Consider the following 144,179-nt stretch of genomic DNA (forward strand, 5'->3'; position numbering starts at 1 on the left):
AATGGATACATGTATATGTATGGCCAAACTCCTTTACTGTCCACATGAAATTATCACAACAGTGTTAATCTGCTATGAATCATGAGTGATAGTCACTCAGTCATGTCCGCCAGGCTCCTCTGTCCATGGAATTCTCCAGGCAAGAATACTGGAGTAGGTTTTCTTTCCCTTCTCCAAAGGGTTTTCCTGACCCAGAGATTGAAGCTTGGTCTCCTGCACTGAAGAAAAATTCTTTACTGTCTGAGCCTGGAGGGAAGCCCATAATCTGCTATACTTCAATGTAAAATAAAAAGTTAAAAAAAAAAGGGTGTTCTGAATTTTTAAAAATTCAAAGGATTTTCTCTTCCTCTTTATGTTTTCTCTTTTACATTCCTTCCTCTTAACTTTTGAGGATACTGTAGTTCCATTTTTTTAAGCAAAATAATTTCAAGGAGAGCTGGAATGAAAGATCACTTATGTTTTAATGGCTCTGCCTGTCAACAACTGACTTTCTGTTAATAGGCAAGCATGCTGTCTTTTCATACACAGGGGAGTACAAAACACATTTCATGATTGGTATACTCTTGAGTCCATCCCATTTACTGATTGTCAAAGTTAGAGATGCTGACAAGTGTAGACAGAGGTGCCGACTTTTTTCATACACTTTTTCTTTGAACTATAAAGGAAAACTGTGATATCAGGGTACTAGAGCAAAAAGATTCTTACTTGCTTTTCTTTATAGCACATTTTTTGATCCAGAACAATTATCTTTCACTACAGAATTATAGAAAAAGTTGCCATGGTAAATAAATTCTCTGTTAATTGCTTAAAGGTCAGGACCTGAAAATCAATTAATTTTAGGCCAGTGCTAGTTTAATATGATTTGTATACTTGAGCCTAAGAAAGCCTTTACTGAAGCTTATGTGGGTAGGAAAAGCCCTGCAGGGAAATGATAATAGGAATATGTTGTGCTTAACACTGTATGTCCACTCTTGTTTATTCAAGCAAGGTTATAATCCTTATTGACCATTTTCTTTAAGCAAAAGAGTAATGAGAATGACACTTTGGGGAAACCATATAAAATGTCACCACATTTCTTTCTAATGGGGGAAGAAAAGTTTAACAGTTCAAATTTTTAGTCCTTAGGGTTTTCACTTTGAAATTTCCTTTTCGCTATTTTAATTCCATTAACCCTAGCTGAAATATTTTTTTTCTCTCCAAACTCTGTATTTAAGACTTTAAAAATATGAACAATGGTGGACTGACAGAGCAACTCTGCTCCCTACTACTTGTGCCTTAATACTAAAGAAATGTGCAGTGGGATTGTGTGGACTTGATGAGAGAGAAAGACCAACAGGCAGCTGAGCTATTCTCCCCTCGTGGAGGTGCCCAGGAAGGAAAACAAAGGGAGAGCTCTTCACTCAACCGTCAAGGAGAAGGTGCCCCCCTGCCCTTTTGCTATTTTGGCTCTGTGTTTATTTAGTCTCTGGGGTCCCAGGGAAGGCGATTTGGTTTCAGCCTCACACGGGGAGCCACACAGGCTGCCAGCCCACTTGGGGGTTTTGCACAGTGTCATTGCATGTTGGATGCATGGATGGTGTCCAAAGGCAGAAATGAGCTAATACATTTTATTATAGGATGTTGCTTTGAAAAAGTGGTTATTCCTCATGGTTCTCTGTCGAGACAGTACAGTGTGTGAAAAGCGGAAAGTTTCAGGGGAAGTGGAGAGGATCAACACCTGCTGAATCAGATACTAGGACTGCGTAATCCTGGGAACATTTTCCACGGGCTTTTTCACAGGGTGAGTTCGTGTTCTTGGAAGGGCTAATGGAGAGGGCTCTGTGGCTGTATATTCTTTATGTTTTTATTTTTAGAATTCAAAATGTATTTTAGGACTTAAAACTCATATGAATAAAATGCATTATTATGTCATCTTCCTAATCTGGAGAAGTTTAAGGTTAATCTCCAGATTAAGAAGATGATATAATGAGATTCCTTTTCAAAATATTTATTTATAAAGGGGGAATTGGGAGTCGAGGTGTGGATGAGGTAACGTTTTTAGCTGTGATGGTTCAAATTGGTTGGTTCCAGCGCCTTTCTTGATTGTTCAAAGAAAATGGAAATGGGCTGTGACTTTTCCTTTAAAAGTAAGGTTTCTTTAGTTCTTCAAAAATGTGATGGGAAAAGGCCTGCATTTTGTTTCTGATTGGTGGTGTGACTACCGAGATTAAAGATTCTTTGCGGGGGCAGGAAACTGCATTGTCACTGAGATAGATGAAAGGCAGAACTTGTGGGACAGAAGGCTACCCCTGGGGATGTCACAATGGGGACCATACCTGCAGAAGGTCCAAGCACGCTAGAGCTGTCAGGGAACTTGGCTGGCAAGCTAGTGGGTTAGCAAGGTTTCCGTGGTCCCTGTGGTTTCCAGCTGGCCTTGGGACTGTCCCAAGTGGTCAGGTACCTGGCTGTGGGATGATGAGTGCTCGTATATAGTGGACCTGAGTGTGAGAGCCTAATGGAAGAGTGTGGGAGCCTAATGGAAGAGTGTGGGAGTGTGGACTTAAGAGGAGATCAAACCAGTCCATCCTAAAAGAAATTAACCCTGAACATTCATTGGAAGGACTGATGCTGGAACTGAAGCTCCAATACTTTGGCCACCTGATGCGAAGAGCCAACTCATTGAAAAAGACTCTGTTCCTGGGAAAGATTGAGGGCAGGAGGAGAAGAGGGTGACTGAGGTTGAGATGTTTGGATGGCATCACCTACACAATGAGTTTCAGCAAACTCCGGGAGACAGTGAAGGACAGGGAAGCCTGGTGTGCTGCATCCATGGGGTCACGAAGAGTCAGAGATGACTGAGCAACTGAAAAACAAGAAAAGGGAGCTTCCTGGCCAGGGCCTCAAATCTCAGTCAAGACAGAGTTAAAACCACCATAACAAAGCCCCCTAAAACCCCAATGCTATAAGAGAAGACAGACTTCATGTAGTAAAATGGTTTAGATATTTGTGTTAATTAAAAAACAAATAGGTTACATCCAATGTCTAGGTTCTGCCTATGCATACACTGGACTCTTGCCAGCACCATATAAATGACCAAGTAAAAATGCCTGGGTGTAGGTGGCAAGAACAAAACAGAATACCCCACTTTCACATCTTTACTTCCTTCTGTCTTTGGATTTATTTTTATTTTAATTTTCCAGTTTGGAATGGAAGGGAAGGTGGAAGGCTATGTTGTGGGGAGTATGTGTGTATGTGTATGTGTGTGTGCGTTTATGTCAGGGTAGGTAACTTTGAAATCATGGTATTGCTGCTGAGTTAGAGACAGAGAGACTCTGTTCTCCTCCAGAACATCCTTTTTCTGATGTGGCTGTGGGGCTGAATTAGCCCTCTAGTTTAGTATGAGGGAGAAATCCCTGAAAACCTAAGGAGTGACCTACAAGCAAATAGGCTGCATATTTACGATCAGTTGAAAAAAAAAAATGAAAACGGGTTTTTCTCCTCTGTTTCTGGGGTCCTGCTTGGGGCTTTAGTTGAGTCTGTTCTTGGACATGTGCACTGGCTCTGGGTGAGACTCAGAGGACAACTATGTGGTCTGGGGTGACAGAAAGAAAGAAAGTGAAGTCGCCCAGTTGTGTCCTGCTCTTTGTGACCCCATCATCTATAGCCTACCAGGCTCCTCCATCCATATGATTTTCCAGGCAAGAGTACTGGAGTGGGTTGCTATTTCCTTCTCCAGGGGATCTTCCCGATCCAGGGATCGAACCCAGGTTTCCTGTATTGCAAGCAGACATTTTACTGCCTGAGCCATCAGGAAGGGCCTGGGGGTAGATACTTGATTTCCAACAAAGGTTCCGCATGTTCAATCAGACCCATGCACTGCATTGCAAATGCCCTGTTATTAATAAGAAGGGAGAGCCCAGACAATTGCCTGGCCTTCAGTTGCCTCCCAATTGAAGGCAACCATACTTTCTTGGACTGTCATAAAACAGAAAGCAATCTAATGGGGAAGCCTTGAACTAGTGTAGTCCTGAGTGATCTTCACCAGCCTGTTAAATCTGATTCTGTAAAGAAAATATGTTCCTGTAAGGGTCCTATAGGGCCCTACCGCTTGAACTCAGGCCCAGACAAGCTGCCTTACCCTGAGGCCAATCCTTGCACTTGGTTAAAGATTCCCCAGGGTTTGTATGAAAGAAAGGCTGATTGGACAACTCCAGGTTTGACTTCATTTTACTTCTCCAAATGGATTCTCAATTTAGTTCAGGGACTAGATGGTCTTTACTCTGGTAGTGAGGTATTTAGTTGGACCTCAATCACTGACTGAGTTATTGTAGGAAATGGCCTTGAGTAGAGCTTCATTCCAAGGGGTATACATAATTTTCAGTAATGACAATTACATTTGTATGTTCCATCCCTTTGAATCTTGAAATTGAAACCAATTTGTAAACAAATAGTAAAAGCAGCATGTTTGGCCTTTTCTCAAACTTACTTATGGGGCTTTATTGACTGCCTGAGAGTACATTCAGGATCTTTAAAAATTATTTGTTATTCGTACAGATGGACTTAATAAGTACAATTTATTGTCTAGATACAGAAAATAAAGAAAAATTAGAACAAAATAATGCCCTCTGGAAATGTTTCACAGGAACCATTGAAATCTTTGCCAGAAATTCAGAGTGATGCTAATTGGCATACTTACTCATCTGTGACTATGAAATAGAACGTCAGCAGTGGAATTCCAGAGAAGTTATTGGAGGATTTTCCTGATTTAAACCTGGAGCAAGGGGAGAAGAATATAGAGAGCAGACATTTCATCGATAGGGAAGCTGGAAGCGAATTCTGCCTTATGGGGATTCAGTGATAAACTGGATCTGGATGGAATACAGGGACTACAGGTGGTCTACCCAAATGGTACCACACACTTCCTGTGCACAATTTTATATCCCCTAAGCCTCACCTCACAGTCTAAATGTGACTGTGGTAACCAGTTCTGGACTGGTTTTGAGCAAATCATGCAAATAGAACGGGAAAAAGTGGAAACAGTGCCCGATTTTATTTTCTTGGGCTCCAAAATCACTGAGGACAGTGACTGCAGCCTTGAAATTAAAAGATGCTTCAGGTGAGTTCAGCTCAGTTGCTCAGTCATATCTGACTCTTTGCGATCCCATGGACTGCAGCACGCCAGGCCTCCCTGTCCATCACCAACTCTCGGAGTTTACTCAAACTCATGTCCATTGAGTCAGTGATGCCATCCAACCATCTCATCCTCTGTCGTCCCTTTCTCCTCCTGCCTTCAATCTTTCCCAGCATCAGTGTCTTTTCCAATGAGTCAGTTCTTTGCATCAGGTGGCCAAAGTATTGAAGTTTCAGATTCAGCATCAGTCCTTCCAAAGAATAATCAGGACTGATTTTCTTTAGGGTGGACTGGTTTGATCTCCTGGCAGTCCAAGAGACTCTCAAGAGTCTTCTCCAGCACCACAGTTCAAAAGCATCAATTCTTCAGCACTCAGTTTTCTTTATAGTCCAATTCTCACATCCATACATGACTACTGGAAAAACCATAGCTTTGACTAGACTAGACTAGACTTTTGTTGCTTTTCTGGAAGAAAAGCTACGACAAACCTAGATAGCATATTAAAAAGCAGAGACATCACTTTTTATGTCCATATAGTCAAATCTATCTTTTTTTTTCAGTCATCATGTATAGATGGGAGAGTTGGACCATAAAGAAGGCTGAGCACCAGAGAATTGATGCTTTTGGACTGTGATGCTGGAGAAGACTCTTCTGAATCCCTCAGACTGGAAGGAGATCAAACCAGTCACCAGGGAAGCCTGAATTTCTCCAGAGAGATGAAGAAACTTTCTCAGAGAGAAATTTGCTTACCTTCTAGGGTTTTAAAGCACTTTCTTTTCTTTGCTGAGGCGGGCAGCAACCAGATATAAGCTATATGTCTCCTAATTTCAAGGATCCTCTCCTATGGTGAAAAGCCTGCTGCTTGCATAGGTGAACGTCTGGTCCCCACCAAGTTGCTCCATGGGCAGCAGAAGCAAGATGCTGCTCTGGCTGCTCTTCTTGTTGCTAGTGATAATGGTCTGTTTTCTGACCCAGAGATCTGACGTATCTGTCACGACACACACACACACACACACACAGAGATAACTATGGCAGGCTAACTTGTAAGCCTGTAAGTAAGCTAAAATATCTGACCTTTTGTAGTTTTGGACTCAACATACCTCTCAAAATGAAAGGTGAAATCTACTTTATACGAGGCCATAGGGGCACACGTGTTGGCTGCCTGCCCAGCACCCATTCCTCCCCTTCACAACAGCATTTTATTTTGGAGAACTACCCACCCCTATTGCACAGCAGCTGCACAGTGTTTTTGGTGTGTGTGTTTGGGAATTGACTCCATCTCAGGCTCCAGAGTGAATCCTCACAGACCCAAGCAAATCTGCCTCATATGATACAGTTGCCATGAAGATTGGCTCAGTAACCCGTCCTTGACTTCATTTCGTGTTATTTACCTGAATTGTGTTGTTACTTGAGATTGATTGGGCCGAGCAGAGTGGAGTAAGTGAGATAAAGGGCATCTATTCTAAGGTAGGATGAAGAGAAAATCTCTTTATCCCAATTGTGTGGGATACAGAAGCGCAGCCTGGAGCTGCTGTAACCGTTTGTAAACATGGAGAAGAATTAGGCTAAACTGTTAATAGAAGATTGTGAAAGAAGTAGAGAAAAATGGAGCCTGCACCCTGATTAAACCATGCCTGAATTCCCTTTCAGTTTTCAAGTTATGTAAGTATTAATACATAAAATTTTGTATTGTTTATGTCAATTGGAACTGAATTTTCTAATATGTGTAATAAAAATATACCTTACTGTTAAAGGGGGTAAGAGAGGAAGGGAGAGAGGAGGCCAATACTCACTCGATCTCTCAGTAGATGTATATTAATCTACCTGTCTAAAATTCCTACCCTCAGAGATATTCCTTTGTGTTAAACTATTGAACTAGTCTAGTATCATATAACAAAAATTTCTGCTATGATAGAAATATTCTGTATTTGGGCTGCCCAATATGGTAGATGTTAGGGAAACATTGCTAGTGACATTGAGGAAGTGAATCTTAAATTTCACTTAATTTCAATTAATTCAAATTTAAATAGCAGCATGCAGTTAGTAGCTATCATATTGATCAGGGAAAATATACATTCCAATGTTGAAAGGCAAAGTACCTAGAAAAAGAATAAGATGGCCTCATCATTTAAAATAACTTATTAAATAACTTATTTAAAAATAACATATTAAATAACTTATTAAAAGCTTTTTCTTGGTTTGGTGTATTTGATAATTTGACTTATATTTTTTTTGGAATTGGGTCATATTGGAGAGGCCAAGAATAGGGAAACACTTTTACATTTCCTCCCAATCAGAAAACTCACCCTTCAAGGATCCACTATTCTGTGAAATTACTTAAAAAAAAAAAAAGAAAGAAATAGTTGCCAATTTTTCCTGATATGGGCAGTGTATTTTCTTAGAGTTTAGTTTCACACCAATGGGAATATAAACAAGAGTGGTATAAATAAATATATCAGGAATTCCTCACAAACGCAGTAAATGATGTGTTCCAGATGTGTGGATTTTGAAACCAGATTATATTGCATCAATGAATCTAATCAAGAAATAAAAGGAGAGTCCTATCAATTTCTTTCCCTCTTTCTCACTTCCTTTCCTTTCCCCCCTTCTTTTCCTTCCCTATCTGTTTTAGTCTGTTGGGGCTGCCATTAAAAATACCGCAGATGGGAGGTGGTATCCAAGATTCAAGTGTTCTCCAGCTTGGCTTTTCCTGAGGGGGCTCTCCTTGCCTTGCAGGGCTCCACCATCTTGCTGTGTCCTCACTTTTCTAACAATGGTGAGCACATCTCTGGTGTCTCTTCCTCTTCTTATGAGGATACCATTTCCATTGGATTAGGGTCCCATCCTTTTAACAGTTTTAACTTTAATTTCCTCTGTAAAGGCTCAATCTGTAAATATTAGGGGTTAGTGCTCCAGCATATGAATTTCTGTTAAACAAAATTCAGTATGTAAGCCTATCTTCCTTTCTTCCATAGATGTTTGTTAAGGACCTACATAGTGAAGGGCATTGAGGTCACACTAAGAACAAGGAAGCTATAGTCTTTGTCCTAACAAAACCCTAGTTTCTCTGTGTGGAAGAGAGATACAATCTAACAAGCAATCTAGCTAGAAATGTCCTATAAGTTTTTAGTTCAGTTCAGTCACCCAGTTGTGTCTGACTCTTTGTGACCCCATGAACCACAGCACACCAGGCCTCCCTGTCCATCACCAACTCCTGGAGTCCACCCAAACCCATGTCCTTTGAGTTGGTGGTGCCATCCAACCATCTCATCCTCTGTCGTCCCCTTCTCCTCCTGCCCTTGATCTTTCCTAGCATCAGTGTCTTTTCCAATGAGTCAGCTCTTCGCAAAAGGTGGCCAAAGTATTGGAATTTCAGCTTTAGCATCAGTCCTTCCAATGAACACCCAGGACTGATCTCCTTTAGGATGGACTTGTTGGATCTCCTTGCAGTCCAAGGGACTCTCAAGAGTCTTCTCCAATGCCACAGTTCAAAGCATCAGTTCTTCGGTGGTCAGCTTTCTTTATAGTCCAACTCTCACATCCATACATGACCACTGGAAAAACCATAGCCTTGACTAGATGGACCTTTGTGGACAAAGTAATGTCTCTGCTTTTTAATATGCTGTCTAGGTTGGTTCTCAAGAGAGAAACATATGATGAAAGCACATGAGAGGGGCATCTAAACCTGTCAGGTGGACATGAGGGGAGGCTTTTGGGAGTAAGTGAACCTAGATGAGGAGAAGGCAATGGCACCCCACTCCAGTACTCCTGCCTGGAAAATCCCATGGACGGAGGAGCCTGGTACGCTGCAGTCCATGGGGTTGCTACGAGTCGGATACGACTGAGTGACTTCACTTTCACTTTTCACTTTCATGCATTGGAGAAGGAAATGGCAACCAACTCCAGTGTTCTTGTCTGGAGAATCCCAGGGATGGAGGAGCCTGGTGGGCTGCCATCTATGGGGTCGCACCAAGTCTAACACGACTGAAGTAACTTAGCAGCAGAACCTAGATGATATCAGAAGAAAGAGTAGGAATAAGCCCAAGAACATTGGATGAGGATGCCAGAGGGAACAGAAGGGTGAAGACATCGAGATGGGGTACAACTCAGTGAGAAAAGAGCATGGTGACAAACAGAGGAGACAGAATGTGTAGAATTTATCAGTTGCTTAGATGGTTTAGGGAGGTATAAGGGGATGGGTGATAGCCAGGCCAGTCTTTACTCCCAGTAATTCCAGGGAAGGGAAGGAGGGAGGAAGACAGAGTCCATGCCAGTCACATCATGTCATTTGAAGGCTTCTATGTTAGTAACTTGGTGCTGTTTCTCCTTCATGCTTCTCTTCTATATTCAGGGACTGGAATTTTGGAAACTACATTTTCCACATTTCCTGTCAGCAAGGTTCCTATTTAAACTGTGTTGATGAGAATCATGTATATTAGACTTGGGAGTTAGGGAGAAGCCAATGCAGCATTTCAAGGTATAGTTTTGTGTCCTGGGAGTGACCTGTTTCTTTGCTGTAGGTAGCTGAGATCATCAGTGCAGTCTCTCTGCAACTACTATACTGCCTGTGATTCCCCACAGTTTTTGATGTCTCTAATTCCCCCAATTAAATCCCTTCCTGCTCAAAATACCTAAAATAATTCTTGTCTTTTTTTTTTTAATTCTTGTCTTCTTGATCATACTCTTGACTTATGATATAGCCATTGGGCTGAGCACGGCATATCAGATGCTAGAACTTAGTTCTAACAGTACTCTGAGACACATTCAGAACCAGCTCCATTATTCCTCATACCCAAATTTGGCTCAGTTAAACCCCCAAATTCAAACATCCTTGTCAAACATTATCACACAGACTCCTTCACACCTACTTAGCCATCATCAAATTGAATCCAATTTCCTTTCTTTTCCTTTCTCTTAAACCTGTGCGTGTATCTTCTGGAACACTCCATCTCTGTTTATCAGTCTCACTGCATCTTCAACATCTCCGAATGCTCTTTCTACCTCCTCACTAAATTAACAGTCTGGCTGTCCTTGAAGACACCGATTTCCCTGGAGCGATGAATCTCAGGGCCAGGAAGTAGGGCAATGTTTTCCAAGGACCCCAGACTGTTTCCAGATAATTTCTCCTAGTTCATTTGGAGTAATTACACTTGTTGATACCAGGCCCCATCTTCTTACTGCAGGTCTACAATTATAGTCACTTGGCTGCATGAGCCATTCAACTCTTTCCTCTCTTGAATATTTTGCTTGTGATGTTTCTACCCAGGGTTGTTTGAAATTCATCACATATAAAATATTTAGAAAAATGGCACAGAGTAAGTTCTCAATGAATATTATCGTCATCATCCTCTTGTTTCCCTGCTTGCACCAGAACAAGTAAATACTGCTGGAAAAAACCACACAGCTGGGTTTATTGATTTCTCTTTGAATTCATGATTTCATCCCTGAGGTTGGCCCTCAACCCTGCCCAGTCATCAGTATTGTTCTTTATTAAACTTACTTTCCCATTCAAGGAGATGACATTAACATTTTCTTCTTTTTTTCCTATCCCACCCCACACCCATTCACTCTAATTCTCAGTTGATGATCTCAGTTCACACTTAATTATTATACAGACCCTGTAAGATAATACGGATGAATTTAGAAATTTTCTCATCTTCCTTCTGCCACATCATTTCTTTTTAATGCTTCTGCCCCTCTCTTTTTTCTTCCCATTTTCATTGGGGAAGTGGCCCGTCTTTAATCATAGTCAGTCCTTCTACGTGTTCTTTGCATCCTTTCCCCACCCTCTTTTATGATCCTGCTTCTCCTGTTATCTGCTCTCCTACTGCCACCAACTTGAAAAAAAAAAAAATTAGTAACAGAAAACTGCTTACACATATCCTCTTTCTGTTCCTGTTTGTGGTAAGACTTCTAAAGTAGCATTCTGCAGGCTCTGTCCCTACTTCCTGATCTCCCAGTCATGCTTAGTCCTGTGCAGTCTGCACTTGATCGCAACCTCTGCAGAGACCTAGAGTGCTTCTGATGAGGTCAGTATCTCCATGCAGCCCAATTCAAGTGGCCCTGCTTGGTCCTCATGTTTATCAGCCTCACAATAGCATTCAGCCCTGCTGAATTGTTCAAGTACCCCTCTTCTTGAAGAATTTCTCTATTTTGCCTTAAGTGACTCCATAGCTCCTTGGTTTCATTCAAAGTTCTACTCTTTTCATTCCAACCTGGGGCATATTTCTGAACTATTCTTTAAAGCCTTATTCTTACATTATCTCAAGTTTGTGAACCCTAGTGTAAAGTGGAGAATAGGAGTGTGACTGAGGAGCCATATAGATGCATACACATCCTGGCTCTACCATTACCTAGCATGTGACCTTGGGCAGATTAACTTTTCTGTATCTCAGCTTCTTCATTCATATCATTAAGATGAAAGTGTTTTAGTTATATGATTATTGTGAGGGTTATATTAACAGTGTGAAACTTGTACTAAGTACTCAGTAAATGTTAGTTGTTACTATATGCTGAAAACTCTCAGATTTGTATCTCTAAATGAGACCTTAGATTCATATTCAGCTGCCTATTTAAGAACTCCACATGGACGACTATTAGGATCTCCAGATTAGCATGTTGGAAAGAGAATGCAAGGCTAGTTGGATCCCCAAATTAACAATTAATTGTCCCAAACAGACTTCAGAATTCCTGATTAACCACCAAACCTGTTCCTCAGTGTTAACTCTCCCACTCAATGGCATTATATTTATTTATTCAGTAAAAATTATTTTTGAATGATTAATATCTGAAATTAGGAAATTGAGCTATAGGTAGAAAAAATTAAAACCATTGTAGTGTTTCTTGGATTAGATAAAGATACCATCAACTAAAAGCACCTTGTTGAACTTTGATGATACAAAAATCCACTCTGTGGGTATGTATGTGCATGTTGTCATTGTGTGTGTGTGTGTGTGTGTGTGTGGTGTGTTTGCTAGCTTAAAGTTAGGAGGAAAGCAACATGTATCCTAGAAATAGAAGATCTGTTCCCATGACTTATATTCTACAGGAATATTTTTACTTAATCTGGACAGTTAAAACACAGTACATACAGAATCACACATATCTTTTAAGCATGTATGAAACAGCCATAAACTATCAAAGTAATCTATAAGTGTCTGTCATATCATAATGATTACATTTGACACTTGTTCCATTTCTAGTATTTTTTTCAGGAGTTTTATAACATTTTCTCTTAAGTGGTGATTGATTTTCTGCAAAATCAGTTTTGCCATTCATACTTTTTTTTATCATATGGACTTTAAAAAATTAAATATATTTATTTATTTTAATTGAAGAACAATCCCTTCCCAACTCTGTGGTGGCCCTTGCCACACATCAACATGAATTAGCCATAGGCACACATGTGTCCCCCTCTATCCTGAATCCCCCTCCCACCTCCCCCCTCACCCCATCCCTCTGGGTTGTTCCAGAGCACCAGCTTTGAGTGTCCTGCTTCATGCATCAAACTTGCACTGGTCATCTATTTTACATATGGTAATATACATGTTTCAATGCTATTCTCTCAAATCATCCCACCCTCACTTTCTCCTGCATAGTCCAACAGTTTGTTCTTTACATCTATGTCTCTTTTGCTGCCTTGAATATAGGATCGTCTTTACTGTCTTTCTAAATTCCATATATATCTGTTAATATACGGTATTGGTGTTTCTCTTTCTGACTTACTTCATTCTGTATAATAGGCTCCAGTTTCATCCACTTCATTAGAACTGATTCAAATGCATTATTTTTTATAATTGAGTAATATTCCACTGTGTATAGATACCACAACTTACTTATCCATCCGTCTACCAAAGGACATTTAGGTTGCTTCCATGTCCTAGCTATTGTAAACAGTGCTGCAATGAACACTGGGGTACATGTATCTCTTTCAATTTTGGTTTTCTTGGTGTGTATACCTAGAAGTGGGATTTTACAGCTTTTCTTCACTTGCTTTCATAATAACTACAGATATAGATATACAAAATTCTTTATGTATTTTGTATATTATCAAAGGAAAGAAGTTTTGGGTTCACAAAGAAAATAACTACCTTGGACTTTCATGGTCTTATAGAGTCTCTGATCTTTTAGTGATCATTATAGACATGATGCAATATTATTTGTTAATAACATAGCAATCTGGAATAATCATATTCTAGATATTGAACTAAATGGTTTTTATGCATTTTGTCATTGAAGCATCAGAATAATTTTACCAATTAAGAGTATTATTAACTACAATGCCAAATGCAGAAAATCAAGCTAATTGATTTACTTTTCATTAAGGTCATAAAGCTAGTAAAGTACACAACCACCATCCAAGCCCATATCCTCCTATCTCCAAATCAGTGCTCTTTACCTTTAGCTTATTTAAACCTTTACATAGTGATGAAAAAGAAATGGTTTATTCAGTAGTGTGCCCTATTTATATATTTCCTTTCTTTCTATTTATAGATTGCCTTTTTTTCCAACTGATGAGTTCTTAATTTTTTTGAGATTTTCACATGAGCAACTTTATTAGTTTTTTTTTTTTTTTACACATTGGGCAGAAAACTTCATTACCTCATTCTCCATTATTTACCCAACTGTAAGATTCAACTTCCAAGTTCCAGCTAAGGGTTTATAAATCAGTTTTTGTTGTATTCACCATCTCTCTTAGTACTATGGTTTCATTGTACAATGATCATTTTGAAGTCTGCATTTATTGCAAAGGTAAGACTTTCCACATATTAGTTCCTTTAAAAATTTAGCTCAATTCCCAGATCATGTCCTTGGGCTGCCAACATGGCTCTGTGGCAACACTGAAAACTGATGATAAATAGGGAATGTTTAGATTGAGACTTGTGAAACTGGACTGAAGCACTTATCTCTAGATCCAATTTTTGGTGATGTATGTATTATGATTCCTGGCAAGGGAAAAGCAGTTTCTGGTGGATGGAAACCTTTCTCTGAAGTAGACGCTCATAGAAACTCCCTAGGGAGCAATGAAAAGAAAACACTGAATTCTCGGACTTTGTTATGAAGAATATAATAAGCAGTGTCTTCCATAGCAGCTTCACCAGTCATGCAGAAAATGTCTTCATAGGGCTGTTTCCACAATGTTGGCTTTCAATGGACAGTTAGGGAATCATTTTTACATTGTAGTGTGGAGGATATTCCCATAGGGAGCTGACATGATGAAGGCCAGGAAAGTAACTTTCTTATGACTAGACTGAGTCAGAAATAGGACTGAGGTTATCGAGCCAGGGTGATTTGCTAGAATACTTAGATTTTTTTTCCCTGTTAGTCTTAATTAGCTAATCAACATCCCATATCATTCTGTAGAAGCTCTTAACCAAATTAACATATTCAGTTAAAAAATCAAACAATGGATGAAATCCAGGAAAGGAGAAAAGCTGGGTAAGGAATTAATAAAGACAGCAGGAAAACTGATGCCTGTAACACACCAGCCTGAAGAGTGGGTAGAGGATAACTAAGAATTTGGCTCTAAGTTTCCTAGAGAGCAAAGAAAAATTGAAAGATAATTACAAGTGTCAGTGTCCATAATGAAGAAACCAACTTATGGGTAACATTGATATCTATGAGAAACACTGATACTTGTGATACTGATACTTGAGAGAGTTTTCTCCCAGAAGTATTCATAAACAGCCTAAAATTCCTAATGACATCATATTGAGGCAATTACATATTATAGTGTTTGAATATATCCTTTGGAGTAAAGCAAATACATAATTCAGTCTCATCTTTCAGTGAAAGCATTTCTGTTGCCAGAGTTGGGAGTGGGCACAAATAATTTGGCCCAGATATTTAGCTCTGAGATAATATGGTGTGTTTCAAGGGAAAAGTTAGACCAACTAGTTACAACATATGTGAATGGACTACATATTCTTAAGATCATAGGTATTCACTAATTAAAAATGATCTTTTGTTATTACAAAAGTAGTATATGGATATTGTAGAAATCAAATACAGATAAATAAGGGTAAGAAAAATAAGAAGCCTTTTTATCCCTCCCCAGAAAAGATGCTCAGGTTTTGCAAGAAAATCATATTATGCATAATGTTTTGTAAATTGCCTTTTCCAGATAAGTTTTTAGTTAAAATATTTACTTTTTCAAGTCAAAAAGTTTTATGTCTTTTAAAAATTAGTCCATATTCCATATTTCATTCCCCAACTTCCCCCAAATATCCTTTATATAACTGGTTTGTTGAAACAAGAATTCAACTGAGATTCATACATCGACTTTTATTATGTTATTTAAAATTTGTTCATCTAGAACAGTGCTTTTTATCATGACACTGAATTGCTGAGGAGACTGTGCTAGTTCTCCTACATAATATTTTGTCTTCCAGATTTATCTGGCTGTTGTTCTTTTATAGAAAACTTCCTATATTTCCTAATGAATTGAAATGAATTCCAGTCAAATAATTTTGGCTGGAATACACCATGAGTAGCATTACCTCTTGTTGTTCTACCTGGATGAGACATGTCCTTCTCGTTTTCGTTCTGCCTGGGGCTCAGTGGTAAAGAATCTGCCCGCCAACGCAGAAGATGTGGATTGGATCCCTGGGTAGAGAAGATTCCCCTGGAGAAGAAAATGGCAACCCATTCCAGTATTCTTGCTTGGGAAAGCCCATGGACAGAGAGAGCCTGGAGGGCTACAGTCCATGGGGTTGCAGAGTCGGTCATGACTTGGAGACGAGAACAACAACAATACTGTGTCCTTCACGGTGCATCAGATCAGGAAACACGTTTTATATGGTTGCCCTACGCTTAGCAGTGCTCAGACTGACCTGTAGGTTAGGGTGATGAAAGCCTGATTCCCTCTTGGCACAGATGTGTTTTCTCACTCAATTGTGTAAATAATCAGTAGATTATCACTATATAAAATACAGTTCTCCATCAACCATTTATCTAATGGTTTTAATGAAAATTGTAATTCTTAAATGAATTAGTTTTTTTTTTTATATAATTTGCTCTTTATTTACTGATATTCCTCCAGACCATAGAAGAATGGGCCCAGTTGGTCTTCTTAGGTGCCTTGAAGTACAGTTTCTATAGGAAAATCAGGATATCAACTTAACTCTTTCATTTTATTTTTTTTTTGAAAGGCAATTTTATTTATTTTTTAGAAATGAAACAAAGATGTATATTTTTAATGATAAAAGGTACAATTCACAAAGAATATAGGCATCATAAACTATTAGACACCTAACAACAAAGGTACACAAGGCAAAAACCAGAAGAAATATAAGGGAAAGAAAAACATATATAATCACAGTGAGATATATTAAGATTTCTCTGAGAATATTTTATCAAGTGCAGAAAAAATAATAATAGGAGCATCTTGAATGGTGTCATTAATAATTTATATATAATACATTCATATTTATATCAGTTTATACTTATCTTATATCCTACACAGATATATTAAAAATTTTGTATCTCATATGTTGTTATTAGATGGTGGAGTGTTCTGACAAGACATGGTCCACTGGAGAAGGGAATGGCAAAGCATTTCAGTATTCTTGTCTTGAAAACCTCACGAACAGTATGAAGAAGCAAAAAGATAGGACACTGAAAGATGAACTCAGGTTTGTAGGTGCCCAATATACTACTGGAGATCAGTGAAGAAAAAACTCCAGAAAGAATGAAGAGACGGAGCTGAAGGAAAAACAACACCCAGTTGGGATGTGATGGGTGATAGAAGTAAAGTCTGATGTTGAAAAGAACAATACTGCATAGGAACCAGGAATATTAGGTCCATGAATCAAGGCAAATTAGAAGTGATCAAACAGGAGGTGGCAAGAATGAACATCGACATTTTAGAATCAGTGAACTAAAGTGGCCTGGAATGGATGAATTTAACTCAGATGACCATTATATCTACTACTATGGGCAGGAATCCCTTAGAAGAAATGGATTGGCTCTCATAGTCAACAAAGAGTCTGAAATGCAGTACTTGGGGGCAATCTAAAAAACGACAGAATGATCTCTGTTCATTTCCAAAGCAAACCATTCAAAATCACAGTGATCCAAGCCTATTCCCTAACCAGTAATGATGAAGAAGCTGAAATTGAATGGTTCTATGAAGATCTAAAATATCTTCTAGAACTAACACCCCAAAAAAGATGTCCTTTTCATTATAGGGGACTGGAATGCAAAAGTAGGAAGTCAAGAGATACCTGGAGTAACAGGCAAGCAAGAACACAAAATGAAGCAGGTCAAAGGCTAACAGAGTTTTGCCAAGAGAACACATTGGTCATAGCAAACACCCTCTTTCAAACACAGAAGAAGATTCTACACATGGACATCACCAGCTTGTCAATACAGAAATCAGATTGATTATATTCTTTGCTGCCAAAGATGGAGAAGCTCTATAGAGTCAGCAAATACAAGACTGGGAGCTGACTGTGGCTCAGATCATGAACTCCTTATTGCCAAATTCAGATTTAAATTGAAGAAAGTAGGGAAAATCACTAGACCATTCAGGTATGAGTTAAATCAAATCCCTTATGATTATACAGTGGAAGTGAAAATAGATTCAAGGGATTAGATCTGATAGAATGCCTGAAGAACTATGGATGGAAGTTCGTGACATTGTACAGGAAGCAGTGATCAAAACCATCCACAAGAAAAAGAAATGAAAAAACCAAAATGGTTGTCTGGGGAGGCCTTAAAAATAGCTGAGAAAAGAAGAGAAGCTAAAGGCAAAGGAGAAAAGGAAAGATATTACCCATCTGAAAGCAGAGTTCCAAAGAACAGCAAGGAGAGATAAAATAGCCTTCCTTAGTGATCAATTCAAAGAAATAGAGGAAAACAATAGAATGGGAAAGACTAGAGATCTCTTCAAGAAAATTATAGATATCAAGAGAACATCTCATGCCAAGATGGGCATGATAAACAACAGAAATGATATGGACCTAACAGAAGGAGAAGGTATTAAGAAGAGGTGGCAAGAATACAGAGAAGACCTATACAAAAAAGATCTTCATGACCCAGATAATCACGATGGTGTGATCACTGACCTAGAGCCAGACATCCTGGTATGCAAAATCAAGTGGGACTTAGGAAGCATCACTACGAGCAAAGCTGGTGGAGGTGATGGAATTTTCAGTTGAGCTATTTCAAATCCTAAAAGATGATTCTGTGAAACTGCTGCACTCAATATGTCAGCAAATTCAGAAAACTGAGCAGTGGCCACAGGACTGGAAAAGGTCAGTTCTCATTCCAATCCCATAGAAGGGCAATGCCAAAGAATGTTCAAACTACTGTACAATTGTACTCATCTCACAACGCTAGCAAAGTAATGTTCAAAGTTCTCCAACCAGGCTTCAACAGTACAAGAACCATGTTCCAGATGTTCAAGCTGGATTTAGAAAAGGCAGAGGAACCAGAGATCAATTTGCCAACATCCGCTGGCTCATGGGAAAAGCAAGAGAGTTCCAGAAAAACATCTACTTCTGCTTTATTGACTAAGCCAACGCCTTTGACTGTATAGATCACAACAAACTGTGGAAAATTCTGAAAGAGATGGGAATGCCAGACCACCTGACCTACCTCCTGAGAAATATGTACACAGGTCAAGAAGCAACAGTTAGAACTGGACATGGAACAATGGACTGGTTCCAAATAGGAAAAGGAGTACGTCAAGGCTGTATATTGTCACCCTGCTTATTTAACTTATATAAGGAGTACATCATGAGAAATGCTGGGCTGGAAGAAGCACAAGCTGGAATCAAGATTGCCAGGAGAAATATCAATAACCTCAGATATGCAGATGACACCACCCTTATGGCAGAGGCAAAGAAGAACTAAAGAGCCTCTTGACAAAGTGAAAGAGGAGAGAGTGAAAAAGTTGGCTTAAAGTTCAACATTCAGAAAACAAAGATCATAGCATCCAGTCCCATCACTTCATGGCAAATAGATGGGGAAGCAAGGGAAACAGTGTAAGACTTTATTTTTCTGGGCTCCAAAATCACTGGAGATGGTGACTGTAACTGTGAAATTAAAAGATGCTTACTCCTTGGAAGGAAAGCTATGACCAACCTAGACAGCTTGTTAAAAAGCAGAGGCATTACTTTGCCAGTCAATGTCCTTCTAGTCAGTGCTATGGTTTTTCCAGTAGTCATGTATGGATGTGAGAGTTGGACTATAAAGAAAGCTGAGAGCTGAAGAATTGATACTTTTGAACTGTGGTGTTGGAGAAGACTCTTGAGAATCCCTTGGACTTCAAGGAGATCCAACCTGTCAATGGAAATCAGTCCTGAATATTCATTGGAAGGACTGATGCTGAAGCTGAAACTCCAATACTTTGGCCACCTGATATGAAGAACTGACTCATTGGAAAAAATCCTCATGCTGGGAAAGATTGATGGCAGGAGGAGAAGGGGATGACATAGGATGAGATGGTTGGATGGCATCACAGACTCTATGGACATGAGTTTGAGTAAGTTTTGGGAGTTGGTGATGGACAGGGAAGCCTGGCATGCTGCAGTCCATGGGGTCACAAAGAGTCAGACACGTTTAAGTGAATGAACTGAATGATGATATTTAGAAAACTGGCAAAAAGATAAACATTATTAAATTTCAAAAAGTAGAATTCTTTTTGTGATTCAGTTATACATATGCACATATATTATTTTTGAAATTATTTTCATTATCAGTTCAGTTCAGTCGCTCAGTCATGTGCGACTCTGCCACGCCATGAATTGCAGCATGTCAGGCCTCCCTGTCCATCACCAACTCCTGAAGTTAACCCAAACTCATGTCCATCGAGTCAGTGATGCCATCCAGCCATCTCATCCTCTGTCGTCCCCTTCTCCTCCTGCCCTCAATCCCTCCCAGCATCAGAGTCTTTTCCAATGAGTCAACTCTTTGCATGAGGTGGCCGAAGTATTGGAGTTTCAGCTTTAGCATCAATCCTTCCAAAGAACACCCAGGACTAATCTCCTTTAGAATGGACTGGTTGGATCTCCTTGCAGTCCAAGGGACTCTCAAGAGTCTTCTCCAACACCACAGTTCAAAAGCATCAATTCTTCAGCACTCAGCTTTCTTCACAGTCCAACTCTCACATCCATACATGACCACTGGAAAAACCATAGCCTTGACTAGACGGACCTTTGTTGGCAAAATAATGTCTGTGCTTTTGAATATGCTGTCTAGGTTGGTCATAACTTTCCTTCCAAGGAGTAAGCGTCTTTTAATTTCATGGCTGCAGTCACCATCTGCAGTGAGTTTGGAGCCCAAGAAAATAAAGTCTGACACTGTTTCCACTGTTTCTCCATCTATTTCCCATGAAGTGATGGGACCAGATGCCATGATCTTAGTTTTCTGAATGTTGAGCTTTAAGCCAATTTTTTCACTCTCCTCTTTCACTTTCGTCAAGAGGCTTTTGAGTTCCTCTTCACTTTCTGCCATAAGGGTGGTGTCATCTGCATATCTGAAGATATTGATATTTCTCCTGGCAATCTTGATTCCAGCTTGTGCTTCTTCCAGCCCAGCGTTTCTCACGATGTACTCCTTATATAAGTTAAATAAGCAGGGTGACAATATACAGCCTTGACGTACTCCTTTTCCTATTTGGAACCAGTCTGTTGTTCCATGTCCAGTTCTAACTGTTGCTTCCTGACCTGCCTATAGGTTTCTCAAGAGGCAGGTCAGGTGGTCATCTCTTTCAGACTTTTCCACAGTTTATTGTGATCCACACAGTCATAGGCTTTGGCATAGTCAATAAAGTAGAAAGACATGTTTTTCTGGAACTCTCTTGCTTTTTCGATGATCCAGCGGATGTTGGCAATTTGATCTCTTGTTCCTCTGCCTTTTCTAAAACCAGCTTGAACATCTGGAAGTTCACGGTTCACGTATTGCTGAAGCCTGGCTTGGAGAATTTTGAGCATTGCTTTACTAGCATGTGAGATGAGTGCAATTGTGCGGTAGTTTGAGCATTCTTTGTTATTGCCTTTCTTTGGTATTGGAAGTTATTACAAAATATTGACTAAAGTTCCTTGTGCTGTACAGCCAACCTTTGTTGCTTGTTGCAAATCTATTTTTTAAAAATAGAAATATAGCATTCTATTCATACTAAGTCACACAAGTGGAATGAAAATGTCATAAATATTTTAGTTAGGCAAAAATTTGAAAGTTTTCTAAAATATACATATTACGCATATTATTTACATATATGTATATGAAGCTTGTCTACTATGCTTGATAAAGTCTTGAGAAAGAACATTAAAAAAAAGGGACAGTAAATTGGAAAATTAAACTAAGTGAAATAGGATAATATGGCTGCTCATTAGAAGTGTATCTGGAGTTCTGATGGAAAAAAAGGAATACCTGGTCATTTGTATTTTTTAAAAATTTCCAAGATAATTCTGCTATGCAGGTGGAATTTAAAAAGTGATTACAGTTTTTCTATTAAATGGTAGTTCTGGTGACATGGGAATTCTATTATTTTTCTGTTGACCTATCATGATACAATGGTATTAAGTGAGCAATAATAATAATAGTGATAGATGCTTATCAGCTTTCACAATCAATAGCCAGACAAAATCCAAAAGGTAATTACAATTGCAAACCATATTGGGAACATGAGTAACCTAACAATATAAAATAATTACATATAATGGGGGGTGGTCACACAGAATGATACGGTAAGTGGAAGTGCATACATGCGCATGTTGTCGTCTGCTCAGTCAGTATCTATCTGTTGGTGCCTTTAATCTATTTACTTTTAAGGTAATTATCAATATGTATGATCTATCACTATTTTCTTTGTAGTTTTGGGTTTATTTTCTGTAGGTAGATCTTTTCCTTCTCTTGTTGCCTGCCTAGACAAGTTCCTTTAGCGTTTGTTGTAAAGCCAGTTTGGTGGGGCTGAGTTTTCTTAACTTTTGCTTGTCTGGAAATCTGTTGATCTCTCCATCAAATCTGAAGTACAGTCTTGCTGGGTAGAGTATTCTTGGTTGTAGTTTCTTCCTTTTCATCACTTTAAATATATCAAACCATTTTCTTCTGGCTTGTAGAGTTTCTGTTGAGAAATCAGCTGATAGCCTGATGGGAGTTCCCTTGTATGTTATTTGTCATTTTTCCCTTGTTACTTTTAATATTTTATCTCCGTCTTTTTGTCAGTTTGATTACTATGTGTCTTGGTGAGTTTCTCCTTGGGTTTATCCTGCATAGGACTCTGTGTGCTTCTTGGATTTGGTTAACTATTTCCTTTTCCATGCTAGGGAAGAAAGTTAGAAAACTTTCTAACACTTTTCAGGTATTATCTCTTCAAATATTTTCTCAGGACATTTGTCTCTCACTTCTTTCAGTTTAGTTCAGTTCAGTTCAGTCGCTCAGTCGTGTCTGACTCTTTGCGACCCCGTGAATCACAGTACACCAGGCCTCCCTGTCCATCACCAACTCCCGGAGTTCACTGAGACTCACGTCCAGTGAGTCAGTGATGCCATCCAGCCATCTCATCCTCTGGCATCCCCTTCTCCTCCTGCCCCCAATCCCTCCCAGCATCAGAGTCTTTTCCAGTGAGTCAACTCTTCGAATGATGTGGCCCTAGTACTGGACTTTCAGCTTTAGCATCATTCCTTCCAAAGAAATTCCAGGACTGATCTCCTTCAGAATGGACTGGTTGGATCTCCTTGCAGTCCAAGGGACTCTCAAGAGTCTTCTGCAACACCACAGTTCAAAAGCATCAATTCTTCGGCACTCAGCCTTCTTCACAGTCCAACTCTCACATCCATACATGACCACTGGAAAAACCATAGCCTTGACTAGACGGACCTTTGTTGGCAAAATAATGTCTCTGCTATTGAATATGCTATCTAGGTTGGTCATAACTTTCCTTCCAAGGAGTAAGCGTCTTTTAATTTCATGGCTGCAGTCACCATCTGTAGTGATTTTGGAGCCCAGAAAAATAAAGTCTGACACTGTTTCCACTGTTTTCCCATCTATTTCCCATGAAGTGATGGGACTGGATGCCATGATCTTCATTTTCTGAGTGTTGAGCTTTAAGCCAACTTTTTCACTCTCCTCTTTCACTTTCATCAAGAGGCTCTTTAGTTCCTCTTCACTTTCTGCCATAAGGGTGGTGTCATCTGCATATCTGAGGTTATTGATATTTCTCCTGGCAATCTTGATTCCAGCTTGTGTTTTTTCCAGTCCAGCGTTTCTCATGATGTACCCTGCATATAAGTTAAATAAGCAGGGTGACAATACACAGCCTTGACGTACTCCTTCTATTTATTTGGAACCAGTCTGTTGTTCCATGTCCAGTTCTAACTGTTGCTTCCTGGCCTGCATACAAATTTCTCAAGAGGCAGGTCAGGTGGTCTGAAAATTCTCTTTCAGACTTTTCCACAGTTTATTGTGATCCACACAGTTAAAACCTTTGGCATAGTCAATAAAGCTAAAATGCAAATGTTGCCCCAGAGGTCTCGTAGGTTGTCTTTATTTCTTTTCATTCTTTTTTCTATGTTCTATTCTGTGGCAGTGATTTCCACCATTCTTTCATCCAGGTCCTTTATCTGTTCTTCAGCCTCAGTTATTCTACTGTTAATTCCTTCTACTGTATTTTCACCTGTTTGTTTGTTTTTTAGTTCTTCTAGGTGTCTGGTAAACATTTCTTGCATCTTCTCAATCTTTGCCTCCATTTTTTTCCTGAGATCCTGAATCATATTCACTATCATTCTGAATTCTTCCTGAAAGGTTGCCTGTCTCCACTTCATTTAGTTGCTTTTCTGGGGCTTTATTTTGTTACTTTATCTGCTGCTGCTGCTGCTAAGTCGCTTAAGTCGTGTCCGACTCTGTGTGACCCCATAGACGGCAGCCCACGAGGCTCCCCCCATCCCTGAGATTCTCCAGGCAAGAATACTGGAGTGGGTTGCCATTGCCTTCTCCAGTGCAGGAAAGTGAAAAGTGAAAGCAAAGTCGCTGAGTCTTGTCCGACTCTTAGCGACCCCATGGACTGCAGCCCACCAGGCTCCTCCATCCATGGGATTTTCCAGGCAATAGTACTGGAGTGGGGTGCCATTGCCTTCTCCTACCTTATCTACGCCATAATTTTCTGCTTTTTCATGCTAGTTAACTGTCTGTAATGTGGTTTTTATTTCAGTTGCTATGATATTATAGTTCTTCTTGCTTCTTCTGTCTGCCTCTGATGGAGGGGGCTAAGAGTATTGTGTAAGCTTCCTGATGGAAGGGACTGGTGGTGGGAAAAACTGGATCTTGCTCTGGTGGGCAAGGCCTTCCTCAGTAAAGTTTTAATCTAATTATCTGCTGATTGTTGGGGTTGATCAGTCCCTGGTACTCCCTGGTAGTTTTTTGGCCTCAGGCGACCCAACCCTCAGGTCTACTGGCTCTATGGTCAGGTTAATGGTGATCTCCATGAGGGTTTACATCAAGGGGGACCTTCCCAGACTGCTGCTGCCAGTGTCCCCATCCCTGTGGTGAGTCCCTGGTGACACATGCCTCCACAGGAGATCTTCCAACACGAGGAGGAAGTTTTAGGTCAGTCTCCTGGTGAGTCTGGAGAAGGCAATGGCAACCCACTGTGGTACTCTTGCCCAGAAAATCCCATGGATGGAGGAGCCTGATAGGCTGCAGCCCATGGGGTCACTGAGAGTTGGAGATGACTGAACGACTTCACTTTCACTTTTCACTTTCATGCATTGGAGAAGGAAATAGCAACCCACTCCAGTGTTCTTGCCTGGAGAATCCCAGGGACAGGGGAGCCTGGTGGGCTGCCGTCTATGGGGTCGCACAGAGTTGGACACGACTGAAGTGACTTAGTAGCAGCAGCAGCATGGTGAGTCACTTCTCTTTCCTCTGAGTCTTGGTGCATGCAAGATTTTGTTTGTGCCCTCCACGACTGGAGTCTCTGTTTCCCCTTGTCCTCTGCAGATCTTGTAATCAAATCCCACTGGCCTTCAAGGCCAGATTCTGTGGGAACTCCCAGTGTCTTCTTTAGATCCCCAGGCTGGGAAGCCTGATGTGGGGTTCAGAACCTTCACAACAGTGAAAGAACTTCTTTGGTATTACCATTCTCCAGTCTGTGGGTCACCCACTTGGCGGGTATGGGATTTGATTTTATCGTGGTTGTGCCCCTCCTACAGTCTTGCTGTGGCTTCTTCTTTGTCTTTGGGCATGGAGTATTTTTTTTGGGGGGGGGGGTAGGTTCCAGCATCCTCCTGCCAATGGTTGTTCAGCAGCTAGTTGTGACTTTGGTGCTCTCGCAGGATGAGATGAGTGCACGTTCTTCTACTCTGCCATCTGAAACTGAAAAAAACAACTTTCAATTTAATTACTCATTTTCAAACTATGAAGTGAAGTGAAGTTGTTCAGTCGTGTCCAACTCTTTGCGACCCCATGGACTGTAGCCTACCAGGTTCCTCCGTCCACGGGATTTTCCAGGCAAGAGTGCTGGAGTGGGTTGCCATTTCCTTCTCTGGGGGATCTTCCGAACCCAGGGATTGAACCCAGGTCTCCAACATTGTAGGCAGACGCTTTACCATTAACTAAATAGACACCTTAGAGAATGACAAATGCTTTTTCTGGTGTCTTTATTTGAGCATGATTTTTTCTGGATTTTCCAGAGATCTATAATTTAATAGAATTATTATTCTTTCCGTTGTTCCAAGTTCACAGCATTAGCCAGTAGGAGTCCCTTCAAATTAGCTCTCATAACCTTATGACCAACCCCACTAACATTTGACAGCTTCTTGCTGTCTATCATCACACACATCACCTGTACTATCATCTGTACCATCCCTGCCCCAGTCTTGGAATCAACTATTTAAGTAGGAATAGTATTAAGGACTAAGACATGACATGAGTGCTACAATGGTAATATTTGCTGCTAAAGACTAAAAATATTTTTCTCAAATGTTTTTTAATAAGCACTGGCAGCTGAAATTTCAAGAATGTGTTCACTGGGATATACTCTGGTATAGTTAGAATGCTTGTTAAGGACAAATGTTTATTAACCACCAGCCTAAAAGTAGAATAAAGTCCTCTATGAAAAGTAAGAATGTTTTTTTTGTTGCCATTGTTATAATGAAGTCTTCTAAGTGACTCTTTACTTTTGAAAAAGTTCACTATTGAGATTTCGTGATTCCCAAATCTATGAAGAGATTAAAATACTGGCAGAATGTCACAGAATGTAAAAGGCATAAGTAAATAAAATGAGAAGGCTATAAATTCTTATAAGGGACAATTAAATCAGTATTCTTTAAAGAGAGTATCACTCTATATTGGCAACGTATTTCTTAAGATACAGCTTGATTTGGTAGTGAATATTTCAAATAAGCTTGTATTAGTATTTCCTGTGTGACTTTGTAATGGAAACATTAAACTAAAAAAGGGACCTTAAGACTTCCAAGAAACTCCAGATTTTTAAAGGTAGACATATTTTGAATGAATCTGACTGAATCTAATTTTGAAAGACAAGTGGATTCAGGAATGAGTCTCTCTATTCACATGACCCCTGGTCTGGAAAAATAGCTGTAAAGACAAAGCCAACTTAAAAAATCCTAGAATTTGTCCGAGAATCTATATTTAAGACATATATATGAAAGAAAACAAGCTAGAAATTAGTTTATGAGCATAAACGAACAGAAAAGAGTGAGATATCACTTTGAAGTATGAAACAAGTACTGAATGGTTAGGACATTAAGGTATAATTTTTGAAGTGCTTTACTTTCTATGTTCTAGTTTCAGTTAAACATTTTTTCTCAATTCTTTAATTTTTATGAACATAGTTATCAAATTCTCAATTCACTTAACCTTTCAAATCTTCAGGAAAAGAATCCCATGGAACAATTCCACAGGGAGCCAGACACATTTGCCCAGTCTTCTTGCCACGACCTCCCCAGCGTTTCTGCCTTTGCTACCCTGGGTGGGAAACTTGCCTGCTCATCCTTCAAGCCCAGGTGGGTTTATGACTCAGCGTCTCCCACCAGGGATCCTTATGATACTAAGTCCTGGAAGCTGTTCCTCTCAACTCTCTCTGCTTCTGAACGACTGTCACTCAGATTGATCTGTGACTCAGAGTCCTTCCAGGATTTTGGGTCACCAACTGTGAACAGGGTTGAAGAGAGAGTCAAGAAGAGCTGTCTTCATGTAGCTCTCCACATGGGGTCCTGTCTTGGGGCTGCTGGCCCCAGGGAGGAGAAGCTACACTCCACTGAAGATGGAGGGGAGGGAAGGCTGCTGTGGGTCCAGGATCACCAGCTTGTTGCATGAACAGATTACAAGCAACACGCTTACTTATGCACTTACTCATCAAGCTGCTGCCTGGCACTGAGCAGACGGGCAAACACCACACATCGTCCAAAAGGACAGTGGAGGCCATGCTTTCTGATTCATCTTCACCCCATAAACTGTCAATAAAAATGCTTATTTATTATTCTTCCAAATACAACTGATTTTTATCTATAATTATTTCTTTAAAGTAAGAAACAGTGAGTCAACTGAAGAAAGGGCTATGACCTTGAGCTAGGGAACTGTGACACTGAGCCGAGAAAAGGGGCCTGTGGGGATAAGCCTGGGCCTCGCAGGACTGGACCCGGTCAGTGAACCTTCTCCAGAAATGTTCTGCAGTGCTGCACACATTGCTCATTGATGGTCTCAAAGTCAGAGTTGTGATTTTCAATGATAGTGATTTTCAATAATGAGTTGTTTCTCTGGATCATAGCTCCCAAATAGTTCAATTTTCACTTTGTAGTTTTTAACTTGATAACTTTTTCTGTTCAAATCTCTTTAATTGATTTCACCCATATGTGGTATACAGTCAAAAGTGGAAATCGTTTTAGGTAATCTGTGGGGCAATATGACTCATGGGACTATCATGCTTTTTCATTGAAGCCTGTCCCCTAATAATCAGGAGGGTTTCCTAGTTCATACATGGTTGTCAATGCATGGCCTATCCTCCAACTATCTGAAATGGTTTGATCAGTTACAGGTTTCCTAAAAACTGCTTCTGCAATGGGTGATAGAGAGATGTTACCCAGACACACAAAGAACACCAATTTGATCATCTGCTAGCACACCCTCCCTCACTCCTAGAAGTAATAATTAAGATGCCTGAATGAATGACATCCTTGCCTTGCGTTAAAGTGAAATTAAAGGCAGCAAGTCTTCAGTTCCCAGCCAATTTAGTTATTATGTTTATCAGAGTTTAACAGCGTCTAAGAATAGGAGAATTGTGCCTAAGTTCAGTTTTCTTATGTGATATTTTTGTTAAGACACAGTTTTAAAATTTGTGAAAAATCTTATAATTTGAGGGCCTTAGTTATCAAATGGCCATATCTATAAGTTTGGCCAACAGATAGAAAACAGAACTCTTTCAATTCAGAAATTTCAACCACAATCATCATTGAATAATGTCTCCAGAACTTTTAATTTATCTTTGTATAAAGAAGCAGAATATAAAAATGTTTACATTTAATGCATGCTTTTTTTGGATTCTGTTTGAAATGAATCCTTTCCCTTTGCTTGAGCTTTAAATGTCTTAGACTTAAAGTGTATAGCTGTTTTCTAGTCTTCTATTGTCAGGGTAGGTTTTATATCATTTTTTTTTCTTTTCTGCTTTTGCATTTGTTTTGTGGCTTGTGATTGATGGGTAAATATTTCTTAGAAATTTGGGGGATAGAACCATGCAAATTATTTGGAATAGATATTAATTATTGTTCAAAGAAACCCACACTCCACTTCAGACTTCTGAGGTCTTCCCACCTTCAACCATGTTATTTCAGACATATGAGTTTCAATTCAAGACAGAATAAAGATAAGTAAAAGAAATAATTTATGGAAGTAAGAAATACTTTCTACTTAGTGTCTATGTTTTCCATCTGATAGAAGGACGTACATTAGAATACTTAACTATTAAATAAGAAATAACTTGCCCTTTGCATCAAATTGAATAACTACAGGTTCAAGTTAGATACTTTTTGCTAAATCTTATTCTCTTTGATTAAGGTCTCTTAACCACAGGTGTGTGTATATCTTTATTCACATTATATCTATATGTCTGTTATCTGTTACTATGGGCTGAAGATTAAAAACCATGTTATTAAACATCTTCAACCATAGAATTCCCTGACTTCTGAGTCTAGGAAGGAAAATAGGGACCTCCATTGTCCCAGGAAAGTGTTCACCTACTTTTAAAACTATTTTGCTACTCTCTGATACATGGGTGTCTTCATTTCAGCTTTTATGAAGCCCTTGGACCCAACTGTCTCCATGTTTTCTTTTGAAGCCATTCTCATGATTTACAAACCACATGTTCGTGCTGCAGGCAGGGTTGATGCATTGTCTTCATACCTTACATAGAAGCCTTGGTGTCAGTCACACCACAAAACCTCACGAGGATGAGGTCAGTTTGTTCTGAGTAGCACAGTGCTAGGAGAAACTTTTCATTATGTTCCCTACAGTTCTTTAAACAACTGAAACGTGGTTCATCCATAACTACTTCCTATGATTTAAAATGCTGAGGGTTTAACAAAAAAATTTACTGAATAGTACTGTCAGTTTAACAACCTCTTATGTCTACTTTGAGAATATTTACATTCCAGATGAGAAATTATATTAATAGAAAAGTTTTATTTTAAAAATATAAACTGCATGGAAACATATTAATGAAAATAAATAGATTTTTCTCCATGAAGTTAATGCTTTCTAAAAGTTTAAGGATTTAGATTTATCTATGCTTTATAATATTTTTAAATTCAGGTTTTCATAGCTAATTAAAAATAGAATTCAAATCACAGAATCTAAATCTCAGAGTATTAGATATTGCAATGTTTTGCTTTGGCAATTTTGCAATTATTACAATGTTATATAATAATAAAAGTCTTAGAAAATCTGGAAAAAATGTATCTGCTGCTGCTAAGTCACTTCAGTTGTGTCCGACCATGTTCGACCCCAAAGACGGCAGCCCACCAGGCTCCCCTGTCCCTGGGATTCTCCAGGCAAGAACACTGGAGTGGGTTGCCATGTCCTTCTCCAATGCATGAAAGTGAAAGTGAAAGTGAAGTCACTCAGTCGTGTCCGACTCTTAGCGACCCCATGGACTGCAGCCCACCAGGCTCCTCTGTCCATGGAATGTTCCAGGCAAGAGTACTGGAGTGGGGTGCCATTGCCTTCTCCAAAAAATGTATCTAAGGTGAGGTTAATAGAGATGAGCTTAATTTTCACAATGTGGTGAAGAATTGATAGAAATGCAAGTAAGGACATTAAAATCATAAGAAAGATTCATACAGTAATGCCTGACCTTAAATCTAACATTTGCAGATGTGTTTTATAAATTTTGGAAGAATTTTTAAAGAATACTCCAAACCAACCCAAAAGTCAACACTTTGTAAAGGATGATACAGTAATGTAAACATGTGATGGTCATCAACAATGAGTTTCTTAGAAGGTATTTGAAAAAATGCAAATTTGCAAAAAAAACTGACTTCCAAAATTATATCTTAAATTTAATTGGCTTTAAATATTAATATTACTATAAAGTATATACATATATTAATTAATTTAATAAAGAGTAAATTCTATGTCCCAGGTACTGTAACAGGCACTGGGGATATAAATTAGCATAATTGAGCTATGTTGGAAATGGATTTGTACAGCAATTAAAAGTAATTTTGGCTGTAGATAAGGAAAACTTGACTATTAGCACTTTAAATGAATAGTTTTCACTTCCTGAGGATTTTTGGAGTTAGGAGGCTGCTGACTTTGGGTCAATGGCACCGAATGGTAGAACTGTTCTTATGGTCATTTTTCATGCTTGTGAGTTTAAGGCATTGACATTGTGACTATTTTAAAAGGAGCTGTGCTAATAACATGTTTTCTTTCTATCAGGAAAACAAATGCTTTCTTAGATGTCACCTAGAAAAAGTCCATTTATTTATTATTGGTCAAAACTTGTCACATGCCCACTTTTAGCTTCAAAGGGAACTATAACTGAATATTTAGTTTTTCGACTTCTGTGATGGAGATGGATGGAATATCAAATTGGGTTAATTTGTCAATAAGGTCTACTGTAAGCCCTTTCCCACTTGAAAAGTAATGACATATATAATAAGGAATCCAACTATATTTTTCAGCACCTAGAGAGTGATATGACTGATAAACTTTCTATACTCTAGCAATTGTGGTATAGCAGGAAGAAGGGCTCTACTAGGAAGTTAGAATATACTTGTGAAGATAAAGTAGAAGTTACTGCAGTGAATTTCTGTGTATTTTTAAAGAGGGTAATTTTAACATGGAATAGCATAATAATATATATATATATTTTTTGTCTTTGACTTTGTGGGAGTTAAATACATATATTTTAAACATTTTTTTTAATCTTTTTCCAAAGTGCTTTCTATTCAAATAAACAGGAATTAGGTATTGTGTGTGTTATTTGCTCAGTCGGGTCTAATTCTTTGTGATCCTGTGGACTGCAGCCCACCAGGCTCCTCTGTCCATGGAATTTCTACAGGAGAGGAGTGGGTAGCCATTCCCTTCCCCAAGGGATCTTCCTGACGCAGAGATTGAATCTGGGTCTTTTGCATTGCAGGCAGATTCTTTACTGTTTGAACCACCAGGGAAGCCTCCCCTCTGCCCCCGCTGCAATTTTCAGATACTATAAAAATTCAGTTGTTGTTGAGGAGGAAACTGAGGCACACTGACCTCCCACTCCAGGCCTCTATGACCGTCCGAGGTCTAGCCTAAATCCTCCTGCTCTTTGGCTCCAATGGAATGCTCTGCATGCCGGCAGCCTTCTGCAGGGGAGGGTCTCAGAAACCCATCTGGGGGCCTGCGTCAGGAGTTAGGTATTGTTTTATCTTAACTATAAACATAAAGTTTTATAATGGCAGTTTATATTAGACAAGCTATTATTTAGAGAAGAATAATAAATTCTTGGTGAAGAAATTCAACAAGTTGAAGGCACTGGAGAGTGATCCAAAGCAGGCAGAAACAGGAATATAGACACTTGAAAAAGGAAACTGCACTGGATGAGTTTTACAGTTATGAATTTTCTTCCTGTGGGCCTTCTCCTTAAGCGTGACATGGAATGGCTGGGATTCAAGCACAAAGTTGCAGTCTTATTGGCTCAAGGAGTCAAAGAATGGAGTTCGATGACGCCAAGGTAGAAAATGAGTGAGGGGAAGCTTTCTGGAAAGGGAGATAATTGTGGTGGAGGCCCCAGAGCTGCCGACAAACTCTATGATCAGCCCTTGAACTGCACATACATGAGGGAATGCACCAGACCTGTCAGAATGGAAAACAGTAGAGATTTCAGTTGCTTATTGAAGGAGCCAGAGTTTGAAATTCAAGTCCAAAAAAGTTAACTGACTACTAGAACAAAAATCAACACTAAGAAAAAACTGACAGAATACAGGCTATCAAGATGCATAATTCATAATGATTAGCATGAATTTAAATGTAAAGAAACAGGAAAATATGACCCATAGACAAGATAGAAAGCAGCAAAGAGAAACCAACCCCAGGATGACTCAGATGTTTGAATTAATGAAAAAGTTTTTCTTTTTAACCTATTGTAAATATTTTCATGGGTTGGAACAAAAATATGTCATAATAAATGAACAGATGGGGAATCTCAGCAGAAAAATGGAAACTATAAAAGAAAACCAAATAAAAACTGTAAAACTGACAATGAAATATTTGAAATGAAAAATTTGAACTGGATGGGCTTAATACCAGATTGGAAATTAGAGAATGTGGAGAGAAAGCAATAGAACAGGGGGGAAACTAAGGGAAATAATCCAGCTCCCAAAATGTATTGCTTAAATCATAAGACTTGAGAGTTGACATTACTCTTTGATCCATGAATTGCAGAATAGATGGGTTAGCAGGCCTGAAAACGTTAATTCATTGTATATCTCTTGTATATCAGATCCCTTGGATGACCTGATACATTGTCAATGAGCAGTAATGTTTTGAAAGGAATCTTTCTCTGAGTATTAGTGCTCAATAATGAGCTTATTTTTTTTTAGATATACTTTATTTTATTTTTTAACTTTACAATATTGTATTGGTTTTGCCATATATCAACACGAATCCGCCACAGGTATACACGTGTTGTTCAGCAAACCATGTTGTAAAAAGATGCGCTATCATCCAGGCTTTGTTGTTCCATTTATAGGGAAGAATTGTTAAGGACTTAGAATTTTCAGACTGTCAAATGAGCACTGGCTTCAACTTAAAGTCACCAGCTGCATTAGCTTCTAACAAGAGAGTCAACCTGTTCTTTGAAACTTTGAAGCCAGTCATTGATTTCTGCTTCCTAGCAGTGAAAGTCCTAGATGGCACCTTCTTCCAATAGAAGGCCATTTTGTTTGCATTGAAAATCTCTTGTCTAATAAAGCCACCTCATGAATTATTTTAACTAGTTCTTCTGGACCACATGCTGTAGCTTCCACATCAGCTTTTTCCTGGTGCACTTTTAGTTATAGAGATGGCTAGTTTCATTAGACCCCTCGAACCAACCTCTGCTAGCTTTAAACTTTTCTTTTGCAGCTTCCTCACCTATCTCAGCCTTTGCAGAATTGAAGCGAGTTAGGGCCTTGCTCTGGATTCAACTTTGGCTTAAGGGAGTTACTGTGTCTATTTGATCTTCTATTCAGACCACTAAACCTTTCCTCATATTAGCTTTCAGCCTATCTTGGCCTTTCAATATGCCTTCCTCACTAAGCGTAATCATTTCTAGCTTTTGATTTAAAGCAAGAGATGGAATTCTTTCTTTCCCTTAAACACTTAAAGGCCATTGTAGGGTTATTAATTGGCCTAATTTCAATATGGTGGTGTTTTGGGGAATGGGGAGGTTTAAGGAGAAGGAGAGAGATGGAGAAAAGGCCAGTCATTGGAGCAGTTAGAACATACACATTTATCAGTTAAATTCGTCATTTTATGTAGGTACAATTTGTGGTGTTCCAAAACAAACACAATGGTAACATCAAAGATCATTGATCACGGATTACCATAACATATATAATAATAATGAAAAGGTTTGAAAAATTGTGAGAATTACCAAAAGGTAATGCAGAGACATCAAGTGAGCAAATGCTGTTAAAGATGGTGCCAATACACTTGCTAGGTTCAGGTTTACCACCAAACTTCAATTTATAAAAACTGCAATATCTGTGAAGCACAGTAAACAAACCCAATAAGGAGTGCTTATAGCCTAAAATGCATGTAATTGTAGGACAAGAATGAAAAAAGAACAGTGAGGGAATGGGCCACAAAAAGGATGTGAAGACATCATGTCTAAAAATTTTCCAAACTGGTGACAAGCATAAACTTAACATACAAGACTCTTAGCAAAATCCAAGAGGACAAATAAAAATAAAGCCACACTTGGCAACATTGTAGTCGAACTGCTGAGATCCAAATTTACAGAAAATATCTTGAAAGCCACTTGAAAAATTGATATAACTATTGATGGTGGTGGGAGAAGGCAATGGCACCCCACTCCAGTACTCTTGCCTGGAACATCCCATGGATGGAGGAGTCTGGTGGGCTGCAGTCCACGGGGTTGCTAGGAGTCAGGTACGACTGAGCGACTTCACTTTCACTTTTCACTTTCATGCATTGGAGAAGGAAATGGCAACCCACTCCAGTGTTCTTGCCTGGAGAATCCCAGGGACGGGGGAGCCTGGTGGGCTGCCGTCTATGGAGTTGCACAGAGTCGGACACAACTGACGTGACTTAGCAGCAGCAGCATTGATGGTGGTATATACATAACTGTTCCTCATCAGAAACAATGGATGCCCACAGACAATGAAGTAGCATATTTAAATGCTGAAAATAAGCAGAAAATGTTCTGCCAATCCAGTGATATAACCAGTGGGAAAAATATATATATATATTTTAAGTGAAGGCAAAATTAAGAAATTTTCAGGCTTAAAATAAAATTGAATTAGTCACATCAGTCCTGCCTTACAGGAAATGTTAAAGCAAGGTCTTCAGTCTGAAGAGAAATGACTAGAAAATCTAGTCTTGAATCTACAGAAGGAAAGGAATGGCACAAGAAGGAGTAAACATGCAGCTAAACAAAAAAAAAAATCTTCTTTTAATTTCTTTTTTCTCAAGTGTTTACATAGAAGTTTAATTGCTTTTAAATTTTGTAGATATTTCTCATTGTTTAAATTTTTAAAAATTGAAGCTAATCAGGTTTTGATCTCAGCAGTATAAATTATAAAATCATAGAGAAATTCAAAAATAGTTTCATTAATCTTAGAAATATGGTATTCTTTGTAACAAAAATTCATATTTTAAAAAATAAGAGGAGATAACAACCTGTATTTACAGTTTATTCTGTCCTGAGTTACTGCTTCACTACATATCTAATCAGTATTTATCTTATTGAATATGAGACCATTCAAAGAATTTTTCAAATACTGAAAACCATTACACAAAACTTATTCATCTCTGATATTTACAAAGCGCATATTTGATATTCAGAATTTTTTTTTTTGAGATTTTGGATTAATTGTATTTTCAAATAAGACTTTTCTCAGAGTTTTTGTTATATATATATTTTAAATTGTGAAAGCATGGTAACACATTTACAGGAGACTTGGAAAATATAGAAGAAGTGTACATATAGCTCCACTATATATTACAATTCTTATTTAAATAGATGAATTAAGATTTTTAGCTGTAGTTTCAATATCAAACTCTCAAAAATTAATAGAATGAATATAAAGAGAAGTGGAAGGATAGAGTAGACTTGAAACAGCACTATGAACCAATTCAACATAATTAAGATTTATACAATTCTCACACAACAGTCAGATACAAATTCTATTCAAGTTTCCATAGACTAGGAGACACTGGAACATTTCCAGGGACATAAAACATGCAACTTATTTTCTTCTAATTTCTTTAAAAGACATATAACTATTTAAGGGAAAAATTATAGCAGAGAATTATGAAGTTTAAAATGAATGAACGTGTAACATAAATGACAACAATAACACAAAGTTTGAGTGGGAGAGTGTAAATAGAAGTATGTTATTTTTACATTTGATGTGAAATAGTATGACTTTAACCCTCTGTTCAGTTCAATTTAGTTCAGTTCAGTCGCTCAGTCGTGTCCGACTCTTTGCGCCCCATGAATCGCAGCACGCCAGGCCTCCCTGTCCATCACCAACTCCCGGAGTTCACTCAGACTCACGTCCATTGAGTCAGTGATGCCATCCAGCCATCTCATCCTCTGTCGTCCCCTTCTCCTCCTGCCCCTATCCCGCCCAGCAACAGAGTCTTTTCCAATGAGTCAACTCTTTGCATGAGGTGGCTAAAGTACTGGAGTTTCAGCTTTAGCATCATTCCTTCCAAAGAAATCCCAGGGCTGATCTCCTTCAGAATGGACTGGTTGGATCTCCTTGCAGTCCAAGGGACTCTCAAGAGTCTTCTCCAACACCACAGTTCAAAAGCATCAATTCTTCGGTGCTCAGCCTTCTTCACAGTCCAACTCTCACATCCATACATGACCACAGGAAAAACCATAGCCTTGACTAGACGGACCTTTGTTGGCAAAGTAATGTCTCTGCTTTTGAATATGCTATCTGGGTTGGTCATAACTGTTCTTCCAAGGAGTAAGCATCTTTTAATTTCATGGCTGCTGTCACCATCTGCAGTGATTTTGGAGCCCCCAAAAATAAAGTCTGACACTGTTTCCACTGTTTCCCCATCTATTTCCCATGAAGTGATGGGACCAGATGCCATGATCTTTGTTTTCTGAATGTTGAGCTTTAAGCCAACTTTTTCACTCTGCCCTTTCACTTTCATCAAGAGGCTTTTGAGTTCCTCTTCACTTTCTGCCATAAGGGTGGTGTCATCTGCATATCTGAGGTTATTGATATTTCTCCCATCAGTCTTGATTCCAGTTTGTGCTTCTTCCAGCCCAGTGTTTCTCATGATGTACTCTGCATATACATTAAATAAGCAGGGTGACAATATACAGCCTTGCCATACTCCTTTTCCTATTTGGAACCAGTCTGTTGTTCCATGTCCAGTTCTAACTGTTGCTTCCTGACCTGCATACAAATTTCTCAAGAGGCAGATCAGGTGGTCTGGTATTCCCATCTCTTTCAGAATTTTCCACAGTTTGTTGTGATCTATACAGTCAAAGGCTTTGGCATAGTAAATAAAGCAGAAATAGATGTTTTTCTGGAACTCTCTTGCTTTTTCCATGATCCAGCGGATGTTGGCAATTTGATCTCTGGTTCCTCTGCCTTTTCTAAAACCAGCTTGAACATCAGGAAGTTCACGGTTCACATATTGCTGAAGCCTGGCTTGGAGAATTTTGAGCATTACTTTACTAGCGTGTGAGATGAGTGCAATTGTGCAGTAGTTTGAGCATCTTTGGCATTGCCTTTCTTTGGGATTGGAATGAAAACTGACCTTTTCCAGTCCTGTGGCCACTGCTGAGTTTTCCAAATTTGCTGGCATATTGAGTGAAGCACTTTCACAGCATCATCTTTCAGGATTTGGAATAGCTCAACTGGAATTCCATCACCTCCACTAGCTTTGTTCGTAGTGATGTTTTCTTTTTTTTTTTTTTTTAATTAAAAAAAATTTTTTTTAATTTAATATTATTTTTAAACTTTACATTATTGTATTAGTTTTGCCAAATATCAAAATGAATCCGCCACAGGTATACATGTGTTCCCCATCCTGAACCCTCCTCCCTCCTCCCTCCCCATACCACCCCCCTGGGTCGTCCCAGTGCACTAGCCCCAAGCATCCAGTATCGTGCATCGAACCTGGACTGGCAACTTGTTTCTTACATGATATTTTACATGTTTCAATGTCATTCTCCCAAATCTTCCCACCCTCTCCCTCTCGCACAGAGTCCATAAGGCTGTTCTATACATCAGTGTCTCTTTTGCTGTCTCGTACACCGGGTTATTGTTACCATCTTTCTAAATTCCATATATATGCGTTAGTATACTGTATTGATGTTTTTCCTTCTGGCTTACTTCACTCTGTATAATAGGCTCCAGTTTCATCCACCTCATTAGAACTGATTCAAATGTATTCTTTTTAATGGCTGAGTAATACTCCATTGTGTATATGTACCACAGCTTTCTTATCCATTCATCTGGGCGTAGTGATGTTTTCTAAGGCCCACTTGACTTCACATTCCAGGATGTCTGGCTCTAGGTCAGTGATCACACCATTGTGATTATCTGGGTTGTGAAGATTTTTTTTTGTACAGTTCTTCTGTGTATTCTTGCCATCTCTTCTTAATATCTTCTGCTTCTGCTAGGTCCATACCATTTCCGTCCTTTATCGAGCCCATCTTTGCATGAAATGTTCCCTTGGTATCTCTAATTTTCTTGAATAGATCTCTAGTCTTTCCCATTCTGTTGTTTTCCTCTATTTCTTTGCATTGATCGCTGAGGAAGGCTTTCTTATCTCTTCTTGCTATTGTTTGGAACTCTGCATTCAGATGCTTATATCTTTCCTTTTCTCCTTTGCTTTTCACTTCTCTTCTTTTCACAGCTATTTGTAAGGCCTCCTGAGACAGCCATTTTGCTTTTTTGCATTTCTTTTCCATGGGGATGGTCTTGATCCCTGTCTCATGTACAATGTCACAAACCTCATTCCATAGTTCATCAGGCGCTCTATCTATCAGATCTAGGCCCTTAAATCTATTTCTCACTTCCACTGTATAATCCATAAGGGATTTGATTTAGGTCATACCTGAATGGTCTAGTGGTTTTCCCTATTTTCTTTAAGTCTGAATTTGGCAATAAGGAGTTCATGATCTGAGCCACAGTCAGCTCCTGGTCTTGTTTTTGTTGGCTGTATAGAGTTTCTCCATCTTTGGCTGCAAAGAATATAATCAATCTGATTTCGGTGTTGACCATCTGGTGATGTCCTTGTGTAGAGCCTTCTCTTGTGTTGCTGGAAGAGTGTGTTTTTTATGACCAGTGCATTTTCTTGGCAAAACTCTATTAGTCTTTGCCTTGCTTCATTCCATATTCCAAGGCCAAATTTGCCTGTTACTCCTCATGACAATTTAAGGATGAATATTTTAATCCCTACAGATTCACAAAAAATAATGCAGAGATATAGTTTCTTAGCCAATTAAAAATTTAAAATGGATTACTAAAAACAGTCTAATCATTTAAATGAAGGCAGAAAAATAAGAGCAAAGAATAAAAAACACAGAGTACAAATAAAATGCATAGTGAAGTGAAGTTGCTCAGTTGTGTCGACTCTTTGCGACCCTGAGGAGCCTACCAGGCTCTTCCCTCCATGGGATTCTCCAGGCAAGAATACTGGAGTGGGTTGTCATTTCCTTTTCTAGGGGATCTTCCCGACCCAGGGATCGAACCAGGGTCTCCTGCATTGCGGGCAGAAGCTTTAACCTCTGAGCCACCAGGGAACTAAATGCAACTGTATCAATAACTGCATTATATATCAATAACTAACATTCCAATGAAAAGACATTATAAGACTAGATAAAAAGACAAAACTCAATCATACACTCCCTATGAGAGACACATTTTAGATATAAAGATTAGATAAGCTGAACTTTTTAACTTTATTCTCTTTTATTACCTTCTCTTATTTGGATGGATGAAGATAAACCATTAAAACATTAACTATAAGAATCAGTTCAATTCAGTCACTCAGTCGTGTTTGACTCTTTGCGACCCCATAGACTGCAGCACTCCAGGCTTCCCCATCCATCACCAAATCCTGGAATTTACCCAAACTCATGTCCATTGCATCAGTGATGCCATCCAACCATCTCATCCTCTGTCGTCCCCTTCTCCTCCTGCCTTCAATTTTTCCCAGCATCAGGGTCTTCAGTGAGTCAGTTCCTTGCATCAAGTGGCCAAAGTATTGGAGCTTCAGCTTCAGCATCAGTCCTTCCAATGAATATTCAGGACTGATTTCCTTTAGAATGGACTGGTTGGCTCTCCTTGCAGTCCAAGGGACTCTCAAGGGTCTTCTCCAACACAAAAGCATCGATTCTTTATGCTTTCAACTTTCTTTTCTCTACTTTCTTTATAGTCCAACTCTCACATCCATACATGACACCTGGAAAAACCATAGCTTTGACTAGATGGACCTTTCTTAGCAAAGTAATGTCTCTGCCTTTTACTATGCTCTCTAGGTTGATCATAGCTTTTCTTCCAAGGAGCAAGTGTGTCTTAATTTCATGGCTGCAGTCACCCTCTGCAGTGATTTTGGAGAACAAGAAAATAAAGTCTGTCACTGTTTTTATTGTTTCTCCATCTATTTGCCATAAAGTGATGGCACTGGATGCTATGATCTTAGTTTTTTGAATGTTGAGTTTTAAGCCAGCTGTTTTGCTCTCCTCTTTTACTTTCATCAAGAGGCTCTTTCATTCCTCTTCAGTTTCTGCCACAAGGATGGTGTCATCTGCGAATCAGAGGTTATTGATATAAGAATAGTATTAGACTAAAGGGATTTCAAGTCAAGGAGTATCAGAGATAAAGAGGAACAAGTCATAATGATAAGAAAGTGAAAAGTGAAAAGTGAAAGTGAAGTCGCTCAATTGAGTCTGACTCTTTGCGACCCCATGGACTGTAGCCCACCAGGCTCCTCTGTGCATGGGATTCTCCAGGTAAGAGTACTGGAGTGGGTTGCCATTTCCTTCTCCAGGGGATCTTCTAGACCCAGGTATCGAAACCGGGTCTCCCACTTTTCAGGCAGATGCGTTACCATCTGAGCCACCAGGGAAGCCTAGTAATGATAAGGAAAGCATAATGATAAGAAGAAAGCATAATGATACCAGGGAAACATAATGATAAGAGGGTCCATTCAACAGGAAGACTTGATATTTGTAACTGTGTGTGTGCCTAAGAGCTTCAGAAAATGTAAATCAAAAACTTAGAGAAAAAAGAGCATAGTAGGAAAATTTACAATCACGTATGGAGACTTTTTTTTAAAATCAATCTTTCAGTGATATATAGAACAAATAGGCAAAAAGTCAGTCAGAACATAGAAGACTTGAGCAACACTTTCAATCATTTGAGTCTATTACCATTTTTAGAACATTAACTCCAAAATATGAAGAATATACCTTTTTTCAAGTGCATATATATTGATCAAAAGTGGTCAGCAGCACAAATTATCCCTAACTATAAACAAGTCTCAGTATATTTTAGAATATTAAAATCTTACAGAGTATGTCCTTGATGACCATGACATTACATTAGAAATCAATAACAATGAGAAGTTTAGAAAATTGCAAAATATTTTAAAATGAAACAATATACTTCTAATAACCCATGGGTCAATGAAGAAATAACAAGGGATTTTGGGACAATTTTTAAACTAAATGAAAAGGAAAAAATAATACATAAAAACTTTTTGGAGTGCATCAAAAACTGTGTTTTGAAAAAAGTTTTTGACTTTGGATACTTACATCAGAAAATAAAAAAGTTTAAAATGAAAGATAAAAAAAGGTGGTGCAATAGAAAACAGATAAAAATAAAGAAATCAATAAAGACAAATGTTGGTTCTTCGAAAACATTAGCAAAACTTGATCAACTCCTAGCAAGACTGAGCAAAATAAATGAGTAAAGAAATATATAAAAAAGAAAGGAAAAGAGAGAGAGATTTCTGAGGTATTAATACCAAGAATTAAAGGGAGGAATTTCCTACAGACTCTGTAGGCTTTAAACAAATAAAAAGAGAATACTACAAATAACGTTGTACCAGGAAATTTAACAGCATAGATAAAATTGACAAATTCCTTGAAAAAATGTAAAATATCAAAATTGACACAATGAATTATAAGAAAGTGATTACAAGTGAGTGATTACAAGAAGAAAGGCTCTGTATATACTAAAGACATTGAATTTGCTATTACACATCTTCCTGTTAAGAAAACGTCAAACCTAGATGGATTCATTGGTGAATTCTCTCAACTGCAAAATAAATAAATAATCCCAATCTCAATCTCTTTTAGAAAATAGGCGAGGGGGAATCACTTCCCTACCGGTTTTATGTGGTTGGAATGAACTTGACACCAAAATATGGAAAACAAAAACAAAAAACAGAAAAGAAAATTGCTATCCAACGTTCTTCAAAGAACATAGTTGTAAAATCATTTACATACTATTAGCAAACCGAATTTAATAACATATAAAAAGAATAATACATCATGACAAGTGAGGTTTATATGTGTTAGATTTAACATTTGAAAACCAATCTAATTAATCACACTAACAGAATGAAGGAGAAGTGCCATATAATTATCTCACCAAAAAAACACTTCCAAAATTCAGCACCCATTCATTATAAAAACGTTGAGCAATTACAAGAAGATAACTTCTTCAATCCAAGGAAGAAGATCTACAAATCAGAAACTACAGCTAATTATATTAGATAGTGCACAATTTTGTAATTTTCCCCTAGGATGAGTAACAAAGCAAGAATGCTTTACTTACCATTTTGACAATGTTCATCATTTTAGTTCAAGAGTGTACACCACTTCAACAACGTCCTAGAGGTTCCAGTGAGTACAAGAAGGCAAAAGAAACAAAAAGCATAAAGATCGTAATGGAAGGTATAAAATAATTTTTATTCACAGAAGACATCATTATCTATATAGATGTTCCTAAGAAATCTATAAGAAATATTTGACTTCTTATATATTCCAAAAGGAATAATTAATGAATTTAGAGATTTCATAGGCATGAGATTAATTTGCAAAAATCAAAGGTATATTTATAAAACAAATAAATAGGAAACAAGTTAAAACAACATTACATTTAAATTATAAAAACTTAAAATATTCTAGAATAAATTTAATAAAAGATATGAATGTCTTCTGTACTGAAATACACAAAATAATGCTGAAAGAAATGGAGTAGCAAAATATACTATATTCATTAATTAGAAGGCTGAATTTTATTAATTTGTCAATTTTTTCCAATTTATTTGTCAATTCAGTGAAATCCCAATCATAATATCAACAGAAAATCTTGTATATATTATTCAGTTCATTATAAAATTTATATGAATATATTAAGTCTTGGAATATTCAAAATAATTTTTTAAAAGAATGAAGTTGGATGATTTAAACTTCCTCATTTCAAGGGTTACAATAAAGAACTGTTATTCAAGAGAGTGTGATATTGGCATAATAATAGACAAAGAGATCAATGAAACCAAATAGCAAGTCTGAAAATAGACACATATATATAGTCAAATGATGTTTGATGAAACTGCTAAAGCAATTCTTGGAAGGAATGGATGATATACTTAAATGTGAAAGCTAAATCCCTGACATTTTTAGAGAAAATATAACCTGTGGTTGGCAAATATTTCTTAGAAAGCAATACAGAATGATAAAAGTATTTTTTTTCTTCAAAATTAAAGCATCTTTCCCATCAAAATATACAAAATAAATTAAGAAATAAGATAGACTAGGAGAAAGTATGTAGAAACCATCTATCTGACAAAGAACTTATTCAGAATATATTCAGAATATATAAGAAATAATAAATTACATATAATAAAATAGTAAATACAATCAATCTAGTAAAAAAAGCAAAATTTTGAACACAGAATTCATCAAGATTTCTCAAATAGCCAATAAGCACATTTTATAATGTGTTTAATACCCATAGTCATCATGGAAATACAAACTAAAACCACAGTAACATAGTACTACACAATCATGAAACTGACCCATTTCAATCGGATGAAGTCATGTGACAAATTCTGGCCAATGAGTTGGGAGCTAAAGTGACCTGTGTTACTTCTAGTCTGGCCCATTTAATTGTCAATGTAAAGCTCGTACATCTTTCTTTTCCCCTCTGGTATGATACTTTGCAACCCTTGAGATGGTTACATGCATGATGGTTAGTTTTATGTATCAGTTTGGCCCATGGAGTATCCAGCTCTTTGATTAAACATTATTTCTAGGTGTGTCTGTGAGGGTGTATTTGGATGAGATGAACTTCTCTAGAAACAAAGATTGCCCTCCCTGTTATGGATGAACTCATCCAATCTCCTGAAGGCCAGTATGTAATACAGGTCTGAGTAAGAAAGAACACTCCCTCCCTGTCTGAAGACAGCCAGGACATTACTTTTCGCCTCCTTTCAGACTTGTATCAGAATTTACATATTAGCCCTCCTGGGTCTCCAGCTTGCCAACCACAACTCTTGGACCTCTCAGTCTCCACAATTAACTGAGCCGATTTCTTACTACCCACACACACACACAGACAGACATATATATATGATGTGGGCTCATTTGCTCAATCATTCAGTTGTGTCCGACTCTTTGTAATCCCATGGAATGTAGCCCACTAGGCTCCTCTATCCATGGGATTTCCCAGGCAAGAATACAGGAATGGGTTGCCATTTCCTCCTCCAGGGGATCTTCCCAACACAGGGATCAAACCTGTGTCTCTGGAATTGGCAGGCAGATTCTTTAACTACTGAGTTACCTGGGAAGCACTTTCTTCCTATGCAGAATTTGGACTAATACAGATTTTTGAACTAGGAAGTGGGGCTTGGCTTAACAATCAAAAATATGGAAGCAGCTTTGGAACTGAGTATGGTAGGAGGAGATCTGAGGTACACGCTAGGAATACGGACATTAAGGGTGATTGTGGTGAGAGCTCAGAAAGAAAAGAGAACTGTAGAAAGTGTTTCCATCTTAGAGAATATATGAATAATCATGAATAGAATGTTGGTAGAAATATGGACATAAAAGGCTGTACTGATAAGGTCTCAGACAGAAATAAGGATCATGCTACTGGAACCTGAAGGAAAGATGATACTTGTTATAGAGTGGCAAAGAATTTAGCTGGGTTATGTTCATGTTCTAGTGTTTTGTGGAAGATAGAACTTGCAAGTGATGAAATAGCTCAGGCTATTTTTAAGCAAAATGTGCTTGGTTGCTCTTTACTGCTTATAGTAAAATGTGAGAAGAGAGAGATGAATTGAAGAAGGAATTGTTAAGCAAAAATGAAAGATTTTGAAGATTCCCAGGCTGTCCATGTTGCAAAAAATGAAGAAATATGCTTAGTAGAGAATGTTAAAGGTTCGACTGGAGCAGAAAAATTGTCATTTTTTAAATGGAGTACAAGGGGCAGAATATCATAGATTAAATATTTATGTACCTTCACAGTTAGTCCCCCCAAATTACCATTTTTAAAGGTTACACTCCATTTATAGTTATAAAACACTTGATATATTCCCTGTGTTGTATTAATACAATATAACCATGTAGCTTATTTTCTAACTATTAAACCTAATAGTTTATAGCTCTTAATCTGCTACCCCTATATCACCCCTTCTAGTTTTTATTGAAGGAGACAGAAATGGAATGAAAAGAAGGAAGTTTATTGGAATTCATAGATCTTACAGAACAAGACCATAGAGCTTGTGAATACATGCTCTCCTTTCAAAACCAGGGAAGATTGGAGCCTTAGGGGTGTGACCCCTGCCTGGCAAAGTCTTGGGGACATGACCTCGCCCAGCAGTACCTTGGACATACGACCCCATCTGGCAGAGCCTTGGCAGTGAGGAGTTGTGATGGAGTTGGATCTGTGGCCTCAGTGAATCGAAAAAGGAAAGCATAAAACCAAAGAGGACCCTTTTCAGGCCTTAGGATCTTATGGAATTTGCCTTGTTAGGTTTTCAACTTTCCTGGAACTTGCCACCTCATTCTTCTGATTCTCCCTTTTGGAATGGGAATGTCTGTCCTCTCTGTCCCACCATTATAGTTTGGAAACATAATTTACCTGGTTCTTCAGTTTCACAGCTGGAGAGAAATTTTGCCTCAAGTTAAACTGTGCCTCAGGTCTCATGCATATCTGATTTAGATGGTATCTAGATGAGATTTTGGACTTTAGAGTTGATGCTGGAATGAGTTAAGACTTGTGGGCTTGGATATGGAATGAATGTATTTTGCATATAAAAAGATTTGAATTTTGGGGGCCCAAGGGATAGAATATCATAGATTAAGCTTTATGTCCCCCGTGCAATTCATACATTGAAGTCATAATCCCCACTATGATGATATTTGGAGGTGCAGCCTTTGGAATACGAGTAGGGATCTTCTGTGAAGGGGTAGGAAGAAGAGAGACCAGTGCTTTCTCTCTTTCTCTGCCCTGTGAGGACACAGCAAGAACGTGGCCATGTACGTAACTTTTCCTGCACTATTAGTGTTATCCTGATACACTGTTAATAGGTTGTATAAGGATGCCTATTGTCAGTTGGTGTACAGCACCTTTGAACTGTTGACTGGTGTGTTCTCAGTTGTATCCTGTGATGAAAGGCCTGGGAGATACCAAATATTGATTTCAGCCCTGGCCAGTGACTACTCCAGAGAATAATTTTCTCACTTTTTATTGTGAACATAGGTCATCATACCTGTTATAATTTCTGATAAAATTATTTCAGTAACACAGTGCTGTGCTTAGTCACTCAGTTGTGTCCACTCTTTGTGACCCCATGGGCTGTACATCCTGTCAGGCTCCTCTGTCTATGGGATTCTCCAGACAAGAATACTGGAGTGTGTTACCATGCCCTGCTCCAGGGGATCTTCCCAACCCAGGGATCAAACCCAGATCTACCACATTGCAGCTGGATTCTTTACCATCTGAGCCACCAGGGAAGCATTTCAGTAACACTGGTACTTCTCAAATAAATCACAAAATCCAAGGATGTCAATATTTTAGATCAGGCTGATTCTTACACAGTCAGCCCTTCACATCCACATGGCAGATCCATGAATAGGGTTTGCTGACTATAAGAAACTGGAGCATGGGCAGATTTTGGTTCCCACAGGAACCATACTAAAAAGCAGAGACGTTACTTTGTTGACAAAGGTCCATCTAGTCAAAGCTATGGTTTTTCCAGGTGTCATGTATGGATGTGAGAGTTGGACTATAAAGAAAGTTGAGCACTGAACTGATTCTTTGAACTGTGATGTTGGAGAAGACTCTTGAGAGTCCCTTGGACTTCAAGGATATCCAACCAGTCAATCCTAAAGGAAATCAGTCCTGAATATTCATTGGAAGGACTGATGCTGAAGCTGTAACTCCAATACTTTGGCTATCTGATGTGAAAAACTAATTGGAAAAGACCCTGATGCTGGGAAAGATTGAAGGCGGGAGGAGAAGGGGACAACAGAGGATGAAATGTTTGGATGTCATCACCAACTTGATGGACATGAGTTTGAGCAAGCTTCAGGAGTTGGTGATGGACAGGGAAGCCTGGCGTGCTGCAGTTCATGGGGTCTCAAAGAGTTGGACATGACTGAGTGACTGAACTGAACTGAATATAATAAATGATATCCTAAAAAAAGAGTGGCCATATCTAAGTCTTTAACAAAAGTTAAAGTAAACAAGTTTTTTGACACTTTGTTAGTCTGCCTATTTAGTTTGAAAATTAGAACTGATTGTTTTTTGAGTTTTAGCCTTATAGGTATGCTTCAGAGGAGAAGGCAATGGCACCTCACTTCAGTACTCCTGCCCAGAAAATCCCATGGACGGAGGAGCCTGGTAGGCTGCAATCCATGGGGTCGCTGAGGGTCGGACACGACTGAGCAACTTCACTTTCACTTTTCACTTTCATGCATTGGAGAAGGAAATGGCAACCCACTCCAGCGTTCTTGCCTGGAGAATCCCAGGGACGGGGGAGCCTGGTGGGCTGCCGTCTATGGGGTCGCACAGAGTCGGACACGACTGAAGTGACTTAGCAGCAGCAGTATGCTTCAGATGTTATTTGTTTGTCTGAAATATTGTTCAAAGTAGTTTAATTATTTGTAGCAGCTGAGATTTCCACTTTGATTTGCCAGAAATCTGGAAAAATGTTTTCCAAACATTTTTGGAGTGAATCCAAAGCTCCTATCATTAAAAAATCTTCCCAAGGAAAAACCCTTTTCAAATTTAGCATATGACTTAATGTGATACAACATAATTAAACAGAATTCCATTTTCTCTTATTTATACTACCATGTCATAGTATGTCACATTAAAATGATTTCTCTTGGAAGAAAATCTAACTTTGGAAGTTTTTTTAGTATGAACCAGTAATTATTTTGCAGCAGCACAAGGCTACTTCTATCCTAAGACTTCCGAATTTTGAAATGCCATCTTTTGAATTTCTAAGCATGGTAGACAGAATTCTGTCATAAGGAAGCTGGGATCAGCCCCACAGGAGCTTGTGATGTACTGTGTGATATCTGGAATGGAAAAGAGATAGTGCAGGTTGCTTGAGAGGCAAAACATTACTCACAATACTCAGTTCAAAATAGCTGATGTTTCATGCTGTATAGTATAGATATGCGAAACTTAATTTCAAGCAGATTAAACAAACATTGATGTGCAAATAAAAGAGCTCCCCTTTTAAATTATTTCAAACCCTATTTCTCAAGCTTGATAATTGTTACATTTCTTGCTATGTTTTATGGGAACTGATTCATACTTTTAAAAAGGTTGAGAGCCAGAAAATGACTTTTTGAATGCCAAATATTGTTACATTTTTGCTAAAGGAAGCCCTGTGTAAGCACAAGCTGCTTTATTTTATCAGTCTTCCTACCAGTGTTACTGGTAAGCATGTCTAGGAGACACCCCTAATTGTAACATGAATGCTTGCGGCCCGGGTGGGGTGCATTGCTAGCATGCTTCTGGATGGAAAAGGGAAACTGAACCCATGAGAACTTGTCCAAACTTCCCATTTCTTGAGCAAAGACTATTATTTCTAAATAACTGGTTTCTACTTAAATCCAGCATTCCATTCAGAGCACATCATGACATCTGTGATTTATTGATCCATTTATTTCTGAGTTTATATTGGTGACTTTTGTCCAAGTCTCTAGACACTGAATAAACTTCAGAAAGAGATGGTTCTTAAAAACCACTCTTTGAACAACAGACATGATATAAAATGATCTAAAAAGAGCTTCATGTCATTAGTTCACCACAGTCCTCTAAAGATCAATTATGTGGTTTCATTTTTGTGGAATTACTTACGAGTATAAATGCATCCATTTTAATCTGTATCTGTATGTGATGAAAAATTACTAGTCTATTGCTGTGGACATGAGCTGGGGAATTAATCTTCTTCCTACCACAAGCTGAGTGTGTGCCCTGGACAAGTTAATGAATGTCTCTGAGCTTAGGTTCCCATTCTGAGTTGTTGAAAGTATATGGGGCTGGACCAACATCAATTTCTTGTTATCCTCTCTCCCTTACCCTTGTCAAATGCTATGTACTTTTCCATTTCTCTGTTTTGGATATCACTGATTCCTCCCTCTGAAATGCCTTCTTCTCTTGCCAGAAATTCATGATTTCTTTTAGAGCATCAGTAAGAAAGGAAATGCTCCAATGATAAAGTACAAATTATACATGGACCATTGGAAGACAAGAGTAAGTTAACTAGACATTTAGGCCCTGAACTGGTGTCACTTAAATATCAAATGCTTACTGAGCAATTGTCATGTTCCATGCCCTGAGCAGAAGATGCAACTGGAAAACCATACAACAATCATCATGCTTTCCAGGAAGTGTGGACAACAGGGAGTGAGTCAATAGAAGTATATGCAGTTCCTCTGTAGCATCTTAAAGGATGATATAGACAATATTTTCTGAAGTGATGAAAGAGGAAGAACCTTCTGATAGTCAAAGACAAAGAATTCAGTGAAGTCCACTTTGCCATTACAGAGATCAAGTGATGAGTTATTATTTGTATCTCTATCTTCACCAGGCAGAATGACATTTTACTCTGAATTAAAGTGCTTCTTACTGCATCTAAGCTGGGTAGACCATCTAATCCAATATAGCAACTGAAAATTGCTTACATTTTTATGAAAGAGATAAATGTGCAGAGTTTTAAAAACAAATTATGTTTTGAAGTTTACAAGAAAACACAGGAGACTCCTACTGGACCCTACTTATCATCTCATGTCTCTCTTAGAGAACACTTTCATCTCTTAAAGCAGCTTACTATAGTATTTTTCTACATATTTAAAAATAACAACTCATACTGTTATTTATTCATTTATCATTTTAAGTATTATATTGATGAATTAAAGAAATGGTTTCTTTTTTCTAGTAACACCACATTGTTTCACCTTCCAAATAGCTATACCCAAATTATTGATTAAATCAATATCCAGCATTTACAGTCTTATGACATTATAACAACATATTACTGCTAAGTAAAGTGATGGTTCTAAAGACATTTACTTTCTTTAAATTAATTTATTTTTTTACTGAAGGATAATTGCTTTACAGAATTTTGTTGTGGACATTTGCTTTTTTTATACAATTTTGTTTTCCCTGGAATAAATTATTGCTTTGTTTTATAGTTCATATTTATTTTGCTTAGTTTTCTACGTATCTATTTATTCCTATATATTTAGGAAAGTTTCAGCTAGAGTGACAGAAAAAAAAATTGCAGTGGCCTGAATAAGTTGAAGTTTATTTATCCTTGGAAAACAGAGTCAGTAGGTGAGCAGCTGAGAGCTTTCATGGCAGCGCTGTGGTCATCAGTGGTTAAGTCTTCTCCTTTTATCTTGTTACTCTTCCATCTTCAATACATGGCTTGTACCTTATGATTCAAGACAGCTATCAAGTTCTATCTAGTTACCCACCTTATATTCAGAAGTGGAGAGAAAGAAAAAAAAGCATACATCCTTTCTCCTTTCTTCTTTTCTTTTGTGATTTTATGAGTATCTTTAGTGTTGGATTCAGATTCTTTTTTCCTTTTTGTGTGCATGTCTATGATAGATTTTTTGGTTTGTGGTTACCATGAGGCTTTTGCATAGCAGTCTATATATATGTGCTGAATTTCCTGATTTCCTAATTTCAAATGCATTTTAGATACCCTGTACTATCCTCCCTTCATGATTAGTGTTTTTGATATTACATTTTGCACCTAATTGTTTTGTGTATCCCTTAACTGCTTATTGTGGGTACAAATAAGTTGGCTACTTTTGCTTTTTAACCTCTCTACTAGCTGTGTGTATGGAAGATGTCCTACCTTTATTGTATGTTTGCCTTGACCAGTGAACTTTTCCATTTGTAATTTTCTTTGTTCTAGTTGTGGCCTTTTCTTTTTCTCCTACAGAAATTCCTTTAGCATTTGTTGTAAAGCTGGTTTGGTGCTGCTGAATTCTTTTGACTTTAACTTTTTGTCTGTAAAACTTTTGATGTATCTTTCAAATCTGAATGAGAGCCCCACTGAGTAGAGTATTCTTTGTTGTAAGTTTTTCTTTTTCGTCACTATTGTGCCACTTCCTTCTGGTCTGCAGAATTTCTGCTGAAAAGTCAGCTGACAGTCTTATGGGAGTTCCTTTATATGTTATTTGTTGCTTTTCCCTGATGCTTTTAATATTCTCTCTCTGTCTTTAATTTTTGTCGCTTTGATTACATTACACCATTGTAATCATGGTGTATTCCTCTGTGGGTTAATTCTGTGTGGTACTCTGTGCTTTCTGGACTTGGGTGACTATTTCCTCTGCCAGGTTAGGGAAGTTGTCTGCAGTTATCTCTTCAAATATTTTTTCAGGCCCTTTTTCTCTCTCTCCCCCTTCAGGGAGCCTAAATGAGAATGTTAGCCCATCTGATGTTGTTCCAGAGGTCTCTTAAACTATCCTCATTTATTTTCATTCTTTTTTCTTTTTTTCTGCTCTGCAGTGGTGATTTCACCTACTCTATCTTTCAGTTCACTGATCCATTCTTCTGCCTCATTTAGTCTATTGATTTCATATAGTGTATTTTTCATTTAAGTTATTGTATTCTCAACTCTGGTCATTCTTTATGTTTTCTAGCTTTTTGTTAAAAGCTTCTAATTTCTTGCTCTGTGCATCCATTCTTCTCCCAAGTTCCTTGATCATCTTTATGATCATTACTCTGAACTATTTCTTAGGTAGATTGCCTATCTCTATATCACCCAGTTCTTCTGGGGTTCTGTCTTGTTGCTGCATCTGAAACATACTTCTCTGTTACCTCATTTTGTCTAAATTGCTATTCGTATTTTTAGGTATGCAGTAAGTTAGTTATGTTTCTTGACCTTGGAGAAGTGTCCCTCTGTAAGAGACATCATATGCATCCCAGCAGGGCACCTCTCTCTTGTCACCCAAGAGTCAAGGGTCAGTTGGTCCCAGGGTAGTATCTGACCTGCATTTGCAGACTCACCCTGCAGTCTTCACCCTTCAACTAAAATCTTCTTGCTTCTGGTATTTGCCCCCTGGTGGGTAAGGCTAGTCTAGAGATTTATTCCTGGTGGGCAGGGCCAGTGCCTGCCCATTGGAGGGTGGGCACTGTGATGGGCAGGGTCATGTTAGGGGCATGTGGGCTCAGGAAGCCTTTAGGTAGCCTGTCCCATAATGAGTGAGGATGAGTCCCCACCCAGTTAGTTGATTGGCCTGAGGTGTGCCAGTGCTAATTCCTACAGGCTGTTGGGTGGGACCAGGTCTTGGTGATAATGAACCAAGCAAGGTGCCAGCCTCCAGGAGAGTTCATGCAGATCAATACTCCTGATATATTCACCACCAGTCTCTATGTCCCCAGGTGAGCCACTGCTGCCCCTCTTCCCCTGCAAGACTAGCAGGTAAGTCTGGCCCAGGCTCCTATCAAATTACTGCTTTGGCCTTTGGTCTGGTGCATGTGAGGTTTTCTGTACACCTTTCCAGAGTGAAGTCTCTATTTCCCTCAGTCCCTTGGAGCTCCTGTAATTGAGCCGAGCTGGCCTTCAAAGCCAAATATTCTGGGGGCTCACCTTTCCAGTGCTCGATGGCTAGGATGAGGGTGCTGACATTGAGTTCAGAACTCTCATTCCTGTGGGAGAGACTCTGCCAATGTAATTATTCTTGAGTTTATGGGTTGCCCATTCAGGGGGATATGAGATTTGATTATGTTGCAGATACACCCCTCCCACCATCTTGTTGTATTTCCCTCTTCACACTGTTAGCTGTAGATCTTTCATGGTGGGTTTTAGACTTTTTCAACAATGGTTGTTTTGCAGATTGCAATGTTTTTGGTGTGTTCATGAGAGGAGGTGAGCTTGGGGTCCTTTCACTCTGCCATCTTGGCTGCTCTCTCTGAGCATATCTCTTTTTTTTTTTTTTTTTTGAGGATAATTTCCAGGAGTTTCAGCATCACTTCCACTTACATTCTGTTGGCCAGAGCTTTGTCTTCTAATTTCCCATAGATGCAAAGAAAGCTAGGAAACATCCTTCTTATTCCAAGAGGATATGCAAGTAAGGATAGGAGAAAGGAAATTGTAGGATACTTAGACGTCTCTGCCACGTGTCTTAAGCAGGCCAATAAAACTGTAGAACCTTCCAACATTATATTTCACAGACATGAACACATTAGATAATTTGTCAGTGTTAACCTCTAAAGAATTTCCTCTGCTGCTGCTAAGTTGCTTCAGTTGTGTCTGACTCTGTGCGACCCCATAGACAGCAGCCCACCAGGCTCCCCCGTCCTTGGGATTCTCCAGGCAAGAACACTGGAGTGGGTTGCCATTTCCTTCTCCAATGTATGAAAGCGAAAAGTAAAAGTGAAGTCAATCAGTCGTGTCCGACTCCCAGCAACTCTATGGACTGCAGCTTACCAGTGTCCTCCATCCATGGGATTTTCCAGGCAAGAGTACTGGAGTGGGGTGCCATTGCCTTCTCTGAGAGAATTGCCTCTTGGAGATTTCAATTTCTTCATTCCACATTGGCCTGATTACTCTCCAGGTCTGGTAGCAGCCTGGAACTTTCCCCTAGAATTTTCTCTGCTAACATCCCATCTGAGAGCTCCTGCTTCCTAGAATATATTCTTCCTTCTGTTTTCTTGTTTATTTTGGCAAATTACTTTTCTGGGAATGTGTATGTAAAAGGTACTTTTTTTGAGATTTGGCACATAGGGCCATGTCATTATTCTAACTCCAAATTTGATTAAGAGTTCACTCTATACAATATTCTAAGTTGAAAAATATTGTTAGTCAAAGTTTTGAAGAGAAAGAGAAGGAAATAAAATTAAGCTTATGAATTTTTGGAAGTTGGAGGAAAATGTATAGTTTTAAAAGGCCACTGAATTTTCCCAATGAAACAAACAGAAAATCTATAATGGGAAAACTAAAATGCAATGAACAACATCTACAAAAAACTAGGCAGCAAAGTATTCCAGAAAATAACAAAATATAAACAAATGAAAACAAACTACTAATAGCTCCATGTGGTATCAGAGGCAATTCAAGAGGAAGGGGAAGGAAGACAGTAAGAGTTTGATGATGCAGAGACCTGGAGAACACCACTTCCACAATCAGAGATTCATTTGCTTAAGCTGAGTATGAGAAGGCTATGGGAAATCCTGTTGCTGCTGGAGCAGTTTGGTGGCACAACCTCAGAGAGAGTTTTTACCAGTGGCTTTGCAACATGGTGATTTGACTATTCATTCCTACTTCTGTAAGACAAAAGAACTGCAAAAACATCTTAAACTATTACACTTCTCATAAAGTATTTATGTCATGTCCTTTAGGTTTTGTTGTTGTTGTTGTTGTTACTGTTGTTATTATGGAAGAGAGGGACATCTGCAAGTGTTGACAGGAATAAGTGAGAGTTAAAGAATTTGTCACTCAGTCATGTCCAACCCTCTGCGACCCCATGAACTGTGGCCCACCAGGCTCTGTGGAATTCACAGGAGTAAGTGAAACAACCTGTATGTTGAATTTTAATTGAAAGTACTAATGATATATTATTGATATAGTATATCAGGATGTATTTTGTCTGAAAAAATTACTTACTACACATTTACCAACCCGTCAACTGAAAAAGTCTAAACACAATGAGCAACCCAGTGTCTTTGTATCTGCTTAAGACTCAAATTATGTTCTTTAAATACCATTTCTCCTGAAAGAAACTAGGAACCTTGGAGAAATGGCTTATTACAAGTCTGGATCAGGAAATTTAAAAGAAGGGCCTGGAATTTTTTGTTATACGAGGAAGCAAGGAAGCTGGAAAAACTAAGGACTTGGGGCCAATTTAAAAATGCTTACATGGCCAAAGATGCAATGATGTGAGCATCAATAATACTGATAATCTCAATGGATTGAAACACATGAACACATCAAATATATTTAAGTTCATAAGTTCAAATGAGCCTCCCCAGTTCATTGGTTATTATTGGAAGATACCAGAAAAGTGAAAATTGGTAAAAAGAGAACAATCAAGAATTTATCTTGCCTTTCTGATAGGAACTATGTCAGATAACAGTTATTGAGGACTTTTTAACATAACTATGCAGAGTACATCATGAGAAATGCTGGGCTGGAAAAAGCACAAGCTGGAATCAAGATTGCTGGGAGACAAAACTATAGACATCTCATAACTCATTACTGGACATTTCATTGCACTCCAGAGAGAAGAAATACAGCTCCACCCACCAGAACACCGACACAAGCTTCCCTAACCAAGAAACCTTGACAAGCCACCTGTACAAACCCACACACAGCGAGGAAACACCACAATAAAGAGAACTCCACAAACTGCCAGAATACAGAAAGGACACCCCAAACTCAGCAATTTAAACAAGATGAAGAGACAGAGGAATACTCAGCAGATAAAGGAACAGGATAAATGCCCACCAAACCAAACAAAAGAGGAAGAGATAGGGAATCTACCTGATAAAGAATTCCGAATAATGATAGTGAAATTGATCCAAAATCTTGAAACTAAAATGGAATCACAGATAAATAGCCTGGAGACAAGGATTGAGAAGATGCAAGAAAGGTTTAACAAGGACCTAGAAGAAATAAAAAAGAGTCAATATATAATGAATAATGCAATAAGTGAAATTAAAAACACTCTGGAGGCAACAAATAGTAGAATAACAGAGGCAGAAGACAGGATTAGTGAATTAGAAGATAGAATGGTAGAAATAAATGAATCAGAGAGGATAAAAGAAAAACGAATTAAAAGAAATGAGGACAATCTCAGAGACCTCCAGGACAATATTAAACGCTACAACATTCGAATCATAGGGGTTCCAGAAGAAGAAGACAAAAAGAAAGACCATGAGAAAATACTTGAGGAGATAATAGTGGAAAACTTCCCTAAAATGGGGAAGGAAATAATCACCCAAGTCCAAGAAACCCAGAGAGTACCAAACAGGATAAACCCAAGGCGAAACACCCCAAGACACATATTAATCAAATTAACAAAGATCAAACACAAAGAACAAATATTAAAAGCAGCAAGGGAAAAACAACAAATAACACACAAGGGAATTCCCATAAGGATAACAGCTGATCTTTCAATAGAAACTCTTCAAGCCAGGAGGGAATGGCAAGACATACTTAAAATGATGAAAGAAAATAACCTACAGCCCAGATTATTGTACCCAGCAAGGATCTCATTCAAGTATGAAGGAGAAATCAAAAGCTTTTCAGACAAGCAAAAGCTGAGAGAATTCTGCACCACCAAACCAGCTCTCCAACAAATACTAAAGGATATTCTCTAGACAGGAAACACAAAAACGGTGTATAAACTCGAACCCAAAACAATAAAGTAAATGGCAACGGGAACATACTTATCAGTAATTACCTTAAACGTAAATGGGTTGAATGCCCCAACCAAAAGACAAAGACTGGCTGAATGGATACAAAAACAAGACCCCTACATATGTTGTCTACAAGAGACCCACCTCAAAACAGGGGATACATACAGACTGAAAGTGAAGGGCTGGAAAAAGATTTTCCATGCAAATAGGGACCAAAAGAAAGCAGGAGTAGCAATACTCATATCAGATAAAATAGACTTTAAAAAAAAGGCTGTGAAAAGAGACAAAGAAGGTCACTACATAATGATCAAAGGATCAATCCAAGAAGAAGATATAACAATTATAAATATATATGCACCCAACACGGGAGCACCACAGTACGTAAGACAACTGCTAACAAGTATGAAAGGAGAAATTAACAATAACACAATAATAGTGGGAGACCTTAATACCCCACTTACACCTATGGATAGATAAACTAAACAGAAAATTAACAAGGAAACACAAACTTTAAACGATACAATAGACCAGTTAGACCTAATTGATATCTATAGGTCATTTCATCCCAAAACAATGAATTTCACCTTTTTCTCAAGCGCACATGGAACCTTCTCCAGGATAGATCACATCCTGGGCCATAAAGCTAGCCTTGGTAAATTCAAAAAGATAGAAATCATTCCAAGCATTTTTTCTGACCACAATGCAGTAAGATTAGATCTCAATTACAGGAGAAAAACTATTAAAAATTCCAACATATGGAGGCTGAACAACACGCTGCTGAATAACCAACAAATCACAGAAGAAATCAAAAAAGAAATCAAAATTTGCATAGAAACGAATGAAAATGAAAACACAACAACCCAAAACCTGTGGGACACGGTAAAAGCAGTCCTAAGGGGAAAGTTCATAGCAATACAGGCACACCTCAAGAAACAAGAAAAAAGTCAAATAAATAACCTAACTCTACACCTAAAGCAACTAGAAAAAGAAGAAATGAAGAACCCCAGGGTTAGTAGAAGGAAAGAAATCTTAAAAATTAGAGCAGAAATAAATGCAAAAGAAACAAAAGAGACCATAGCAAAAATCAACAAAACCAAAAGCTGGTTCTTTGAAAGGATAAATAAAATTGACAAACCATTAGCCAGACTCATCAAGAAACAAAGGGAGAAAAATCAAATCAACAAAATTAGAAACGAAAATGGAGAGATCACAACAGACAACACAGAAATACAAAGGATCATAAGAGACTACTATCAACAATTATATGCCAATAAAATGGACAACGTGGAAGAAATGGACAAATTCTTAGAAAAGTACAACTTTCCAAAACTGGACCAGGAAGAAATAGAAAATCTTAACAGACCCATCACAAGCATGGAAATTGAAACTGTAATCAAAAATCTTCCAGCAAACAAAAGCCCCGGTCCAGACGGCTTCACAGCTGAATTCTACCAAAAATTTAGAGAAGAGCTAACACCTATCCTGCTCAAACTCTTCCAGAAAATTGCAGAGGAAGGTAAACTTCCAAACTCATTCTATGAGGCCACCATCACCCTAATACCAAAACCTGACAAAGATCCCACAAAAAAAGACAACTACAGGCCAATATCACTGATGAACATAGATGCAAAAATCCTTAACAAAATTCTAGCAATCAGAATCCAACAACACATTAAAAAGATCATACACCATGATCAAGTGGGCTTTATCCCAGGGATGCAAGGATTCTTCAATATCCGCAAATCAGTCAATGTAATACACCACATTAACAAATTGAAAAATAAAAACCATATGATTATCTCAATAGATGCAGAGAAAGCCTTTGACAAAATTCAACATCCATTTATGATAAAAACTCTCCAGAAAGCAGGAATAGAAGGAACATACCTCAACATAATAAAAGCTATATATGACAAACCCACTGCAAACATTATCCTCAATGGTGAAAAATTGAAAGCATTTCCTCTAAAGTCAGGAACAAGACAAGGGTGCCCACTTTCACCATTACTATTCAACATAGTTTTGGAAGTTTTGGCCACAGCAATCAGAGCAGAAAAAGAAATCAAAGGAATCCACATTGGAAAAGAAGAAGTAAAACTCTCACTATTTGCAGATGACATGATCCTCTACATAGAAAACCCTAAAGACTCCACCAGAAAACTACTAGAAATAATCAATGACTACAGTAAAGTTGCAGGATATAAAATCAACACACAGAAATCCCTTGCATTCCTATACACTAATAATGAGAAAACAGAAAGAGAAATTAAGGAAACAATTCCATTCACCATTGCAACGGAAAGAATAAAATACTTAGGAATATATCTACCTAAAGAAACTAAAGACCTATATATAGAAAACTATAAAACACTGGTGAAAGAAATCAAAGAGGACACTAATAGATGGAGAAATATACCATGTTCATGGATTGGAAGAATCAATATAGTGAAAATGAGTATACTACCCAAAGCAATTTATAGATTCAACGCAATCCCTATCAAGCTACCAACAGTATTCTTCACAGAGCTAGAACAAATAATTTCACAATTTGTATGGAAATACAAAAAACCTCGAATAGCCAAAGCGATCTTGAGAAGGAAGAATGGAACTGGAGGAATCAACCTACCTGACTTCAGGCTCTACTACAAAGCCACAGTTATCAAGACAGTATGGTACTGGCACAAAGACAGAAATATTGATCAATGGAATAAAATAGAAAGCCCAGAGATAAATCCACGCACATATGGACACCTTATCTTCGACAAAGGAGGCAAGAATATACAATGGATTAAAGACAATCTCTTTAACAAGTGGTGCTGGGAAATCTGGTCAACCACTTGTAAAAGAATGAAACTGGACCACTTTCTAACACCATACACAAAAATAAACTCAAAATGGATTAAAGATCTAAACGTAAGACCAGAAACTATAAAACTCCTAGAGGAGAACATAGGCAAAACACTCTCCGACATACATCACAGCAGGATCCTCTATGACCCACCTCCCAGAATATTGGAAATAAAAACAAAAATAAACAAATGGGACCTAATTAACCTTAAAAGCTTCTGCACATCAAAGGAAACTATTAGCAAGGTGAAAAGACAGCCTTCAGAATGGGAGAAAATAATAGCAAATGAAGCAACCGACAAACAACTAATCTCAAAAATATACAAGCAACTCCTACAGCTCAACTCCAGAAAAATAAAGGACCCAATCAAAAAATGGGCCAAAGAACTAAATAGACATTTCTCCAAAAAAGACATACAGATGGCTAACAAACACATGAAAAGATGCTCAACATCACTCATTATCAGAGAAATGCAAATCAAAACCACTATGAGGTACCATTTCACACCAGTCACAATGGCTGCGATCCAAAAGTCTACAAATAATAAATGCTGGAGAGGGTGTGGAGAAAAGGGAACCCTCTTACACTGTTGGTGGGAATGCAAACTAGTACAGCCACTATGGAGAACAGTGTGGAGATTCCTTAAAAAACTGGAAATAGAACTGCCTTATGATCCAGCAACCCCACTGCTGGGCATACACACTGAGGAAACCAGAAGGGAAAGAGACACATGTACCCCAGTGTTCATCGCAGCACTGTTTATAATAGCCAAGACATGGAAGCAACCTAGATGTCCATCAGCAGATGAATGGATAAGAAAGCAGTGGTACATATACACAATGGAGTATTACTCAGCCATTAAAAAGAATACATTTGAATCAGTTCTAATGAGGTGGATGAAACTGGAGCCTATTATACAGAGTGAAGTAAGCCAGAAGGAAAAACATAAATACAGTATTCTAACGCATATATATGGAATTTAGAAAGATGGTAACAATAACCCTGTGTACGAGACAGCAAAAGAGACACTGATGTATAGAACAGTCTTATGGACTCTGTGGGAGAGGGAGAGGGTGGGAAGATTTGGGAGAATGACATTGTAACATGTAAAATATCATGTAAGAAACGAGTTGCCAGTCCAGGTTCGATCCACGATACTGGATGCTTGGGGCTAGTGCACTGGGACGACCCAGAGGGATGGTATGGGGAGGGAGGAGGGAGGAGGGTTCAGGATGGGGAACACATGTATACCTGTGGTGGATTCATTTTGATATTTGTCAAAACTAATACAATTATGTAAAGTTTAAAAATAAAATAAAATTAAAAAAAAAAAAAGATTGCTGGGAGAAATATCAATAACCTCAGATGTGCAGATGACACCACCCTTATGGCAGAAAGTGAAGAGGAACTCAAAAGCCTCTTGATGAAAGTGAAAGAGGAGAGTGAAAAAGTTGGCTTAAAGCTCAACATTCAGAAAATGAGGATCATGGCATCTGATCCCATCACTTCATGGGAAATAGATGGGGAAACAGTGGAAACAGTGTCAGACTTTATCTTTTTGGGCTCCAAAATCACTGCAGATGGTGATTTCAGCCATGAAATTAAAAGATGCTTACTCTTTGGAAGGAAGGTTATGACCAACCTAGATAGCATATTCAAAATAGAGACATTACTTTGCCAACAAAGGTCCGTCTAGAAAAGGCTACGGTTTTTCCAGTGGTCATGTATGGATGTGCGAGTTGGACTGTGAAGAAAGCTGAGTGCCAAAGAATTGATGCTTTTGAACTGTGGTGTTGGAGAAGATTCTTGAGAGTCCCTTGGACTGCAAGGAGATCCAACCAGTCCATCCTAAAGGAGATCAACCCTGGGTGTTCATTGGAAGGACTGATGCTAAAGCTGAAACTCCTGTACTTTGGCCACCTCATGTGAAGAGTTGACTAATTGGAAAAGACTCTGATGCTGGGAGGGATTGGGGGCAGGAGGAAAAGGGGACGACAGAGGATAAGATGGTTGGATGGCATCACTGACTCGACGGATGTGAGTTTGAGTGAACTCTGGGAGTTGGTGATGGACAGGGAGACCTGGGGTGCTGCAATTCATGGGGTCGCAAAAAGTCAGACACAACTGAGTGACTGATCTAACTAATTCTAGATAGTAAGTTAAGAACAAGCTAAAATGAGAAAAAATAGAACAAAAAGTTGTTGTGTTTTGCAGTCACCAATGAATGAATAGATGCAGGCAATGCTCACCAATGGCCTCTAAACTCTTTATGTAGTTCCTGATTGAAATATGGAACACAACTTATAAAGTATTCCAGATCAAAAAAGACTTGAGCCTAAATTTGTTTAGACCTCATAATCTCATGACCAATTTACAAGAATTTCTCCCTAGTGGCTCAGAGGGTAAAGTGTCTGCCTACAATGCGGGAGACCTGGGTTCAATCTCTGGGTCGGGAAGATCCTCTGGAGAAGGAAATGGCAACCCATTCCAGTATTCTTGCCTGGAGAATTCCATGGACAGAGGAGCCTGGTGGGCTATAGTCCATGGGGTTGCAAAGAGTTGGACACAACTGAGCGACTTCACTTCATTCACAAGAGAGAGAATGTCTTCACAATAACTGACATTATAGAGAAGCAATCAGCAAAATCTAGGCAATGAGAAACTTTGAAGGAAAAGTGATTCAGTCTCCTCAACAAAATGTTTGTAAGATCTCTTTTATCCAAAATTTTGCAAGATCTATTTTGTCCAAAAGAGGGATGGAGATAAATTCATTGAATAAAAGCGATCAGAAATATTTTAACAATGGAAACATACGGATTTCACCTATATCCAGACTCGAAAACTACTAAAAACAAAACAAAAAAAAGAACATTTAGAGGATAATCATAGAAATGTCAACATTGACTTGCTGGTTATTAAAGAGTTTTGTGTAATTATTTGGGGTGGAATAACAGTATTGTGATTATGTATAAAAATGGGTTGTTTTATTTTTAGATATGCACTAATGTATTTACAATGTGTTGCCTAGATTTTGTTCAACATATTCAGAGAGAAGGGAGAGCTAAATGGGTAAAAAGAAGCAATATTTGCAATGAATAAATAATTGTTGAATGGGTGATAAGTACATTGAGATGCCTTATATTATAGTCTCTACATTATATATACTTGAAATTTCCACAGTCAGATTCTAAAGCAAAATTTGTGACTATTTTCTATTGTTTTCCAATTTCCAACAATGCCTTGATGAAGTTTCACCCTATTGTTGCCATCAGTACTTTGTATATGACCTTTTAAGTTTCTCTCTAGAAGCTTACCTGTGGTATCTTCAAAAAAGACTGTGATGTCCTTTGGTCTGGGTCTTTGTTCATTCATTGTTCTGAACATTTATTGAAACTTCAATCTAAAAATTCATTTTTCAGTTCTGGAAAATTTTTGTTTTATTATTTTTTGATAATTTAGTTTTACTTGTTATCTATTTTTATGTCACTTATTAATCATGACAGATTCCTACCTTGATCTGCTTATATTTTTAATTCACCTGCTATTAATCTCTGGTTCTTTAATTTAACTTTTTAGAAAAATTTTAATTTTTATTTTCAATCCTTGTATTGGATATTTTTCTTTGCCTATCATAATTATAATTTTAAAGGGTTTTTGTTTTATTTGGTACCTTTATTGTCTTCTTCTTTTCCTCTACAAATGCAATAATTAATTCTATGTTTTAGACGTTGTTTTAGAAGTTTTCTTCTGCTTTGCATAGTGTCCATTTTATTTGAGTATTTTCTTTTGGGGTAAGGGGTAAGCTTTCCTCAAATACTGTATTTGGCAATCTCTGCCATTCACACCTGGGAATGAGAAACTAAAATTCATGGGATTCAGAAGACCAAGAATGTTCCTATTTCATTGTGGGGGTTATTGGATGTCAATCTTAGTAGCATTTTTTTTTATTTTGAATCCACCAGTTTCTTCCTGGAATGTATTACCTTAGCTCCTGCATTACAGAAGTCAAAGGATGGTTGGTTAGGGAGGAAGCTAGGCATCTCCCTGTCCTGAATGTTGACTTTCATTAAATCCCCCTGAGTGTAGTAGATGTGTTTTCTTCAGTTCTTGATATTTTCAAATACACAGTCCCTATTTTGCATACTCTCCAGAGAATGATCATCCTGTCTCCTGGGCTAGGGGTGATGGTCTAGATCTCTGAGTGCATATCTGAAACTTTCAGCTAAGCCCACCTTACCTGACTTGAGATGTAACCGAATCTTCCAATTCCTGAGACTTTTGGCTCCACCTTTTTTCTTTTCAGATGTACTAGAATCCTCGAAATCCTGAGCCTTCTAAATCAGGAATAGTAAATAATTTTCAAAATGCACATGCAGCGTTTAACTGATAATGCTTCTCTCCAAAACTGTGTTGATATAGATTCTGTTTGGGTAAGGTTCATGGTATGATGGTTTAAGACCTTCGCTTGTCAAGTAAAGGTTTTGAGGCAAAGTTTTCAAAGAAAGTCTTGGATAGTGAACAGTGATTTCATGATATCAATTGGAAAGTAGAGTAGTTTGATGTTCATCTCTTTTCAATTCCTTTTTACCCTCTGGGCAAAAGTTTCTTGAAGTAGTAAAGTGATGTTGAAGAATATAGCCCAAGAAGAGTGCCATATGACTGAAGACAGTACACTGAAAGGGTGTGGATGTTTTCATTTATCCCTAATAATAGTAAGATGAAAACTATTGAAAATAGCCATTCTAGAAATCTGGAAGAGAAAATACTGATCAATGCTTTTATTATGGACTTCCCTTGTTGTTCAGCTGGTAAAGAATCCATCTGTAATTCAGGAGACCCTGGTTTAACTCCTGGGTGAGGAAGATCCATAGGAGAAGGGATAGGCTACCAACTCCAGTATGCTTGGGCTTCTCTGGTGGCTCAGCTGTTAAAGAATTTGCCTGCAATGTGGGAGACCTGGGTTCGATCCCCGGGTTGGGAAGATCCCCTAGAGTAAGGGAATGGCTTTTCCAGTATTCTATCCTGGAGAATTCTATGGACTGTAGAGCCCATGGGGTCACAAAGAGTCAGACACAACTGAGTGGCTTTCACATTCAACAGCCATTTTCAATGCTTTTATTAGGCAAGATTATTTTGGTTATAGTGCAGTTCAGTTCAGTTCGGTGGTTCAGTCATGTCTGACTCTTTGTGATCCAATGGACTGCAATATGACAGGCTTCCATGTGCATCACAAACTCCCAGAACTTGCTCAAACTCATGGCCATGGAGTCGATGATGCCATCCAACCAGCTCATCCTCCCTTGTCCCCTTCTCCTCCTGCCTTCAGTCTCTCCCAGAATCAGGGTCTTTTCCAATGAGTCAGTTCTTCACAACAGGTGGCCAAAGTATTGGAGCTTCAGCTTCAGCATCAGTCCTTCCAGTGAATATTCAGGACTGATTTTCTTTACGATGGACTGGTTTGATCTCCTTGCAGTCCAAGGGACTCTCAAAAGTCTTCTCCAACACCACAGTTCAAAAGCATCAAATGTTCACTGCTTAGCTTTCTTTATAGTCCAACTCTCAAATCCATTCATGACTACTGGAAAAACCATAGCCTTGACTAGATGGACCTTTGTTGACAAAGTAATTTATTTTAATTTTATTTTAATATGTATTTTAATATGTATTTTAATATGCTGTCTATGTTGGCCATAGCTTTTCTTCCAAGGAGCAAATGTCTTTTAATTTCATCGGTACAGTCACCATCTGCAGTGATTTTGGAGCCCAAGAAAATAAAGTCTGTCACTGTTTCCATTGTTTTCCCATCTATTTGCCATGAAGTGATGGGATTGGATGCCATGATCTTAGTTTTTTGAATGTGGAGTTTTAAGCCAACTTTTTCACTCTCCTCTTTCACTTTCATCAGGAGGCTCTTCAGTTCCTCTTCATGCTCTCCCATATGGGTGCTGCTGCTGCTGCTAAGTCGCATCAGTCATGTCTGATTCTGTGCAACCCATATGGGTGGTCATCTGCATATTTGAGATTACTGATATTTCTCCTGGCAATCTTGATTCCAGCTTGTGCTTCATCCAGTCCAGCATTTTGCATGATGTACTCTGCATATAAGTTAAAAAAACAGGGTGATACAACCTTGACATACTCCTTTCTCAATTGGGAACCAGTCCATTGTTCCATGTCCATTTCCAACTGTAGCTTGTTGACCTGCATGCAGATTTCTTAGGAGGCAGGTCAGATGGTCTGGTGTACCCATCTCTTTCAGAATTTTCTGCAGTTTGCTGTAGTGAAGAAGAACTAAAGAGCCTCTTGATGAAAGTGAAAGAGGAGAGTGGAAAATTTGGCTTAAAACTCAACATTCAGAAAACTAAGATTGTGGCATCCGGTCCTATCACTTCATGGGAAATAGATGGGGAAACAGTGGAAACTGTGGCTGACTTTATTTTCTTGGGCTCCAAAATCACTGCAGATGGTGATTGCAGCCATGAAATTAAAAGACACTGAAGGAAAGTTATGACCAACCAACCTAGACAGCATATTAAAAAGCAGAGATATTACTTTGTCAGCAAAGGTCCACTGATGGCTGGATGGCATCGCCGACTCAATGGACATGAGTTTGAGTGAACTCCGGGAGTTGGTGATGGACAGGGAGCCTGGCGTGCTGCGATTCATGAGGTCGCAAAGAGTCGGACACGACTGAGAGACTGAACTGAACTGAACTGAACCGATGGTTTTTCCAGTAGTCAAGTATGGATGTGAGAGTTGGACTATAAAGAAAGCTGAGCACCGAAGAATTGATGCTTTTGAACTGTGGTGTTGGAGAAGACTTTTGAGAGTCCCTTGGACTTCAAGGAGATCCAATCAGTCAATCCTAAAGAAGATCAGTCCTGAGTATTCATTGGAAGGACTGATGTTGAAGCTGAAGCTCCAATACTTGGCTACCTGATGCAAAGAGCTGACTCATTTGAAAAGACCCTGATTCTGGGAAAGATTGAAGGTGGGAGTAGAAGGGGTCGACAGAGAATGATATGGTTGGATGGCATCACCGACTCAGTAGACACGAGTCTGAGTAAACTCTTGGAGTTGGTGATGGACAGGGAGGCCTGGTGTGGTGCAGTCCATGGGGTCTCAAAAAGTTGGACACTACTGAGCGACTGAACTGAACTGAACTGAACAGAGTCAAAGGCTTTTGCACAGTCAATAAAGCAGAAGTAGATGTCTTTCTGGAACTCTTGTTTTTCTGTGATCCAACGGATGTTGGCTAATTTAACTCTGGTTCCTCTGTCTTTTCTAAATCCAACTTGAACACCTGGACATTATTGGTTCATGTATTATTGAAGTCTGGATTGGATAATTTTGAGCATTACTTTGATAGTCTGTGAGATGAGTGAAATTGTGCAGTAGTAATTTAACTCTGGTTCCTCTGTCTTTTCTAAATCCAACTTGAACACCTGGACATTATTGGTTCATGTATTATTGAAGTCTGGATTGGATAATTTTGAGCATTACTTTGATAGTCTGTGAGATGAGTGAAATTGTGCAGTAGTTTGAACATCCTTTGGCAGTGCCTTTCTTTGGGATTGTAACAAATACTGACCTTTTCCAGTCCTGTGGCCACTGCTGAGCTTTCTGAATTTGTTGGCATATTGAGTGCAGCACTTTAACAGCATCATCTTTTAGGATTTGAAATAACTCAGCTGGAATTCCATCACCACAAGATTCTCAAACCTCAGTGGCTTAATGTAAGTTAGTGATGCTGCATTCCTATGTAGGTTGGTGGGAGGCTCTGCTTTCAGTAAACCTTGGCTGATAGAGGCTACACCATCTTTGAGTTTTCTCTCTTAAACTCAAGGAGAAGGTTAGGAGAGGAAGAGAGCTTTGCACCTTCAGTTAGGTCATTTGTTAGGTCAGAGATGGAAGCATAACACTTTAGTCCACAGCCTACCAGCTGGAACTAGTTACATGGGTCTGCCTAATTATCAAGGGATTGAGAAATGTACTGGTTCACATATTCACAAAGTATAGTGGTCAGTTTATCACATTGCTTAAGAAATGGTTAAAGAGTAACCATACTGATAGAATAGCACTTTAAATATTTTTACATTTTTTTAAAGTACTGGGTTGTGTTTTTATTGATGTCCAACTCTCATGGATTGCTGTTCATATTAAAACCCCAGTCTCTGCTTTTACAGGCAACATTCTAAGAAGTCTTTATTTCCCTGTCCCATCGCTGAAGACATAAGGGTAATAACCCAGAGTTATTTATGCATTTTTAATAATACTGTCCTTCCTAGGCTTGGGAATTAGATATTTTGCAATAACTGGAAAGGTAGGACATGGAAAGAATGTTGAAATTTATACCGCAAAGTATCTAAAGTTGATTTGGTCTCAAAGGAACCTCCTATCTCCAACTCTCACACTAAATATTCATCTCTTATGGCATTTCCTCCATTAGACCAGTAAATGTTTTTGCTTCCATCTGGACTCAATTCTGAGCTATGTCACTGATGACACTGTCCAGACTATAACGCAGATGGGATTAGAAAAAAAGGAATGTCTATAATCACAAACTCAGGCACTCTTACACAACAGAAAACCTATAATCCAAGTAGTCTTATGTAATATGTTCCATGTGTTTGAGGACAGTGTGATATGGGTATTATCGAAGATTTACCTACTTGTTTTTGAAACAGTATGAACTTTGCATGCTGTCTGTTAACAGTGTATATTTTTGAAATTATATGGTATTAGATTTTAGTCTGTTCTTCCAGACAAAAATTTAAACATTTCCCGTTTAGAGCAGAGCTAACAGCTAAAACTTTTGAGTACTTACTATATGCCAGAGAGAATAGTTGTTTTATAATTCACTAAATTCTTAACACAGTCTGTGATGTTGGTGATATTATTATATACTCATCTGGAGGTGGGAAAATGGATTCAGGAAGGCTAAGTCACCTGCCCTGGCCACGTAGTTGAAGTGGAGTTCTGGGTTAGGCATCTGACTCCAGAACTGGGACTCTTAGCAATGGTCAAGGCTACTCCAGAGTCAAAACTTCCTCATGCACTTCTTTGCAGGTGGGTGTTCCACTGAGGTTTTATGAAAAGTGGGATTAGTATAGAGCATGGCATTTGATTGTATAGAACCTTGAATGTTTAACAATATTTTCTAAAGCTCTGTAATTGCAAGATCCAATAAGAAGCCTAAAATGGATTTTCTTTTTATCCCTGTCCCTAATTCAAGGTCATTCAGCTCAGTCACTTGTGTCTGACTCTTTGCAACCCCATGAACCACAGCACGCCAGGCCTCCCTGTCCATCACCAACTCCCAGAGTTAACTCAAATGCAGGTCCATTGAGTTGGTGATGCCATCCAGCTATTTCATCCTCTGTCGTCACCATCTCTGCCTGCTCTCAATCTTTCCCAGCATCAGGGTCTTTTCAAATGAGTCAGCTTTTCACATCAGGTGGCCAAAGTATTGGAGTTTCAGCTTCAACATGAGTCCTTCCAAAGAACACCAAGGACTGATCTCCTTTAGGATGGACTTGTTGGATCTCCCTGCAGTCCAAGGAACTCTCAAGGGTCTTCTCCAACACCACAGTTCACAAGCATCAATTCTTCGGTGCTCAGCTTTCTTCAGAGTCCAACTCTCACATCCATACATGACTACTGGAAAAACCATAGCCTTGACTAGATGGACCTTTGTTGACAAAGTAATATTTCTGTATTTTAATATGCTATCTAGGTTGGTCATAACTTTCCTTCCAAGGAGTAAGCGTCTTTTAATTTCAAGGCTGCAATCACCATCTTCAGTTATTTTTGAGCCCCCCCAAATAAAGTCAGCCACTGTTTCCACTGTTTCCCCATCTATTTGCTATGAAGTGATATGCAGAATACATCATAAGAAATGCTGGGCTGGAGGAAGCACAAGCTGGAATCAAGACTGCCGGGAGAAATATCAATAACCTCAGATATGCAGATGACACCACCCTTATGGCAGAAAGTGAAGAGGAACTCAAAAGCCTCTTGATGAAAGTGAAAGTGCAGAGTGAAAAAGTTGGCTTAAAGCTCAACACTCAGAAAATGAAGATCATGGCATCTGGTCCCATCACTTCCTGGGAAATAGATGGGGAAACAGTGTCAGACTTCATTATTTTGGGCTCCAAAATCACTGCAGATGGTGACTGAAGCCATGAATTAAAAGATGCTACTCCTTGGAAGGAAAGTTTTGACCAACCTAGATAGCATATTAAAAAGCAGATACCTTCTTTTGCCAACAAAGGTCCATCTAATCAAGGCTGTGCTTTTTACAGTAGTCATGTATGGATGTGAGAGTTGGACTCTGAAGAAAGCTGAGCACTGAAGAATTGATGCTTGTGAACTGTGGTGTTGGAGAAAACTCTTGAGAGTCCCTTGGACTACAAGTAGATCCTACCAGTCCATCCTAAAGGAGATCAGTCCTGGGTGTTCATTAAAAGGACTGATACTAAAGCTGGAACTCCAATACTTTGGCTATCTCATGTGAAGAGTTGACTCATGGGAAAAGACCCTGATGCTGGGTGGGATTGTGGGCAGGAGGAGAAGGGGATGACAGAGGATGAAATGGCTGGATGGCATCACCGACTAAATGGACATGAGTTTGAGTAAACTCCAGGAGTTGGTGATGGAAAGGGAGGTCTGGTGTGCTGTGATTCATCGGGTCACAAAGAGTTGGACACAACTGAGTGACTGAACTGAACTGATGGGACTGAATGCCATGATCTTAGTTTTCTGCGTGTTGAGATTTAAGCTAACTTTTCCACTTTCCTCTTTCACTTTCATCAAGAGGTTCTTTAGTTCCTCTTCACTTTCTGCAATAAGGGTGGTGTCATCTGCATATCTGAGGGTATTAATATTTCTCCTGGCAATCTTGATTCCAACTTGTGCTTCTTCCAGCTCAGCATTTCTCATGATGTACTCTGCATAGAAGTTAAATAATCAGGCTGACAATATACAGCCTTGATGTACTCCTTTTCCTATTTGGAACCAGTCTGTTGTTCCATATCCAGTTCTAACTGTTGCTTCCTGACCTGCATATTGGTTTCTCAAGAGGCAGGTCAGTTGGTTTGGTATTCCCATCTCTTTCAGAATTTTCCACAGTTTATTGTGATCCACACAGTCAAAGGCTTTGACATAGTCAATAAAGCAGATGTTTTCCTGGAACTCTCTTGTTTTTTTGATGATCCAGCAGATGTAGGCAATTTGATTTCTGGTTCCTCTGCCTTTTCTAAAACCAGCTTAAACATCTGGAAGTTCACAGTTCACGTATTGCTGAAGCCTGGGTGGAGAATTTTGAGCATTACTTCACTAGCCTGTGAGATAAGTGCAATTGTGCGGTAGTTTGAACATTCATTGGCATTGCCTTTCTTTGGGCAATGAATTGGAACGAAAGCTAGCCTTTTCCAGTCCTGTGGCAACTGCTGAGTTTTCCAAATTTGCTGACATATTTAGTGTAGCACATTCACAGCATCTTTTATGATTTGAAATAGCTTAAGTGGAATTCCATCACCTCCACTAACTTTGTAATGATGCTTCCTAAGGCCCACTTGAGATCACATTCCAGTATGTCTGGCTCTAGGTGACTGATCCAACCATTATGATTATCTGAGTCATGAATATCTTTTTTGTACAGTGCTTCTGTGTATTCTTGCCACCTCCTCTTAATATCTTCTTCTTCTGTTAGGTCCATACCATTTCTGTCCTTTATTGAGCCCATCTTTGCATGAAATGTTTCCTTGGTGTCTCTAGTTTTCTTGAAGAGATCTCTAGTCTTTCCCATTCTGTTGTTTTCCTCTATTTCTTTGCATTGATTGCTGAGGAAGGCTTTCTTATCTCTCTTTGCTATTCTTTGAAACTATGCATTCAAATGGGTATATCTTTCCTTTTCTCCTTTGCCTTTAGCTTCTCTTTTTTTTCACTGCTATTTGTAAGGCCTCCTCAGACAGCCATTTTTCTTTTTTGCATTTCTTTTTCCTTGGGATGGTTTTGCTCCCTGTTTCCTGTACAATGTCATGAAACTCCATCCATAGTTCATCAGGCACTCTATCAGATCTAGTCCCTTGAATCTCTTTCTCACTTCCACTGTATAATCATAAGGGATTTGATTTAGGTCATACCCGAATGGTCTAGTGGTTTCCCCCACTTTTTCAATTTAAGTCTGAATTTGGCAATAAGCCGTTCATGATCTTAGCCACAGTCAGCTCCTGGCCTTGTTTTTGCTAACTGTATAGTGCTTCTTCATATTTGGCTGCAAAGGATATAATCATCTGATTTCGGTGTTGACCGTCTGATGATGTCCATGTTTAGAGTCTCCTCTTGTGTTGTTGGAAGAGGGTGTTTGCTATGACCAGTGCATTCTCTTGGCAAAACTCTGTTAGCCTTTGCCCTCCTTCATTCTGTACTCCAAAGCCAAGTTTGCCTGTTACTCCAGGTGTTTCTTGACTTCTTACTTTTTTATTCCAGTCCCCTATAATGAAAAGGACATCTTTTTTGGGTGTTAGTTCTAGAAGGCCTTGTAGGTCTTCATAGAACCGTTCAACTTCAGCTTCTTCAGCACTACTGGTTGGGGCAAGAGTTGGATTACTGTGATATTGAATGGTTTGCCTTGGAAACAAACAGATCATTCTGTCATTTTTGAGATTGCATCCAAGTACTGCATTTCGGACTCTTTTGTTGACTATAATGGCTACTCCATTTCTTCTAAGGGATTCGTGTGCACAGTAGTAGATATAATGGTTATCTGAGTTAAATTTAAGGTAAGAAATTTAAGAAAAGAAAAACAGAAACAAAAACACATGTTCGGTTTGTAAAGTTAGAAGCTGGAGATGGAGGTTTAAGATCCAAATGCTACTTAAGCAAGCAACCAAGCAAGAAACTCCTCTGACTCAGCCTGATTTTTAATTCTGACTTTGTTATTCTCTTCTATATAGTCTTTGGTAAGTTAAATTCATTCAGCTTTTGTTTCCCTGTCTGAAAACTAAAGTTATAACTGCCTTAAACATCTCACTGAGTTGCTGTTGTTGTTCAGTGACTCCGTTGTGTCTGAGTCTTTGTGACCCCATGGACTGCAAAATGTCAGGCTTCCCTGTCCTTCACCATCTCCCAGAGTTTGCTCATACTCATGTCCATTGAGTCGGTGATACCATCCGACCACCTCATCCTCCATTGTACCCTTCTCATCCTGCTTTCACTCTTTCCCAGCATCAAGGTCTTTTCTAATGAGTCAGCTCTTCCATCACGTGTCCAAAGTATTGGAGCTTCAGCTTCAGCATCAGTTCTGCCAGTGAATATTCAAGGTTGATTTCCTTCAGGATTGACTAGTTTGATTTCCTTGCTGTCCAAGGGAATCTTAAGAGTCTTTTCTAGCATCACAATTCAAAAGCATCAATTCTTCCATGCTCAGTCTTCTTTATGGCCCAACTCTCACATCCATACATGACTGCTGGAAAATCCATAACTTTGACTGTATGGACTTTTGTCAGAAAAATGATGTCTCTGCTTTTTAATATGCTGTCTAGGTTGGCCATAACTTTTCTTCCAAAGAGCAAGCGTCTTTTAATTTCATGGCTGCAGTCACCATCTGCAGTGATTTTAGAGCCCAAGAAAATAAAGTCTGTCACTGTTTCCATTGTTTCCCAATCTATTTGCCACAAAGTTATGGGACCGGATGACACGATCTTAGTTTTTTGAATGTTGAATTTTAGTCAACTTTTTCTCTCTCCTCCTTTACCTTCATCAAAAGGCTCTTTAGTTCCTCTTCCCTTTCTTTCATTAAGGTGTTGTTATCTGCATATTTGTGATTATTGATTGTTTCCCTGGCAAACTTGATTCCAGCTTGAGCTTCATCCAGGCTGGCATTTCACATGATGCATTCCACATATAAGTTAAATAAGCAGGGTGACAGTCTACAGCCTTGACGTAATTGTTTCCAGATTTTGAACCAGTCTGTTGTTCCATATCCAGGTCTAGATGTTGCTTCTTCACCTGCATACAGGTTTCTCAGGAGGCAGGTAAGATGGTCAGGTATTCCCATATGTCTAAGAATTTCCCACAGTTTCTTGTGATCCACACAGTCAAAGCCTTTAGTATCATCAATGAAGCAGAAGTAGATGATTTTCTGGAATTCCCTTGGTTTTCTATGATCCAGCATATGTTAGCAATTTGATCTCTCATTCCTCTGTCTTTTCTAAATCCAACTTGTACAACTGGAAGTTCTTTGTTCACACATTGTTGAAGCCTAGCTTGAAGGATTTTGAGCATTACCTTGCTAACTTGTGAAATGAGTGCAATTGTGAGGTAGTTTGAACATTCTTTGGCATTGCCCTTCTTTGGGATTGGAGTGAAAACTGACCTTTTCCAGTCCTGTGTCTGCTGCTGAGTTTTCCAAATTTACTGGTATATTGAGTGCAGCACTTTCACAGCATTATCTTTTAGAATTTTAAATAGCTCTGCTGAAATTCCATTACTTCCACCAACTTTCATAGCAATGCTTCTTAAGGCCTTTTTGACTTTACACTCCAGAATGTCTGGCTCTAGGTGAGTGATAACATCACCACTGAATTGTTGATATCACCAAATGCAGTGACAGTGGTCCTTCCAAGCCCACATGAAATCACTCTCCTTGGTCTCCTCATTTTTCCTCATCTCTTCCCTCCTCAGGTCTTCCCCATTCCCTCTCTTCTCCCCTTCCTTTTGTTCCTCATCATGTGGACATTTTTTCTTCTAGCAGCTGTTACCATTAGAACTTAATAAATACACTTGTGCTGCTCCATATTTGGCTGCAAAGGATATAATCAGTCTGATTTCGGTGTTGACCTAATTTATCAGGTCAATAAATTAGGTCAATAAATTGTTGACCAATTTATTAATACAATTTATTAGTAGATAAATTTTATTAATACAATTTATGTGTATTAAAGTGAAAATTGGGATGAAACCTATGGAATTCCTACATTTTATTAAAATGTTAGCAGTAAATTATTTTGACACATTTTTCAGAATTAACTGTTGTTTTATTGACACCTCTAGATGTTTAGATTTTGTGTAAACATAGCCCAAAGCAGCACAGAACTGAGGCAAAATTGACAGTTTTTGGGGGATCATAAAATCTCTTTATTACACTCAGAGCATCAAGTGCTAAGATGAAAATCAGCTTAAAATGAGTTTGAAAAAACTCAATTAATAAAATTTACTAAATTGATTCAATTTATTAAACACTTGTTTATTTTAAACTATTTTAAAAGTTTTTGTAAATTATGATGTGACATTAACATGTTACATGGTACAGGGAGGGAGGAGGGAGGAGGGTTCAGGATGGGGAACATGTGTATACCTGTGGTGGATTCATGTTGATATATGGCAAAACCAATACAATATTGTAAAGTTAAAAAATAAAATTAAAAAAAAGGAAAAAAACATGATGATTCCTATAAAAAGTTTTAATCAACTGTTTCATAATAGCAAGACAAAACATTCAACTTATCAAAATCAAAGATCACAGTGTTACATTAGTTACTGTGAATGTGCTTAACATTCAGAAAAGTATGGTTTTTCTTTCACACTTTTTCTTTTGTATTGTGGTATAACCAATTAACAAACAATGTTGTGACAGTTTCAGGTGACTCAGCCAATAAATATACGTGTATCCATTCTCCTCCAAATTCCCCTCCCATCCAGGTTGCTACATAATATTGAGCAGAGTTCCCTGTACAACACAATTGATCCTTGTTGGTTATCCATTTCAAATATAGCAGTGTGAACATGTCCATCCCAAACTCCCTGACTATCCCTTCCCCTCAACCTTACCCTCGGAACCATAAGTTCACTCCCCAATTCTGTGAGACAGAAAAGTATGTTTTAAAGTCAGTAAAGAAAAAAAAAGTCAGTAAAGAGTTTTTTAAAAGCTTAATATGGATTTCTTCAGTTTATGCTGATGTTTTCTAGTTTATATTTTCAATAATTGTTCATTTTGTCAAAATTTTAGCATTTTTATGTGTTTGTCTTCAATTTATTAATTAGAATATTAATTTTGATTTATTATTTATAGTAATTAATAGCTAAGATTTTGTTATTAATTCCTGGTACATTTTAAATTTTATTCTTCTGTATTTGGAGATTTTTAAATAGTTTATTTTTTGAAAATCCTTTTATCTTTTTATTCATGATTGTCAAATATAAAATTTTACATGCCAATAAAGCAATTATTTCATTTCACTTCTCTTTTGGGTTAAATATCTCATACTTTCATTTACATTTTCTTGCCTCTTCTTTCTACTTTGTATTAATCTTTGACTGTATCTGCTGGGATACAGAAACTGTTTTAAAACTGCTATGGAAGCTTCCTAAGTTTAGACCTTTCTGTAGCTTTCAATTTGTCTTTTTCCCTGTGATGTTCTCTAAGATTACCAGAAGAAGCTATCACATGATATAATTTTTATAATGGTCATTATCATCACAGCAACTAAAGACTGCAGTCACTTGTCAATGACTTGGTCTCCACCTACACTATCTTCCATAACACTGCTGATAATTTGAGTGATCATGCAGTTACTCCATGCCAGGGATTACTAATGTCCGCCATCCACTAAGGGGCTTCCCAGGTGGAAATAGTGGTAAAGAACTTGTCTGCCAATTCAGGAGAGGCAGGTTTGATCCCTAGGTGGAGAAGATCCCCTGGAAGAGGGTATGGCAATCCACTCCAGTATTCTTGCCTGGAGAATCCCATGGATAGAGGAACCTGGTAGTCTACCATCCATATGGTCTCAAAGACTCAGACACAACTGAAGTAACTTAGGACTCACTAACCAAGAAATAAGATTATCTATATGCCTACTAAACATGCAAGGAAACCTACTTTAAAACTCAATTTTGAGGTTGCATTTCTTTGGGCCCGTCCTGGTAACAATTACTATAAATTTTAGAATTCTAAAAGAGAATAGATGCTGCATGCAAAGAGGGTGATATTTGCAATGTATTATTCTGGATTCAAATCTAGTCCAGGATGTTTTTCTTCTTTTTTATTAGGTCAATTGGAAAAAATTTGAATAAGATCTACAGTTTAGAAAATAATATTCCATTAATGCTCATTTTTTCTTGTTTTCATAACCATTCTATGGATATGTAAGAGAATGTCCTTGGTCTTTATTTTTAGGAAACATACACTGGATTTTTAGGGTAAAAAGGTCATCAAGCATTAACTTATGCTTTTTAGATACTGAGAAAAGCAATAAGAGTTTTATGCAGAGAGAGAGAGAGAGAACCAATATATATGATGCTGAACACTGAGAAATCTGGGTGAAAGTTATAAGGGAAATCTTTATATTATTTTTGATATTTAAAGATATTTAAACATATCTTTATATAAAATAAGATTAAAAAATTAGAAAAGGAGAGGTTGATTGAAGAGAGTTTAATAAAGGGACAAAGACAGGACAAGATAGGGATGGTAAAGCATCAGGGTTGGCAACAGGATGACACTGTTACCTTGAAAGAACAAGTTGACTGAGCAGTTAGTTACCAGAACCCAGAATACCTGCAGCTGTTAGAGAGAGCAACCTAACAGGAGCTTCCAACCTGTGACCCAACAGGGAAGAGCTCAGGGAAATGAGTACCCTTGTCTTCTTCTCTTCTTATCCTCTATATTGGTTTAGAACCTTCAAGAAGCAGACATCAAAATGGAATTAGTCATGCAGTAGGTTTATCAGGGAAGTGCCTGTGAGAGAAATAGAGAGGGAGCTGGACGAGGCTGTGAGTCATTAGACCACCATCTAATACCTGTAGAGAGAGGGAAAGAAGGAAGATTTAGAAGGAAAAGTCAGTCAGACTGGAATGCAGTTTTAATAAAGCCTTGAAAATACCACTGGGAAGTCCTCAAGTCAAACCATCCATCAGAGGAATTCTAGGTCTTTTAGGCATGCACTTCCTTTAGGCTCTCTGTTGTAGCCAATAACTGCCCTAGTAGCACATGGGAAGCGGGGTGATGGATTTTAGAATGCACCAGTTGGCCTTTCAGTTTAAGATCTGAGAGGCACATTTTTTTTGGTTATTATACTCTCCATCGCCCAAGCAATTGAGAGCTAGAGGGCCAAGGAGTCAGGTTATTATAGTTTATAAAAGTCAAATTTTCTAAAGAAGATTGGGGAAAGTTGGAATAGGATGGAGCTGAGTGGATCTTCAGGGGTCCAACAGAATCCACTGAGGCAAAAAAGAGAGATTTTCAGAGAGGTGTAGGGCCTGGAAGACAACCTGAATAGCTGTTTTTTAGAGGTTGGGTATAATGAAGAGGTCAGATAAGGTGCAACCAACCCTTTGCAATTGAGGTTTGCAAAGGACAGAAGGAAAATTGCCTAATCTTGGCAGTGATGAAGTCTAGGGGGAAGGAAAGGGGACAAATATTTCAAGTGTGGTATGGCTGGCACCCAGGGCATTGGCTACATATGAAAAATTTTAAAATAACACAAGAGCTAAGATTTGTGACACTGAGAACCCAAGTAAGGTCAGCTTCCTTGAGTGAGCCAGACAGCAAAGAAATGGAGTGTTCTCCCTGAGACAACCACGGAAAACCTGTGACAGAGGGTGGGCCAGGGAGCCTTCAGACTTGAGCATATTCTAAATCTATTAGCATCTATTTTGCTAAGGGGATGAGCTTAGAATATGACATCCTTGGGACACACGAAGAAAGAGTAGTGGTGAATTGATTAGAATCCGAGCTCTTCTTGTCTGTCTGAAATGCTGGGTTACTTCATCAGTACTGGTCGGCTTGTTTAAGGTTGATCTCAGAGCAGTGCTGAGCCCTTTATTGCTCTAAAACTCTGAAAGTAATGACAATTTGGCTGCAAGATTATTTATATCTTATGCTCTACCTAAATATAATGGTCTCACTTCCAGATGTAGACTGGAAGAAACTTTTCAGGACTTTTCCCCGCTTTTCTTACAAGAAGTCTGAAGAAGAAGAAAAAGAAAAATAAATAGGTAACAAAGTAAGTAGCAAAGTCAGTTGATAAACTAAATTTCATGAGGGAGATAGGATATGACTGTTAAAGGGGGAACAACGTATAGTTATTGCGAGAAAGACTCAAAGAGAGAAAGAGGAATAATTTATTTGTCCAAGATATAATTAAATAGCAAGAGACACAAGTTGAAAAGAGAGAGACCAACAACAATAAACTCCAAAAACCACATCAGATGCTAGAAGATATTTTCTTCCATGAAAAGAGCCATGATAGAGTGTTTTCAAAACTGAGTCGTTTCCTATGAGAGAAAGAAAGATAAATGTAAATCCTCTTGTCTTAGCACCACTATGGCGATGCATTAACTAATTTCTAAGGTTTTCTACTGAATGGGGAGAAATTTAGGGAAATAAGCATTTTTTATAACAAATTTTATGATATTTCAATAGTATCATTTTGAGTGCTATTTTGGCAGCTCTTTCATTAATAAAAAAAGGATTATCCATGAATATTTTCTAAGATTTATAACAGATGGGAGTTGCAAAATATTAAAATAATTAATGTCCTAACAAAAATACCTATGAAAATTTACAGCTTTTATGTTCTATGACACTTGTTTCTTGGAGGAAAGGGTGTAATATAATACACATGCTTCTTTTGTTTAGCAAAATTCCTAACCATAATTTTTCCTAGCTGAGGACTTCACTTAACTCAGTTATATATACCGATGGCTTTTCTGATAGGTTGCCTTTTTATTCTAAATATTATGCTTTTTTGATTGTTATTTTCTGGGTTTCCAGTCAGTCCAGGCTTCCTAATGGTGGCATGTGCCCCTTCATTCCACTTAGCCCAGATCATAGTGGCAGGAAAATAATGGTTCTGTTAAATGAATGGTAGTGTGAATTATTTTGTTATAGTTGTTGCTTAGTCGCTAACTTGTGTCTGGCTCTTTTGTGACCCCACTGACAGTAGGAGCCCTCCAGGCTCCTCTGTCCAGGGGAAAACAATTCCCAGGCAAGAATACCAGAGTGGGTTGTCATTCCGTCCTTCAGGGCATCTTCCTGGCCCAGGAATTGAACCTGCCTCTCTTGTATTGGCAGGCGGATTCTTTACCACTGAGCCACAAGAGAAACCCATGGGTGAATGATTATAGAGAATAAATAATATGCTGAAATCTACTGCATTAGTAGAAATGAGAGTTTTAAAACATTCTGTACATCAGGATTATAATCTCTTTAAGGCATTCAGTCTGTAAAATGTTTCACTGACATTATAATTCTATCTTTATTTGTAGACTCAGAGTTCCAATCTTTTACTATTTAGACAGTTGCAACGTTAACTTGAACACTTCAAACCATTAAAAGTAAGACTGAAATGTGCAGATCAAAGAGTTTCTCTGATACAATATTTTAATTACAAATAATGATGTTTTAGTTTAGATAGTATTACTGATTCAATGGACATGAATTTGAGCAAACTCCAGGAGACAGTGAAAGACAGGGAAGCTGGTGTCCTGCAGTCCATGGAGTCATAAAGAGTCAGAGGTGTTGAGGAACTGAACTATAATTATGGCTTTATATTTTTGTGTACACTACATGAAATTAAACAGGTGAAGTTTTAAAGGAACTGTGTCATGGTAGTTATCACTTAAATGATAAATTGTTATGTATTTCCCTTTAGGATATCAGTCAGTCAGTCAGTTTAGTCGCTCAGTCATGTCCGACTCTGCAACCCCATGAACTGCAGCACGCCAGGCCTCCCTGTCCATCATAAACTCCCGGAGTTCACTCAGACTCACGTCCATCGAGTCAGTGATGTCATCCAGCCATCTCATCCTCTGTTGTCCCCTTCTCCTCCTGCCCCCAATCCCTCCCAGCATCAGAGTCTATTCCAATGAACCAACTCTTCCCATGAGGTGGCCGAAGTACTAGAGCTTCAGCTTTAGCATCATTCCTTCCAAAGAAATCCCAGGGCTGATCTCCTTCAGAATGGACTGGTTGGATCTCCTTGCAGTCCAAGGGACTCTGAAGAGTCTTCTCCAACACCACAGTTCAAAAGCATCAATTCTTCAGTGCTCAGCTTTCTTCACAGTCCAACTCTCACATCCATACATGACCACTGGAAAACCCATAGCCTTGACTAGATGGACCTTTGTTGGTAAAGTAATGTCTCTGCTTTTGAATATGCTATCTAGGTTGGTCATAACTTCCCTTCCAAGGAATAAGTGTCTTTTAATTTCATGGCTGCAGTCACCATCTGCAGTGATTTTGGAGGCCAAAAAGATAAAGTCTGACACTGTTTCCCCATCTATTTCCCATGAAGTGATGGGACCAGATGCCATGATCTTCGTTTTCTGAATGTTGAGCTTTAAGCCAACTTTTTCACTCTCCTCTTTCACTTTCATCAAGAGGCTTTTTGGTTCCTCTTCACTTTCTGCCATAAGGGTGGTGTCATCTGCATATCTGAGGTTATTGATATTTCTCCTGGCAATCTTGATTCCAGCTTGTGCTTCTTCCAGCCCAGCGTTTCTCATGATGTACTCTGCATAGAAGTTAAATAAGCAGGGTGACAATATACAGCCTTGACGTATTCCTTTTCCTATTTGGAACCAGTCTGTTGTCCCATGTCCAGTTCTAACTGTTGCTTCCTGACCTACATATAGGTTTCTCAAGAAGCAGGTCAGGTGGTCTGGTATTCCCATCTCTTTCAGAATTTTCCACAGTTTATTGTGATCCACAAAGTCAAAGGCTTTGGCATAGTCAATAAAGCAGAAATAGATGTTTTTCTGGAACTCTCTTGCTTTTTCCATGATCCAGCAGATGTTGGCAATTTGATCTCTGGTTCCTCTGCCTTTTCTAAAACCAGCTTGAATATCAGGAAGTTCACGGTTCACATATTGCTGAAGCCTGGTTTGGAGAATTTTGAGCATTACTTTACTAGCGTGTGCTGCTTCTGCTGCTAAGTCGCCTCAGTCGTGTCCGACTCTGTGTGACCCTAGAGGGCAGCCCACTAGGCTCCTCTGTCCCTGGGATTCTCCAGGCAAGAATACTGGAGTGGGTTGCCATTTCCTTCTCCAATGCGTGATCGTGAAAGTGAAAGTGGAAATGAAAGTGAAGTCACTCAGTCGTGCCCGACTCTTAATGATCCCATGGACTGGAGCCTACCAGGGTCCTCTGTCCATGGGATTTTCCAGGCAAGAGTACTGGAGTGGGGTGCCAGGTGTGTGAGATGAGTGCAATTGTGCGGTAGTTTGAGCAATCTTCGGCATTGCCTTTCTTTGGGATTGGAATGAAAACTGACCTTTTCCAGTCCTGTGGCCACTGCTGAGTTTTCCAAATTTGCTGGCATATTGAGTGCAGCACTTTCACAGCATCATCTTTCAGGATTTGAAATAGCTCAACTGGAATTCCATCACCTCCACTAGCTTTGTTCGTAGTGATGCTTTCTAAGGCCCACTTAACGTCACATTCCAGGATGTCTGGCTCTAGGTGAGTGATCACACCATTGTGATTATCTGAGTTACGAATATCTTTTTTTGTACAGTTCTTCTGTGTATTCCTGCCACCTCTTCTTAATATCTTCTGCTTCTGTTAGGTCCATACCATTTCTGTCCTTTACTGAGCCCATCTTTGCATGAAATGTTCCCTTGGTGTCTCTAATTTTCTTGAAGAGATCTCTAGTCTTTCCCATTCTGTTGTCTTCCTCTATTTCTTTGCACTGATTGCTGAGGAAGGCTTTCTTATCTCTCCTTGCTATTCTTTGGAACTCCGCATTCAGATGCTTATATCTTTCCTTTTCTCTTTGCTTTTTGCTTCTCTTCTTTTCACAGCTGTTTGTAAGGCCTCCTCAGACAGCCATTTTTCCCTTTTGCATTTCTTTTCCGTGGGGAATGGTCTTGATCCCTGTCTCCTGTACAATGTCACGAACCTCCATCTATAGTTCATCAGGCACTCTTATCAGATCTAGGCCCTTAAATCTATTTCTCACTTCCACTGTATAATCATAAGAGATTTGATTTAGGTCATTCCTGAATGGTCTAGTAGTTTTCCCCACTTTCTTCAATTTAAGTCTGAATTTGGCAATAAGGAGTTCATGATCTGAGCCACAGTCAGCTCCTGGTCTTGTTTTTGTTGACTGTATAGAGCTTCTCCATCTTTGGCTGCAAAGAATATAATCAATCTGATTTCGGTGTTGACCATCTGGTGATGTCCATGTGCAGAGTCGTCTCTTGTGTTGTTGGAAGAGGGTGTTTTCTATGAGCAGTGCATTTTCTTGGCAAAACTCTATTAGTCTTTGCCCTGCTTCATGCCCTTCATTCATTTGCCTGTTACTCCAGGTGTTTCTTGACTTCCTACTTTTGCATTCCAGTCCCCTATGATGAAAAGGACATCTTTTTTGGGTGTTAGTTCTAAAAAGGTCTTGTGGGTCTTCATAGAACTGTTCAACTTTAGCTTCTTCAGCATTACTGGTTGGGGCATAGCCTTGGATTACTGTGATATTGAATGGTTTGCCTTGGAAACGAACAGAGATCATTCTGTCGTTCTTGAGATTGCATCCAAGTACTGCATTTTGGACTCTTTTGTTGACCATGATGGCTACTCCATTTCTTCTAAGTGATTTCTGCCCACAGTAGTAGATATAATGGTCATCTGAGTTAAATTCACCCATTCCAGTCCATTTTAGTTCGCTGATTCCCAGAATGTCGACGTTCACTCTTGCTATCTCCTGTTTGACCACTTCCAATTTGCCTTGATTCATGGACCTGACATTCCAGGTTCCTATGCAATATTGCTCTTTACAGCATCGGACCTTGTTTCTATCACCATCACATCCACATCTGGGTATTTTTTTTGCTTTGGCTCCATCCCTTCATTCTTTCTGGAGTTATTTCTCCACTGATCTCCAGTAGCATATTGGGCACCTACTAACCTTGGGAGTTCCTCTTTCAGTATCCTATCAAATTAGTTTTAGTAGTGAAAAAGCTAGCCTATTGTGTAAAAATGACATTCAAACTTGTCCTTTGACTTTACTTATGAATTAATCACTAGTTGATTCTTTGAACTTTGCAGTTGAAATTTGTAGTTCTGTGTGGTCTTAAATCTCCCATTTTTGGCACAATTCAGTGGAGAAAATACTGTGGAATTTTTAGGTCCAGACGTTTAGCTCTTTTGAACTATTATACTAAGAAGAAAATGTTAATAACATAACACATATTAATTTAGCAGTATGATTATTATAACTTGGAGTGCTATTTAATGTGGACATTACTACCACTGCTTCTATTACTACCTTAAGCTTCCCTGGTGGCTCAGACGGTAAAGCATCTGCCCGCAGTGTGGGAGACTGAGGTTTGATTCCTGGGTTGGGAAGATCCCCTGGAGAAGGAAATGGCAGTCTACTCCAGCACTCTTGCCTGGAAAATCCCATGGACGCAGGAGCCTGATAGGCTACAGTCCATGGGGTCGCAAAGAGTAGGACACGACTGAGCGACTTCACTTTCTTTACTACCACTGCCACTATAACAGTATTATGTGTTAATTATTCCCAAGCCCTATAACTGTGGTTTTGTTTTTCAGTTCAGTTCCTCAGCCGTGTCGGACTCTTTGTGGCCCCATGGACTGCAGCATGCCAGGCTTCCCTTTCTTCACTATCTCTCTGAGTTTGCCAAAACTCATATCCACTGAGTTGATGATGCCATCCAACATCTTGTCTTCTGTCATCCCCTTCTGCCCTCAATCTTTTCCAGCATTAGGGTTTTTCCCAATGAGTCAGTTCTTCGCATCAGGTGGCCAAAGTATTAGAGCTTCAGCTTCAGCATCAGTCCTTCCAATGAATATTCAGGGTTGACTTCCTTTAAGATTGATTGGTGTGATCTTCTTGCTGTCCAAAGGACTCTCAAAACTCTTCTCCAACACCACAGAAGGAAAGCATTAGTTCTTCAGTGCTCAGCCTTCTTTACGGTCCCGTAGCTTTGACTATGCTAACCATGCTAGCAATAACCCAAACCATTTTCAACAAATATTATATTTATTTTCTATGGTTTTTATGACCTTTAGTCCAAAACTTATAGTACTGACCGATAGGACAATCTAAAATATTTTAAACTGTTGATTTGGCAGAATGAGATATGTTGGTGTATAAATATAAACAGGAAAAAAATCTCTCCAGAAAAAAAAATGATATGAACTTTTTTCTATAAAATGATTTAACTTTTTGATGAGTTTGGGAACAAAGACTAAAATAAATTATTGATTCTGTGTAAAAAGTGCTTTATAAATGAGTCTGTACATCTATCTCTAAGCTGAGGAGAATTGGCCTTTGTTTAGCCTCTGTTCTATGCCAAAAATTGCACTGAGTTGTGTATTTTATGGATTTTTTTGTTCTTTTTGGTGAACTTTTGTAGATAATTTCTAGCTCTGACACTATCCTAAGGATATGACCATAGTTTTTCACAGATAAAATTATTTCATTTTTAATGCAGTTATAAAGCATAAGTTGAACTTAAGTGGCAAAGGCTTTAATACTTGAACAAATAATTTTAGGTAAGGATAAACGTATTTAAAAAATATAAAGTGGCTACCCGCCACCCCTTACCCTGGAGTGGGTGGAACTAGAAGACCAAAGAAAAAATTTTTGAGGTCACTCAATCTTCCTGATTCTGTTTAGCTTTAAGCTGAAATGGATGAAAAATAATGTGACACTGACATTTACAGTTAGGATTAAATCTAGACCTTGACAAGTGAATAGAAGGGGAAATTGCAGTTTTGCTAAGAACTTAATGTATGATTATTTATATAAATAAGGCAAGAATCAGAATTTTGTTAATTTATGTGAAGAAAACCAGTTGAAACGTGAAAATATTTCTAGTACAGTAAATTTCTTTGGTTTATTTATTTATTTTAGTTCCCAAGAAAACACATATTTACTTGTAGATGGTGCCATCAATCACCAATAAAATTCTTTTTAGAGTAAGTGGTTGACTCCTTTCACAAGGGTTTAATGTGACAGAATAAGTAAATGTATAGTGAGCCCAGATTCAACCTACTGCAGACCATGTAGTACTATAGTAGTTACTACTGAAAAAAATCTGCATAAAAGTGGACGTACGTACGCAGTTCAAACCCTCATTGTTCAAGGGTCAACTGTACTGGTCACAGAGCCCAGCCACAATGGACATATTGTATCTTGTTTCAAAGGGTATGTGGTTGCTTATGTTTATCTCACATAGTGTGTCACCCTAGCCATGAATCATCATCTCCAGCATCATGAACTAGTCTCTTTGTTTTAATTAATTTTTTATAATTGGAGGATAACTACTTTACAATACTGTGATGGTTTTTGCCATACATCAACATGAATCAGCCACCAGGATACATGTGTTCCCCCCGCCATCCTGAACCCCCCTCCCACTTCCCTCCTGTCCCTATCCCTCTGGATTGTCCCAGAACACTGGCTTTGGATGCCGTACTTTATGCATCTAATTTGCACTGGTCATCTACTTTACATATGGTAATGTGCATGTTTCAATGCTATTCTCTCAAATCATCCCACCTTTGCGTTCTCCCAATGAGTCCAAAAGTCTGTTCTTTTTTTTTTTAATATAAATTTATTTATTTTAATTGGAGGCTAGTTACTTTACAATATTGTATGGGTTTTGCCATACATTGACATGAATCTACCACGGATGTACATGTGTTCCCCATCCTGAACCCCCCTCCTACCTCCCTCCCCATATCATTCCTCTGGTTCATCCCAGTGCACCAGCCCTGAACATCCTGTATCATGCATCAAATCTGGACTGGAGATTCATTTCACATATGATAATATACATGTTTCAATGGCATTCTCCCAAATCATCCCACCCTCTCCCTCTCCCACAGAGTCCAAAAGACTGTTGTATACATCTGTGTCTCTTTTGCTGTCTCGCATGCAGGGTTATCATTACCATCTTTCTAAATTCCATATATATGTATTATTATACTGTATTGGTGTTTTTCTTTCTGGCTTACTTCACTCTGTGTAATGGGCTCCAGTTTCATCCACTGCATTAGAACTGATTCAAATGAATTCTTTTTAATGGCTGAGTAATACTCCATTGTGTATATGTACCATAGCTTTCTTATCCATTCATCTGCTGATGGACATCTAGGTTGTTTCCATGTCCTGGATATTGTAAACAGTGCTGCGATGAACATTGGGGTACACGTGTCTCTTTCAATTCTGGTTTCCTCGGTGTGTATGCCCAGCAGTGGGATTGCTGGGTCATTAGGCAGTTCTATTTCCAGTTTTTTTTTTTTTTTTTAAAGATTCTCAACATCATTCATTATCAGAGGAATGCAAATCAAAACCACAATGATGTTCCATCTCACGCTGGTCAGAATGGCTGCCATCAAAAAGTTTACAAACAATAAATGCTGGGGTGTGTAGATAAAAGGGTACCCTCTTACACTCTTGGTGGGAATGCAAACTAGTACAGTCATTATGGTGAACAGTGTGGAGATTCCTTAAAAAACTGGAAATAGAACTGCCATATGACCCAGCAATCCCACTGTTGGGCATACACATTGGGGAAACCAGAATTAAAAGAGACATGTGTACCCCAATGTTCATTGCAACACTATTTACAATAGCTAGGACATGGACGCAACCTAGATGTCCATCGGTAGACAAACAGATAAGGAAGTTGTGGTACATACAATGGAATATTACTCAGCTATAAAAAAGAATGCATTTGAGTTAGTTCTAATGAGGTGGATGAAACTGAAGCCTATTATACAAAGTGAAGTCAGAGCATCTTTGCATGTGTTTGTTAGCCATCTGTATGTCTTCTTTGGAAAAATGTCTGTTTAGTTCTTTGGCCCATTTTTTGATTGGGTCATTTATTTTTCTGGAATTGAGCTGTAGGAGTTGCTTGTATATTTTTGAGATTAGTTGTTTGTCGGTTGCTTCATTTGCTACTATTTTCTCCCATTCTGAAGGCTGTCTTTTCACCTTGCTTATAGATTCCTTTGTTGTGCAGAAGCTTTTAATTTTTTTTTATCTTTCTTTTTAAAAAATTTTTTTTTAAATTTTATTTTATTTTTAAACTTTACATAATTGTATTAGTTTTGCCAAATATCAAAATGAATCCATCACAGGTATACATGTGCTCCCCATCCTGAACCCTCCTCCCTCCTCCCTCCCCATACCATCCCTCTGGGTCATCCCAGTGCACTAGCCCCAAGCAGAAGCTTTTAATTTTAATTAGGTCCCATGTGTTTATTTTTGCTTTTATTTCCAATATTCTGGGAGGTGGGTCATAGAGGATCCTGCTGTGATGTATGTCAGAGAGTGTTTTGCCCATGTTCTCCTCTAGGAGTTTTATAGTTTCTGGTCTTATGTTTAGATCTTTAATCCATTTTGAGTTTATTTTTGTGCATGGTGTTAGAAAGTGTTCTAGTTTCATTCTTTAACACGTGGTTGACTAGTTTTCCCAGCACCACTTGTTAAAGAGATTGTCTTTTTTCCATCGTATATTCTTGCCTCCTTTGTCAAAGATAAGGTCCATAGGTGTGTGCATTTATCTCTGGGCTTTCTATTTTGTTCCATTGATCTATATTTCTGTCTTTGTGCCAGTACCATACTGTCTTGATGACTGTGGCTTTGTAGTAGAACCTGAAGTCAGGCAGGTTGATTCCTCCAGTTCCATTCTTCTTTCTCAAGATTGCTTTGGCTATTCGAGGTTTTATGTGTTTCCATACAAATTGTGAAATTATTTGTTCTAGCTCTGTGAAAAATACCATTGGTAGCTTGATAGGGATTGCACTGAATCGTGTTCATGAATTGGAAGAATCAATATAGTGAAAATGAGTATACTTCCCAAAAGTCTGTTCTTAACATCTGTGTCTCCTTTGCTGCCCTGCATATAGGATCGTTGACCGATGATCCTACATGAACTAGTCTCTTTACTTTCTTTCCTTGTAATTTAAAAATGTGTTTATATCTCCCCAATCCTTGACAGACAGACTGCAATCTTCCTCTAATCTTCCTCTGTTTGAATTTATATTTGTTTCTTTCCCATAATTTTCAACTTTTTAGCAGTCTTTGTCATCAACCTTTTCTTTTTCAAACCTACAAATTGGCTTTGGCCAACACCACCTGGTTGAAATGCCCTCTGAAGGCTTGCAGTGCCTCCCTGGTATTTTCCATCTTCTTTGAAGCCTGTGAGACTCGTGAGAGTTTACTCCTTCTGGATGTTCTACATTGCCTCACTCAGTCTTGGTGACACCATGCTACATGCTTTGGTTTTCCAATTGCTCCTTTCCATTATTTTTTGCTGTCTCTTATTTTTCCACTTGTAGGGTAACCCATCATCCTATTTTGCCAGGAACTATTCCACATTTAGTATCCAAAGCCCCCTTTTCTAGGAAACCCCAAACCAAGAAATTTTGTCACCCACAACTTGTCTGGTAAGTGTTGTTATTCCACAGGCTTCTGTTCTTAGTTCTTATCTCTTTCTCTACTTTCTTCCACTACTTATTGGTCAGTGGTGACCAATTCTATGTCTCTAGCCATTAGTGTTCTACTAAGTCCAAACACTGTTTCTGAAAAAGGGATATAGGCTCTAGACTGGGTTCCCAAAATCCAAAACATATTAGCTACCACGTGTGAATCTTGTTTAATTTACTTAACTTCTCACATCATAGTTTACTAACTTGTGAATGGGGATAATGCTTAATTTGTTGTAAGAATTAAAACTAAAAAAATTTTAAAGATTTCAGTGCAATGCTGGTTTTAGTACAAAACAGGTATCAAATAATTTTCAGCTATTTTAATTTATTATTAATGGTGATAGAAGATTAGAATGCTGGATGGCATCACTGACTCGATAGACATGAGTTTGAGCGAACTCTGGGAGTTGGTGATGGACAGGGAGGCCTGGCGTGCTGCAATTCATGGGGTCGCAAAGAGTCCGACACAACTGAGCAACTGAACTGAACTGAACGGATATTTTAAAATCTAATGTCTTTCAGCATTTTCCCCCTCATGGATTAAACTGAAGGACATAAAAATATTCCAGTCAGTACAATGGCTCACTACAGCAAAAAATTTTCAATGGGTAAGAGAGAAAGAGACATGTCTAGTTTAGAAAAAGGACCCCAATTGGGTGATCCTGGTATTCAAGCTCTAGGGAGGTCAGTGTCTCTCCAATTCCCCTCTCCCCATGCCTTTGTTCCTGCAAGTTCAAAATACTTTATTCAGTTCAGTCACTCAGTCATGTCCAACTCTTTGTGAGCCCATGAATCGCAGCACGCCAGGCCTCCCTGTGCATCACCAACTCCAGGAGTTCATTTGCATCGAGTCACTGATGCCATCTAGCCATCTCATCCTCTGTCATTCCTTTTTTGTCCTGCTCCCAATCCCTCCCAGCATCAGAGTCTTTTCCAATGAGTCAAGTCTTTGCATGAGGTGGCCAAAGCATTGGAGTTTCAGCTTCAGCATCAGTCCTTCCAATGAACACCCAGGACTGGTCTCCTTTAGGATGGACTGGTTGGATCTCCTTGCAGTCCAAGGGACTCTCAAGAGTCTTCTCCAACACCACAGTTCCGAAGCATCAATTCTTTGGTGCTCAGCTTTCTTCACAGTCCAACTCTCACATCCATACATGTCCACTAGAAAAACCATAGCCTTGACTAGATGGACCTTTGTTGGCAAAGTAATATCTCTGCTTTTTAATATGCTATCTATGTTGGTCATAACTTTCCTTATTGATATACATTTAAGTAACATAATTCAAAATAATATTTTATTGTAACCTCCTTACATTCCTGACTATTTCTATGTCCCATTAAGACACGTAATATCCATTAATTAAATTTATCCCATTTTCAGTACAGTAGTAGTCTTAGTATTAGACAGTAGAACTTAAAAACTTAATTGTAGTCCTTATATTCACTGTGCATCAGAATCACCTTCAAGTTGTGTCAACACAGAGTCTCCCATCCAGGGTTTCTGGGCTGGAACTTGAGGATGTACATTTCTATTAGGTACCTAGGTGTTGCTGGTCCAGCGAATATATACTTTTAAAACTATTATTCTAGGGTATTCAAATAGCATAGTGATTTAACTTAATTTTAGCCTCAAATAAACATTTTCTTTTCCCTCCTATCCTTCCCCTTCTTCCCCTCTATATTTTGACTTTTCTTACCTGGAGATCTGATTTTTCTCCCCCACCCTTTGACATTTTAAATTGGTATCAGGATTTGACTAATTTTCATTTGTTAAATATAACCTTTATTTGCAAATGCAATTTATTAACAGGAATCTAGTAGAGTATATGAATCCCATGTCATCTCTAGGTCTTAACCATATTTAGAAACATGAAACCTGACAGTCAAGAGCTTCGATGAAAGTGAAGATTAGTTATGTTTCAGTAGCTTGAATTTCAGCTTTTGTTCTACGTACTTCTCTTGATTTTTTTAATAAAGCGCTTCTTTGGGTAAAAATGGTCACTCCTTTATTTTGTAGACTTGAGCTCAAAGATTTTAAACGACAGTCTCAAAGTCACACAGATAGTTAATGGAAGCTCAAGGAAAAACATTTTGGATTTCTTCAGTTCAGTTCAGTTCAGTCGCTCAGTCGTGTCTGACTCTTTGTGACCCCATGGATTGCAGCACGCCAGGCCTCCCTGTCCATCACCAACTCCGGGAGTTCACTCAGACTGACGTCCATCAAGTCAGTGATGCCATCTGGATTTCTTAGTTTAGTACATTTCCCACTTGATCACATTGTCTCTTCATGTAGCAGTTCAGGTTATGGACGGTGTGATGTTTAGATCACTGTTAAAGCTATCTTTGGGTTTCTATAGACTTAGAATTATTGACTATTCCTAGTTTTTTAAGAAACCTCTATACTGCTCTCCATAGTGTCTATCAATCTACATTCCCACCAACAGTGCAAGAGGGTTCCCTTTTCTTCACATCCTCTCCAGTATTTTGTTTGTAGATTTTTTTTTTTTTTTGATGATAGCCAGTTAAAATTAAATTTGAATTCTGACCAGTGTGAGGTGATATATGGAATCTAGAAAAATGGCACTGATAAACCTCTTTGCAGGGCAGGCATAGAGACGCGAATGTGGAGAACTGACTTGTGGACACAGCATGCGGGAGGAGAAGGTGGGACAAAGTGACAGTAGCCTTGGGCTATGTACATTACCATATGTGAAAGAGGTAGCTAGTGGGAAGTAGCTATATGACACAGGGACCTCAGCCTGGTGCTCTGGGATGACCTAGAGGAGTGAGATGAGGGTGAGGTGGAAGTGAAGCTCAAGACTGAGAGGATGTATTTATGGCTGATTCATGTTGTCGTATGGCAGAAAACAACACAACACTGTAAAGCAATTATCCTTCAATTAAAAAAAGTAAGAATTAGAAAAGAATTATTGATTTTTCTTTCCTTGCATAGAGACCTCCAGCTAGGTGAAATAAAATGAACCATGACAATTTTCCCTATGATCAAAATGGTGGCTATTTGAATGTTAGTGTTACTAATGGGAAGTTTTGCTTTTCTTCTTTCTTTCTGCCTTTGAACATAACCAGTGTTTTTTTTTTTTTTTTAAACACTTCAGAGCAGAGCAGTGTGTGGAATGTTTGTGATCGTCAAATGGGGAACATAGAACATTTTAACCCAATGAGAGCGTTCACTTCCCAGGGTGACCTGTTTGTACTCTGGGCCAAAAGACCTCTAAGAGGCTTACAGCTGCTTTCATTCTGTCATTTCAGATGTGAAGTGCAGCCCCCTGCAGCAGCTGCAGAGGCCCCTACCACCTGCTCTGCACACACTCAGAAAAGGAACTCTTTAATCTCTGAGCTTGGGAAAAACATTTATTAAGGAAAGGAACGGGGCCACAGAATTCCTGGGGTGAGCCTCAGGAATACAGCAGGTGGTAGCCAAGAAGCCATGGCAAAACTAAGGAAAAAGATTTAGATTCTTTTCAAGGCTATGCGTGATTAGCAAAGTACATGTGGGTTACAGCTGTCCCTTAGAGAAGACCATACTTTTCATCTCCAAGAATGAAGGATGATTTTCCATCTAATGAACTTGGAAGACTGTCTTGGCAGGTTGTTTGTTTATAAGCTAGATATCTCCAGTTATACTTTATTTTTATTGTTTTCTGAAACCAACTCCATCCAGAGTTGCGAGTCTGAAAGTTCTTCTAAAGTTTACAATAGGAAATGAGATTTCTTTTCTTTCTTACTCCCCTTTCATTTCTTTTTTCTTTATTAAATGTGCTCTGTATTAACTCCTGGACACGGCTGCTCTCTTTGTTTCACTGTTCTCAAGAAGATCTGCTGGTGATGGCTGTCTGTCCTGCTGCTTCCAAAGTAAACTCACCGGTATTGACACAGAGACAGAACAGTTCAGTTTAGTCGCTCAATCATGCCTGACTCTTTACGACCCCATGGACTGCAGTATGCCAGGCTTCCCTGTCCATCACCAACTCTCACAGCCTACTCGAACTCATGTCCATCACATCAGTGATGCCATCCAACCATCTCATCCTTTGTCATCCCCTTTTCCTCCTGCTTTAAATCTTTCCCAGCGTCAGGGTCTTTTCCAATTCTTTGCATTAGGTGGCTGAAGTTTAGAAGTTTCAGATTCAGCATCAGTCCTTATAATGAGTTTTCAGGACTGATTTCCTTTAGGATTGACAGGTTGGATGTCCTTGCAGTCCAATGGATTCTCAAGAGTCTTCTCCAACACCACAGTTCAAAAACATCAATTCTTTGGCACTCAGCTTTCTTTATAGTCCAATTCTCACATACATACATTACTACTGGAGAAACCATAGCTTTGACTAGATGGATCTTTGTCAGCAAAGTAATGTCTCTGCTTTTTAATATGCTGTCTAAGTTGGTCATAGCTTTTCTTCCAAAGAGCAAGTGTCTTTTAATTTCATGGCCACAGTCACCATCTGCAGTGATTTTGGAGCCCAATAAAATAAAGTCTGTCACTGTTTCCATTGTTTCCCCATCTATTTGCCATTCACACAAAGGTCCGTCTAGTCAAGGCTATGGTTTTTCCTGTGGTCATGTATAGATGTGGGAGTTGGACTGTGAAGAAGGCTGAGCGCCGAAGAATTGATGCTTTTGAACTGTGGTGTTGGAGAAGACTCTTCAGAGTCCCTTGGACTGCAAGGAGATCCAACCAGTCCATTCTGAAGGAGATCAGCCCTGGGATTTCTTTGGAAGGAATGATGCTAAAGCTGAAGCTCCAGTACTTTGGCCACCTCATGGGAAGAGTTGACTCATTGGAAAAGACTCTGATGCTGGGAGGGATTGGGGGCAGGAGGAGAAGGGGACGACAGAGGATGAGATGGCTGGATGGCATCACGGACTCAATGGATGTGAGTCTGAGTGAACTCCAGGAGTTGGTGATGGACAGGGAGGCCTGGCGTGCTGTGATTCATGGGGTTGCAAAGAGTCGGACACGACTGAGCGACTGAACTGAACTGAACTGATGGGACCAGATGCCATGATCTTCGTTTTCTGAATGTTGAGTTTTAAGCCAATTTTTTTTGCTCCCCTCTTTCACTTTCATCAAGAAGCTCTTTAGTTCTTCTTCACTTTCTGCCATAAGAGTGATGTCATCTGCATATGTGAGGTTATTGTAATTTCTCCTAGCAATCTTGATCCCAGCTTGTGCTTCATCCAGCTTGGCATTTCTCATGATGTACTCTGCTGCTGCTGCTGCGGCTAAGTCGCTTCAGTCATGTCCGACTCTGCGCGACCCCATAGATAGCAGCTCATCAGGCTCCTCTGTCCCTGGGATTCTCCAGGCAAGAACACTGGAGTGGGTTGCCGTTTCCTTCTCCAATGCATGAAAGTGAAAAGTGAAAGTGAAGTTGCTCAGTCATATCCGACTTTTAGCGACCCCATGGACTGCAGCCTATGAGGTTCCTCCATCCATGGGATTTTCCAGGCAAGAGTACTGGAGAGGGGTGCCATTGCCTTCTCCGGATGTACTCTGCATATAAGTTAAATAAGCAGGATGATAATATGCAGCCTTGAAGTACTCCTTTCCCAATTTGGAACCAGTCTGTTGTTCCATGCCCATTTCTAACTGTTGCTTCTTGACCTGCAGAACAGAGAGCACAAAGGCTGATGCCAAAGAAAAATGGCAACAGCACTAGCAGGTTTTAAAAAATGTCAACAACACTGGGGATTTTTAGGGACAATTGACTAGAGAAAAGTCGACCAACATTCTGAACACGCTACAACCATGGCATTACCGACAATGTGCATGATCCCCAATCTGTCATATATAATGAGAGGCTAGAGGAGCTTGATCTTATTCTTCTAAGTCCCCATCACTTTTTGCTCTTTCTTATGGATATTTCATGTATTTGCATCCTGTGTATGTTATCTCCTGGAGCATCAAGTAATTAAAGTGGAATAAACATAGCGATTTCTCTGATGGAAAATGTTATTGCATTTATTATTCACTGCACAAGTTATCCATATTTTCTTAACATTGATTTGTTTGCATCCACATATCTGCCAATGGAAATAATTTGGTAGCAAATAAATAAGATTATTTATTTTATTTCTTTTAGCAAATGAAGGTATGCATCAGAATAATTTGATCTGATATGCTATACAAAATTTAAGGAAAAAAACAAGAAAGGGAAAATAAAAAGAAAACTAAACAAAAACTATGCTGGCTTTTGTACAGAACCTTTATATTTCTTGTTGCATTTTTGCCCTGACAGGAGAGTGTGTGGGAGTTACGTGTGCTTTATGCTTCTGAACATTTGGTCAGATACTGGATCCTCTCTTTCTCAAGCTGACCTATTCATAGTTAGTGCCAAAAGCTACTTGCATTTTGCCATTTCAGACATAAACTATAGATGTTGCTGTAGCTATGGGTCCCCCAGTTCTACTCTGGAAGCTGCCTTTTCTTCCCATTCAAGGTCTGCCTCTTCACCCCAGGCTCATGGCCTTCAGAATGACTGATTGCTCCCCAAACCTACTGTGTTGCCTAGGTGACCGGAACCTTGGCCTCAAATGCCCTTCCACTCTTTCTTCAGTTGACTAACTCCTACTCATCCTTCAAAATGTAGCTTTGATATCACCTGCTCCCAGAAACCTTCCTTGATCTGTCGCCACTTAACCCCCAATCTTGTATGGGTCCTCCTTCATGCTTATACAGTGACAAGATTGTGAGTGAGTGAGTGTGAAGTCGTTCAGTTGTGGCTGACTCTTTGCGACCCCATGGACTGACTGTAGCCCACCAGGCTTCTCTGTCCCTGGGATTTTCCAGGCAAGAATACTGGAGTGGGTTGCCATTTCCTTCTCCAGGGTATCTTCCTGTATCTCCCAGCTATTGGCGTTTGCTTATTTCCTTTTCCAATCAGTTTCAGAAGTTATTGTGACAAAAAAATATATAGTTTAAAAATTCCTGTATCCTTTGTAACTATTGTGATGAGGAGCTGAAAAACAGTGCTGTTGAATGAAAAGTAATTGATTGACTCCTGGCAGATATTCAAGTTGTATTTAAAGAGTGGTACTTTGTGCTAATAATAGGTGTCCTTTCAAATATACTCAAAATGTGTGTGGCTCAGACACAATAGAAGTCTATTTTTTGCTCATACAACAGTTTGAGGTGACACTTCTGGTCAGAGAGACCAGAAATCCTCTAGGGGTGAATCGATAACCAAACTGACAGAGGCTCAACCATCTTCCACGCATGGCTTCCAACTGCCGTGGTGGTCTCAGCCCCAGGTGGCCAAGAGAGGGAACGAGCTCTGTGAAGTGCTCCAAAAAGCAGAATTCATGCATGTAAGAGGCTCTTCTGGGCCAGGCCAGGAGGGGGACAGGCCTTCCAGTGCCTGGAGCTCAGTCACTTGGGAGCACAGAACTCTTACTGGGCTAACACACTAGTACACGTGTTTAGTAAAACAGCGTGACTCCTTTTCATACTTTGCCAGTCATTAATTACGCTTTTATAAAACCATGAAATTGTTGGTTTCTGAATGTTTTACTTTACGTCTTCAAAAAGAAAGTTGCTTTGGTCTATTATGAAACACTTTCCAAACACTAAGATCATAACAAAAGATAACTCATTTTATTTCATTTGCCTAAGCTCCCACCACATGTTTCCCTGCTCTATTCTGGATTCGATTGTCAAATCTAGGTCCGAGAGAGAAAGAAAACAAGAAAGTATGTCATTGTCCCAGCTACTTATTCCTATTAGGTACCAGGTATCATGTCCATTGCTAAGAAGCCAATATGAGTGAGATAGTATCTGCTTTCAAGGTTCTAGTGGAATTTATGTAAGTAGAAAATTAGCAGTGTGCCACGCAAGCTTCTCTCTCCTCATTATTCAGTTTCAATCTATTTTTTGACTAATTTTCTGCTATCCATTGTTCCCAAAATTGAACTTCAAGCTTCCAATCTTGTTCATCTATATCTTTATAAATTCTGTTTATATTCTATCCCAAGAGAGTCATCATTTTATATAGTCTCTTCAAACACTAGTGATTTATGAGAGCTACTACTGGATCTTTTTATTTTATGTACTCTTTGTATAGAGGAAATAAGTCTTATTTAATATCTTTTAGAACCTTTGAATGTTAGATAGTTAGAGAATATGAACATCACCAATCATCAGGAGACTGCAAATCAATACTACAATGAGCCATCATCTCATACCTGTGAGAATGGCTATCATCAAAAAAGATAAGAGATAAGTTCTGGTGAGAATGTGAAGAAAGGAAATCTTTGTACACTGTTGGTGGGAATACAATCAACCACAGTGAAAATTAAAATAAATCTTTCATATGTTCCAGCAGAGGGCTTCCCTGGTGGCTTAGCAGTAAAGAATCCACTTGCAATGCAGGAGCCACAGGAGATGTGATCTGATCCCTGGGTTGGAAAGATGCCCCAGAGAAGGAAATGGCAGCCCACTCCAATATTCTTGTCTGGAGAATCTCATGGACAGAGGAACTTGGCGGGCTAAGGTCCATGGGGTTGCAGAGTTGGACATGACTGAAGTGACTTAGCATGATCCAGCAATCCCACTTGGGGTACATCCCCAGATGAAATGAAAACAGGATTTGAAGAAATATATATACTCCTCTGTTGACTGCAGTATATTTATAATAGCTAAGATATAGAAACAATGTAACTGCCAATCAATGGATGAGTGGATAAAGATGATGTGGTGTGTATATTCAGTGGAGTGTTATTCAGCCACAAGAGAGGAGGACATTCTGCCATTTGCAATGGTATAAATGAGCCTTGAACATATTATGCTAAGTGAGACAAGTCTGGCAAAGAAAGACAAATATTACTGTATGGTATCACTTATATGTGGAATCTAAAAAAAGCCAAATTCATAAAAAAACAGACAGTAAAATGGTAATTATGAGGAGTCTTTTTTTTTTTTTAAAGTAAGGAGATAGTGCAAATGTTGTTTATGGTTTAGTTGCTCAGTCATGTCTGACTCTTTGCGGCCCATGGACTGTAGCCCACCAGGCTTCTCTGTCCATGGGATTTTCCAGGCAAGAATACTGAAGTGGATTGCCATTTCTTTCTACAGGGACAAATGTTGTTTAAGGATTCAAATTTATAAGAAGTAGTAAATAGACCCTAGAGAGCTAGTGCGTGACATGGTAAATATAGACAAAAATATTGTATTATAGTAAAAAAAACTTGCTAAGATACTAGAACTTATTTATTTCAACCACTAAAAAAGGATAATTATGGAACATGATACAAGTGTTATCACTACAATGACAATTGTATTACAGTATGTAATTGCAACAGATTTTATACTTTAAATTTACATAATGTTATATGTCAACTATATTTCAATAAAAATATATTTGTTACATTCACACAGACATACATAGGATTTTCAAACAATTTTGAAAAATTCTAAAACATTTCATTTATTTTATTTTACTTAAATTTAAAAGAAATTACTGAAAAAGAAACTTCACCATTACTTATATTAGCTTTGATATAAATTTTTTTGTATATCACAGAGAATAACTTTTTTGTAGAAAACTTTCTATACGTATCTTTTTCTATGCCAGTTTCAGATCAGTCTATGTAAAAGAGCAGAAACTTTTTTCATATATGTCCTGGGAAAATGCAGGTGAAACATTTTTTTCCTCAGATGGATTCATATAATGCAAATTTGAGTCACATAAAGTGAAATGAAACATTATGCTAAATATTGACTAAATGTTTATTTTGTCTCATCATTCAGATTTCAAGCCTGCTGAGGATTGAAGTCAATATTTTATTTCCCTCTTCAACTGTATCATAATAGTATGTCTCATAATTACTGATTATTGGGTCACATATTAATTGTTTTATGTGATACATGCTGCTAACAAATTTTCTTTTTATTTTCTGCTTATATTTGTATTTTTAAAAATTTTGTTGATAATTGCAGTTTAGCATTTACTTACATGGTTATGTTGATCCTATATTCAAAGAAGTCATTTACAAAGTAGAGAAAGTTTGCATTTTCTTTACTTCTCTCAAAAGATTGTTAATTTAAAAATAATACATTGCAAGAGTAGCTGTGAAAATATTAGACAAATCATTTAAAATATAAAAAGAAATATGCATATAAAAGCAGCACACTATTCTTAAGACTTACAAAAATGGAGAGAATTAAAAAGAAAGTTAGCCTTTGCAAACAGAAGTCAGATGTTTCAAACTTCACCAGAGTCTTTAGAAACAAAACAAGAAAAGTCAAAGAAAGAAATCAGATGTCCATTTGAAGCCCATCTATGAAAAGTATTATATTTTTTACAGTTTCAACAAAGGTACTAGAATAATAAAATGATCCCTGTTTCAGTAGGACTCACAGTGAAAGTCAGAAATTACAGAACTGCTTGAGAAAATAGTGGCTCATTTAAAAACTGGCGGTTATGGTATTTTGCAGTCAAACCTCTGATTCTAAATGAATTCAGAAAGATACCCTTAAAAACTTGCATTTTGCCAGGTTGGGGTTGCCTGATAGAGAGCTGACACCAGCCCAACGGCTCCAAGTATTCACAGCCTTTGTGAATTACAAGGGAAATGCTGTCAGAAGTCCTCCAACTTGAATTGGAAGTAAGTTTGGAGACCACTTTGCAGGGCACTGCTGCTGGCTTCCTCTATCTATCATCTAACTCAGATTTATTGAGGTATAATTTGCATACAGTTTTCTTGAGTTACAATTGATATACAACACTATTCATTTAAGGTGTGCAGCATAAAAATTTGATTTACATACACCAGGAAATGATCTTCATAATAATTTTCGTGAACATCCACCATCTTATACAGATACAAAATAAAAGAAAAATAAAAAAATTTTTCTTGTGATGAGAAGTTAGGATTTATAACTTCTTTTAATAACTCTTAATAACATTCGTATATGACAGAAGCATTATTAATTATATTAAGCATGCTGTACATCACTTGCTTAATAATTATTTATCTATAAGCTTGAAGTTTGTACCTTTGGACTACTTTTCTCTGATTCCTACTTCCTCTCCTAGTCTCTGATAGCCAGAAATCTGGTCTCTTTTACTAGGAATTTCTCTGTTTGTTTTTTGACTTACATTTACCTAGAACACTATGTTAGTTAGCATGATGGTAATTTGATGTTTCTATAGATAACAAAATGATCAGCGTGATAAGTCTAGTCACTGTTTGTCACCACACAAAGGCAATGCCGAAAAATGTTCAAACTACCATACAGTTGCTCTCATTTCACATGCTAGCAAGGTTATACTCAAAAATCTTTAAGCTATGCTTCACCAGTACATTAGCTGAAAACTTCCAGATGTATAAGCTAGGTTGAGAAAAGGCAGAGGAACCAGAGACAAAATTGCCAACATTCACTGGATCATAGATAAAGCAAGTTTAGTTCAGTTGCTCAGTCCTGTCATGGACTCCTTGCGACCCCATGGACTGCAGCACACCAGGCTTCCCTGTCCATCACCAACTCCTGGAGCTTGCTCAAACTCATGTCCGTTGAGTAGGGGATGCCACGCAACAATCTCATCCTCTGTCATCTCCTTCTCTTCCCCACTTCAATCTTTCCCAGCATTAGGGTCTTTTCCAGTGAGTCAGTTCTTCGCATCAGGTGGCCAAAGTATTGGAGCTTCAGCTTCAGCATCAGACCTTCCAGTGAATATTCAGGACGGATTTCCTTTATGATGGACTGGTCTGATCTCCTTGCAGTTCAAGGGACTCGCAAGGGTCTTCTCCAACACCACAGTTCAAAAGCATCAATTCTTGGGTGCTCAGCTTTCTTTATAGTTCAACTCTCACGTCCATACATGACTACTGGAAAAACTGTAGCTTTGACTAGATGGATCTTTGTTGGCAAGGGACTATCTCTATTTTTTAATATGCTGTCTAGGTTGGTCATAGCTTTTCTTTCAAGGAGAAAGTGTCTTTTAATTTCATGGCTGCAGTCACCATCTGCAGTGATTTGGGAGCCCAAGAAAATAAAGTCTGTCACTGTTTCCATTCTTTCTCCATTGGAAAGTGATTGGACCAGATGCCATGATCTTAGTTTTTTGAATGTTGAGTTTTAAGCCAATTTTTTCACTCTCCTCTTTCACTTTCATCAAAATGCTCTTCAGTTCCTCATCTATGCCTTATCTTTTCATTTTTTAAACAATGCCTTACAAAAAGAAAAAGATTTTAACTTTGATGTTAAAAACTTTTATAATTTGTTATTTTAGGTGTTATTTTTCAAACTTCAAATTCTACTTGTTTTTAATATGCAGACATTCATTTGGCTTTTGCATTTGATCTTTATCCTGCAAAATTACCATATTGACTTGCTATGCTTAATAGTTACACATATTTCATAAGATTTTCTGCACATATCATCATGTTACCTGTGAATAGTTCCCCTCCCCCCATCTGGATTCCTTTTGTTTCTTTTAATTTTATTTCTTGTGTGCAATGTTGAATAGAAATGGCCAGAGCAAACATCACTGTTTTGTTCCTGATGTTAAGGGGACATCATTCAGCCTTCACCAGAAAGTATGCTATCAGCTGTAGATCTGCTTTTTATTATGTAGGGGTTCTCTTTTATTGCTAGCTTGCTGAGAGTTTCTTTTTCACTCTCATAAAAAAATGTTGGATTTTGTCAGATGCTTTTTCCATATCTATTGTTATAATCATATAATTCTTTTCACGTGTTCAACAAACATTGCATTTCTAGGATAAAACTCAATTTGTCATAATGTATTATGTAATTAATTTCTGGATTGGATTTCATAAAAATTTAAGAAGTTTTACATTTTCTTTCATGAGGAGTATTTTTATTTTTCTTGTAATGCTTTCATCTGATTTTGGTGGAAGTGTTTCCTTCTCTTCAGCTTCCTCAAAGAATTTGTGTTGAATTAGTATTATTTGTTGAGTTGATATTATTTATTCCTAGGACCTTGGTAGGATTCTCCAGTATATAATCTGGGCCTAGAGAAAAGTATTTCTTTGTATAAAAGTATTATTTACCTTCAAAAAGAGAGGCAGTTATTTTACCAACAAAGTGAAATTATTCAGGAATAGTAGAGGAATTTCAATTCAGTTCAAGCAAGCTAAGCAAACCATAGGCAAGTCTGGAGAACAGAGAGGGGCTCGCTTTTTACAGAGGAGGAGAAGGATTTTGGGAGGACTATGGTGGCTCTTAATTGACTGCAGGTGGTGGGCAGCTTGTTGCTGGGTTAGAAGAAAATCCTTTCTCCCTGATAGGGTCTGTAAGCTGTGGTGAGTGATAACATGTATGAGGGCTGTCTGCTTCAGGGCTTGTTGACTCCATTTTAAATGAGGTTTACTTTATTAACTTTTTCATTTTCCCCTTTTGATCAAGATCTTTTCTTGAAAGCATCAACTAAATAAGTCAGGGTATCCATTGTTAGTGGAATTATATTTTGTCCCTTGGCACCAGGAAGGACGGTTGCTCCTTGGAATAAAAGCCATGACAAACACAGACAGGGTAGTATAAAGCAAAGACATTATTTTCCAACAAAGGTCCATCTAGTCAAAGCTATGGTTTCCCAGTAATAATATATGGATGTGAGGCTTGGACCATAAAGAAAGCTGAGCACCAAAGAATTGATGCTTTTCAATTGTAGTGTTGGAGGAGACTCTGAGAGCCCCTTGAACTGCAAGGAAACCCAACCAGTCCATCCTAAAGGAAATCAGTCCTAAATAGTCATTGGAAGGATTGATGCTGAAGCTGAAACTCCAATATTTTGGCCACCTGATTCAAAGAACTGACTCACTGGAAAAGACCCTGAGGCTGGGAAAGATTGAAGGCAGGAGGAGAAGGGGACAATGGAGGATGAGATGGTTGGATGGCATCCCTAACTCAATGGATATGAGTTTGAGGAAGCTCCAGGAGTTGGTGATGGACAGGGAAGCCTGGTGTGTTGCAGTCCATGGGGTTGCAAAGAGTCAGACAAGACTGAGTGATGGAACTGATTGACCAGGAAGGACCTTTCCTGTATACTATGTCACAAATTAGAAGGAAAGTACAGATTGGAAATTTAATGCCACATTTGAGTAACAAGGAGGGTAAGAGGGAGAACTCAAGCATTTCATGTCCACGGCCTGTATTCTATCAAGGTCATAAGTATTGGAAATCACCTCAAAGTTCTGATCTTGCATCACCCTACTGAGTATGTCATTTCTGCAAAGGTTTGACAGGCAATAGGTATAAAGCCTAAATATTCAGATGAGGAACATAATAATGACCCCTGTTTGTACAGTAGCCAAACCAGGAGCTCAAACCTGAAAGCAATCACCTAAAAAGGACTATGGAATGTCAGGTGACAGTTGGAAAACACAGAGCTTTAGTTGAACTTGTATGGTAATGATTGGCAAAAGTTTTGACATCTGGCCACGTCAGCTTTCCTTGATAGGTAACACCCATAGGCTTTTGAGTATAATTAACGGACAAGGGAGTAATTGGTTACGGGTAAGAGCAAGATTATTTCTGACATCATAAACAAATCAGTTTCTGCTGACAGATCCAATGGTCAGAAAGGCTTATACTTTTTCCAATAGATTGAGCCAAGAAAGAGAGGTGAGGAACTAAAGTAAGAAGCAATGATGAGAAAAGGGTATACAAGCCTGGTTTGGTCATCTTGGAATAGCTGTCTCCTTCAGTGAGATTCTGCTTCAACTCCTAGAATTATTTATTTTTTAGGTCCTCAGTTGATATACAAGTTTAGCTTGGGTTTGGTGCTTTTATTTAGATGGATTCAGGAGTCTAATACTTGGAGTTTTATGGCACAGAGGTTGATTAATAATAGAGGCCTTTCCCATGGTATTGAAGTCTTTCTAGAGGTGTCTTTTCCAATAGACAAAATCTCCAGGTTGCAAAGTGTGGTGCTTAAATTCATAATCTCCCTGGAGTATGCTGTAGTTAATCAAGCGTGGTTATTCTCAACAGGAACAATTAGACTTTAGCAATGTTGAAGCATATCCTACTTTTATTAGTTAAGAGTCAAAGGGTAAGAGTTTATGGATTCCAAAAGGGGCAGACCAGAGATTGGGAAGAACTGGCAGTGTTTTTGGCCAGGGTATTTGAAGAGTCTCTATAAATTTTTCCAATTGAGTCAATGATACCATTAGTGTGTTTGATTAGCCCTGAAGATTAAGGGTGGTGAACATAGTAAAAGTGTTGTAAAACTTGCCAAATAGCATATACCTGGTGAAGCATTTGACTGGTGAAATGAGTTCCCTGGCCATTACAAAATTTGAAGGGAGTTCTCCAAGAAAGGATGATCCTTTCTACAAGGATTTTGGCCACAGAAGTAACAGTAGAAACTGGAAATAGAACTGCCATATGACATAGCAATCCCACTGCTGGGCATACACACCAAGGAAACCAGAATTGAAAGAGACATGTGTACCCCAGTGCTCATTGCAGCACAGTTTACAATAGCCAGGACATGGAAGCAACCTAGATGTCCATCAGCGGACGAATGGATAAGAAGGCTGTGGTACATATGCACAATGGAATATTACTCAGCCATTAAAAAGAATGCATATGAATCAGTTCTAATGAGGTGGATGAAACTGGAGCCTATTATCCAGAGTGAAGTAAGTCAGAAAGAAAAATACCAGTACAGTATACTAATGCACATATATGGAATTTAGAAAGATGGTAATGATGACCCTATATGCGAGACAGCGAAAGAGACACAGATGTAAAGAATAGTCTTTTGCACTCTGTGGGAGAAGGTGAGGGTGGGATGATTTGAGAGAATAGCATGGAAACATGTATATTATCATATGTGAAACAGATCACCAGTCCAGGTTTGATGCATGAGACAGGGTGCTCAGGGCTGGTGCACTGGGATGACCCTGAGGGTTGGAATGGGGAGGGAGGTGGGAGGGGGTTTCAGGATGGGGAACACATGTACACCCATGACTGATTCATGTCAATGTATGGCAAAAACCACTACAGTATTTTAAAGTAATTAGCCTCTAATTAAAATAAGTAAATTAATTAAAAAAAGAAGTAACAGTAGATTATGTACAAAGGAAGGCTTCAGTATGGTGAGAAAGAAACAAATAAGACATTTATATCCATGACAAGGAAGCTGAATAAAATTCTCTTCTAAAAGGATTGGTTTGTTGGGTAATCTAAAGTTATTATGTGTGTATGGTAATTAATAATGAGAATAATGAGGATTTTAGAGCCTGGCAGGACTAGATTATTTGGCTAAATCAGAGTTCTCTTTACTGAACCAAGAATTATTAGATTTCCAATACTGCTTCCCCTTTTCTGGGGCTGATTCTTGGGTATCACTAATCAATTTTTCCATATTTTATCTGGGGGACTACTCTTTAGGACCATGATGAAATTTGGTTGTTGGTTCATTTGAAAGCAGCATTCTTTGCAGGAATATCAGTAAGGTGGTTCCTTTATCCTCCAGGAACTCCAGTTTGGAGGCTCAGGAACCTTGATAATGGCCAAGTCAGCGGGCAAGAATATTCTTGGACAAAAGGGCCCTTTCAATTTTGTCCTGCTGATGTGAAGAAGCCTTACTGTTTCCATAGCACCCAAAGTCATCAGCTGCTTCAAAGACATACCTATTGTCAGTGTAGATATTTTCATTTTTGCCCTTGGCCAACATACAGGCCTAAGCAATTGAACCCATTGGGCCAAGTTAGCCAAGTGTGAAGGTGCTGCTTCAATAACTTCAGAAGGAGTTGCAATAGCATATCCAAAATATTTACCATTTTCACCTTTTAAATCGGCCATTGCTAAACTGTGAAAAGTTGGCATTATCCAAATGAATTTTCTGTAAATGATAATGGGGGGTGGGGCAGGAGGGTGGAAGGTGGTCAGGTGATCTGTCAAGTGATTCATGAGGGATATTATCCATAGTGGAGGGATGAAGTGTCTCAGTGTTACAATGAGAAAATTATATGAGGAGCTGTTAGTAAGAGGATTTCACAGGAGGTGAGATGATTGGCTGAATGATATTGAGTGATGATAATTTAGGAGGGCTGTTCTTCAGGAGGTACAAAGATGGTTAGAAGGGATCCTATGACTAGCTCTTCAGTGACTGACTAAAAAAGTGGCGACTGAAATGACTCTGAGGGAAGAGGAGTATCCTCATACCACAGAGTCTAGCTGTTGGGTATATTACACTCTGGTTTGATGGTGGTCTCCATGTTTTTGGGTGAGTACCCCAAAGGCTTTCCTTACTTTTCAAATACAAAGGAGAAAGGGAAGTTAATCACTGAGATATTCAAAGGCAGGAATATTTATCAAACTTTTCCTTAGGACTTTAAAGGCTAAGTTATTCTGGTTCTTGAATTTTTAGTAAGTTCAGAACATTGTGAGGCCTATTTAGATCTAAATGAAAACTTGTTCTGAGGTCAGGTGCCCCAAGTATCAAACCTGAGTTTGAGCAAACTGAATTTCTTTGGAGTCTTTATACTTTTAAATGTTTTAACAGGTGGTTAAAAATATTGTTTATGGCCCAGGTGTTCTATAGAAATTTCCATCTATAGTCATTGGGTTTTCTCACAGACAAAATAAAAGTATTGCAGGGACTAGTGTGGGGGATAAACTGATGCAGTGCCTTATCTATTACGTGCTTGATGTCTTGCAGCTGCTCCAATATGGATGAATGGTTGGTATCCTCAAAATTAATTCTAGTGTGGTCGGAGAAAGGGCAACTAAAATATGTTGAAAGTGAAGTGAAAGTGAAAGTGAAGTTGCTCAGTCATGTCCGACTCTGCGACCCCATGGACTATGGCCTATCAGGCTCCTTGAGGGGTCGTTTAATTCACCAGGTTGGCTATTTGTGTTGCTGCTATCAAGTTCTAGATTTTTTTTCTCTTTCAGGTGAAAGAAATTCCAGCATGATGTTCCTTAAATTTAAAAATGAATAGAGGAGCTAAGAAAAGGATGACTATCTCTTAGAGAACATAAACAAAAGGGAATAGGTTTATAGGTAGAAAGTTGTTGTGACTTATTAGAGAACTTCCACAATTTGTACAATTTTAGTACTTCAAGGTAGGAGCTGTCTAATAACAATGGGGTTGAGCACAGAGAGTGTAGCTATGGTGTTGATAAGGACAGAAGTAGATTCATTTCCAATCTGGAAAGTTGTTTCTCCAAACTAGTTAAGAGGAAGGATAGGAAAAGTTTCTGTTGTTCCTTGAAAGTGAAGTCACTCAGTCCTGTCCGACTCTTTGCGACCCCATGGACTGTAATCAGGCTCCTCCGTCCATGGGATTTTCCAGGCAAGAGTGCTGGAATGGATTGCCATTTCTTTCTCCAGGGTATCTTCCTGACCCAGAAATCGAACCCAGGTCTCCCACATTGCAGGCAGATGCTTTACCATCTGAGCCACCAGGGAAGCCCAATTAGGAGTTAGGAAGTTAGGATGTTAGGAAGTAATTAGGAGTTAGGAAGGCATCAGAAAGGCTAGTCAGAGGGCAGAGGGTACCTGGAGTGCTTAAATTTATAATAATCTGTCTTCCAATATCCTGGCTTTTCACAGTAATGATAATGACACGGGTTGAGGAGAGCTTTGCTTTTTCATTGGAAGGACTAATGCTCCAATACTTTGGCCACCTGATGTGAACAGCCAACTCATTAGAAAAGACACTGATGCTGGGTAAGATTGAAGGCAAAGAGAAGAGGGTGGTAGAGGAGGAGATGGTTGGATGGCATCACCATGGACATGAACTTGGAAAAACCTCAGGAGATGTTGAGGACAGGAAGGCCTGTCGTGCTGCAGTCCATGGGGTCACAGAGAGTTGGATATGACTTAGTGACTGAACAACAAAAGGTGCAAGTGAGCTGATTTGCTAAATTAAAGCTAGAGTGGACACGGTTTCCTATTCCATTTTAGTCCTTTTATCTAGAATGATCCCAGTTCTGCCCATTACTGAACAAACAACTGAAGGCTACCTGAATGAATTCAACATTAATAGGAAGGTCAGATTTTGCCTTAAAAACAATTTGGAGTAGGTATAATAATCATTTATGGGCTCACTGTGTTTCTCACTTCTCGCATATTCACTGAATATTAGCTTCAGTTTTATACCAGTGGATAGGTTTTGGGAAAGCCCTGGGGACGGCTGGTGAAGTCACTTAGCGATTGCTGAGCCCAATCATGTACCAAGGCAGGATATTGGTCTCATTTACAGTTCTATTTTTTAAATTGATTTTTATTGGAGTATAGTTGCTTTACAATGTTTTTAGTTTCATCTATACAATAAACTGAATCAGCTATACAGTGCAAGAGAGTTTTCAGGGTTTTCCAGGATTATCCCAATCAGTTGTTTTCAATCATTATAGAATTTGGCTTACACCAGTGAGCATTTGTGGAGAAGGCAATGCAACCCCATTCCAGTACTCTTGCCTGGAAAAACCCATGGATGGAGGAGCCTGGTGGGCTGCAGTCCGTGGGGTCGCTAGGAGTCAGACATGACTGAACGACTTCATTTTCACTTTTCACTTTCATGCATTGGAGAAGGAAATGGCAACCCACTCCAGTGTTCTTGCCTGGAGAATCCCAGGGACGGGGGAGCCTGGTGGGCTGCCATCTATGGGGTCACACAGAGTCGGACACGGCTGAAGAGACTTAGCAGCAGCAGCATTGAGCATTTGAACTAGTTAATATAAATCTGAGAAACCTGGTATGTAAGTATCAATGACTATATTAAATTCCTTGGCAAAAATATGGGGATCCTCAGCTACTTAGGTGAAGGCAATGGCAACCCACTCCAGTACTCTTGCCTGGAAAATCCCATGGATGGAGGAGCCTGGTGGGCTGCCATCTATGGGGTCACACAGAGTCAGACACGGCTGAAGAGACTTAGCAGCAGCAGCATTGAGCATTTGAACTAGTTAATATAAATCTGAGAAACCTGGTATGTAAGTATCAATGACTATATTAAATTCCTTGGCAAAAATATGGGGATCCTCAGCTACTTAGGTGAAGGCAATGGCAACCCACTCCAGTACTCTTGCCTGGAAAATCCCATGGATGGAGGAGCCTGGTGGGCTGCAGTCCACGGGGTCACTCAGAGTCGGATACGACTGAACAACTTCACTTTCATTTTTCACTTTCATGCATTGGAGAAGGAAATGGCAACCCACTCCAGTGTTCTTGCCTGGAGAATCCCAGGGACGGGGGAGCCTGGTGGGCTGCCATCTATGGGGTCACGCAGAGTCGGACACGACTGAAGTGACTTAGCAGCAGCAGCTACTTAGGAATATCTGTAAGGACAGCTTTAGTTGGGAGATATTGAAAATTAGGGGGTTAGCATTAGGGTCTTCAGAGGATTTAGACGCATTAGGATATGCCTGACTTTAAATGAGTAGATTTTAGTGAGTTTGGGGGAGAAGGTTGTGTGGAGAGGCTCAGAGAAAAAGATGCCTATGGAGAGAGGAAGTGGTGGGTGCACTGGAAGTGGAGATGGAGATGAGGACAGGGAAGAGAAGAAAGCGGCCCCAGCTTCTTTCAATTTGCCTCAGTTACTTTCAGTTCAGTTGCTCAGTCGGGTCTGACTCTTTGTGACCCCATGGACTGCAGCACTCCAGGCTTCCCTGTCCATCAACAACTCCTGGAACTTGCTCAAACTCATGTCCATTGTGTCAGTAATGCCATAAAACCATCTCATCCTCTGTCATCTCCTTCTCTTCCCGCAGTCAATCTTTCCCAGCATCAGGGTCTTTTCCAATGAGTCAGTTCTTCACATAAGGTAGCCAAAATATTGGAGTTTCAGCTTCAGCATCAGTCCTTCCAATGAACACTCAGGACTGATCTCCTTTAGGATTGACTGGTTGGATCTCCTTGCAGTCCAACAGACTCTCAAAGTCTTCTCCAACACCACAGTTCAAAACCGTTAATTCTTCGGCACTCAGCTTTTTTTATGGTCCAGCTCTCACATCAATACATGACTCCTGGAAAAACCACAGGTTTGACTAGATGGACCTTTGTTGGTAAAGTAATGTCTCTGCTTTTTAATATGCTGTCTAGGTTGGTCATAGCTTTTCTTCCAAGGAGCAAGTGTCTTTTAATTTCATGGCTGCAGTCACCATCTGAAGTGATTTTTGGAGCCCCCCAAAATAAAGTCTGTCACTGTTTCCATTGTTTCCCCATCTATTTGCCATAAAGTGATGGGACCAGATGCCATGATCTTAGTTTTCTGAATGTTCGGTTTTGAGTCAGCTTTTTAACTCTCCTCTTTCACTTTCACCAAGAGACTCTTTAGTGCTTCTTCACTTTCTTCCATAGGGGTGGTGTCATCTGCATATCTGAGGTTATTGATATTTCTCCCAGCAATCTTGATTCCAGCTTGTGCTTCATCCAGCCCAGCAATTCGCATGTTGTACTCTGCATATAAGTTAAATAAGCAGGCTGACAATAGACAGCCTTGATGTACTCGTTTCCCGATTTGGAACCAGTCTGTTGTTCCATGTTCAGTTCTAACTGTTGCTTCTTGACCTGCATCCACATTTTTCAGGAGGCAGGTAAGTGATCTGGTATCCCCATCTCTTGGATAATTTTCCACAATTTGTTGTGATCCACACAGTCTAAGGCTTTGGCATATTCAATAAAGCAGAAATAGATGATTTTCTGGAACTCTCTTACTTTTTAGATGATCCGACAGATGCTGGCAGTCTGATCAAGTTCATGGTTTATGTACTGTTGAAGTCTGGCTTGGAGAATTTTGAGAATTACTTTGCTAGCATGTGAGAGGAGTGCCATTTGTGATAGTTTAAACATTCGTTGGCATTGCCTTTCTTTGGGATTGGAATGAAAACTGACCTTTTTCAGTTCTGTGGCCACTGCTGAGTTTTCCAGATTTGCTGGCATATTGAGTGCAACACTTTCACAGCATCATTTTTTAGAAGTTGAAATAGCTCAACTGGAATTCCATCACCTCCCCTAGCTTTGTTTGTAGTGATGCTTCCTAAGGCCCACTGACTTTGTATTCCAGGGTGTCTGGGTCTAGGTGAGTGATCACACCGTCATAACCCCCACTTGCTGAAACTAGAGAAAACCCATGCGAAGCAACAAAGGCCCAGTGAAGCTTAAAATAAATTAATACATAAATAAAAGTTTTAAAATAACTACTCATTAGAGAAATGCAAATAAAAATTATCGTGGGATATCACTTCATACTTGTTGAAATGGTTATGAAAAGAGATAACAAGTGATGATGTGGAGCAAGAGAATGCTTGTGGGAACATAAATTACTTCAGCCACGAAAGAAAATAGTTGATTGTTGTTATTCAGTTGCTAAGTCATGTCCTACTCTGTAGCATGCCATGCTTCCTTGTCCTTCACTCTCTCCCAAAGAAAATAGGTCAATTCCTCAAAAATTAAAAATAAATTGTGATACAAATCAGCCATACAACTTCTTGGTATACATCCAAAAGTTATGAAATCACTTTTGAAAGATACCTGCACTCCCATGTTTATTGCAGTCTTATTCAAAATCACCAAAATATGAAAGTAAAAGTGAAAATGTTAGTCCTTTCCAACTCTTTGCAACCCCATGAACTGAAGCCCACCCGGCTCCTCTGTCCATGCAATTCCCCAGGCAAGAATACTGGAGTGGGTTACGATTTCCTTCTCCAGGGGATCTTACCCACCCAGGGTTTGAACTCAGGTCTCAACCAAAATATGGGAACAGCCTGTGTCCATCCATGGATGAACAGATAAAAGATATATGTAAATATTATTCAGCCACAAAATTAAGGAAAGTTTATGACCTGTGATACATGAATAGATCCTGAAGGCATTATGCTAAGTGAAATAACAAAATTATATGTGGAATCTCAAAAAGCTGAACTCATAGAAACAAAGAGGAGAATGGTGGTTGCTTGGTGCTGAAGGATGGTGGGTAGGGAGATAATTGGTCCAAAAATACAAACTCCTAGTTATAATAAAATTTCTGAGTATCTAACAAATAACTTGATGACTTTAGTTAACAATACTGTATTGTATACTCTAAAATTGCTAGGTGATTAGGTGTAATAAAAAATAAACATGGGTTAACTAAATCTATTGGGGGAGACTTTTCATAACACACACATTTATCAGGTCATTAGATTGTACACCTTAACATTAGCAATGTTATATATCAGTTATATCACAGTAAAGGTGGAAAAAACATTGCCATCTTTTTCCAGACTTCTGCATATGTAATAAAAAGTCCATTTGTCAGTTTCTCAAACTTTAGTGTGACTATGAACCACTTGGGCATCTTGCTAAAGAGATGATTTAGATTCAGTTGTTCTAGGGTAGGATCTCAGACTCTGCATTTCTAGGAAGTATTAAGGTGATCCTGATACTGTTGTTTTATGGACCATTCTTTGTGCATAAGAAATAATGTCATTTTAATCAGAAGCAATAATACATAGTTAAAACATCCTTTGCATTTCCCTACTTCCTAATGGTGAGAGCAACTAGGTCATGGCAGTAAAAATTTCTGGCAAAGAATAACACTTAATAAGTTTTAAGGAATTTAAGAATAGAATTTAGAGTTTAATGTATTTTGCTAAGGCAGCATACAACTGTGTGCCTGTAAATGTGTAACAATGGGCTCTTCAGAGGAAAAAAAAAAAGAAAGTCCTGAATTTTGAAAAATCAGCTCTGAAGGGAAATGAAAGCCATGCCAATCCCTTTCATGTAAATAATCCCATGGCTTATCACAAGCTATTAATGACATCGTTGAGTGTAGAGCTGGAAACTGTGAACCCCTATGGTCTTGTACCAACCAGCCCCACCATACCACTGGCTCTATAAACCATACTTTACTACATTATACACCAAGTAAAGATCTTATGTAGAAACTATTATATTTCTTTCATTATAAAATGATGTATACTTAAGTGTGCCTAGTTGCTCAGTTGTGTCTGACTCTTTGTGACTCTATGACTGTAGCCCACCAGGCTCCTCTGACCATGGGAATTCTGCAGGCAAGAATACTGGATTGGGTTGCCATGTCTTCCTCCAGGGGATCTTCCAACCCAGGGATTGAATCCAAGTCTTCTGCATTGCATGCAGATTCTTTACTATCTGAGCCACCAGGGAAGGCCATACTTATGTGAGTAATAATCAAATATAAAGAAGAAAGTAAAATGAGCTCAAAAACCTTTCAGATAAGTTGAATTTTTGGTATTACTCTAAGAGTTGTTAATCATAAGCAATAGAAGTTGATACTGGCTTAATTAAGCAGTAGAGGAATCACTGAGTAAATACTGAGTTGCTTAGAGAGTTGTTGGGCTTCTCTGGTAGCTCAGCTAGTAAAGAAACTGGCTGCAATGTGAGACACCTGGGTTTGATCCCTGGGTTGGGAAGATCCCCTGGAGAAGGGTATGACAACCCACTCCAGAATTTTTGCCTGAAGAATTCCATGGCCAGAGAAGCCTGGTGGGCTGCAGTCCATGGGGTCACAGAGTTGGACATGACTGAGTGACTCATCACGTAGAGAGTTGTTGGGAGTCCTGGAGAGTCAGATTTGCTAAGCAGCCAGGGCAAATGGCTCAAACCTGGGACTAGTTGTTCTGAAGGAACTCTTCCTACTGTGCCAGGTAGAATACTCTGTCTCTAATCTCTTGGGTCAGTAGCTCTTAAGTCAAAGTCTGTGACAGTTGTACAAGCCGGTTTACATGTCTATGGCTTAACTGTGAAGGAGTGTGTGGAAAACAGTATTGGCTCCTGGAATTTGGATGCCACTCTTCCTTCCCACCAGGACATAAAAGGCAGAAAATTCTCCAAATGTTGGAACGATATTGAGTAGTCAGAAAGAATAACACATGTTCATCATTATATTAAAATTGGGATCATATAAAATTTATAGTCATATGTTTTGATTTTTAAATTATTTCACCTTGTATCATGAGTCTTTTCTCTTCATTAAGTGTTCCTTAAGAGGATGCTTTCAATGATTGCATAATATTCCACTGTACACCCCTTCCCCACTGCACAAATTCCATTTTTTCCTGAAAATACCAATCTCTTAAAAATCTCTTAAAATTTTTAAAACTTTTAATTTTGAGAACTTACCAAAAAGTTAGAACTTGACATGAAACAACAGACTGGTTCCAAATTGGGAAAGGAGTACATCAAGGCTGTACATTGTTACCTTGCTTATTTAACTTATATGCAGAGTACATCATGTGAAATGCCAGACTGGATTAATCACAAGCTGGAATCAAGATTGCCAGGAGAAATATCAATAACCTCAGATATGCAGATGACACCACCCTTACGGTAGAAAGTGAATAAGAACTAAAGAGCCTCTTGATGAAAGTGAAAGAGGGGAACAAAAAAATTGGCTTAAAACATTCAGAAAACTAAAATCATGGCATCCAATCCCATCACTTCATGGTAAATAGATGGGGAAACAATGGAAACAGTGACAGACTTTGTATTTTTGGACTCCAAAATCACTGCAGATGGTCACTGCAGCCATGAAATTAAAAGATGCTTACTCCTTGGAAGAAAAGCTATGACCAACCTAGACAGCATATTCAAAAGCAGAGACATTACTTTGCTAAGAAAGGTCTGTCTAGTCAAAGCTATTGTTTTCCAGTAATCATGTACAGATGTGAGAGTTGGCCCATAAAGAAAGCTGAGCGCAGAAGAATTGATGCTTTTGAACTGTGGTGTTGGAGAAGACTCTTGAGAGTCCCTTGGACTGCAAGGAGATCAAATCAGTCAATCCTAAAGGAAATCAGTCCTGGGTGTTCATTGAAAGGATTGATGCTGAAGCTGAAACTCCAATACTTTGGCCACCTGATGTGAAGAATTGACTCATTGGAAAAGACCCTAATGCTGGGAAATATTGGAGATGAGAGGAGAAGGGGTTGACAGAGGATGAGATGGTTGGATGGCATCACTGACTTGATGGACATGAGTTTGAGAAAACTCCAGGAGTTGGTGATGGACAGGGAAGACTTGTGTGCTGCAATTTATGGTGTTGCAAAGAGTTGGACACAACTGAGTGACTGAACTGACTGACCATAAAGTTGCCTTCCTACAATTTTTCAAACCTGGGACTCAGCTTTGTTGGTTACTTAGTCTTAGTCCCATGGTTTGTAGCTTTTAAAATGTCAACCATCTTAAGACTGGCATATAAAGTAGTTCAGTTTCCAAGAAGGAAGTAAATTTGTAGCATCAAGCACACAAATGATGCTATAATGTCACTCTACTGGTGTGTATTCGCTGGTCCATGGCAAAGTTCTGCCAAACTCTAGATTTCTTCACCTATTATCGAGTAGTTTCTTCTCAGTACTCTCATTCTTTCAGGCTCTTATTACTGAATAGCTTAGTAAGAAACCTTTTATTTTTATCTGTAATATTTCTAAAAACTATGGCCTTAGAGATTCTTGCATTTTAATTTTAAATTCATGTGTAGTGTGAGTAGTAGCCACATATATCTAGAGAAGTATAAGATCAGCATAACATGTGGCTAATGGCTGCTAACCAAAGTAGTCTTGTCAGAAACTTAAGTGCTTGCTCACCAGTGTATCCTGGAATATTTTCCTTCTCTATTTTCACTTGTTTATGTAGACTTATTAAAGAACTTTCTCATGCAGAAAGCTAATATTCTGTCTTTTCTAAAATTCCATCATATAGCTGTGCTGACTTGCTGTTAAACTCCTTCAGTTGCTTACACAAAATGGCTATGAAATTAAAAGTGTCAGTGACTTAGTCGTATCTGATTATTTGGACTGTAGCATGCCAGGCTCCTCTGTCTGTGGAATTCTCTAAGCAAGAATACATTTCTCTAGGCAAGTCACCATTTCCTTCTCCAGGGAATCTTCCCGACCCAGGGATCAAACTTGTGTCTCCCACATTGCAGGCAGATTCTTTACTGTCTGAGCCACCAGGGAAGCCTGCAAAATGACTATATATGATTGGAATTATTGTTAGAAGAAGAAAAACATCAGTTACTCTGTGACTTTTGACAAAGTTCAACAAGTATGCTTAATGTATGTCAAGAAGCTGAATTTATATGAATAAATGTCTAATTTATTCTTTCATACCCTCCTTTAGTCTAACTTCAATAAAACTTCATTATTTTTAATTTATATATTTTTATTGTTTTATTTAAAGTTGCTCAGTTGTGTCTGACTCATTGCCACCTCATGGAATTCTCCAGGCCAGAATACTGGAGTGGGTAGTCTTTCCCTTCTCCAGGGGATCTTCCCAAACCAGAGATCAAACCCAGGTCTCCCGCATTGCAGGAGGATACTTTACCAGCTGAGCCACAAGGGAAGCCCTTGTTTTAATAATGACAATGTTAGCAGAGGTTCCCCAAATACAATAACTTCTATCATCAAGTCAATAAATTCCTCCTTTCCTAATTTTTTGATCTGTACATAACACTTTCATAATATACTTTATGTAAAGTGCTAACATTCATATCAGGAAAATAGCAAATTATTTTGAAAACCTTAGAGAAAACAAAACATTTTGTTCAAATGTGGAAAAGTTCTGAAAACTAGAATATTTTTCTGAGCTTATGGGATAAAACTCACTCATTGAATTAACAGTAATTTCCATTAATTTGAACATTAAATATTTAAAATGCTAAGATATGTTAGCTTAATTCAAGCTAATTTTATTTGGAGAAAAAAATGGTAATCCACTCCAGCATTCTTGCCTGGACAAACCCACGGACAGAGGAGCCTGGAGGGCTACAGTCAATGGGGTCGCAAAAAGTTGGCCATGACTTAGTGACTGAACAACAACACAAGCTAATTTTAAAAGAATAGTCTTTTGGGCTCTGTGGGAGAGGGAGAGGGTGGGATGATTTGGGAGAATGTCATTGAAACATGTATAATATCATATAAGAATCGAATCACCAGTCCAGGTTCAATGAATGATACAAGATGCTTGGGGCTGGTGCACTGGGATGACCCAGAGGGATGGTACGGGGAGGGAGATGGGAGGGGGGTTCAGGATGGGGAACACGTGTACACCCGTGGTGGATTCATGTTGATGTATGGCAAAACCAATACAATATTGTAAAGTAATTAGCCTCCAATTAAAACAAAAAAAAATAAAGAGCAACTATAGGTGAAAAAACTAGATCTGCAAATGGAATTGTAAGATGGCCAGATAAAGCCTAGATAGTAATCTGTAAAAAGTGTAGTAAGAGCGTTCTAGGGGCATCACAGTGTCACACTGAGCTGTCTGGATACATGTAGTTTTGGACAAAATAAAGCAGACACCAAGGACCCAGTATGACCTACTGCTGAAGGATAAGTGCTACATTTTACTCCATGAGTTTCCTTTTGGTGCCATCAAGGATGGGACAGAACACCTGCCACCAGTTAGGAGGGTGGCGCTGGGAGAGGGGGAAATATGGTCCCCCTTTACTTTGTGTAAAGTTTTTTATTCTGGGCATTGAGGACAAATTGAAATTATAATAAAATAATCATAGTTTACAAAAAAAAAAAAAAAAAGACACTGCAACTGCCTAGTATAGCATAAGCAAAATATACATAAAAGTATTGGCCCAATTCAGTGGCCACAGGACTTAATTGGATTTTCATTCCAATCCCAAAGAAAGACAACACCAAAGAATGTTCAAATTACCATTAAATTGCACTCATTTCACATGCTAGTAAGATTATGCTCAATATCCCTCAAGCTAGGCCTCAGCATTACATGAACCAAGAACTGCAAGATGTACAAGCTGGATTTGGAAAAGGCAGAGGAACCAAAGATCAAATTGCCAACATCCACTGGATCATAGACAAAGCAAACAAATTAAAAAAAAAAAATCTAGTTCTATTTCATTGACTACACTAAAGCATCTGAATGTGTGGATCATGACAAACTGTGGAAAATTCTTCAAGAGATGGAAATACCAGACAACCTTATCTGCCTCTTGAGAAACCTCTATGCAGGACAAAAACAACAGAATGGACATGGAGCAACAGACTGGTTCAAAATCAGGAAAGGAGTCTTTCAAGGCTATGTATTGTCACCCTGCTTATTTAACTTACATGCAGAGTGCATGTGAAATGCCAAGCTGGATGAATCACAAGCTGGAATCCAGATTGCCAGGAGAAATATCAACAACCTCAGATATGCAGATAATACCACTCCAATGACAGAAAGAGAAGAGGAATGGACTGTTGAACTCAATGGACATGAGCCTTAGCTAACTCCTGGAGATAGTGAAGGAAGACTGGTGTGCTACAATTCATGGTGTCACCAAAAGTCGGACACAACTCAGTGACTTAAGAACAAGAAGAATAGGCCCAATTATTTACGTAAGCAAATTCTATTTCCAGAGAGGAGGAAATTTCAGAGAAACTAGTAATAATGGTGAATCAGTTTCTTTTTTCCAAGTTCATTTAAGTTGGAGTATTCAGTACAGTTCAGTGTCTCAGTCATGTCTAACTCTTTGGGACCCCATGGATTGCAGTATGCCAGCTTCCCTGTCCATCTCCAACTCCTGGAGCTTGCTCAAACTTATCTCCATCGAGCTGGGGATGCCATCCAACCATCTCATCCTCTGTCCAAGGGACTCTCAAGAATCTTCTCCAATACCATAGTTCAAAAGCATCAATTCTTTGGTGCTCAGCTTTCTTTATAGTCCAGCTCTCACAGCCATACACGACTACTGGGAAACCCATAGCTTTGACTACACAGACCTTTGTCAGCAAAGTAATGTCTCTGCTTTATAATACGCTGTCTAGGTTGGTCATAGCTTTCTTCCAAGGAGCAAGTGTCTTTTAATTGCATGGCTGCAGTCACCATCTGCACTGATTTTGGAGCCCAAGAAAACAAAGTTCATCACTGTTTCCATTGTTTCCCCATCTATTTGCCATGAAGTGTTGGAGCAGATGCCATGATCTTAGCTTTTTGAATGTTGAATTTTAAGCCAAGTTTTTCACTCTCCTCTTTCACTTTCATCAAGAGGCTCTTTAGTTCCTCTTCACTTTCTGCCATAAGGGTGGTGTCATCTGCATATCTGAGGTTATTGATATTTCTTCCAGCAAACTTGATTCCAGCTTGTGCTTCATCCAGCCCAGCATTTAACATGATGTGCTGTGGATATAAGTTAAATAAGCAGGGTGACAATATAAAGCCTTGAAGTACTCCTTTCCCGATTTGGAACCAGTCTGTTGTTCCTTGTCTGGTTCTGACTGTTGCTTCTTGGTCTGCATAGAAGTTTCTCAGGAGGCAGATTAGGTGGTCTGGTATTCCTATCTCTTGAAGAATCTTTCAGTTTGTTGTGATCCACACAGTCAAAGGCTTTAGTATCATCAATGAAGCAGATGTAGATGTTTTTCTGGAATTCCCTTGGTTTTCTATGATCCAGCAGATGTTAGCAATTTGATCTCTGGTTCCTCTGCCTTTTTTAAAACAAGCTTGAACATCTGGAAGTTCACGGTTCATGTATTGCTGAAGCCTGGCTTGGAGAATTTTGAGCATAACTTTACTAGCGTGTGAGATGAGTGCATTTGTGTGGTAGTTTGAGCTTTCTTTGGGATTGGAATGAAAACTAACCAAGCCCAAGAGTCAACACTTGGCTTCCAAGCTTCAAAGAACAGGCTGACTCTCTTGTTAGAAAGAGAAGTTGAAACCAGTGTTCATTCAGCATTCCAAAAATCCTAGGGTCTTTAAAAATTATGCTAAATCTACTCTGCCTATGCTCTAGCAGTAGAGCAACAAAGCCTGGATGACAGCACATCTACTTACAACATCGGTTCAGTTCAGTCGCTCAGTCGTGTCCGACTCTTTGTGACCCCATGAGTTGCAGCACGCCAGGCCTCCCTGTCCATCACCAACTCCCAGAGTTCACTTAAACTCACGTCCATTGAGTCAGCGATGCCATCCAACCATCTCATCCTCTGTTGTCCCCATCTCCTCCTGCCCTCAATCTTTCCCAGGATCAGGTCTTTTCAAATGAGTCAGCTCTTTGCATCAGGTGGCCAAAGTATTGGCGTTTCAGCTTCAGCATCAGTCCTTCCAAAGAACACCCAGAACTGATCTCCTTTAGGATGGACTGGTTGGATCTCCTTGCAGTCCAAGGGACTCTCAAGAGTCTTCTCCAACACCCAGTTCAAAAGCTTCAATTCTTCAGCGCTCAGCTTTCTTTATAGTCCAACTCTCACATCCATACATGACCACAGGAAAAACCATAGCCTTGACTATTCGGACCTTTGTTGGCAAAGTAATGTCTCTGTTTTTGAATATGCTGTCTAGGTTGGTCATAACTTTCCTTCCAAGGAGTAAGTGTCTTTTTTTCCTCCATTTTGTTGCACTGATCACTGAGGAAGGCTTTCTTATTTCTCCTTGCTATTCTTTGGAATTCTGCATTAAGATGGGTATATCTTTGTTTTTCTTCTTTGCCTTTAGCTTCTATTCTTTTCTCAGCTATTTGTAAGGCCTCCTCAGACAACCATTTTGCCCTTTTGCATTTCTTTTTCTTGTGGATGGTCTTGATCACTGCCTCTTGTACAATGTCAAAAACCTCTATCCATAGTTCTTCAGGCACTCTGTCTACCAGATCTAACCCCTTGAATTTATTTGTCACTTCCACTGTATAATCATAAGGGATTTGATTTAGGTTATCCCTGAATGGTCTAGTGGTTTCCCCTACTTTCTTCAATTTAAGTCTGAATTTGGCAATAAGGAGTTCATGATCTGAGCCACAGTCAGCTCCTGGTCTTGTTTTTGCTGACTGAATAGAGCTTCTGCATCTTTGGCTGCAAATCAATCTGATTTCGGTGTTGACCATCTGGTGATGTCCATGTGTTGAGTCTTCTCTTATTTTGTTGAAAGAGGGTATTGGCTATGACCAGTGTGTTCTCTTGGCAAAACTCTGTTAGCCTTTGCCTTGCTTCATTTTGTATTCCAAGGCCAAACTTGCCTGTTACTCCAGGTATCTCTTGACTTTCTACTTTTGCATTCCAATCTCCTATGAAAAGGATATCTTTTTTTAGTGTTAGTTCTAGAAAATCTTGTAGCTTTTCATAGAACCATTCAACTTCAGCTTCTTCAGCATTAGTGGTTGGGGCATAGACTTGGATTATTGTGATATTGAATGGTTTGCCTTGGAAATGTACAGAGTTCATTCTGTCATTTTGCGACTGCACTTAGGTACTGCATTTTGGACTCTTTTGTTGATTATGTGGGCTACTCCATTTCTTCTAAGCAATTCTTGTCCACAGTAATAGATATAATGATAATCTGAATTAAACTCACCCATTCCAGTCTGAATTAGAGCATAATTGGTTTACAATGTTGTGCCAATCTCTGCTGTACAGCAAAGTGTTATATGCATAGTTATATGCATATATACATTTTTTAGTATTCTTTTCCATTATGGTTTATCACTGGATATTGAAAACAGTTCCCTGTGCTATATACATCAAGTCTTTGTTGTTTATCCATTCTAAAAGTATCAATAGTTACATCTCAAACACAGTGTACAACCCCAAACTCAGTGTATCCCTCTCCTTTCCCCACTTCCGCTGGGGAACCAGCAGTCTAATCTCTATGTCCATGAGTCTGTTTCTGTTTTGTAGACAGATTCATCTATGTCCTATTATAGATTCCATATGTAATTGATATCATGTCCGTTCCTGACTTACTTCACTTAGTATGATAAAATGTAGTTGTATCCATGTTGCTACAAATGGCATGGTTTCATTTTTTTTTTTAACAGCTGGGTAGTATCCTGTTGTATATATCTGTGCTACATCTTCTTTATCCATTCTTCTGTTGATGGATGTTTAGGGTATTTCCATGGTTTGACTATTGTGAACAGTGCTGCTATGAACATAGGGATGCATGTGTTTTTTTGAATTAGTTTTGTCTAAATATATTCCCAGGAGTGGGATTGATGGATCATATGATAATTCTATTTTTATTTTTCTTAGGAATCTCCATATTGTTCTCCCTAGTAACTGTACCAACTTACATTCCCAACAGCATAGGTGGGTTCCATTTTCTCCACATCTTCTCCAGCATTTGTTATTTGTAGACTTTTTAATGATGGCTGTTCTGAGTGACGTGAGGTGGTAGTTCATTGTAGACTTGATTTGCAATTCTCTAATAATTAATGATTTTGAGCATCTCTTCATATGCCTACTGGCCATCTGTATGTCTTATTTGGAGAAATGTCTATTAAGGTCCCATTTTTAATTGGGTTGTTTGTTTCTTTGCTGTTGAATTGCATGAGTTGTTTGTATACTTTGGAGATTAAGCCTTTATCTGGTTCATCATTTGCAAATATTTCTCCTGTTCCATAGTTAGTCTTTTTTTTTTTTAAAAAAAATGGTTTTCTTTGCTTTGCAAAAGCATGTAAGTTTAATTATGTCCCATTTGTTTATATATGTTTTTATTTCTACTTCCTTGGGAGACTGACCTAAGAAAACATTGGTACAATTTATGTCAGAAAATGTTTTGCCTATCCTCTCTTCTAGTGGTTTTATTATGTTATGACTTGCGTTTAAGTCTTTAAGTTATTTTGAGTTTATTTTTGTGCATGATATAAAGTTGTATTCCAACTTAATTGATTTAGAGCCAGCTGTCCAACTTTCCTAGCACCACATGCTAAAGAGGCTGTTTTTTTTCTCATTTTATATTCTTGCCTCTGCTATTGAAGATTAGTGGACTGTTAGTATGTTTATATTTGGGCTCTCCATTATGTTCCATAAGTCCACACTCATTTTTTATCAATACTGCATAATTTCTATTACTGAAACTTTGTAGTGTTGTCAGACAATATATTTTATAGTTCTTGGCATATGAGTCTTTCATCTACTTGGTCAGGCTTATTCCTAGGTATTTTTTGGTGAAACTTATGAAGCTATTTTTTTTTTACATTCCCTTTCTAATATTTCATTGTTAATATTAAGAAATGTAACCAATTTCTGAATGTTATTCCTGTTCAGTTCAGTTTAGTCGCTCAGTCATGTCCGACTCTTTGCGACCTAATGAACTGCAGCACGCCAGGCCTCCCTGTCCATCATCAACTCCCAGAGTTCACCCAAACTCATGTCTATCGAGTTAGGGATGCCATCCAACCATCTCATCCTCTGTTGTCCCCATCTCCTCCTACCCTCAATCTTTCCCAGGATCAGGTCTTTTCAAATGAGTCAGCTCTTTGCATCAGGTGGCCAAAGTATTGGCGTTTCAGCTTCAGCATCAGTCCTTCCAAAGAACACCCAGAACTGATCTCCTTTAGGATGGACTGGTTGGATCTCCTTGCAGTCCAAGGGACTCTCAAGAGTCTTCTCCAACAACACAGTTCAAAAGCTTCAATTCTTCAGTGCTCAGCTTTCTTTATAGTCCAACTCTCACATCCATATATGACCATTGGAAAAACCATAGCCTTGACTAGACAGACCTTTGTTGGCAAAGTAATGTCTCTGCTTTTGAATATGCTGTCTAGGTCGGTCATAACTTTTCTTCCAAGGAGTAAGTGTCTTTTAATTTCATGGCTGCAGTCACCATCTGAAGTGATTTTGGAGCCCAAAAAGATAAAGTCTGACACTGTTTCCCCATCTATTTGCCATGAAGTGATGGAACCAGATGCCATGATCTTCGTTTTCTGAATGTTGAGCTTTAAGCCAACTTTTTCACTCTCCACTTTCACTTTCATCAAGAGGCTCTTTAGTTCTTCTTCACTTTCTGCCATAAGGGTGGTGTCATCTGCATATCTGAGGTTATTGATATTTCTCCTGGCAATCTTGATTCCAGCTGTGCTTCTTTCAGCCCAGCGTTTCTCATGATGTACTCTGCATATAAGTTAAATAAGCAGAGTGACAATATACAGCCTTGACGTACTCCTTTTCCTATTTGAAACCAGTCTGTTGTTCCATGCCCAGTTCTAACTGTTGCTTCCTGACCTGCATACAGGTTTCTCAAGAGGCAGGTCAGGTGGTCTGGTATTCCCATCTCTGTCAGAATTTTCCACAGTTTATTGTGATCCACACAGTCAAAGGCTTTGATATAGTCAATAAAGCAGAAATAGATGTTTTTCTGGAATGCTCTTGCTTTTTCAATGATCCAGCATATTTTGCTGAATTCATTTATTGAATTTAGTAGCTTTTGTGTGGAGTCTTCAAGGTTTTCTATATATAGTACCATGTCATCTGCATATGGTAAAGAAGGCAAAATGTGAAAGAATTGATGTCTTCAAATTGTGGAGAAGACTTCTGAAAATTCCTTAGACAGCAAGGAGATCAAACCAGTCAATCTTAAGGGCAATCAACCTTAATATGCACTGGAAGGACTAATGTTGAAGCTCCAGGATTTTGGCCATCTGATGTGAATAGATAACTCATTGGAAATGTCCCTGATGCTGGGAAAGATTGAGGGCAGGAGAAGTTGGTATCAGAGGATGAGATGCTGGACAGCATCACTGATGCAATGAACATGAACTTGGGAAAACTCCAGGAGATGGTGAGGAACAGGGAGGCCTGGCCTGCTACAGACCATGGGGTCCCAAAGAGTTGGACACGAGTGGGTGACTGAACAACAAAAACAACATCTGCATACAGTGATAATTTTACTTCTTCCCTTCCATTGTTCTTTTTTCTTTCTGTTCTGATTGCTGTGGTTAGAACTTCTAGGATTATGCTGAAGAGAAATGGTGAGAATGGGCATCTTTGTCTTGTTCTAGACTTTAGTGGGATAGCTTTCAGCTTTCTACTGTTGAGTATTATATTGGCTGTGAGTTTGTCATAAATGATGTTTATTGTGTTGAGATGTGTTTCCTCTATTCCCACTTTGGTAAGAGCTTTTATTATGAATAAATACTGAATTTTGTCAAATGCTCTGATTCTATTGACATAATATAATTATTTTTTACTTTTCTCTTATCAATGTAGTGTATTACACTGATTGATTTGCACATTCTGAACCATCCTTGTCAATCTGGGATGAATCCCACTTGGTTGTGGTGTATTTTTTTTTTTGTATATGTTGTTGGATTCGGTTTGCTAACATTTTGTTGAGAATTTTTGCATCTATATTCATTAAATATACTGACCTGTAATTTTCTCTTTTGGTGGTGTCTGTCTAGTTTTGGTATCAGGGTGAAGGTGACTTAATACAATGCCTTTGGAGTGTTCCCTTCTCTTCAATCTTTTGGAAGAGTTTGAGAAGAATCATAAGAAGTTCTTCTTTGTATGTTTGGGAGAATTTGCCTATAAAATCATCTGGTCCTGGACTTTTGTTTGTAGGAAATTAAAAAAAAAATTATGTATTCTATTTCACTTCTAGTGATTTGTCTGTCTAAATTAACTATTTCTTCTTGATTCAATTTTGGTGATCTGTATGTTTCTAGAAAGTTGTCTTTTTTTTCTAGGTTGTCCAATTTGTTGGTGTATAATTGTTCATAGCATTCTCTTACGGTTGTTTGTTTTCTGTACTTAACTGCAATATCAGTTAAGATTTCTCCTTTTTCATTTCTTAGCTTGTTTATTTCGATTGTCTCTCTCTTCTTTGTTGGGGTCCTGGCCAGAGGTTTATAAATTTTGTTTACACTTTCAAAGAACCAGCTCACGGTTTTATTGAGTTTTTCTTTTTTTTTTTTTTACTCTATTTATTGTATTTCCTCCTGATCTTCATTATTCTTCCTTCTTTTCACTTTAGGTTTTGTTAGTTCTTCTTTTCTTAATTCTTCAAGGCCGTAGTGTAGATTGTTTACTTGAGATTTTTCTTGCTTTTTGATGAAGGCCTATATTTCACATGCTAGCAAGGTTATGTGAAATGCCAAGCTGGATGTCTCAAAGCTGGAACCAAGATTGTCAGGATAAGTATCAACAACCTCAGATATGCAGATGACACCACTCTAATGGCAAAAAATGAAGAGGAAGTAAAGAATCTCTTGATGAAGGTGAAAGAGGAGAGTGAAAAACCTGGCTTGAAACTCAACATTCAAAAAGTTAAGATCATGGCATTTGGTCCCATCATTTCATGGCAAATAGAAGGGAATCAGTGGCAAATTTTTTTTTCTTGGGCTCTAAAATCACTGTGGATGGTAACTGCAGCCTTGAAAGTAAAAGACACTTACATCTTGGAAGGAAAGCTATGATAAACCTAGACAGTGTATTTAAAAGCAGAGATATCACTTTTATGACAATGGTCATAACTCCGGGAGTTTGTGATGGACAGGGAGGTCTGGCGTGCTGCAATTCATGGGGTCGCAAAGAGTTGGACAAGACTGAGTGACTGATCTGATCTGATCTGATTGATTAGAGATTCTGGTCTCATGTAGGTTTTCTCTCAGGTATAAATGTAGCACCTATGAGTGAGATTCCAAATTTGGTTTTGGTTTATATGTATATATATTTTTAATTTTATTTTATTTTTAAACTTTACATAATTGTATTAGTTTTGCCAAATATCAAAATGAATCCACCACAGGTATACATGTGCTCCCCATCCTGAACCCTCCTCCCTCCTCCCTCCCCATACCATCCCTCTGGGTCGTCCCAGTGCACTAGCCCCAAGCATCCAGTATCGTGCATTGAACCTGGACTGGCATCTCATTTCATACATGATATTTTACATATTTCAATGCCATTCTCCCAAATCTTCCCACCCTCTCCCTCTCCCACAGAGTCCATAAGACTGTTCCATACATCAGTGTCTCTTTTGCTGTCTCGTACACAGTGTTATTGTTATCATCTTTCTAAATTCCATAAAGCAAAAATAAACAAATGGGACCTAATTAACCTTAAAAGCTTCTGCACATCAAAGGAAACTATCAGCAAGGTGAAAAGACAGCCTTCAGAATGGGAGAAAATAATAGCAAATGAAGCAACTGACAAACAACTAATCTCAAAAATATACAAGCAACTCCTACAGCTCAACTCCAGATGGTTTATATTTTTAAAGGAAAAATAAAATTAAGAGATTCTTATCAGTCTAAAACCATTTTAAAACTTAATTTCCATTTCACACTGAAATCTCACCTAGTAGCCTATTTTTCACTTCTAATGTAAAAGTATAGCCCCAATTCTGAGTCAGACTCAGCTTAGCAACTCAACAAGAAAAAAATTGCCATCAACTTCCTTCTAAGAACTTCTTTTGTTTCACTGAATAGATTCTGTATAGTTGGTTGTGTTTCCATTGTTGTTTTTCTTAAGGCATTTCTAAATTCATTGACCCATTGGTTTTTAGTAGCATGTTGCTTAGTTTCCATGTAGTTGTTTTTTGTTTTTGTTTTAATTTCTTTTCCAGTGGTTTACTTCTAGTTTCATACCATTGTGGTCAGATTATATGCTTGAAATAATTTCTGTACTCTTAAATGTGTTGATATTAGCCTTGTGCCCTAGGTCGTGGTCAATATCCTAGAGAATGTTCCATGTGCACTTGAAAAACATGTATATGCTGTGTTCTGGGTGACATATTTCCCTGAAAATGTCAATTGAATCTAACTGATCTATTGTATCATTTAGGACCTCTGTTGCCTTATTGATTGTCTATCTAGAAGATCTCTTCATCTATGTGAATGGGATGTTAAATTCTCCTACTATTAATGTATTCTTTCAATTTCTCCTTTTATGTCTATTAGTATTTATTTTGGACATGACTGAAGCGACCTCGCAGCAGCAGCAGCAGCAGTATTTATTTTATGTATTTGCATGCTCCTATATTCAGTGCATATATGTTGATGTGTGTAAAAATCCTGTTTGTGTATTGATCCTTTTGTCATTATGTAGTGTTCCTCTTTATTTCTTTATAGACTTTGTTTTAAAGTCTTTTGTCTGATACGAATATTGCAGCACCTGCTTTTTTATCATTTTCAATAACATGAATTTTCTCTTTCCATCCCTCCACTTTCAGTCTATGTGTATCCTTTGCTGTAAGGCAAATCTCTTGTAGGCAGAATATTTTAGGCTCTTGTTTTTCCATCCAGCCTACAACTCTGTGTCTTTTGACTGGAGCATTCAGTCCATTGACATTTAATTATTGATACATATGTATTTATTGTTATTTCAAACCTGTTTCCCAGTTTATTCTTTGTTTCTTTTTTGTTTCTTTCTTTGTCTTTGTTTTATGATTTCCTTTTATTTTTATCCTTATGTTCTCTTCTTTCAGGTTTTTGTGAATCTATTGATGTTTCTGATTTGTGGTTATTCTAAGTGTGCTAACCTTCCTATATCTGCTTGCTTTTGACTGATAGTCATATAGGTTCAAACATATTCTAAAAATAAGAAAAAGATTCTGCATTTTCTTACTTCGCTTCTTCTTTATGATTTTATGTCCCTTTTTACATGTTTGTGCTTATCCTTCTGCTGTTCCTCGCATTTATTGTTGCTGTAACAAACATTTTTTTTTTTTTTTAATCTGTATACTGGCCAAGTCATTTACTTTCCATTGTGATTTCCTACTTCCTGTTTCTTCTTGCTTCTTTTCTGTTTAGAGATAACCTTTCAATATTTCTTTAGGATAGATTTAGTATTGCTGTATTCTTTTAGTTTTTACTTTTCTGAGAAACTCTTTATTTCTCCTCTTATTCTAAATGATAATCATTCTGGTTAGAGTATTCTAGGTTGCAGATTTTTCCATTTCAAGACTTCAAATATACCTTACCATTTCCTTTTGGTCTGGGGCTGTTTCTGTAGAGAAATCAACTGATATCCTTATGGAGGTTTCCTTGTAAAGAATTTTTTTTTCCTTTTGCTTCTTTTAGAATTTTCTCTTTAACTTTTGCCAGTTTTATTATAATATGTCTTGGCATAAGTCTATTTGGTTTCATCTTGTTTGGGAACTCTGTGCTTTTTGGATCTGGATATTTGTTTCTTTCTTTAGGTTTGGGGAAATTTTAGCCATAATTTCTTCACATTTTCAATTCTCTATTCTTTTTCTTCTTCTAGAATCCCTATTATGAGTAGATTTGCTTGCTTTCTATTATCACATAGGTTTCTTATATTGCTTTCTTTTTTTTCAATTTGAGTTTCTGTCTGCTGTTTTGATTGAGTAATTTCCATTTAGTCTGTCTTCCGGATCAATTCTTTCCTCTATTTTATTTATTCTGCTATTCATTGCCTTAAGCTCAACTTTTGTCTGAGCGAATGAATTTTCTAACTTTTCTTGGCTTCTCCTTATAGTTTATAGTTCCCTTTCAGTAATCTGCATTTCTGTCAAAAGCCTTTATTATTTCTTTCAGTATTTCCATTACCTCATTTGAACTCTTTGTCTATTAGACGAAAGAGATCTGTTTCATTATTTGTCCCTTCAGGGGAATTTTTTTGGTCTTTTAACTGAGAGTGGTTCCTCTGCTTTTTCATTTTGGTAATAGTTATCTTAGTTTGTGAGTTTAGGAGAAACAATTATCTACCTTAGTCTTAGAGGGCTATTTATCAGTGGGAGGATCTCTGTGTAGCTTGTGTGGGTTTAATATTTTTTTGGTGTGAGTGCTGTTTTGGTTTGGATGCTTGCCATCTCTTTCCTCAGCATGTTCTGGCTATTACCCGCTTGATAGGGGGTGTGCAGGCGTATAGGTGCACAGCTCCCAGGCTCCCAGGAGGGCAGCAGCAGCCAGCAGCAGTTGGCTCCCAGCTGTGAGTTCCTCTGCAACCACAAGTCATATAGCCCTGGGGAAGTTGTCCCCAGATCATGGGTCTCTCAGCAGTGGTGGGCTGTGCAGTCTCCTGCAAAGCTGGGGACCTGTACCTGCTCACAGAATCCCCAGCAATGGTGGTGGCAGCAATGGCAGTGGTCTATACCTGCTTCTGGGATCCAGGATGGCAGCCATGGCTCCTATGGCGAGCCCCCTTCCCCTTTTGTGCCCCCAACAATGGTCCCTTACCTCTCTGGCAGGTCCAGGCTGCTTCCCAGACTTCTTCAGCTGTTGCACACTACACCCTAGACTCCATAGCAGTCAGTCCCAGTACTGTCCCAAGATCTGAACTCCAAAGCCTGAACCACAGTACTCAGCCCTGACCCATGCCAACAGATAAGCAGACAGTGTCTCAGGGTGGATAGTGCTGGTTGGCACCAACCCTCTGTGCAGATCTTTCTCCACCTTGCCTTTAACACACCTGTTGTTGTGCTCTCCTCTAAGGGTCTGAAGCTCACCTTCTGTTTCCACCAATAAGGGGATTTCCCAGTATATGGAAACAATTTTTTCATAGCTCTCTCCTAGAAGCTCAGGTCCCATCTCAATTCCTTTCTTTTTTCTTTTGCCCTACCCAGTTATGTGGAGTTTTTCTTGTCCTTTTGGAGGTCTAAGGTTTTCCGCCAGCATTCATAGATGTTCCTTGGGAGTCATTCCACATATAGACGTATTTTTGATGTATCTGTGAGGAGATGGTGAACTCCAGATCCTACTCCTCAACCATTTTCATCCAATCCTTGATTTATCAATTTCTTTAATTCAAATTCTCCAAATTTGGTGTTTAGACACTTTAAATATAAAATATTGTTAGAATAATATTTATTATCATTAAACTTTTAGATAGGAAAATGAGGGAGATGGTATGGCAAAGATTGAGGTACTAAAAGTTTTCACTTGATTAATTCTTCAAGCCATTTTTTAGTGACTTTTATGGAAATCCATGAAATCTATTGCCTCAACTAGCTACTATGTTGGGATAGTGACTGGCACCGATTGATTGATATGACATGAAAACTGAATTCTATGTTCTATAGGCCCAACTCTTTGTAAGTAAAAGAACTGACTTTAAAATGTGTTCTATTTTATATATCAAAGTGACACTTGCCTACCATCTGTGGGGCATGTGTTCTGAAATTTTGCTGACATGGGAATAACTTTTCAATTCAACCACATTTCTTGCCAAGACCCCACTTATGACCAACAATTTGGCCATGATTAGAGACTGCTAGCTACAGACATGGATCACAGAAAAACTTACTGCTTTCCTTGGGTTCAAACATTTTCCCCAAACCCAGAATTATGATCAATCAGTGTCTTTATAAATACAAACATTTTTCTGAATAGTCAAACCAATAGAGAAAGCCTCGGCCATGGCTATGCAGGTATAGCATGCCTGTGCCACGGTGCAGAGCCGTTTTGGCATAACTTCTGAGAGTGTAAAGATACAACAGAGAAGATCTCAGTGCTAAAATATTTTCAAGTCTGTGAAGCTATACTGGGCATTAATAATGCCTGTCAGCCTATCATCAACACAAATGATTTTAGAAGAGTTTGACATTTTAAAAGCAATTCCTAAAAGAAAACCATGTGATGGTAATTGATTATAAAATACATAAAGAATACACATGTATGAGCTCACGCAAGAATGATATATGCAGTATTAAATATTCAGTTGAAAATAATAGTTAGGTATGGGCATTATTTAACTTTCAACAACTATATGCCAGAAATACTGCTCAGTAATTAACATTATTAAACATTTTTATTCAATGTTTAAAACAAGAATAATCAAGAAAAATGTTGGACTCTATTTCAGATAAGATTCATACAGAATACTTATTCAAACTAATCTCTAAACTATAATAAAAATAAAATTTTTATTTACCAATTTACACCAATACAGTATACTAACGCATATATATGGAATTTAGAAAGATGGTAACGATAACCCTGTATACGAGACAGCAAAAGAGACACTGATGTATAGAACAGTCTTATGGACTCTGTGGGAGAGGGAGAGGGTGGAAAGATTTGGGAGAATGGCATTGAAACATGTGAAATGTCATGTATGAAACGAGATGCCAGTCCAGGTTCAATGCACGATGCTGGATGCTTGGGGCTGGTGCACTGGGACGACCCAGAAGAATGGTATGGGGAGGGAGGAGGGAGGAGGGTTCAGGATGGGGAACACATGCATACCTGTGGTGGATTCATTTTTATTTGGCAAAACTAATACAATTATGTAAGGTTTAAAAAAAAAAAAAAAAAGACGAAAAAAAAAAAAGAAAAAAAAATTTTTAAATGATCTGATGGTTCTAATATATAAACCTACTGCCTTCTATTAACTTCTGTTCCATAGAGATTGTACAAAAATGTCCTTCTCTCCAACTGTTGATGTTCTATGTACTACAGAAGGTTACGATGTTCTCTAATCCTCCATAACATAGTTAAGTTTTCTGGAAGATTACATTTATGCCCAGAAAGTGAGGCCAGAAGAATTAAACATTTGGAGTCACTGACAAAATATTTTTGTTTTTGAAAACATATTTGCTACTGTTCTTATCTGGGAAAATTTCTAAGTAGTTTGAATAATTAATCAGAATTTATATTTTTTCCTGAGCATGTGAACAATAAACCTCAAAAACAACTACCACAGGTCTCATATTTAGGAACAGAACAGCTTGTCTTTGTGACTTGTATTAATTATACTTAGACTTTTGTTGCTCTTGTTAGTTGCTAAGTTGTGTCCAACTCTTTGTGACCCCATAAACTGCAGCATGTCATGCTCCTCTGTCCTCCAGCATCTTTTGTCAATCTATTGTACTTTATTTTTTTGAACTATTTTGATTTTGCTTATGGGTGTATATGTGTGTGTGTTTGTGTATAAAAGTATATTAAGCCACAGTTTTTATGGTTATCATAAACCTCCGCATCTACGTTGGGTTTTGAAGTTCTGTGGAGTTTTGCTTTTTTTTTTTTCAACCTTTTCTCTTTTTTATAATTTTAACTTTTAATTTTTTTAAACCTATTATATTTTTTCTACATTTATTCTTTTGTTTGCCTTTCCTACTGTTTTTTTTTCCCCTTACAGGTAATCTTTAATATATATAAATCTTCTTCATCTAACTCTATTTAACTTTGCATATCTATTCTTTCTTTCTTTTCTTTCCTCTCAACATATTTGTTAGTTTTGTTTTCATTGCTTTATTCCCCGCTTGGCACTTTGCTTTAGTTTTGTTTTCCAGTTTGTGCTTTAGTTATTTTGTTATTAACTGGTAAATACAATTTTTTATTTCCTTTGTCTGCCAGGTCAATCCATTGTACTTTATTTTTTTTTTTTTATTTTATTTTTAACCTTTACATAATTGTATTAGTTTTGCCAAATATCAAAATGAATCTGCCACAGGTATACATGTGTTCCCCATCCTGAACCCTCCTCCCTCCTCCCTCCCCATACCATCCCTCTGGGTCGTCCCAGTGCACTAGCCCCAAGCATCCAGTATCGTGCATCGAACCTGGACTGGCATCTCGTTTCATACATGATATTTTACATGTTTCAATGCCATTCTCCCAAATCTTCCCACCCTCTCCCTCTCCCACAGAGTCCATAAGACTGTTCTATACATCAGGTCTCTTTTGCTGTCTCATACACAGGGTTATTGTTACCATCTTTCTAAATTCCATATATGCGTTAGTATACTGTATTGGTGTTTTTCTTTCTGGCTTACTTCACTCTGTATAATAGGCTCCAGTTTCATCCACCTCATTAGAATTGATTCAAATGTATTCTTTTTAATGGCTGAGTAATACTCCATTGTGTATATGTACCACTGCTTTCTTATCCATTCATCTGCTGATAGACATCTAGGTTGCTTCCATGTCCTGGCTATTATAAACAGTGCTGCGATGAACATTGGGGTACACGTGTCTCTTTCCCTTCTGGTTTCCTCAGTGTGTATGCCCAGCAGTGGGATTGCTGGATCATAAGGCAGTTCTATTTCCAGTTTTTTAAGGAATCTCCACACTATTCTCCGTAGTGGCTGTACTAGTTTGCATTCCCACCAACAGTGTAAGAGGGTTCCCTTTTCTCCACACCCTCTCCAGCATTTATTGCTTGTAGACTTTTGGATCGCAGCCATTCTGACTGGTGTGAAATGGTACCTCATAGTGGTTTTGATTTGCATTTCTCTGATAATGAGTGATGTTGAGCATCTTTTCATGTGTTTGTTAGCCATCTGTATGTCTTCTTTGGAGAAATGTCTATTTAGATCTTTGGCCCATTTTTTGATTGGGTCATTTATTTTTCTGGAGTTGAGCTGTAGGAGTTGCTTGTATATTTTTGAGATTAGTTGTTTGTCGGTTGCTTCATTTGCTATTATTTTCTCCCATTCTGAAGGCTGTCTTTTCACCTTGCTAATAGTTTCCTTTGATGTGCAGAAGCTTTTAAGGTTAATTAGGTCCCATTTGTTTATTTTTGCTTTTATTTCCAATATTCTGGGAGGTGGGTCATAGAAGATCCTGCTGTGATGTATGTCAGAGAGTGTTTTGCCTATGTTCTCCTCTAGGAGTTTTATAGTTTCTGGTCTTACGTTGAGATCTTTAATCCATTTTGAGTTTATTTTTGTGTATGGTGTTAGAAAGTGTTCTAGTTTCATTCTTTTACAAGTGGTTGACCAGATTTCCCAGCACCACTTGTTAAAGAGATTGTCTTTAATCCATTGTATATTCTTGCCTCCTTTGTCAAAGATAAGGTGTCCATATGTGCATGGATTTATCTCTGGGCTTTCTATTTTGTTCCATTGATCTATATTTCTGTCTTTGTGCCAGTACCATACTGTCTTCATAACTGTGGCTTTGTAGTAGAGCCTGAAGTCAGGTAGGTTGATTCCTCCAGTTCCATTCTTCTTTCTCAAGATCGCTTTGGCTATTTGAGGTTTCTTGTATTTCCATACAAATTGTGAAATTATTTGTTCTAGCTCTGTGAAGAATACTGTTGGTAGCTTGATAGGGATTGCATTGAATCTATAAATTGCTTTGGGTAGTACACTCATTTTCACTATATTGATTCTTCCAATCCATGAACATGGTATATTTCTCCATCTATTCGTGTCCTCTTTGATTTCTTTCACCAGTGTTTTATAGTTTTCTGTATATAGGTCTTTAGTTTCTTTAGGTAGATATATTCCTAAGTATCTTATTCTTTCCATTGCAATGGTGAATGGAATTGTTTCCTTAATTTCACTTTCTGTTTTCTCATTATTAGTGTATAGGAATGCAAGGGATTTCTGTGTGTTGATTTTATATCCTGCAACTTTACTATAGTCATTGATTAGTTCTAGTAATTTTCTGGTGGAGTCTTTAGGGTTTTCTATGTAGAGGATCATGTCATCTGCAAATAGTGAGAGTTTTACTTCTTCTTTTCCAATGTGGATTCCTTTTATTTCTTTTTCTGCTCTGATTGCTGTGGCCAAAACTTCCAAAACTATGTTGAATAGTAATGGTGAAAGTGGGCACCCTTGTCTTGTTCCTGACTTTAGAGGAAATGCTTTCAATTTTTCACCATTGAGGATAATGTTTGCTGTGGGTTTGTCATATATAGCTTTTATTATGTTGAGGTATGTTCCTTCTATTCCTGCTTTCTGGAGAGTTTTTATCATAAATGGATGTTGAATTTTGTCAAAGGCTTTCTCTGCATCTATTGAGATAATCATATGGTTTTTATTTTTCAATTTGTTAATGTGGTGTATTACATTGATTGATTTGTGGATTTTGAAGAATCCTTGCATCCCTGGGATAAAGCCCACTTGGTCATGGTGTATGATCTTTTTAATGTGTTGTTGGATTCTGATTGCTAGAATTTTGTTAAGGATTTTTGCATCTATGTTCATCAGTGATATTGGCCTGTAGTTTGTTCATGGGTGTATATGTATATGTGTAGATTCCATTATTTTAATTATTATTTGCCTGATTTTGTATCTGCCATTTGACTGGGGTTCATCTTTGGTTTCTCATTTTTGGGTATTTGTTTTAATCTCACTTAATTCCATAACAAACCACTTATGGAATCTTTGTTCCTGACCAGAGATCAAGCCCTGAGCCTTTGGAGTGGAAGCACTGACTCCAAGACCCCAGACTACCAGAGAACTAGCCATAACAGGTATCAGAATGTGAGAACTCACAAAAAGGAAACCACTGTAATACAAGACCTGGTATCACCCAGCCACCAATAGTACCCTGTGCAGGATGCCTCATCCAAACAACAAATGAAACAAAAATACAAAAATACACACTTAATCATTAGCAGACAGGATTACCACCTCACCCAGTCTTGCCCATCAGAGGAAAAACAAACAAACAAGCAAACAAAAACTCAGCACAAATCTCACCCTGTAAGAAACTTACACAAGCCACTGCAGAAACCAAAAGGAAGAAAGAATTCAACCTTGAAGCCTGGGAAAAGGAGCCCTCAAACACAATAAGTTAATAATAATAATAATAATGAACAGACAGAGAAATACTACACAAATGAAGGAATAAACTAGAAACACAGATGTCCAAATAAATGAAGAGGAAATAGTCAAAGTACCTGAAAAAAAATTCAACATAATGACAGTAAAGATGATCAAAAACCTTGAAAGCAAAATGGGGAAGATGCAAGAATTGATTATCAAAGACCTAGAAGAATTAAAGAATATACTTGCAGAGACAAACAACATAATAACTGAAATTAAAAATACTCTAGAAGGAATCAATAGAAGAATATCTGAAGCAGAAGAATGAATCAGTGACCTCGAAGACAAAGTGGTGGAAATAACTTCTGAAGAGCAGAATAAAGTAAAAAGAATGAAAAGAACTGAGGATAGCCTCAAAGACCTCTGGGACAATATCAAACGCACCAACATTCAAATAATGTGGGTTCCAGAAGAAGAGAAAAAGGAAGGGTATGAGAAAATTTTTGAAGAGATTATAGTTGAAAATTTCCCCAAAGTGGAAAAGGAAAGAGTCAGTCAAGTCCAAGAGGCACAAAGACTCCCATACAAGATAAACCCAAGGAGAAACATGCCAAGACACATACTAATCAAATTAATAAATGCTAAACACAACCTTGATAGCATATTCAAAAGCAGAGACATTACTTTGCCAACAAAGGTCCATCTAGTCAAGGCTATGGTTTTTTCTGTGGTCATGTATGGATGTGACAGTTGGACTGTGAAGAAGGCTGAGCGCCGAAGAATTGATGCTTTTGAACTGTGGTGTTGGAGAAGACTCTTGAGAGTCCCTTGGACTGCAAGGAGATCCAACCAGTCCATTCTGAAGGAGATCAGCCCTGGGATTTCTTTGGAGGGAATGATGCTAAAGCTGAAACTCCAGTACTTTGGCCACCTCATGAGAAGAGTTGAAAAGACTCTTGGAAAAGACCCTGATGCCTGGAGGGATTGGGGGCAGGAGAGAAGGGGACGACAGAGGATGAGATGGCTGGATGGCATCACCGACTCGATGGATTTGAGTCTGAGTGAACTCCGGGAGTTTGTGATGGACAGGGAGGCCTGGCCTGCTCCGATTCATGCGGTTGCAAAGAGTCGGACACGACTGAGTGACTGAACTGAACTGAACTGTAACACAAAGAAAGAATATTAAAAGCAGCAAGGGAGAAGCAATAAATAACAAAGAAGGGAAACATACAAGCTGCTTAACAGGTTCAGCAGAAACTCTGCAGGCCAGAAGGGAATGGCAGGATATATTTAAAGTATTGAAAGGGAAAAATCTACAACCAAGATTACTGTACCCAGCAAGGATCTCATTCAAAATTGATGGAGAAGTAAAAAGCTTTTCAGACAAGCAAAAGTTAAGAGAATTCAGTACCTTCAAACCAGCTTTAAAACAAATGTTAAAGGAACTTAGATAGTCAACAGATACAAGAAAAGAAAAAGATGTACAAAGTCAACACCAAACAATTAAGAAAATGGCAATAGGAACGTATATATCAATATTTACTTTAAATGTAAATGGATTCAGTGCTCCAACTGAAAGACACAGACTGGCTGAATGGATACAAAAACAAGACCCATATATATGCTGTCTACAAGAAACCCACTTGAGACCTAAAGACACATATAGACTGAAAGTGAAAGGATGGAAAAATATATTCCATGCAAATGGGAAGCAAAAGAAAGCTGGAGTAGCAATCTTCATATCAGACAAAATAGACCTTAAGATAAATATTACAAGAAATAAGGAAGGACACTACATAATGATCAAGGAATCAACCCAAGAGGAAGACATAACAATTGTAAATATCTATGCACCCAACATAGGAGCTCCTCAATACATAAAACAAACACTAACAGACATAAAAGGAGAAACTGACCGTAACATAATACTAGTAGGAGACTTTAACACCCCACTCACACCAATGGACAGATCATCAAAATAGAAAATTAATAAGGAAACACAAGTCTTAAATGATACATTGGATGAGGTGGATCTTATCAATATCTTTAAGACTTTCCATCTAAATGCAGAATACACCTTCTTCTCAAGTGTACATGGAACATACTCCAGGATAGACCACATTTTGAGTCACAAATCAAGCCTCAGTAAATTTAAGAAAATTGAAATCATATCAAGCATCTTCTCTGACCACAATGCTGTGAGACTAGGTATCAATTACAAGAAAAAAAGCGTAAGAAACACAAACACGTGGAGATTAAACAACACGTTTCTAAATAACCAACAGATTTCTGAAGAAATCAAAAGGGAAATCAAAAAATCTTCTAGAAACAAATCACAATGAAAACACTACACTCAAAACCTATGGGATGCAGCAAAAGCAGTTCTAAGAGGGAAGTTTACAGCAATACAATCCTATGTCAAGAAAAAAGAAAAACATCGAATAGACAGCCTAACTTCACACCTAAAACAACTGGAAAAAAGAGAACAAAAAATCCCCCAAATTAGTAGAAGGAAAGAAATCATAAAGATCTGAGCATAAATAAATGAAAAAGAAATGAAAGAAACAATTGTAAATATTAATAAAACTAAAAGCTGGTTCTTTAAGAAGATAAAATTGGCATCAAGAAAAAAAAAAGAGAGAAGAATCAAATAAACAAAATTAGGAATGAAAAAGGAAAGGTTACAACAGACAATGCAGAAATACAGAGAATTATAAGAGACTATTATAAACAACTATATGGCAATAAAATTGATAACCTGGAAGAAATGGACAGATTCTTAGAAAAGTTCAATCTTCCAAGACTGAACAAGGAAGAAAGAAATTATGAACAACCTAATTACAAGCACTGAAATAGAAGCTGTGATCAAAAATCTCCCCCAAAACAAAAGCCCAGGACCAGATGGCTTCACAGAAGAATTCAAACATTTAGAGAAGAGCCTATCCTTCTAAAACTCTTTCAAAAAATTGCAGAGGAAGGAACACTTTCAAACTCATTCTAGGAGGCCACCATCACCCTGATACCAAAACCAGACAAAGAAAACACAAAAAAGAAAACTGCAGACCAATGTCACTGATGAACATAGATGTAAAAATCCTCAACAAAATTTTAGCAAGAAGAATTCAGCAAAACATCAAAAAGCTCATGCACCATGATCAAGTTGGGTTTATTCCAGGGATGTAAAAATTCTTCAATATAGGCAAATCAATCAACGGGATACATCATATTAAAAAATTGGAAGATAAAAACCATATTATCATCTCCATAGATGCAGAAAAAGCCTTTGAAAAAATTCAGCACCCATTTATGATTAAATACTCTTCAAAAAATCGGCAGAGAAGGAACCTACCTCAAAAGAGTAAAGGCCGTATATCGTAAGCCTACAGCAAACATTATTCTCAGTGGTGAAAAACTGAAAGCATTCCCCCTAAGATCAGGAACAAGACAAGGGTGTGCACTTTCACCGCTGTTATTCAACATAGTTCTCGAAGTCCTAGCTACAGGAATCAGAGAAGAAAAAGAAATAAAAGAATCCGTATTACAAAAGAAGTAAAGCTCTCACCATTTGCAGATGACATGATACTGTACAGAGAAAACCCTAAAGGTAGTATCAGAAAATTACTAGAGCTAATCAATGAATTTAGCAAAGTTGTAGGATGCAAAATCAATACACAGAAATCACTTGCATTTCTATATACTAACAATGAAAAATGAGAAAGTGAAATTAAAGAATCAATCCCATTCACCATTTCAACAAAAATAATTGAATATCTAGGAATAAACTTGCCTAAGGAGACAAAAGAACTGTACACAGACAATTATGACACTGACAAAAGAAATCAAAGATGACATAAACAGATGGAGATATTCCATGTTCCTGGGGAAGAATTTTTATTTTTCTGGGCTCCAAAATCACTGCAGATGGTGATTGCAGCCATGAAATTAAAAGACGCTTATGCCTTGGAAGGAAAGTTATGACCAACCTAGATAGCATATTCAAAAGCAGAGACATTACTTTACCAACAAAGGTCCATCTAGTCAAGGCTATGGTTTTTCCAGTGGTCTTGTATGGATATGAGAGTTGGACTGTGAAGAAAGCTGAGCGTAGAAGAATTGATGCTTTTGAACTGTGGTGTTGGAGAAAACTCTTGAGAGTCCCTTGGACTGCAAGGAGATCCAACCAGTCCATCCTAAAGGAGACCAGTCCTGGGTGTTCATTGGAAGCACTGATGCTGAAGCTGAAACTCCAGTACTTTGGCCACCTCATGTGAAGAGTTGACTCATTGGAAAAGACCCTGATGCTGGGAGGGATTGGGGGCAGGAGAAAAAGGGGACGACAGAGGATGAGATGGCTGGATGGCATCCCTGACTCAATGGACATGGGTTTGGGTGGACTCTGGGAGTTGGTGATGGACAGGGAGGCCTGGTGTGCTGCGATTCCTGGAGTCGCAAAGAGTCGGACACGACTGAGCAACTGAACTGAACTGAACTGAATGTTTTGTAGCTTAGAGCATATAGATCTTTCACCTCCTAGGTTTAGTTGATTCCTAGGTATATTATTATTTTTGATGTGGTTTTAAAAGAAATTGTTTTTTTCCTTTATTTTTCTGGTAGCTCATTATTAGTGTATAGAAAAGCAACAGATTTCTTTATATTGAACTTTAGCCCTATAACTTGACTGCACTCATCTATTAGATTTCATAGTTTTTTGTGGACATTTTAGGTTTTCAATGTACAGTATTATGTTACTTACAAACAGTGACAGTTTTATTTCTTACCTTCCAATTTGGATGCCTTTTATTTCTTCTAAAGGTAAAATTTCTTTATCTTTTCTTATCATTGTGACTAGAACTTCTAATACCATGTTAAACAGAAGTGGTAAAACTGAGTATACTTGTCTAGTTCCTTATTTTAAGGAAAAAGATTTCAGCTTTTCATGTGGTATGATGTTAGCTGTCAGATTATCATAAATATTATGATATGTTGTGATATATTTATTATATTGAGATATTATCCCTCTATGCCAGCTTTGGTCACAGTTTTTATCATGAATGGATGTTGAATTTTATCAATTACTTTTTCTGCCTCTATTGAGATGATCATGTGATTTTTTTAAATCCTTCCTTTTATTAATGTGGTGTGTCATAATTGGTTGATTTGTGGATGTTGAACCATCCTCTCATCCCTGGACTAAATCCACTTGATCATGGTGTATATTACTTTTTATGTATTGTTAAATTCAATTTGCTATTATTCTCTTGAGAATTTTTACATACATATTTTGTAGCATCTTTGGTTTTGATATCAGAGTAATGGTGGCCTTGTAGAATAAATTTGAGAATATTTCCTGCGCTTCAAATTTTTGGAATAATTTTAGAAGGATAGGTATTAGCTCTTTTTCATATGTTTGCTACAATATCCCTATGAAGCCATCCAGGCCTGGGTTTCTTTTTCCTGGCAGTTTTTTAAACTACAAATTCATCTTCACTGAGGAGTTTGTTTAGATTGTCTATTTCTTTCTGACTCATTCTTTGAAGTTTAGGTTTCTAGAAATTTGTCCATTTCTTCTAAGTTTCTATTTTTTGTTATATATCTGTTTATAGTTTTGTTCTCATGATGTTTTTATCTCTGTAAAATCAGTTTTATTTCTCCTCTCATGTCTTATTTTGTTTGGATCCCCTCTTTGTCTTAATGGAGCCTTGCTAATGACATCTATCTTTTCAAGAAATCAGCTATTGGTTACATTGATCTTTTCTGTTTTTTTTTTTTTTTGATGGGGTTTCTATTTCCTTTCTGATCTTTATTATTGCCTTCCTCTTGCTTACTCTTCTTTTTTCCCAATTCATTTAGATGGCAGTTAAGTTGTTTATTTGAGACTTTTTAAAAAAGTTTCTTGAACCTTATTTCTTAGCTTCTACAAAGTTACTTTCTATGATTAAAGTTTAGAGTATTTATAGTTTTCCCAATTATAGTCAATATTTTTTGTTTATACACCAATTCTATAAATGGATAATTAATAATAAGTGACTTTAATTTTTTTTGATATTATCATTTGCTTATAATATCAGTCACTGAGGGCAGAAGTAGTATGACAATATTAGAAATGTGAGTGTAAGACATTCTACTCTTGGCCATCATGAGTAAATAGTTTGGACCAATGCTCCCATTTAGAACAATTGAATAAGGTGGACGAAGCATTAAGCCCTTATGAAGGTACCAACACAGTAAGGAATTGTGAGATCACTTATCCAGGAGAGGTGAGAACCATAGAAATGTGATCCCAGAATTTGAGGCTGCTTTTGTACAGAGAAATCTTCTGATTCTGAAAATGGTGGCTGAGAAAATAAAAAGCTAAACAAATCTCCCAACAGATTTCTTAGACTAAAAGGGCAAAACTGGGAGTCAGAATCTTATGAGAATAGGTATCGGGGGAAAAATATAAGTTTTTGTTTGTATTCCCAATACTTACCCTTTAGAAATAAGAGTAATCCATCAAAATAGCACCTTTCAAGGAATTTAAGTCCAATTCAAATTTTCTCAGTAACTAATTTGATTAAGATAGTCTAAAAATTCTACTTTTCCTAGTCTAGCTTCTTGCCAAAAATAAATTCTGTCAGATAGACTTGACATAATTCAGAGTCTAAAACTGTTTCTGCAAATTTTCAAATATAATATCTAACATTCCATGAGAAAATATCTAGGCAAATGAAAAAAACAAAGAATAACTCAAGTCAAAGAGAAACAATACAAGTTGAAAGTGACCCACAGGGAATTCAAATAATTATGTGTTATCATGGACAGATTTAAAAATAATTATGATGAACATCTTCAAGGAATTCAAGACATGATTAAAAATTTGTCAGAGAGGTGGCTATAGCTAAATTATATCAGAGGAAAACAGGATAGTAAAAGAAAAAAAATCCTCAGTGGATGAATTGCCCACAGATTAGAAACCATTGAAAAGAGAATATATGACCTAGAAGAAGGAGGAAACGAAATAGCCAGATTCAAGGTTAGAAAGACTGAGAAACAAAGGACAGTGTGAGATATGATTTAAATATTTGAATAGCAGACCAAGTGGAGAGAACTGGATAATATGAATATTTAATAATATGGTGATTGAGAATTTTCCAAATTTGTTTTTGTCACATGATATCCACCCAAGACATATTATAAAAAACAAGTAAAACCAAAAGGGGAAAAATTGAAAAGAAATGAGACAGAGAATACTAAAAGCACTGTAATTAAGATAGACAGCTAACTTCTTGACTGAAATTATGGAAGAAAGAAAACACTAGATTTTTAAATCTTTGAAGTGCTGAGTGTCTTCAGCCAGGTGGGGAGAGAGGGAATTCCAGTAATAATTTTAGTTGAGTTATGAGACTGAGAACCCCACTGGTATTTGTGCTGATGACCTAGATTCTAGAGGAAAAAAATTACTACTAACCTAGAAGTCTATATCCAACCAAAAGAGTCTTCAAAGTGAATCTTAAATAAGAAAGTTTCCATGTAAAAAAGAGAATTTGTCATCAGGAGAACTGCACTAAAGGATTTTATAATTGCTGTTTGACATCTGGCAGATGTGAAATAGTTGTAACTGAAAGCACACGAGAAAACATGTTCACAGCTGCATAAAAAAGTTGTTTATGTTCTGATATTACGTCAAAAGTCCTGTTTAGAATGGGTGTCAACATCTTGGAAGAAAACCGTGACACAGCTTTGGAACACTCTTATATTATACACTTCTTCACTAATATTCTTGATAATGCAGAGGACAAATTATGTGAAGAAAAAATGGATATTGATGACTTGATTAACAGCGATTGTGCTGGGCTAGGAAATATATGAGTCTGGAGAATCTTATAGTAACAGTGAATAAAGAAGTATTGAAAAACAACAACCACATAATGCTAAGAGTGTGTTAATAAAACACTGGGGCCAAATGAAGAGCCCTGGTCAAAACTGGAATAATTTGAATAATTTGAGTAAATAATAATTGAATTGGACCATAATCCAAAGTGGTCTTCCCTTGGTGGCTCGGATGGTAAAGTGTCTGCCTGCAATGCGGGAGACCTGGGTTTGATCCCTGGGTTGGGAAGATCCCCTGGAGAAG

The 144,179-nt window shown here is 38.3% G+C and overlaps 1 pseudogene; it reads right to left on the reverse strand.

Moving 5' to 3' along the window:
• Window positions 1-27,720: 27,720 nt before the first annotated feature.
• On the reverse strand, window positions 27,721-105,780 carry LOC113898878 (annotated as a pseudogene).
• Window positions 105,781-144,179: the final 38,399 nt, after the last annotated feature.

The sequence above is a fragment of the Bos indicus x Bos taurus genome, chromosome 9 (assembly GCF_003369695.1).
Source record: "Bos indicus x Bos taurus breed Angus x Brahman F1 hybrid chromosome 9, Bos_hybrid_MaternalHap_v2.0, whole genome shotgun sequence".
In the NCBI taxonomy this organism is placed as follows: Eukaryota; Metazoa; Chordata; class Mammalia; order Artiodactyla; family Bovidae; genus Bos; species Bos indicus x Bos taurus.